Here is a 144,179-nt window from a genome sequence, read left to right on the forward strand (position 1 = left end):
GGGGATTGTGTACAGTGGGAGTGAATGGTAAGTGTTTGGGTCACTGGGGATCGTGTACAGTGAGAGTGAATGGTAAGTGTTTGGGTCATTGGGGATTGTGTACAGTGAGAGTGAATGGGAAGGGTTTGGGTCACTGAGGATTGTGTACAGTGAGAGTGAATGGTAAGTGTTTGGGTCACTGGGGATCGTGTACAGTTGGAGTGAATGGGAAGTGTTTGGGTCAATGGGGATAGTGTACAGTGAGAGTGAATGGGAAGGGTTTGGGTCAATGGGGATTGTGTACACTGAGAGTGAAAGAGAAGGGTTTGGATCTATGGGGATTGTGTACAGTGAGAGTGAATGGGAAGTGTTTGGATCTATGAGGATTGTGAACAGTGAGAGTGAATGGGAAGGGTTTGGGTCACTGGGGATTGTGTACAGTGAGAGTGAATGGGAAGGGTTTGGGTCATTGGCGATTGTGTACAGTGAGAGTGAATGGGAAGGGTTTGGGTCATTGGGGATTGTGTATAGTGGGAGTGAATGGGAAGGGTTTGGGTCATTGGGGATTGTGTACAGTGGGAGTGAATGGGAAGGGTTTGGGTCATTGGGGATTGTGTACAATGAGAGTGAATGGGAAGGGTTTGGGTCACTGGGGATTGTGTACAGTGGGAGTGAATGGGAAGGGTTTGGGTCATTGGGGATTGTGTACAGTGAGAGTGAAAGAGAAGGGTTTGGATCATTGGGGATTGTGTACAGTGGGAGTGAATGGGAAGGATTTGGGTCATTGGGGATTGTGTACAGTGTAAGTGGGTCTCTAGGGATTGCGAAGATTGGGAATGGGGAGGGTTTGTGTGCATTGGGATTGTTTTACAGTTGGAATGGTAAGAGTTTGTGTCTATGGGGATGCTGTACATTGGTAACGGGCACTGTTGGGTCCATGAGGATTGTGTGCAGTGGGAACAGGAAGGGTTTGTGTATGTAGCGATTGTCTACAATCTGAATAGCTTTTGGGGATTGTGTACAGTGGGTTGGGTAGTGTTGCATCTACTGGGATTGTGTTAATTGGGAGTGAATGAGAAGGATTTATGTCTATGGGGAGTGTGTATAGTAGGCGAGAATGGGAAGGGTTTGGTCTTTGGGTATTGTTTACAGTCGGAGTGGAATGGGTTTGGGTCTATTGGGATTGTGGACAATGGGAATGAGAAGGGTTTGGGTCTGTGGGGATTGTGTACATTTGAATGATGGGAAGACACAGATTATATATAAAGCCTGCTTCTGTCAAATGCAGATCTTGACATCTCTGGAGTCAGTCTCCAGGGAGATATCTATAGTTTTCCCTGGTAATTAATGAGTTAAGAACTGCCATGTTGAGCATATTTGTGGTCTTGAGGATCAATCCCCCAATGATGGTCTTGATGTGAATTTGCATAGCTGGGCTGTAATTCAATCCTACGGTAGCACTTTTGACTGAGTGTGGCAAGTGGGTGGGGGTGAAGAGATTGAAGGCAAATGAAAAATCATGTTAGCTGGAAACAACGTCCAGCCCACTGCCCTCGAACACAGGCATGGGATCTTCTGAGGTAATTGGACAAATCCAAACATCCAGTCTCGGCCTGGACACCAGGACTCGTTCGAAACCACAGAACAATCCCCTCAGATTAGTTTAATTTTCTCTTATAAGTATTCTGCATTTATTTTTGTTTTTCCGTCAGTCACCCAGAAAGGGGCTCTCCAACTTGGAAGCAATCACCAGTAGCTAGTTCTTGTCCGAACATGGCCAAGGAAGATCTCCAACACCTTTACTTCGCCAGGATTCTAAATAATATCCCCATTGACCAAGTTTTGTTGGTGCACCATAGATAGCAGCCCATCTGGATGTATCTAGGCCTGTTATGGCAACTGCTCTGCCCATGACTGCAAGCAACTGCAGAGAGTTCTGAGCAAAGCCTAGGAAATCATGGAAACCAGCCTCTCTTCCTTAGACTCTGTCTGTACTTCTGCCCCTTCAGAAAGGGGAGAAGAGAGAAATCCTTCACACAATAGTGCTCTGTGCAACACTTTCTGTCCCTCCCAGGTCAGTGTAAAAGGGAAGTGTCTCTAACCCATGCTGCCTCTGCCCTGGGTGTGTCTGATGGGATAGTATAGAAGTAACTTTACTGTCTCCCATCCCAGACATTCGTTCTTCTCTCCCCCCTTTCATCAGGCAGAAGATACAAAAACCTGAAAGCATATGCCAGCAGACTCAGGTACACCTTCTACCTCACTGTAATAAGACTATTGACTGTAATAAAACACTGTAATAAAAACCCTCACTAATTTTTATAGATGCACCGTAGAAAGCATTCTTCTAGGGTGCATCACAACCTGGTATGGAAGTTGTCCTGTCCACGACCAGAAGAAGCTGCAGAAGATCATGAGCACAGCCCAGTACATCACACAAACCAATCTTCCATCCCTGGACTCACTTTACACCGCACGCTGTTGGAGCAGTGCTGCCAGGATAATCAAGGACACGACCCACCCAGCCAACACACTTTTTGTCCCTCTTCCCTCCGGGAGAAGGTTCAGGAGCTTGAAGACTTGTACAGCCAGATTTGGGAACAGCTTCTTTCCAACTGTGATAAGACTGCTGAACGGATCCTGACCTGGATCTGGGCCGTACCTTCCAAATATCCGGACCTGTCTCTCGGCTTTTTTGCAGTACCTTACTTTCCCTTTTCTATTTTTAATAATGTTTTATAATTTAAATTTTTATTATAGTTACTATCGATTAGTACTCCAGGGAGCGCGAAGTGCAGAATCAAATATCGCTGTGATGATTGTACACTCTAGTATCAAATGTTTGGCAACAATAAAGTAATAATATTGAATGGTCCAGTATACGTTTGATTCTGGTCAATTGGGCCACCGATTAATTAGGGCAGCCACTTATTTAGGACAACTCTTAAAGAACAAAAACTGATCCAGAAAATAACTGGGATCCCCTTTGTTTATTTGGGACACTGTGCCCTTTAATTGGGACGGAAAACTTTCTAAACAGGTTCTCACTAGTGTCAGTTGTCAGTGCTTGTGTGGCCATTAGACACTACACCGTGTTTAGAGCAAATAATTTTTAATGGTGTCAGTTGTGTGCGCTTGTGTTCAAAAAGCAGCGATGTTTGTCACTGATAGTTGGTGGGAAATAAGCAGTAGCATAATTAAAAACTTCAGAATGGTTGTGAATATTGGTAGTTTGGGTTAAGGTGTTTGATGTTGCAGGTGTTTGCGAACACCACAACATAATTCAAAAGTGGTTTGCTCACTGAGGTTTCAAGCATTCAGGTTTGGAGATGCCAGAATCAGTTGGGAGTGAAGAATGGAACGATTTCACTACTTCAACAAGTTAGGGACTACGAAGAATTTGAAGGTATTGACAATCATCTTGAATGTTACAATGAAAATGAAGATTTGGAGGATGAAGGCAGCCCATTATCTGCTCTATGTGTTGGTGCTGAGTTTGTTCCTTGCATACACTGGATGAATTCCTCTGGCGATAACTATTAGGGACTAATACAGTTTTATAGCACCATAGTAACAATGGTAGTGTTCTAATTGTTCTGCATTTCATTTAAGTACATAATTTGTTACTCAGTTTCTTTTTTATATACCTTTTTAGCTATTTACATGAAACTGACTAACTGACTAACTAACTAACTAACTAACTAACTGTTTAAGTTGGCCAAAATGTACTGATCCCAACGTGTCCCTGTTAAGAGGTTTGGCAAGCGAGACCGAAGACACTGATTACGGATAAACACATTAACTATTTATTTACAAACAATAAAACATTTGACCAAACATATAAGCCACAATAAGTTACACAGACTATGGCACTAAACATTCAGTAACACCTCAAAGTCAACAGGTACCTTGTTATGTAAGTCTCCCCAAGTTACACAACTACAAAACTAAACATTCAACAAACCGATACTTACCTGAATGTGCGTGGGACCTCCTGCATCTCCAGCATTTTCCCATTGGTTCTTCAGCTCTGGTCGCAGTCACAGTGTTCAGAGGAGCCCTTGGAGACAAAGGAAAGAGTGTGAGTCTTTCGCAGTGCTGCTCTTAAAGAACTTTGGCACCAGAAAACAGATTCCGGTGCCATGGCACACGCAAGGCAACCAATGGGAAAGAGTTGCTATATCCTTTCAATGAGCCAGTCGATGACCATCACAGTGCCAATTAACCAGAATCCAGTGTATTTGCAAATATGATTAGATGGATCTTGCCACGGCCCTTGCACCTTATAGCATGCTTATGCTGCACTTTCTCTGTAACTGTAACACTTTATTCTGCGCTCTGGTACAGTTTTTCCCTTGTATAACTCGATGTCCTGGGGTGGAGAGGTGATCTGTTTGGATATCATGCAAAGCAAAGCTTTTTCACTGCAGCTTGATGCATGCGACAGTAATTTACCAATTTGCCAAATGAACAAGAATAAGGGTTCTCTAGGTTAGGAATGAATGGGTCAATTTTGGATTCAATCTGTAGGAAGGAGTATGGTCCATGGGGTTTATATAGAGTGGGAATGAAATGGAAGGCGTTTGAAGCACCTGGGATTGCCCCATCAGTGGTAGACATTCTAACTGACTGCATCACTGTCCAGTATGGGGGGGGAGGGTGAATGGGGGAATGTGGCCGATGCACAGGGTAGAAATCAGCTGCAGAAAGTTGTAAACTCAGTCAGCTCCATCATGGGCACTAGCCCCAATATCCAGGACATCTTCAAGGAGCAATGCCTCAGCAAGACGACATCTCTCACCCGGGAGCACCCCATCACTCCTCCCCATCAGGGAGGAGGTACAGGAGCCTGAAGACACACAATCAATGATTCAGGAACTGCTCCTTGCCCTCTGCCATCGGATTTCTGAATTGTCAATGAACACTGTACATTATTCAACATTTTTTTTCTCTTTTGCATGAGTTAATTTAACTTTGCAATTTTTAATTAAATTTACAGTTTCTACTCACTGGAATTCAGAAGACTGAGGGGATCTCATTGAAACCTATTGAATGTTGAAAGGCCTCAATAGAATGGATGTGGAAAGGATGTTTCCTATGGTGGGGGAGTCTGAAACCAGAGGATACAGCCTCAGAATAGAGGAGCATCCATTTAGAATGGAGGTGAGGAGGAGCTTTAGCCAGAGAGTGGTGAATCTGTGGAATTAAAGCAGAGGTTGATAGATTCTTGATTGGTCAGGGCATGAAGGGATACGGGAAGAAGGCAGGAGATTGGGGCTGAGAGGAAAATTGGATCAGACTATAAGATCATAAGATATAGGAGCAGAATTAGGCCATTTGGCCCAACATCAGCTCTGCCAATTCATCATGGCTGATCCAATTTTCCTCTCAGCTCCCAGTCTCCTGCCTTCTCCCCAAATCCCTTCATGCCCTGACTAATCAATAATCTATCAACCTCTGCCTTAAATATGCATAAAGACTTGGCCTCCAGCTGCCTGTGGCAAAGAATTCCACAGATTCACCACCCTCTGGCTAAAGAATTTCCTTTTCGTCTCTTTTCTAAAAGGATGCTCCTTTATTCTGAGGCTGCGTCCGCTGGTCTTAGACTCTCCCACCATGGGAAACATCCTCTCCACATCCACTCTATCAAAGCCTTTCAATAGATTTCAATGAGATCCCCCCCCCTCATTCTTCTGAATTCTAGTGAAAACAGGACCAGGGCCATCAAACACTTCATATGACAAGCCATTCAATCCTGGAATCATTTTTGTGAGCCTACTTTGAATCATCTCCAGATTCAGTACAGCCTTTCTAAGATAAGGGGTCTAAAACTGCTTACAATACTCCAAGTGAGGCCTCACCAGTGCTTTATGGGGTCAGGTCACTCGTCTGAGTGCTACTGGTACCATGTAACCCAGTACTACCCGTTGCATGGTCAGGGGGTCGGCGATTGACCCAGCTCCCCTCCACCAGAGTTGCCTGGCGAGGAGGGTGGCTAGACACCCTGCAGGACGAAAAACAAGACCTGTCAAAGGGCGGATTAACTCTCTTGTAGGGTCAACAGACATCTAGCAAACACGCGCTGTGAAGCACGGAAAGGGCATTCCTCGCATCGAAGCTTGGTCTGGCCGTTCACTACAACAGAACTTTCCCCAGCCGACTTGGACCCCACCATGTCACTGGATCCCAGAGGGGATGTCGAGAGGATGGGTCTGGACTTGTGCAACCCCCTACTCATCTAAAATCCATTCACTCACACGCTGTTCCTTTCTGAGGAGTGGGGTTCCCCACTAGCTGACTGAAAGGAGACATCATCACCCTATGGGATGGATAGCCAGGGAGATGAAGTCTCAACATTCCATCCTTGTTTTTATATTCTAGTCCTCTTGAAATGAATGCTAACACCACATTTGCCTTCCTCACCAAGGTACAACCTGAAAATTAACCTTTCAGGAATTTTGCACAAGGATTCCCAAGTCCCTTTACACCTCAGTCTTTTTGTATTTTCTCTCCATTTAGAAAATAGTCAACCCTTTCATTTATTCTACAAAAGCGCATGACCATATACTTCCTGACACTGTATTCCATCTGCCATTTATTTGCCCATTCTCCTAATCTGTTGAAGTTTTTCTATAGCTTCTCTACTTCCATAAGACTACCTGCCCTCCACCTACCTTCATATTTCTTAAAACTTTGCAACAAAGCCATCAATTCCATCATCCGAATCATTGACATATAATGTAAAAAATTTGGTCCCAACACAGACCCCGTGGAACATCATTAGTCACCGGTAGCCAAGCCCTCTATCCCCGCTCTTTGACTCCTGCCAATCAGTCACTGGTTTTATCCATGCTAGAATCTTTCTTGTAATACCATAGGCTTGTAACTTGTTAAACAGGCTCATGTGTGGCATCTTGTCAAAGGCCTTCTGAAAATCCGTACACAACATCAACCAATTCTCCTTTGTCTATCCTTCTTGTTATTTCTTCAAAGATTCCCAACAGATTTATCAGGCAAGATTTTCCCTTGAGGAAACTATGCTGACCATGGTCTTTTTATCATATACCTCCTAGTACCCTGAGAGCTCATCCTTAATAATCAACTCCAACATCTTCCCAACAATTGAGGTCAGAACAACAGGTCTATAGTTTCCTTTCTTCTGCCTCTCTCCCTTTTTGAGGAGTGGAGTGACATTGGCAATTTTCCATTCTTCCGAAAACATTCCAGAATCTAGTGATTCTTGAAAATTCTCAACAACATCTTCAGCCACCTCGTTCAAAACCCTGGGGTGTACACCATCTGGTCCAGTTGACTTATCTACCTTCAGACCTTCCAGTTTCCTAAGAAACTTCTCTCTAGTTATGGTAACTTCACACACTTCATGACCCCTGACATCTGAACTTCCAGGTTATAGTTACTATTTTATTGATTTGCTGAGTATGCCTGCAGGAAAATGAAATGAATCTCAGGGTTGTACATGGGGACATTTATGTACTTCGATAATAAAATTTACTTGAAAATAGATTGTCAAATCAAGACGCCACCTTATTGTAGAAAATGTCCATTTGACCCTCACAGATGAGTTCATCCAGCTGTTGCTGTCTTTTCACCATGTTTGAAGCCACAGTTTCAGCAAATTGACCCGGCGCCTCATTCCAGCGTCTGTTTGCCCACAAACAAGACCTGTTTGCGCATTTGTTTGTGGTTCAGAAGGTTCTCATGTACCTGTGATACAATTTGTTCAAAATATGTTTATACGGACAACAGAGCAGGCAGAATTATGCCCCCAAAGTCTATGATCCTCCAAAGTCATTTTCCAATATTATCTTTTCCATCAATAACTTAGTCATAGAATTGTAGCAGATTGTAGCAGTCACAGACTCATGCGATTTTGTGTTTTATATTCTGTGCATTTTATTTGTTTTCTTTTATTCCATTCATGCAATTTCCTTTGTTTGTGTGTGGTGCATTAGGGTTTTGACGTTTTTAGAAACATAGGAACATGGAAAACCTACAGCACAATACAGGCCTTTCGGCCCACAAAGCTGTGCCAAACATGTCCTTACCTGAGAAATTATGTAGGGTTACCCATAGCCTTCTATTTTTCTGAGCTCCATGTACCTGTCCAGGAGTCTCTTAAAAGACCCTATCGTATCCACCTCCACCACCATCGCCGGCAGCCCATTCCATCCACTCACCACTCTCTGCGTTAAAAAAATCTTACCCCTGACATCTCCTCTGTATCTACTTCCAAGCACCTTAAAACTGTGACCTCTTGTGTTAGCCATTTCAGCCCTGGGAAAAAGCCTCTGACTATCTGCAGGATCAATGCCTCTCATCATCTTATACACCTCTATCAGGTTACCTCTCATCCTCTGTCACTCCAAGGAAAAGAGGCCGAGTTCACTCAACCAGCCTTTGGGTTCCATGATGTTGCTTTGCTTTGTGTCTATCTGTGAGAAGACGAATCTTTGGGTCGCATGCTGCATGTAGACTTTGATAGTAAATGTACTTTTAATCTTTGGATCTTGTACGGCACTGAACAGATGTTTCAGCCCACTGAGTCAGTCCTGACCATTTAAACCAATCCCTTTCTATTTCTGTACTTATTTATAGATACAGCACAGAACAGGCCTTTCCAGCCCTTTGAACGCGTGGCCAGCAACCCCTGATTTACCCTGAGCCTAATTATGGGACAATTTACATTGATCAATTGACCTACTAACCTTCATTGGACTGTGCGGGGAAACTGGAGCACGATGGAGGAAGCTCGCGCACTTCATGGGGAGGATGTGCAACCTCCTTACAGAGGCGGCTGGAATTGAACTCTGAACTCTGTTGCCCCTAGCTGTAATAGTGTCACATTGACCACTATGCTCCTTCAAGAGGACCACAACTTCATCATGATTTGAAGGCTTGCATGCCTCAATGACCCGGAGAGCGATGTTGGCTGGAGTCAGGGCTTTATGCTTTGGGTCTTGGTAGGGTCACCCATGCCAAACAGGTCAAAGGTTAGAGGCCAGACTTAGAGTAGTCCGCCAGTCTTCCAGGTTCGGGGGTTCAGCTCAGGGCTAACAACCTTGACTGGTAAAACCAAATTGTTATGGAAATGACAATGAAGAATACTTTTACTTCTGAGTGTGATGGTGTTCGTGAGTCTCCAACTTGGACTTGCATGACTGACAGGAAGCTACTGACAGGCAGACGATAGGGTATTGCTGAGTCTCTAGTCAGGTCTTGCATTACTGACAGTAGTGAAGACCGTGATGAAGGAAGTCCTGAACACCTCCAGAGATGGAGAACTGTCAGGGCAGCCCTAAACATCAGCGGCGTAACGGGCAATAAATAAATAAGGAAGGGCTACACCTCTCTTAATCTAACCTGTGCTGTGACCTGACAGGTCAGCATTTCCCATCCTAGACTGCAACTCTGCAGGTCGCCAATGATTTCAAGGCTTCAATAATATTAAAGTAATTTGTGACGCGCACACACAGCGATAGGGATCGGAATCGAACCCGGGTCTCCAGGGGCCTGGCTGTGTCTCGACGGTTCTTCCCAGTTTCTGGTCAAGTGGGGATCAATTCTTATACCTCTTATAATGATCATAATATTGGAGGAGAATCATCTCAGCCTAGGATGTCACCGCTGGGAATTCCAGCATCCTCAGATTCACTGCCTTCACTTGCTCCTTCGGGCTGGTTTGCTCGCAGCCGCTTACACGTGGGAGTGGGGAGCTGTTTGGGGGGGGACTTTGGGGTTCTAACATTTAACTGTCATTCATTCTTTGGGGCACTCCTCTGTTTTAGTGGATGTTTATGAAGAAAAAGCATTTTAGGATGTATATTGTATATATTTCTCTGACATTAAACGTACCTTTGAATCTTTGACACACAGATAGTACTACAGCACAGTATGGGCCCTTTAGCTCAATCTAACTCTTCCCTCCCATATAGCCCTCCATTTTTCTATCATCCATGTGCCTGTTTCTTAAATGCCCCTAATGTATCTGCCTCTACCACCACCCCTGGTAGGGTCTTCCATATACCAGCCTTCTCTGTGAAAATAACTTACCTCTGACATTACTCCCCCCAAGTATACTTTCCCATCGACCTGCACCAGAACCAATGCCCTCCGAACCCCACCCATCCATGTACCTATCCAAACTTAAATGTTGTAATTGAACCCACATCCACCACTTCTGCACACAACTTATTCCACACTTGTGCCACCATCCTGCGAGCGCTGAAGATATCCCTCAGGTTCCTCATAGCCAGAGGGTGGAATTCATTGCCATGGCTGGCTGTGGAGGTGAAGGTTGATAGGTTCTTGATCAGTCAGGGCATCAAAGGTTACGGGGAGAAGGCAGGAGAATGGGGTTGAGAGGGATAATAGGTCAGACATGATGAAATGGTGCAGCAGACTCGATGGGCTGAATGGCCTAATTCAGCTGCAATGTCTTATGGTCTTCACCTTTCATCCTAAACTTATCATGCCCATTTCTAGTCTCACCCAATCTCAGGGGAAAATGCCTGCATGTATACACCCCATAATTTTGTCTAGATCTGTCAAATCTCTCCTCATTCACCTCAGCTCCAGGTAATAACTTTCCAATCTTTCCCCATAACTCGGGTCTGCAAGTCCTGGCAACGCCCCTGTAAACTTCCTCTGCACTCTTTCCAGATTATTGTAGGAGTCCAGCTTTGACCAATAAAACACGGAGACACTTGAACAAACTCTCAGCCCCCAATGACCGGAAAGCATCTGGCCCAGATGAGGTAGCTGACCGAATACTAAAGATCTGTGCTAACAAACTGGCTGGAGCGTTCACTGATAATTTTAACTTCTCCCTTCAGCAGTCAGGCTCCCACTTGCTTCAAGCAGGCCCCCATTATACCGGTGCCCAAGAAAAATGTGGTAACCTGCCTCCATGACTATCGTCCAGCAGCACTTACATCCACTGTGACGAAGAGCTTTGAGAGGTTGGTGATGAAACATATCAACTCCCTCCTGAGTGGCGACTTGGGTCAGCTCCAGTTTGCCTACTGGAGCACCAGCAAATGCCATTTTATTGGCTCTTCACTCAACCCTGGAGTGGAGGGACAGTGAAGATGCAAACATCAGGATGCTTTTTACCAGCTACAGCTCAGCATTCAATACTACCATCCCCTCCAAAGTAATCAATAAGCTTCAAGACCTTGGGCTTGATAACTCCTTGTGCAATTGGATCCTCGATGTCCTCACTTGCTGACCCCAGTCAGTTCAGATTGGCAACAATATCTCCTCCACAATCCCCATCAGCACAGGTGAACCACAAGGCTGTGTGCCTAGCCCCCACCTCTACTCACTTCACACTTATGACTGTGTGGCTAAGCACAGCTCTAATGCCATATTCAAGTTTGTCATGGGCTGAATTAAAGGTGGTGATGAATCAGCATACCGGAGGGAGAGTGAAAATCTGGCTGAGTGGTGCCATAACAAAAATCTCTCACTCAATGTCAGCAAAACTGAAGAGCTGATTAGTCTCTTCCGGAGGAGGAAAGCAGAAGTTGGGTGTTACTCTGCTGAGCATTGTGGGCATGCTACGTTGGTGCTGGAATGTGTGACGACACCCTGCGGGCTGCCCCAGCACATCTGAGGATGGTATTGGCTGTAAAGCACATTTCACTGTTTGTTTGAAAGTACATGAGCAATTTCATTCAGAGTTTGAGGAGAATTGGTTAGTCGCCAAAGCCACTCACAAACTTGTACATGGAGAGCATTCTAACCGGCTGCATCACGGTCTGGTATGGTGGGGGGGGGGGGGGAAGTGTGGGGGCCTACTGCACAGGATCGAAATCAGCTGCAGAGAGTTGTAAGCTCAATCAGCTCCATCATGGGCTCTAGCCTCCCCAGTATCCAGGACATCTTCGAGGAGCGATGCCTCAAAAAGGCGGCACCCATCATTAAGGACCCCATCACTCAGGACGTGCCCTCTTCTCATTGTTACTATAAAGAAGGAGGTACAGGAGCCTGAAGGCACACACTCAATGATTCAGGAACAGCTTCTTCCCCTCTGCCATCTGATTTCTGAATGGACATTCAAACCATGAACACTACCTCACTATTTTTTTCTCTCTTTTAGTGCTACTTATTTAATTTAACTATTTAATATATATATACTTAGTGTAATTCAGATTTTTCTCTATTATTATGTATTACATTGTACTGCTGCTGCAAAGACAACAGATTTCATGACACATGCCGGTGATATTAAACCTGATGCTGAGTCTGATTCAGATTCTGACGTGATAAATACACAGAATCCAAGTCGGAATCTAAAGCAGTGGCTGGGCAATAGATTATGTTGAAGACACAAATGCAAGAAGCAGAACCATTCTACAATCCTTCATGGACCAGCGGCACAAGAGGAAATTTGAGCCAGTCATGGTAAACTCAGGCATTTCAAATAGGATTAGGCCCAAAGAGGAAGCTTCTGTAGTTGCGGGAAAAAAGTAGCAGGTCTGGGAACTGGGAGCGGTTTCAAATTCGGCAAAAGAAAAGGTCAAGAGAGGAAACACAGAACATGGGATTAACCTTCCATAGACTGTGAAATCTCCTGCAAAGTGGAAAAACAGATGGAGACAATGCATGGCTCGAAACAGGGGTAGTTTGAACATCGTGTGGCACAGGAACAGACCCCGCAGCACACAATATATATAGCTAAGGTGCCTAAAACTTTTGCACAGTACTGTACTTTTCAATGTGGAGCGGAGAGTGACTTTGTAAATCTGGGGGAAGCAAAGGATGTTGGGAATGGTGAAGGTAGAGTGTGGGACAGGTGGCAAAGAAGGAGTGCCAGGGGTAAGGGGTGGCATGGGCCCAGACACACCCAGCCCTGAGACACCAGGGAAGGTCATTTGAATCCAAGCAATTGGTTTATGGATCTTTACAGAATGTCTTTCTGGTGTTTCCTGCTTCCTCCCCTATTCCCAACCATGATACACCTCTCCCTGCCCCCTTCCCACTCTCAGTCCACAATAGAGACCCAGATCAGAATCAGGTTTATCATCACTCACATGTCATGAAATTTGTTTTTTCTGTGGCAGCAGTACAGTGCAATACATAAATAAAACACTATAAATTATTCATAAACATGAATAAATAAACAGATAAATAGTGAAAAGTGAGGTACTCTTCATGGGTTCAAAAATTTAATGGCGGAGGGGAAGAAGCTGTTCCTAAATCACTGCGTGTGACTTCAAGCTCCTGGACCTCCTTCCTGATGGTAGCTCTGGATGGTGATGGCCCCTCAGGATGGATTCTGCCTTTTGGAGGCATCATCTTTTGAAGATGTCCTTGATGCTGGGGAGGCTAATGCCCATGATGGAGGTTGCTAAGTTTACAACTCCCTGAGGTTTTTTCGATCCTGAGCAGCGGCCTCTTCCATATCAAATGTGGATGCAGCCATTTAGAATGCTCTCCACCAAACATCTGCAGAAATGCTGAAGGGTCTCGGCCCGAAATCCAACTGTTTATTCATTTCCATAGATGCCGCCTGACCTCCTGAGTTCCTCCAACATTTTGCATGTGTGTTGTCTTGGATTTCCAGCACCTGCAGATTTTCTTGTATCTGTAGATATTTGCCAGAGTCTCTGGTTACATATCAAATCGCTTCAAGCTCAAACTGCACTGTCAGGTCTCCTCTCAAGCTCTGCTGCTTGGGAGAAATTGACAAGGTAAGAGGATGCTGGACCATTCTTATTGACGTGGCATCTGCCCCAACACTCGGACACCGGCTGAGAGGGAAACCTTTTATCCCTTCCTTTCCTCCACCCCTGTCTTACCTACCCTGCATATTGCCTGGACGGTCCCAGCTGACCCTCCCAATCCCACCTGCTAAGGGTCTCCAGTTCAGAGAGAAAACAGGAACAGGTCACACCTCCTCTCCAGTGCCTTCCCACCAGCTAGCTGGGTTTATAATGGATGGCGTGGGGGTTTGCTCATCAGACCTTGGGGTCCATGTCAGGGCTCCTTGGAAGTGACAACACAGGGAGGCAGGGTGGTAAAGAAGGTGTATGGCATGCGTGCCTTTACTGGTCGGGCGGTGAGTGTAAGAATGTGGAAGTCATGTTGCTGTTGTATACAATTTTGATTAGAATATAGAAGATTGAGGGGATATTTGATAGAGGTATGCAAAATTATAAGGGGTATAGATAGGGTGAATGCACGCAGGCTTTTCCCACTGAGGTTGTGTGTGACTACAACTAGAGGTCATCGGTTGAGGGTGAAAGGTGACAAGTTTAAGGGGAAATGGTGGATACGAGCTCTATTTCAATACTTAAGGGAAGTTTGTATAGATACATGGATGGGAGGGGTATGGAGGGCAATGGTCCCAGAGCAGGTTGAGAGTACAGACAGTTTCAATGGTTTTGGCATGGACTAGATGGGCTGAAGGGCCTGTTTCTATGATTCTATCTGGAGTATTGTGTGCAGTTATCATTGCACCGTTACAGGAGGCTTTGGAGTAGGGACAGTCAGAATAAGAGCCAATGTTGTGTTGGTGTACCAAGGAGTAACATCCAATAATGAAATGTAGAAGAGTACAGCACAGTATGGGCCTTTCAACCCTTAATGTTGTGCTCACTCATATAAACCTACTCCATGATCAAACTATTTCCTCCCCCCTACACACCCCATAAGCCTTCATTTTTCTTTCATCCATGTACCTGTCCAAATCTCTTAAATCTTCCAATGTATCTGCTTGGCAGGGTGGAGATATATCTCTGCTTAAGGAGGTGTAAGGCATTCATTCCCTCCGTTAGTCAGCAGGTCACCCTTGGGCAAAGTGTAGAACCTGCTTAGTCCCTTCCCCATCCCCGATCAGGGTTATCTGAAGCCATTGGAGTAGGTGATGGATGGTCGTACTAGGAGCTGGTGCAGATCACAAGTCCTGGTTATGTGACCACTGACACCAGGCAGACAATCTCTGAAGAGTATTGATAATGGCTGGGGTCACCCATCTTGTAAAGACACTGCCCAGAAGAAGACAATGGCAAACCACTTCTGCAGAAAAATTTGCCAAAAGCAATCATGGTCAATAGACCACGATCACCCACGTCATATGACATGGCACGTAATGATGCCGATGATGATGAATGCGATAGCCCCCTACCACCATCTCTGGCAGTGCGCTCCAGGCATTCACCACTCTCTGTGCAAAATAGCTACCTCTGACATCGCCCGTAAACTTTCCCCCTCTCTAAGGATATTCTTTGGTAATAGCCATTGATTCTCCTTCTCCTTGGGCCCTTAGGTCCCAGCGGAGCTTAGGGCATTGATGATCTTCTGTCTCCATCGTCCTCTGAAGCTGATGGTATGGTTGGAATCTGTCAATGCTTCTGCAATCCATTGTACTGGTGATCGGCCTGCACAGCTTCACCAGAGCCCTGCTGGCCGTCCTTACCCGTTTCCACCTCTCATGACCGTGACGTAGGGTTGGGCTTTGAGATCCTACCCTGGGGAGAAAGGTGCCATCTACGCCCCTTCTGTCACGACTAAGCACTTTGCAGCGGCCAATAAATCTGCCTTCTGGATAAGGGAGTAGACCTGTTGTGCACTCTTGCCCAGTCAGAGTTTCACTGAACGCATAGTTCAGGAACGTAGAACTTAGGTAAATCAAGGAATGGCTGGAGGGACAACTGAGATCAGTATCAGTTGAAACAACACGGCAACAGAACAAAAATCTGTGACTACAAGACAGCCATTGTTGCTAACATTAACAATATGTAATTGTGTGTAGCCTCCAAGAGGACCACAACCTTGTCGTAGGGTTTGGAGGCTTGCGTGCCTCAATGACCCGGAGAACTCTGTTGGTTGGAGTCAGGGCTTTATGCTTTAGCTCTTGGTCTGGTCACCCATGTCAAACAGGTCAAAGGGTAGAGATCAGACTAAGAGTGGTCCACCTGTCCTCCAGCTTGGGGGTTCAGCTCAGGGCCAACAACCCTGACTGGTCAAACAAAACTGCTATGAAACAGCAATGAATAATTCTCCTATATCTTTTGTAATGGCATTGACAGACAGAGAAACTTCATTGCTGCTCCAAACTCTAGCGGTGTAATGGGCATGGGCAGTAAAAAAGGAATTGTGTGTGGGTAGGCGCCAGGGACCCAGGTTCAAAGTGTGTGTGTGTGTGTGTGTGTGTGTGTGTGTGTGTGTGTGTGTGTGTGTGTGTGTGTGTGTGTGTGTGTGTGTGTGTGTGTGCGTGTGCGTGTGTGTGCGCGCGCACGCGCGCGCGCACAAGAGAGAAACAGGTCTTTCGGCCCATCTAGTCAATGCTGAACTGTTATTCTGCCTAGCGTCCAGACCATCGCCCTCCATCCACGTGCTTAGCCATATTTCTCTTAAATGTTGAAATCAATCCCGCTTGTGCCACTTCCGCTGGCAGCTCATTCCACACTCACACCACCCTCCGAGTGAAGAAGCTCTCACTGAGGCTCCTGGTGTTTCCTTTAGCAGGGGAGTCTAGGAACAGTACAGCCTCAGAATAGGACGTCCCTTTAGAACGGAGATGAGGAGGAGTTTCTTTAGCCAGAGGCTGGTGAACATTTGCTATATTTAAAGTGGAGGCAGATAGGTTTGTGATTAGTCAGGGCATCAAAGGTTTTTGGGAGAAGGCAAGACCGTGGGGTTGAGAGGGAGAATAAATCAGCCATGATGGAATGGCAGAGCACACTTGATGGGCTGAATGGCCTATTTCTACCATATCTTATGTTCTTATACTCGTTGTAATATCATATAATTCTACCAAATCTTCACCCATTCTCCGACGCTTCAGGGAATAAAGTCCTAACCTATTCACCCCTCCCATATAATTCAGGTCATAGAGTCACAGAAACAGGTCCTTAGGCCCATCTATTCCATGCCGAACCATTTAAGCTACCTATTCCCATTGCCTTGCACCAGGACCACAGCCCTCCATAACCCTATCATCCACGTATCTACCCAAACTTCCCTTAAACATTGAAATCGCACTCACATGCACCACTTGTGCTGGCAGCTCATTCCGCACTCTCACCACCCTCTGAGTGAAGACGTTTCCCCTCATTTTCCCCTTAAACCTTTCACCTTTCACCCTTAACCCATGACCTCTAGTTGCAGTCCCAGCCAGCCTCAGTGGAAAAAAACCTGCTTGCATTTACCCTGTCTATACCCTTATAATTCTATATACCTCTATCAAATCTCCCATAGAACCATAGAACATTACAGCACAGAAACAGGCCTTTTGGCCCTTCTTGGCTGTGCCAAACCATTTTCCTGCCTAGTCCCACTGACCTGCACCTGGACCATATCCCTCCATACACCTCTCATCCATGTACCTGTCCAAGTTTTTCTTAAATGTTAAAAGTGAGCCCGCATTTACCACTTCATCTGGCAGCTCATTCCACACTCCCACCACTCTGTGTGAAGAAGCCCACCCCCCCCCCCCCATATGTTCCTTTTAAACTTTTCCCTGTTCACCCTTAACCCATGTCCTCTGGTTTTTTTCTCCCCTAACCTCAGTAGAAAAAGCCTGCTTGCATTCACTCACTCTATCTATACCCATCAAAATTTTATACACCTCTATCAAATCATCCCTCATTCTCCTACGCTCCAGGGAACAAAGTCCTAACCCATTCAACCTTTCTCTGTAACTCAGTTTCTCAAGTCCCGGCAACATCCTTGTAAACCTTCTCTGCACTCTTTCAACCTTATTAATATCCTTCCTGTAATTAGGTGACCAAAACTGCACACAATACTCCAAATTTGGCCTCACCAATGCCTTACACAACCTCACCATAACATTCCAACTCTTATACTCAATACTTTGATTTATAAAGGCCAATGTACCAAAAGCTCTCTTTACTACCCTATCTACTTGTTACGCCACTTTTAGGGAATTTTGTATCTGTATTCCCAGATTCCTCTGTTCTACTGCACTCCTCAGTGCCCTACCATTTACCTTGTATGTTCTACCTTGGTTTTTCCTTCCAAAGTGCAACACCTCACACTTGTCTGTATTAAACTCCATCTGCCGTTTTTCAGCCCATTTTTCCAGCTGGTTCAAATCCCTCTGCAAGCTTTGAAAACCTTCCTCACTGAATCTTCTATGTTCCAAGGAATGAAGTCCTAACCTTTTCAAATCTTTCCGTGTAGCTCAAGTTGTCAAGAACCTCGCTGATACGTACAGAGGGGTCGAACTCTGAAACAGGTGTAGGAGCGACAGTGTTTCATCATCTTTGGTAAAAGAAGGGGGGGGAAATGCCTTTGCTTCACTTGTTTTTATTGTAATCTGGAGTGTGATGACAGAAACAGCACTGGCGGCAGAACCAGCTCAGTCCGGTGTCCCCATTCCATCCTGTTTCAGACGGTGGTGAGAGTGCTGGCTCTGGCTGTGCCTCAGCAGCTGGAGAGAAGTAGCGAGGCCCAGTTCTGACAGGATACACACAAGGAAAGCCAACAGTAATATCACCCAAGACAGGCATACCGGAGTGAGAGTGCAGAACACATCTCTGCTGGAGAAATTGATTCACTGCTAACTTTGAGGGGAGCGAAAGATTTAGAATCTGTACCCTCACATCTGCGGACATCTAAAACTTTGACAAACTTCTATAGATGTGTGGTGGAGAGTATATTAACTGGCTGCATCACAGGCCTGGTATGGAAACACCAATGCCCTTGAATGGAAAATACAACAAAAAGTAGTGGTTTTGTTCCAGTACATCATGGGTGAAGTCCTTCCGACAACTGAGCACATCTGCATGAAATGCTGTCACAGGAAAGACATCCGTCACCCATCATCAAGGATCCCCACCACCCAGGCCATGCTCTCTTCTCACTGCTGTCATCAGGAAAAAAGTACAAGAGTCTCAGGACTCACACCATCCAGGTCCAAGAACACTTACTGCCCCTCAACTATTGTGAGACTAACTCTGTTAGTCTCGATAGACCATGGATTTGCACCTTGGAAAGTTTCCAGAGCGCAAGCCTGGGCAAGGTTTTTTTTAATGGAAGACCAGCAGTTGCCCAAGCTGCAAGTCTCCCCTCTCCACACCACTGATGTTGTCCAAGGGAAGGGCATTAGGATCCATACAGCTTGGCACTGGTGTCGTCGCAGAGCAATGTGTGGTTAAGTGCCTTGCTCAAGGACACACACGCTGCCTCAGCCAAGGCTCAAACTAGCGACATTCAGATCACTAGATCGAACACCTTAACAACTTGGCCACGCGCCCTCAACTATTATGCTCTTGAACAAAAGCAGATAACTGCACTCATTTACCCATACATTGAGATGCTCCCACAACCAGCGATCTCACTTCAAGTACTCTTTATCTTGTCTTTATTTATTGCTGTTTATTTATATTTGCACTTGCACAGTTTGGTGCTTTCTACACTCTGGTTGATCTGTCACTGATCGCATTAGAGTCGTAGAAGAGTACAGCACAGAAACAGGCACTTTGGTCCACCTGGTCTACCAGGCAGCTGAACCACTTAAGCTGCCTACTCCCATCAACCAGCACCAGGACCATAGCCCTCCATACTCCTACCATCCATGTACCCATTCAAACTTCCCTTAAATGTTGAAATCGAGCTCACATTCACCACGTGCCCTGGCAGCTCGTTCCACACTCTCACCACCCCCTGAGTGAAGAAGTTTCCCCTCCTGTTCCCCTTACACTTTTCACCTTTCACCCTTAACCCATGACCTCTGTTTGTATTCCCACCCAACCTCAGTGGAAAAAGCTGCGTGCATTTACCCTATGTGTACCCTTCAAAATCTCCTCTCAGTCTTCTACGCTAAAGAATACAGTCCTAACTACAGTCCTACAGTTCAAACTGTCCTTATAACTCAGGTCCTCCAGACCTGGCAACATCCTTGTAAACTTTCTCCGCACTTTTTCAACCTTGTTTACATCTTTCCTGTAGGTTACTGACCAAAACTGTACACAGTTTTGAGGCTGATGTGAGAGCATTCTTCAGGAGGGTGAGCCTGCAGAAAGCATCTGACCCGGATGGGGTACCCGGCTGAATACTGAAGCTCTGTGCTCATCAACTGGCTGGATTGTTCACTGAGATCTTTAAATTCTTGCATCGGCAGTATGAGGTACCCACCTGCTTCAAGTAGGCTTCAGTAATAAGAATGTGGAAACCTGCCTCAATGACTATTGTTCAGTAGCACTTACTTTCACAGTGATGAAGTGCTTTGAGAGGTTGATGATGAAACATATCAACTCCTGCCTGAGAAGCGACTTGGATCTACTCCAATTTGCCAACTGGAGCAACAGGTCCACAGCAGATGCCATTTCATTGGCTCTTCACTCAACCCTGGAACATCTAGACAGTGAAGATCTGCATTCAATACTGTTATCCACTCAATACTAATCAATAATCCTGGTGGCCAAACATTTTAATTCCGATCCCCATTCCAACATGTGGGCCCATGGTTTCCTCTTGTGCCAAGCTGAGGCCACCCTCAGGCTGGAAGAACAACACCTTGATATTCCATCTGGGTAGCTTCCAACCTGATGGCATGAATATCGATTTCTCCTTTTGGTAACAAATAATTCCCTCCACCTCCCCTTTTCTTCTATTCCCCACTTGGCCTCTTACCTCTTCTCACCTGCCTATAACCTCCCCTGGGTCCTCACCTCCTTCCCTTTCTCCTATGGTCCATTCTCCTCTCCTATCAGATTCCTTCTTCTCCAACCCATCATCTTTCCCACCTATTACTTTCTACCCATCCTCCTTTATTTCCCTCTGCCTTTTTATTCTGGCATCTCCCTCTTTCCTTCTCAGTCCTGAAGAAGGACCTTGGCCCGAAGCATTGAATGTTTATTCATTTCCATAGATGCTGCCTGACCTGCTGAGTTCCTCCAGCATTTTGTGTCTGTTGCTCTGTAATCAATAATCTTCTCATCTTTGTGCAACCGAATCCTGGATTTCTTCACTTGCAGATCCCAGGTGTCACAGCAACAACCTCTCACTTAATGTCAGCAAGACCAAGGAGTTATTATTGACTACAGGAGGAGGGAACCAGAGATCCGTGAGCCAGTCCTCATCGGGGATCCGAGGAGGAGAGGGTCAGCAACTTTAAATTCCTCGGTCTTTTCATTTCAGAGGACCTGTCCTGGGTCCAGCATGTAAGTGCTATGACAAACAAAGCACAGCAGTGCCTCTACTTTCTTACAAGCTTGCACAGATTCGGCATGATGTCTGGAACTTCGACAAACTCCGTAGCAGAGAATATACTGACTGTATCATGGCTTGCTATGGAAACACCAATGCCATGAATGGAGAATCCTACAAAAAGTAGCGGATACGGCCCAGTCCATCACGGATAACGACCTCCCAACTTTCAGCACATCTGCATAGAGCGCTGTTGTAGGAAAGCAGTATCCATCATCGGGGTGCTCACCATTCAGACCATGCTCTCTTCTCGATGTTGCCATTGGGAGGGAGGTACAGGAGCCGCAGGACTCACACCACCAGGTTCAGGAACAGATGTTCTCCCTCAACCATCAGGCTCATGAACCAGAGGGGATAACTTCACTCAACTTCACTCACTCCATCATACCCCACAAACTATGGATTCACTGTTGAGGACTCTGCAACTCGTGTACTAGATATTTATGCTTATTTATTTATTATTGTATTATTTCTTTCTCTGTTTTTTGTTTTTGCTCAGTTTGTTGCTTTTTACAGATTGGTTGTTTGTCCGTCTTTGTCATCTGCAGTTTTCCATTCCCACCAGGACCGTACCCCGGTGTTACACAGTGACAGACCCGTCCCCACCAGGACCGTACCCCGGTGTTATACAGTGACAGACCCGTCCCCACCAGTACCGTACCCCGGTGTTATACAGTGACAGACCCGTGCCCCAGTGTTATACAGTGACAGACCCGTCCCCACCGGTTCCGTACCCCGGTGTTACACATTGACAGACCCGTCCCCACTGGTACCGTATCCCAGTGTTATACAGTGACAGACCCGTCCCCACCAGGACCGTACCCCGGTGTTACACAGTGACAGACCCGTCCCCACCAGGACCGTACCCCGGTGTTACACAGTGACAGACCCGTCCCCACCGGTACCGTACCCCAGTGTTACACAGTGACAGACCCGTGCCCCAGTGTTATACAGTGACAGACCCGTCCCCACCGGTACCGTACCCCAGTGTTACACAGTGACAGACCCGTCCCCACCAGGACCGTACCCCGGTATTACACAGAGACAGACCCGTCCCCACCGGTACCGTACCCCAGTGTTACACAGTGACAGACCCGTGCCCCAGTGTTATACAGTGACAGACCCGTCCCTACCGGGACCGTACCCCGGTGTTACACAGAGACAGACCCGTCCCCAGCGGGACCGTACCCCGATGCTACACAGAGACAGACCTGTCCCCACCGGTACTGTACCCCGGTGTTATACAGTGACACACCCATCCCCACCGGTACTGTACCCCGGTGTTATACAGAGACAGACCCATCCCCACCGGTACCGTACCCTGGTGTTACACAGTGACAGACCCGTCCGCACCAGGACCATACCCCGGTGTTACACAGTGACAGACCCGTCCCCATCGGTACCGTACCACTGTGTTACACAGTGACAGACCCGTCCCCACCGGTACCGTACCCCGGTGTTATACAGTGACAGACCCGTGCCCCAGTGTTATACAGTGACAGACCCGTCCCCACCGGTACCGTACCCAGGTGTTACACAGTGACAGACCCGTCCCCACCGGTACCGTACCCCAGTGTTATACAGTGACAGACCCGTCCCCACCGGTACCGTACCCCGGTGTTACACAGTGACAGACCCGTCCCCACCGGTACCGTACCCCGGTGTTACACAGTGACAGACCCATCCCCACCGGTACCGTACCACGATGTTACACAGTGACAGACCCGTCCCCACCGGTACCCGTACCACTGTGTTATACAGTGACAGACCCGTCCCCACCGGTACCGTACCCCAGGGTTACACAGTGACAGACCCGTCCCCACCGGTACCGTACCCTGGTGTTACACAGTGACAGACCCGTCTGCACCAGGACCGTACCCCGGTGTTACACAGTGACAGACCCGTCCCCATCGGTACCGTACCACTGTGTTACACAGTGACAGACCCGTCCCCACCGGTACCGTACCCCGGTGTTACACAGTGACAGACCCGTCTCCACCGGTACCGTACCCCGGTGTTATACAGGGTCAGACCCGTCCCCACCGGTACCGTACCCCGGTGTTATACACTGACAGACCCGTCCCCACCAGTACCGTACCCCGGTGTTATACAGTGACAGACCCGTCCCCACCGGTACCGTACCCCGGTGTTATACAGAGTCAGACCCGTCTCCACCGGTACTGTACCCCGGTGTTACACAGTGACAGACCCGTCCCCACCGGTACCGTACCCTGGTGTTATACAGTGACAGACCCGTCCCCACTGGTACCGTATCCCCGTGTTATACAGTGACAGACCCGTCCCCACCGGTACTGTACCCCGGTGTTATACAGTGACAGACCCGTCCCCACCGGTACCGTACCCTGGTGTTATACAGTGACAGACCCGTCCCCACTGGTACCGTATCCCCGTGTTATACAGTGACAGACCCGTCCCCACCGGTACTGTACCCCGGTGTTATACAGTGACAGACCCGTCCCCACCGGTACCGTACCCCGGTGTTATACAGAGTCAGATCCGTCTCCACCGGTACTGTACCCCGGTGTTACACAGTGACAGACCCGTCCCCACCGGTACTGTACCCCTGCGTTATACAGAGTCAGAACCGTCCCCACCGGTACCGTACCCCAGGGTTACACAGTGACAGACCCGTCCCCACCGGTACCGTACCCTGGTGTTACACAGTGACAGACCCGTCTGCACCAGGACCGTACCCCGGTGTTACACAGTGACAGACCCGTCCCCATCGGTACCGTACCACTGTGTTACACAGTGACAGACCCGTCCCCACCGGTACCGTACCCCGGTGTTACACAGTGACAGACCCGTCTCCACCGGTACCGTACCCCGGTGTTATACAGGGTCAGACCCGTCCCCACCGGTACCGTACCCCGGTGTTATACAATGACAGACCCGTCCCCACCAGTACCGTACCCCGGTGTTATACAGTGACAGACCCGTCCCCACCGGTACTGTACCCGCGTTATACAGTGACAGACCCGTCCCCACCGGTACCGTACCCCGGTGTTACACAGTGACAGACCCGTCCCCACCGGTACCGTACCCTGGTGTTACACAGTGACAGACCCGTCCGCACCGGGACCGTACCCCGGTGTTACACAGTGACAGACCCGTCCCCATCGGTACCGTACCACTGTGTTACACAGTGACAGACCCGTCCCCACCGGTACCGTACCCCGGTGTTACACAGTGACAGACCCGTCTCCACTGGTACCATACCCCGGTGTTACACAGTGACAGACCCGTCCCCACCAGTACCGTTCCCCGGTGTTATACAGTGACAGACCCGTCCCCACTGGTACCGTATCCCCGTGTTATACAGTGACAGACCCGTCCCCACCGGTACCGTACCCCGGTGTTATACAGTGACAGACCCGTCCCCACCGGTACCGTACCCTGGTGTTATACAGAGTCAGACCCGTCCCCACCGGTACCGTACCCCGGTGTTACACAGTGACAGACCCCTCCCCACCGGTACCGTACCCCGGTGTTACACAGTGACAGACCCGTCCCCACCGGTACCGTACCCCGGTGTTATACAGTGACAGACCCGTCCCCACTGGTACCGTATCCCCGTGTTATACAGTGACAGACCCGTCCCCACCGGTACCGTACCCAGGTGTTATACAGTGACAGACCCGTCCCCACCGGGACCGTACCCCGGTGTTATACAGTGACACACCCGTCCCCACCGGTACCGTACCCTGGTGTTATACAGAGTCAGACCCGTCCCCACCGGTACCGTACCCCGGTGTTATACAGTGACAGACCCGTCCCCACTGGTACCGTATCCCCGTGTTATACAGTGACAGACCCGTCCCCACCGGTACCGTACCCAGGTGTTATACAGTGACAGACCCGCCCCCACCGATACTGTACCCGTGTTATACAGTGACAGTCCCGTCCCCACTGATACTGTACCCGCGTTATACAGTGACAGACCCGTCCCCACCGGTACCGGACCCCGGTGTTATACAGTGACAGACCCGTCCCCACCGGTACCGTATCCCGGTGTTACCCAGTGACAGCCCTGTCACCACCGGTACCGTACCCCGGTGTTACACAGTGACAGACCCGTCCCCACTGGGACCGTACCCTGGTGTTATACAGTGACAGACCCGTCCCCACCGGTACCGTACCCCGGTGTTACACAGTGACAGACCCGTCCCCACTGGGACCGTACCCTGGTGTTATACAGTGACAGACCCGTCCCCACCGGTACCGTACCCTGGTGTTATACAGTGACAGACCCGTCCCCACCGGTACCGTACCCCGGTGTTACACAGTGACAGACCCGTCCCCACTGGGACCGTACCCTGGTGTTATACAGTGACAGACCCGTCCCCACCGGTACCGTACCACGATGTTACACAGTGACAGATCCGTCCCCACCGGTACTGTACCCCGGTGTTATACAGTGACAGACCCGTCCCCACCGGTACTGTACCCGTGTTATACAGTGACAGTCCCGTCCCCACCGGTACTGTACCCGTGTTATACAGTGACAGACCCGTCCCCACCGGTACTGTACCCCGGTGTTATACAGTGACAGACCCGTCCCCACCGGTACTGTACCCGTTTTATACAGTGACAGACCCGTCCCCACCGATACTGTACCCGTGTTATACAGTGACAGACCTGTCCCCACCGGTACTGTACCCCGGTGTTATACAGTGACAGACCCGTCCCCACCGGTACCGGACCCCGGTGTTATACAGAGAGAGACCCGTCCCCACCGGTACCGTACCCCGGTGTTATACAGAGTCAGACCTGTCCCCACTGTTACCGTACCCCGGTGTTATACAGTGACAGACCCGTCCCCACTGGTACCGTATCCCCGTGTTATACAGTGACAGACCCGTCCCCACCGGTACGTACCCAGGTGTTATACAGTGACAGACCTGTCCCCACCGGTACCGTACCCCCGTGTTATACAGTGACAGTCCTGTCCCCACCGATACTGTACCCGTGTTATACAGTGACAGACCCGTCCCCACCGGTACCGGACCCCGGTGTTATACAGTGACAGACCCGTCCCCACCGGTACCGTACCCCGGTGTTATACAGTGACAGACCCGTCCCCACCGGTACCGGACCCCGGTGTTATACAGTGACAGACCCGTCCCCACCGGTACCGGACCCCGGTGTTATACAGTGACAGACCCGTCCCCACCGGTACCGTATGCCGGTGTTATACAGTGACAGACCCGTCCCCACCGGTACCGTACCCCAATTTTATACAGTGACAGACCTGTCCCCACCTGTACTGTACCCTGGTGTTATACAGTGACAGACCTGTGCCCAGCTACAATCCATGGAGAAGAAGTTTTCGATTTGGGGTCAGTATTTGGAAATAAAAGAAAAGAAAGAAAATTGGGTTTGATTCACCCTTAAAGATTTGAGCTGAGGAAATCTGCCCTTGCACTGAAAGTCAGATGCTACCCCCTACAGGACATGTGCTGCATTACCTGCCAGACAGCGATTTCTCACACATTGGAGGCGCATTGAATTCACAAAACGTGCTTAGGTCCGCAGTGTTTCAATATGCTGGTTTGGTGAGGGCCATGAGTCCTTTTATAATCTTGTATTGTATATTCACAGACTCCATACAGCTGGAAAACAGGCTCTTTAGCCCAGTGAGTCTGTGCTGACCCGTTTTTGTTCCTTATTTCAGCATTCCTACATTCCCATTAACTCCCATCAGATTCTCCTCCTCACCCACAGACTAAGCTTGCAGGAGTTCCAATTCTGGGGTCTCAGACCTTTCTGTTATAGGTGGGGGTTTAGGGGTCCATGGCATCAAAAGATTAGGAACCCCTGGTCTAAACGGGTTAACTTACAGCAGCCGATGAACCCACTGAGCTCAAATGTCGTGTTGTGGGAGGGAACACGAACACTTGGGGGTAATGGACAGGATCACGGGAGAGCAGTGTAAACTTCACACACACATAGAGGCAGGTAGAGAGAGAGAGAGAGAGAGAGAGAGAGATACAGAGAGACAGACATATACTAACAGACACACACAAACACGGCACACATAGAAACACACACACACGAACACACAAACTCACAGACACAAACACACTACCATATGCACAGACACACACGCACAAACGTTCATGGACACCTACCACACACACAGTACCAGAGGTCAGGATCTAACCCAGGTCTCTGGATAGTCAGCTCCATCATGGGCACGAACCTCCCCAGCATCTGGAACATCTTCAAGGAGCGATGCCTCAAAAAGGCAGCATCCATCATTAAGGACCCCATCACCCAGATCATGTCCACTTCTCACTGCTACCATCAGGGAGGAGGTACAGAAGCCTGAGGACACATACTCAATGATTCAGGAACAGCTTCTTCCCCTCTGCCATCTGATTTCTGAATGGACACTGGACCCATGAACACTACCTCACTATTTTTCCCTTTCTTTTCACTCTACTTATTTATTAGATATAAATATATAACCAGTTAATAAACCTGATTTTGTGAGGTGACAGGGGTTTACATGCACAAGAGAGAGTGACACAGGGACACAGTTCTAGACTGAAATGAACTGAGCTCAACCGAGCATTCCTGGACTGTTTCAATGACATGGTTTGATTTTTATATTGTTTTTTTTTGTTCATTTTTTGCCATTTGCATGATTTGTTCTTTTTGTGTGTGTGTTAGGGATTCGATGCTTTTTTTTCTTTGCATGCACTCCACGGTGTTTCTCTGTTTTGTGGCTGTCTGTGGGAAGACAAGTCTCAGGGTTGAGTACTGCATTCTGTACGTACTTCGATGGTAAATGTTCTTTGAGATTCTGCTGCTGCTGGAATTCCAGAGCAACACGCACAAAGCGCTGAAGATCTCAGCCGGTCAGGCAGCATCCGTGGAGGGAAATGGACAGCTGATGCTTCAGGATGAGACCCTCCAGCAGGACTGGAAAGGAAGGGGGCAGAAACCAGGGGAAGAAGGTGGAGGGAGGTGAAGGTGAAGGAATATGAGCTGGCAGGTGAGACCAGGCAAAGAAGGATGAGTGGGGATGGACTAAGAAGTGAGGAGGTGATTGATGGAAAAGGTAAAGGGCTGGAGATGAAGGAATCTGATAGCATGGGAGAATGGATCATGGGAGAAAGGCAAGGAGAAGGGGTGCCAGGGCATGGTGCTAGGCAGATGAGAAAAGGTAAGCTTTTCCTATCTATGTACCTGTCCAACATTGTAATTATACCCACATCTACCACCTTCTCTGGGTTCAGATGCAGGTCAGAGAAACGTTAACAACACAAACAAAATGCTGGAGTTACTCAGCAGGTCAGGCAGCATCTATGGAAATGAATGAACAGTTAACATCTCAGGCCGAGAACCTTCTTCAAGATGGGAAAGGAAGAAGGAAGAAGCCAAAATGAGAAGGTGGGTTTGGAGAAGGAGGATAGCTGGAAGGTGATAGGTGAGACCAGGCAAGTGTAAACAAATGGTATTAAGGAAGAAGCTGGGAAGTGATAGGTGGAAAAGGTAAAGTGCTGAATAAGAAGGAATCTGATAGGAGAGGAGAGGAGGAAGGGGAGGACAAGGGGGAACCAGAGGGAGGAGATGGACAGATGAAGAGGAGAGAAGGGTGACCAGAATGGAGTAGGGAAGAAGAGAGAAGGAAAGAGGATGAAGAATTTACTGGAAGTTGATGTTCATGCCTTCAGACGGAATATGAAGTGTTACTTCCTGTGCTCCAAGCTGAGAGGGGCCTCGTTGTGACAGAAGAGCTGACCATGGACCAATACGTGAGAATGGGAATGGAAGGTTGGATTGGAATGCAAATCCTACTTTTTGCGATGGATGGAGCGAAAGAAGGAGCGGCTCCCCAAACCTGCACTGGGTCTCACTGATGTGGAGGAGCACTGGATACGGTAGATGACCCCATCAGACTTGGGCTTATGCTTTCATTTCCCGGGATGTGGGGTTCTCGGGCAAGAGCAGCATTTATTAACACATCCCTGACTGGAGCGAAAGAAGGAGCGGCTCCCCAAACCTGCACTGGGTCTCACTGATGTGGAGGAGCACTGGATACGGTAGATGACCCCACCAGACTTGGGCTTATGCTTTCATTTCCCGGGATGTGGGGTTCTTGGGCAAGAGCAGCATTTATTAACACATCCCTGACTGCCCCTCGAGGGGGCATGAGTGTAAGTCCTCTCTTGGTGCTGTTAGAGAGGGAGATCTGGGGTTTAGACCCGGTGACAGTGAAGGAATGGGGGTAGCTTTCCAAGTCAGGATGGTGCATGGCTTGGAGGTGATGGTGCTTCCCTGTGCCCCTCTCTGTGTGTAAAGAGCGTGTTCCACTCATCTCCTTTAAACTCTTCCTGTTCTTACTAATCTTAGTGTGGAGACAGGCTCTTCAGCTCATTGAGTCAACTACACCAATCATGGATCAGTCCCACCTCCTCATCTACTCCCTCCCGGATCTACCCTCACCCACACACCAAGAGGGCAATTCACAGCAGCTGATTAACCCACTGATCATGAATGTTGATGGAATGTGGGAGGAAACTGGAGCACCCAGGGGAAACCTACACTGTCACAGGGAGAACAGGCGACCTCCGTACCCACACAAAAAGTGCCAGAGCTCGGTATTGAACCTGGGTCTCTGGGGTTATGAGACAGCGAATTGAGGGCATAGATTAGAGCAAAATATCTTTTGCTGAGGGATTTGCATGGAACTGGACTGTGGAGGAACTCCTTTCACAGTGCACCCCAGCATTTACTCAACTCCCCTTGGGTACCTACCCTTCTTATTCTGCCCTTCGTGCAATGCATGTATGTTTTTCCATGTGATTTTAATGAGCAGTTTCAGATCTGAATCAGCAGGTAGGAAAGGACTTTTGCTGGCAGAAGGCCAGAGGTTTATGTTAGGAGCGAAAGAAGCTTCTACCTAAAGCTATTCTGCTGTTTCCCAGCCAGAAGCATTGTTTCTAAGTTGATGTTATATTATTTAGAAGTTAATCTAAATGTATCAATAGGATTTTGCTGAAATAGAACGTAATTTTTAAGTTTATTAGATGCTAACCTAGATTCTAATGGTTTACACAAATTTACCTGTAGTATTTACTTGTCAGAATCTTAACAAAGTTACTTTTTAAATCTGTGTATATTTATTTATCTGGGTATAGAACAATGGGGTAATTGTACTGTATTTTGTGGTTTTTCAGTTTCACTCCTTATTCACTAAGTCATGCCATTGAGTCTGCAATAAATCCAAGGAACTAGGAGGCTTTACCCTGCCTCTCATGTCATTTTTGAATGGAATTTGGCTCACTTTCTAGATGATAAGGGCAGTACTCTTTTCTTTAACCCCTCCACGGAAACAAGCTAACTCAATCCCCACGTCTACTCTGGCAAGGAATTGGTTAATTGAGCACCTGGGGTTTTGGCCCAAAATGTCAACTGTTTATTCATTTCCATAGATGCTGCCTGACCTGCAGGGTCCTCCAGCATTTTGTGTCTGCTACTCGGGGTTTTCAGCATCTGCAGCATCTCTAGTGCTTTGGATGGCTGTCGTCACATGTCCTCTGTGCCAACAAAGAAAGTGACTACCTCAGTGGGTTTTCTCTTGGATGCTACTCCGGATAATGTCCATAATTCCAAGAGATTCTAGATTGATCCAGTGGTTGTTGGCTCTTCCAAGACTGGAGGACAAACCAACACTTCATTTGGGCAGTGTGATCTAAACCAGTGGTGGGACAGACTTAAAGGGCTGAATGGCCTTATCACTGCCTTCCCTGACCTGAGGCCAAATCTCCTACTGGAGCCTCCACACAGATTTTTATTTGTTTTAACTGAGATACAGTGTGGAACGGGCACCTCCAGACTTCTGAGCTGCACCGCCCAGCAATCCCGATTTAACCCTACCCTAATCACTTAACAATTTGCAGTGACCAATTAATCTAACAACTAGTACGTCTTTGGTCTGTGGGAGGAAACTGGAGCACCTAGAAGGAACCCATATGGTCATGGGGAGAAGGTACAAATTCCCTCAGATCTGTGTCCAGGCAGGAAGGTGTGGGGCCATCAGGAAATCGGTGGGAAGGTGGATAGACATGGAGCTGCACCTGATATATGCTCACTCGCCTTAAGCTCTCACAGGGTGGCCGAGTAAAAGATTTGGCCACAATGCACCAGTCTGCATTGTGGGGATTGCAGTGGAGGGGGTTAGGAGCTTTAACATTTTAGTACGTTAACTTACAGGATGACCTTCCAGGCACATAGATGCCCGTGTCTTTACTTACTTGGAAGGTTAAGGAGGCTGGGCTTGCCACTGAACACTCTAACAAACTTCTACAGACGTGCTGTTGAGAGTATCCTGATTGGTTGCATCATTGTTTGATACAACAGTTCAAATGCACAGAAACATAAGAAGCTACAGAGAGGAGAAGTTAGCCCAAACCAGCACATTGTTGGTATGTAGGAAGAAACCAGAGTACCCAGGGAAATACATGCAGTCACAGGGAGTACTTATGAATTGCACAATCACACACAAATCTGGAGGTTAGGATCGAACTCACGGCAGTGCCTCTGCTGTCTGTTCGTAATGTGGCCCCTAATCTGAATTCATGCACAGCCTCGAAGATATGCCACATAACACGATCAATGGCAGTCTGTAAAGACTCCACATGGATTGGTTAGCAACCCTTGCTGGAGTTCTTTGACCGGCTCGGTTTCCAGGCTGGGCACTCACCCATTTTCCCTTTGGCCGTAGCTGTCAATAGGGGAAGCAGACCGAGGGATTTTAAAACTCCAAATTCATAAAAATACATGAACTAATATCCATAATTGAAGAGAGAAAGTCTCCATCTGATTTATTAGATGGCTTTTTTGTTTTCAACATTATGTTTTATTTACAATGGTCTGTAAGATGTACATTGTTCATTTGCAGACAAGTGGTGGGAGTGTGGGTTCAGTTGGAATTGGTTGATTTGCGAATTCCCCCACTCACATTTCCCATGACAATGCTTGAAACCTGTCACAGCAGAGATGAGACTTCCTGGACTTGTGGTCTGACTGGGGGATGTCCTGAATTTTATCTTTGAAGTTTGAATAATTAGGAAACACAATTCCTCCTCACTTGCCCCACCTGGTTGACATAAGCAAGACCACACAGCCTAGTCAAACCAGGCTACCGAGATACACTCTACACGTGTGTCACAGAAATCTCAGCTTCAGAAATGGGAAAACAGAACAGATCCACTTAATTACAATGAAAAATCCTGGACCTTGCTTCATTTTATGAGAGATAAATTAAAAATAAATAATTGGATAACTGTACATGTTAGCCACATACAATTTTCCTTATTGAAACCACAATCATTAAAACGGTACTCAATAAATCATCTCATTATTGTCAGCTACATAAGATGCTTCTTAGAATACTACTAGATATAGCATGGTGGAATTTTCCTCTTTTAAACTATTCTGATTAAGCTAATTTTAAAAAGGGTTGCGTACCGATTGGGCCAAACCTGTTGGCCAACTCAAGTTTATCTCTGAGAAACAGTGCAAACAAATCGATTGGTTGCTGTGGGTTTGGGGGAGTAACATGCCTGGCACGGTGTCCAGGATGCTGCTGGAGATGAAGGCCATGGTCCCGATCGATTAGAGGCCTTCGAATGCTGATATCCGATGAGTCTCCCGGCTCCGGAAGTTGTCAAAAATTTGGCACATGGAGTTCTGGTTTCTTTTGATTGGCCCTCTCTCTCCTCTGACACCTCCCCTCTCCCCAGCCTTTCAAAGACCTACCGAGGATGGGAACTGGGTGCCTGCACAGAGACAATAGCCTGAGGTGGAGACAAGAGTAGACAGGAACAAGACTTGCACTGATTGAGGGTAGGAGCCCGTGGCAACTCCTGAGGCCACATGTGTTGGTTCTAGACTACCGAGACGAGGGAGGGAAACTCTGCCTCTGACCTGGAAGCTCTTAATGGGCAAGACAGAGGTTCCGTTGCCTTGGATGAGAGAGACCCCTGGTCTCACAAAGTATTCAGAAGTAAATACATTTTTTATATGTACAGGTTTACATATTAAAGACTGAGTATCTTTGGTTGATGTGGGCATGGTAGTGGGCTGCCTGGTGCCCACAGAGCAGAGAGCACTTGGTCTTCGATCTCATTGGTCTATCCCCTTCTTGCCCCTCTGACTTGGCCTACCAGCCTCCCTGGACCTCAAGTCTGATCTCTCCTGAAAACCCCCCTTCCAATTTTGAACGAGAACAATGATGAAGCTGAAAGTTTGAGCTCAATTCCCACCCACGGGCTTGCCCGGGAGACCCAGAGAGGGTATGGAGTTGTATAGGGCCAAAGGTATCCTGTCAGGGGGTTCATTAGAGAAAGGTGGCTCTAGAACATGAGGTGATCAGGAGGAAAGAAAACCCTGGCCACCTTCTTGTGGGGAGGGTCACAGCCCATTCTACTTCCCACCTCCCTGGTTGAATAGCTGATAGACACTCATATGTGAAGTTGTGGTGGCAAATGGGCCTTTTCCAAGGCAAGGTGTGGTTAGGTACCTTTTCCCTTAGCCCCCACTCTGACTAACTCCCTGTTTGGGGGAAATGTCATCTTGTAAAGTGCCAGGTCCAATTCTTACTCTGGATTACAAGATTTGGGGTCCTGTGTGTAAGAAGTAATCACTAGTTCAGTGCAGCGTGCATTGTTTCTGGGATGGAAGGTGAAGAGAGGACCTGACAAGCGAGGAAAAGGGGGAGGAGGTGCCCAAGTTGGTCAGCACAGGGCAGACACTGTTGTTGAATATGGCACAGAGTGCAAGAGCACTTAGTCCTGAAATGGGTGATGCACTGGGGGCACCTCAGGAACACAGCACACTCAGCTAATGGCCATTCCTGGGCTCTGTATCTGTAGGTGTGTCTGTGACGTGGGGTATGAACTGAGCATGTAGGTGTGAGCACATTTGCAAACATGTGACTGCATGAAACGTGTGTTTGTGTCTGTGAGTGGGCACACGTGTGAGCACTTGGTGTGTCTCTGAGTGCGTGTGTTAGAGAGCATATGTGTAAACCTGTGACAATGAGCATGAGTGTTTGCAAATATTTGTGCATGTGTATACATCTTATTTTTATTTTAGACATACAGCATGGCGTAGGCTCTCTGTCCTTCGAGCCGTGCCACCCAGCAGTCCCTCAATTTAACCCTAACCTAATCACGGGACAATTTACAATGACCTAATAACCTGCCCAGTAGGTCTTTGGATGGTGCGAGGAAATCAGAGCACCCAGAGAAAACCCAATCATTCCAACTTGAGGTTGTACAGACTTCTTCCAGAGGACACCAGAAGTTAACTCCTAACTCCAATGCCGTGAGTTGTAATAGCTTTGCCCCGCCGTGGTGCCTGTCCAGTGGTATGTTGGAATATGACTGTACTCTGAGCTGCCTGCAAGTGTGTTTATGAACGAGTTAGGGTGTGTGTACACGCACACGTGCATATACATGTGTGTGATTGTGAATGCCAATGTCTACCTGTGGCAGTGAGCAACCCTGCTTGTCACTGAGGCACAGTGTGATGGGAGGGCTGATTCAGGCCACAAAGTTACTAATTCTTTCTGTCCTGGGACGGTGGAGGGCAGGGTAGCGTGGGGCAGGTGCTGGGGGTGTAGTCAGACACAGAGTGAAACTCTCTCTACACTGTCCCATCACACACTCCCAGGGTCAGACACAGAGTGAAGCTCCCTCTACACTGTCCCATCACACACACCCGGGGTCGGACACAGAGTGAAGCTCCCTCTACACTGTCCCATCACACACTCCCAGGGTCAGGCACAGAGTGAAGCTCCCTCTACACTGTCCCATCACACACTCCCAGGGTCGGATGCGTAGTGAAGGTCCCTCCACACTGTCCCACCCTGTGTGGTCAATGCTGGGTCAGCTGGTCTCTCGGAATGATGACCTGCACCTCACCCCAGGGTGGTGGCTCAGGTATTAGGTCAAGGATCTTCAGTGTTTGTATAGAATTTGTTGAGGATCATGCTTGATCTCAATGTGACCGCAAATCCCTCTGCTCCGTCCTGGCCCTCATCATCCTACCTCTCTTCGGTTTGATGACTTGCCCTTCTCTAACTAAGAGCATCTGTACCTGCCCCATCAAGATCTCAGCTCACCTTCTCCCTGCATGATCCTCATCTCCTCTCTGTACCCTGATGGGTAGTTGAATAAACTCTGCAATGGAACTTACTCAGGGATCTGGAGGTGAGATTTCCCCACCCTGAGTGAAGCTATTTCTCCTTCCCCTCAGTGCTACCCTCTATTGTTAGGTCCTGTTCCAGACCCCCCTCGAGCAGCAGAAACATCCTCACTGTATCCAGCCTGTCAAGCCTGGTTTTGGACGGCCTTCCTCCTATGCTCTCGGAAGTCGAAGCCCCATGTGTACTGGTCTTTCCTCAGTTCAGCCTCCCTCAGTGGGCAGAGGGCTTGGCACAATGAAATAACAGTTGGCACCTGAGTACATTGTAGGATTTCAGCTTGGTTGGCACAAGTTATCCAGACAGTGAGCTGGACTGAAACTGAAATGTTTGTTTCCCTTGGATTTTGTGGATTGGACGGGGGTGGGGGTTCTGTCAGCTGTGTGTTGGGGTTTGAAGGAATGACAGAGGCAACCTAACCCAGGACACTCTTCAAAACACCCCAGGTTTGGCACGCTCTGTCCCGAGAGAGAAGCAATGCATTAATGTCAATAAATACCTCCTAAACCTTCTCCTCCATGAACTCTTGCTTCTAAGGCAACTTATTGTTCTCCATTGATGATTGGATCACTCCGCATCATGTGATGCAGGGTTCATGACCTTGATCTGGAATGCCATAGGCTTTGTTCCATGTCTCGCACACCCACCACACCCCTCTCCCACACACAAACACCTCCCCCCACTTCATCTGATCCTTGTTGCATGGAGGATGAAGGACGGTGAAGGGTTTGGGGGGGGAGTGAGCTTTGGGGGCTGGGGTGCAGTGTCTGCCTGGGTGACTTTGATGTAACTCCAGGCCCGTGGAGTTCAAATGCTGCGGGTTGCCCGGGGAAACCATGGCCTCTCGTGTTCTCCTGGTGACTTGGGGAACTGGGCAACATCAGATGGCTGTATCCCAGAGGACGGTGTGCTGCCGTTGACAGGGTGGTGTCCCGGTTTTCCGTGTATCTGTGCCCTTCTTCCAGCTGGGAAGGATAGGCATACTGTCCTGCTTACAGAGGCTCCGGTCAGGACCCCGACGGGCTTTGATCTCCTTGCAGAGGCAGCGCTTCCGCTCAATAACCTCGAGAAGCTTCCCATCTTTCTCCCTTGGCCCCTGGGGCTGCTGGAAACCCTGTTGAGAGAAAAGGGTGCAATCAATTCATGGTGAAAGAGCCGTTTAGGTACATTGGCCTTCCTCAGTCACTGAGCTCAACAGTTGGAATACTATATACTGCAGTTGTACAAGTCGCATTCAGTTTTGGGTCACCAGATCCAACAAGACCCATTGTTGAGGTGCTGTTTCACACAGCTCCTGTTTCTTCAAATTTCAGATTTCCAGTGGGTTGCAGTTTTAAAAAAAACTGATTAGTGACTGTATATTTGTCTTCAGGCATGACCCAGCTGAAGGAAGGATGCCATTAAGCTGGTAAGGGCACACAGGAGATTTATGAGGATGTTGCTATGGCTCAGGTGACTAGGTGGGACAGGTTGGGACCCTTTCATTGGAACATAGGAGAATGAGGGGTGAAGTAAAGGTTACCATATGAGGAGCTCTGGGCCTGTACTCACTGGAATTCAGAAGAATGAGAGGAGATCTCATTGAAATCTATTCAATATTGAAAGTCCTCAATAGAGTGGATGTGGAGAGGATCATTCCTATGGTGGGGAGTCTAAGACCAGGGGACACAGAGTCAGAATAGAGGCACGTCCATTTAGAATGGAGATGAGGAAGAATTCCTTTCACCAGAGAGTGGTGAATCTGTGGAATTCATTGCCACAGGCAGCCTTGGAGGCAAAGTCATTAGGTATGTTTAAAGGGGAGGTTGATGCATTCTTGATTGGTCAGGGCACAAAGGGATATGGGGAGAAGACAGGAGATTAGAGCTGAGAGAGGAAAATGGATCAGCCATGATGGAATAGTGGAGCAGACTCAATGGGCCAAATGGCCTAATTCTGCTCTTATGTCTCATGGTTATCTTATAAAGGTTTATAGGACCACAAGGCACAGAGATAGGATGAGTGCGCAATCTTTCTCCACAGGTTTGGGGAATCAAGAACTGCGGGGGAGGGGGGCATAGGTTTAACATGAGAGTGGAGAGATTAACCAGAAATCTAAGGGACAACCTCTTCACCTAGAGGGTGGTCAGTATGTGGAAGGAACTGCCAGAGGAAGTGCTTGAGACATTTAAAAGGTATTTGGAAAGGTACATGGGTTGGAAAGGTTTAAGGGCAGGGGTTCCCAATTTTTTTATGCCATGGACCAATACCATTAAGCAAAGGGACCACAGATCACAGGTTGGGAACCCCTTGTTTAGAGGGATACGGGCAGGTGGGACTAGCTTGAACGGGAGTCGTGGTCAGCATGGAAGAGTTGGGCCAAAGGCCTTTTGCCATGCTGTACACTGCAATTAATTCATTGATCTGATATTCATGAGTTGAGTAACTTGAGAAGACACTCCAGCATTTTTACTTTTGTTGAAGTTTGAGGAGATTAAACACGCCATTGAAGATTCCGACAAAACTCTATAGTGGTAAGAACTCTTACTGGGTGCATCACAGCCTGGTACAGAAACTGCACTGCACAAGAAGCCAAGAGACTACAGTGGGTGGTGGATCCAGCTCGTTCCATCCCTTGGTACAGCTCTCCCTCCCACAGGATATCTACAACAGGCAGTATCTCAGGAAGGCAACATGTACCATCAGGGAGCCCACATCTGCGCCGTGCCCTCTTCCAAATGCTGCCATCAGTTACACGAGCCTGAAGACCTACACCTCAAGATTCAACAACAGCTTCTTCCCCATCTCCCCCAGATTTTTGAATCATCCGAGAAAAAAACACCAACATGACCTCAGACTGTGTTTTTTCCTTCTCTCCCTCAGTGGCACAGGAACATGGCCTTCAGCTCACAATGTTCTATCATTACTGCCTCCACCATTATCATTGGCAGTGGTTTCCAGATGCCCATTACTCTTCAAAAAAAAAACTTGCCCTCTCACATCTCCTTTGGGCTTACCTCTCTCACCTCAAATGCATGTCCTCTAGTATTAGCATTAGAATCAGGTTTAATATCATCAGCACATTTGTGAAATTTGTTAACTTTGTGGCAGCAGTACAATGCCATACATGATAATATAGAGAAGAAGTTTACAATAAATATATAACATAGTTAAATAAGTAGTGCAAAAATTTAGTAATAAAAAAGTAGTGAGGTAGTGTTCATGGGTTCAGTGTCCATTCAGAAATTGGATGGCAGAGGGGAAGAAACTGTTCCTGGATTGTTGAGTGTATGTCATCAGGCTTCTGTACCTCCTTGCTGATGGTAACAGTGAGAAGAAGGTATGTCCTGTGTGATGGGGGTCCTTAATGATGGATGCCACCTTTTTGAGGCACCACTCTTTGAAGTTGACCTGGATACAATGGAGGCTAACGCTCTTGATGGAGCTGGCTAATCTTACAACACTCTACAGCTTATTTCGATCCTGTGCAGTAGACCACCCCCCATACAAGACGATGATGCAGCCAGTTAGAATGCTCTCCATGGTACATCTGTAGAAATTTGCAAGAGTCTTTAGTGACATTCCAAATCTTCTCAAACTCCTAATGAAATATAGCCATTGTCGTGCCTTCTTTATAGCTGCATTGTCAAGCTGGAGTTCTTGTTCTTTTTTGAACATGTGCAGCTTCCCCACTTGAAAGGGATCGAATGCACCTACCCGAAGGTTTTAACCGGATTCCACTCAATAACCAAACAACTTATCCTTTTTTTCCCCCTTTTATTTTCCGCAAGTGCAGCAGTTTGATAGTTCCATTAGTTATTAGTCAATAGTCATAAGTTATAAATATCAGTCATAAGGTTAAGTTGTCATTAGGCATAAGGTTAAGGTTAAGGTGAAAAGCTGGCAGCCTCTCGGACTTTGTAGACGAATTCGAACCTGCACCTCCGTTTCTCTAATGGACCGTTATGGCCTCCGACCGTTATGGTTTCAAACCGGGCAAACTCTCTCAAAGATTCACTAGCTCTTCCTAAGACTCGCGCCGTTTGCAAGAAGTGCCTGCGTGCGATGATCCCTGTGACGAAGCTAGCACTAACCCAAACGCAGTGACAGCAGTGCTCTTTTCCATGAAACAGTCTCTCAAGTTATTTAAAGTTCGGCATCTTACCGCAGATTCCAATGCTGCTCCCGGAATGCTGCTGTGACGCTGCGCCCGGACAGCCCCAATGTTCCGGGCAGAAGCAGCACTCAGGCAGTAGGTTCCGTCCGGTCTATCTGTGAATTCTTGCTCTTACTTTTAAATTTTATTTTCTTTTGCCTCTAGGTTCCAATACTTTCAGAAACTCAAGTTTGACTTGACACCTTCCACTCGATCTTCCCATGGAAACACTGCGGAGATCGCCAGCTTCAAACTTGGTGTTCTTACGATATATTGTTGACTTTTACTTGCTTTTGCCTTCCTGCAGAGCATGCAGCCATCGACAACCTTTTGGGCAATTTTCCTTCCCCTTATGAGCCATGCCTTTCTTCTCATCTTGAGCAAGGTTCCGGCCACTCCGTCAAGACTCTCATTGTGGGCCTCCCGTGTTAACAGTGTGGACACCCAGGCATCATAGGGCAAGATGGGAACACCAACTTGATCTTCTTTGAAGATTTGCACTCGGCCCTCTGCAAACCAACAGCCCAGTGTCTTGGTCTTTGTAGACTACCAGCCTGTCTGTAGTGGTGCTTGGGAAGGTTGCGCCCTCTTGTGCTGCTAAAAAATGTCTCTTAGAGCATCTTCTCGTTCCCTTACTGAGATGACTCCTGCCAAAGAAACTGCCTCCCACTTTGGATTGTCCACAGCTTGATTTCATCTAATGAACATTTTTGATGCTCTCCAGAACCATGCAACTGTTTTGACTGGTTGAGTTAGAACACTGAAGCGCTTGATGTCTGCAAGACTTCGGATGGCTGACGCTGCAGGCGGTCCCCGTTGTTCTGTTTTGACCTGGTTCTGCTTTTGTGCTGGTTCTTGTTTCTTTGCCTTGGCCATTGTCAAAGCAGCAACAAATGCCTTCTTTTGCAACTTGTTGATGCCTTCCCTGGCAGTGGCTACTAGTTCTTTGGCTGATTTCATCGTCCACTCACTCACTGGCAAACTCAAAAACTTTGGCCCATTTTGCCACTCTGTGTCTTCATCCAGGTCCTGAGGGCTGGCTCCTCTGGTGATTACATCAGCAATATTTTGCGGACCAGGAATCCACCGCCAGTCCTGGATCCCTGTGCTGTGTTGAATCTCTCCAATCCTATTTGCAAAGAACGTTTGATAGCCATAGCTTTCATGCTGTATTACACCAAGGACTGTTTGGCTATCAACGAAGTGGTACCACCTCCCAACTTGGATTCGGCTATGCAGCTCAAAGTACTTTCTCAGGCGTGAGGCAAACACTGCTCCACACATCTCTGCTTTGACAGCATCACCTTTGTGATCCAAGGGAGTTAATTTGGCTTTAGACTTCACTAACCTGACGATTGAGCCCTGGTCTGAGTTCCACCTTAGGTACATCACTGCTCCATCAGCGTGCTCGCTTCCATCAGAGAACGTGATTGCCCAGGGTTCCTCAGTGAAGCTTGGGGGAGTCAGTGCCCTGGTGAACTTTACCTTGCGAAGTTGAACGTACTCCTCAAAGAGCTTAATTGCATCCTCCCTGAGGCCATCTGAGAGTGCTATGTCCCATGTGTCTTTGACTGGACACCTTTCACCCTTTGCCTCTTGGAACGCCCTTCGTACCGGAATAGCTCCCTTCTGCTTAGCAGGAGTTACCAGGCCAACTGGGTCATACAGCCCTGATACTTGGCTGAGCAGTTCTCTTCGTGTCAGGGGGTTTGGTGTCTGGTCTCTGATCTGCTCTTGTAGAAGGTCTTGGCCAAGTCTAATTTTTTTCTTTCTCTTCGAGAAATTGATTGCAATCATGACATGGAGCTTGTCCTCTTCTACTATGTAGCCCAGGCCAAATGCTTTGTTGTCATCATCGCACATTTGGTTTAGCAAAACCATGGTTTCTGCCTTGGATTTTTCCAGCTTGTCAATGCACTCTTTCCTCCCACTTTGCCCAGAAAAAGGCTTGAGCTCGAAACCTCCGGCCTTCAGGATCTGCTCCACATTTGCTGTGATGGATTTCAGCTGGTCAAGGTTGTTGTGGGATGTGAGAATGTCATCAACATAGCTGTTGTGTTGGAGCACCTGCTGCTCCTCTTTGAGGTGGGTGAAAGGAGGGAGGTTAGCAGTTTTGCGCACTGCTAGCTGCGCAATGCACCCTGCTAGTTTATCTCCGATGTTTATCTCCGAATTGCACATTCCCCCAGCTCCTCGTCCTCGGAGTGTCGACAGAGAAATCTATGCAGGCGCACTTCTTGGTCTTCCAACCAAACCGAATTGTACATCTTTTTTATGTCACCCAGAGCAGCATACACTCCACCCCTAAATCCGAGTAGGACAGATCAAATCTGGTTGAGGACATCTGGACCTTTCATTAGCAGGTCGTTCAAGCTCACGCCTCTGAACTTTTGGCTGCTGTTCCACACGAGTCTCACTGGGGTCATGACAGAGTGCGGGTTCGGAGCAATAAGGTGACTCACGTACCAGAATGGCCCGTTCCAGTTGATGACCGTGTCTTTGCCCTTCGGTCGACCATGTCATGCACTTGAGCAGTGTAGGCAGCTTTCCACTCGGGTTCTTTGGCTAGTTGCTTTTCTGTCCTGAGAAATGTAGCCTCGACTGTTCTTTTATTGTTTGGCAACGAAGCTGGATCTTCTAACCAAGGATATCTGGCGTGCCAATGTGGTTCCTTGCAACATAGGTGAGGCCTCATCTTACAACTTCAAGATCCCTCTCTTCAGCAAGAGTCATTCCTTTGCTGCCTGGCTAGCAGTTTCTGCAGCGGCAACCCCCACATTTTGGTTCGCGTGCTGCGCCAATACTATCCCACTTCCACCACTCTAGGAAGTCCTGGTTGGTGGTTGAAGTACCTGACTCCTGGAGCTTGATGCCATCCTGTCTGTTTGGTGGAATTTGCTCTGGGACTCTGCTGGTGAGCTCCTTGTACTTTACAGCAGCCGCTCTCATTGACCTTGCAAAATGTGTCTTGGACACGTGGGCCGACACAGACAGCTCCTCAAAGAGATCAGGATGTACTCCTCCGACCGTCTTCGCCAGTGGTCCGTCCCAAAGCACGAGGTCTCCAACAGCTCGGATTCTCTGAGGCGCTAGCTGACCTTCTCTATGGCTTATGAGTAAATCTATTTCTCTGGGTCTCACAAGTTCATCAAGCGGTATGTCTGGGAAGAATTTCTGCAGTTGCTTCGGTGTCACATATTTGTGGACATTTGCAATGCTATCTAGTCCATAACAAACCAGTTGGTGTGATTTGAGAGTACCCTTGGGAGTGTTTACTCTGATTTTTAGAAGGTACCACTTTGTCTCCACCTGAACCTTCATCCCCCCAACTCCAGGGATGACGAGAGTGATTTCCTCACTTCTGAGGTTCAGTCTGCTTCAGCCTTGTGGGTTATATAATTGGTGTCTGAAGCCAAGTCAATTAACGTCCCAATTTTTTGTCCCGCATTAGCTGTGACCTCGAGAAGCATCATAATCACTGGCAGCTCTTGCAATCCACTTTCCACCAGAAGGCCTGGTTTATCTTTCACAGTGCTGAAGGCTCTGTATGCAGTGTTTGAAAATACATCGCAACATTGTTTGGCCAATTCCGGTGGAAGTTTGCTGAAGAACTCCTCTTGATCCTCTGTATATTTCTTCCTGCCTTTATCTTCCTCTGGACCGAATCTGCTCTTTTTCTGACCTGCGCTGCTGTTCTTTATTTCAGCATTGGGGCACAGATAGTAATGATGCTCAGGAGCATGCTCATCCCTGCAGTCTTGGTTTTTACACAGATAGGCCGGTTTGCAGAATGAACTGTCATCATGAACCTCGAGACACCTCTTGCATGCCCCCAACTTTCTTACTGCAGCCTTTTTCTCTGGTAGCTTTAGCGCTCAAAACTGTTAGTGCTTTCCATTACCACAGACTACACATCCTGCATGGTCATCGCCTGACTTGGTAGACTTGGTTCTGGCATGCTTTGGCTCAGCCCTGGTTTCTCTTCTACTCGGCTCTTCATCCCTCAGTTGCTCGAGCTCATATATGCTCTCTTGTTCTTTGAGGAATTCTAAGAGACTGTCAAACTGATTATCTGGTGCCACAGTATTTCTCCTGTCAGTGACATAGACCAGCCATTCTTTTTTGAGAGTTTCTGGAAGTTTACTTTCAGTTGATCTTGTCACCAGTGGATTTTTGATAGCATCCGTGTTTCCAAGGTCACTCAAGTCTCGAAGTGCCTTCTCCACAGTTTGAATTAATTCCACTATTTTCCGTGGCTGATGATTTCTGACAGCTGGATTTTCTGTAACTCTTCCACTATTTCAATAGCAATGCATGTTCGATTTCCATAGCGGTTTTCTAGAACACGGAAGATGTCATCTGAAGTGTTATAAGTAGTGAGGCGAAGGTCTCTCCTGATTTTGTCATCAAGACTGTCCAGTAGTTGAACCTTTTTCACCTCTCTTGAACCGGTCGGCTCTCCCTGCCTCTGGAGTGCTTTCCAGTCCTTTCTCAACCTGTGAAAATCAAGTTTGCTGCCAGTAAACTTGGGAAGGGCTGTCAGTTTCAATCTGATGGCTAGCATGGGAAAATTGGAGGAAAAGCCCAATGCCATCAGTGTTAGTCTTTCAGCATCCTCCTTTCTCCTTGCCTGTATGAAATGGGCCTTCTTGGAAACCAACTTGGGGATGTGGAGTTCGAGCCCCTTTAGGTGACTCTGAAGGTCTTTCCGATCCCCTGGCAGGATCCATCGTTTCCACCGACCGTGCACCTCCTTCGCTGTCTTTACCAGTTCTTGCAGGTGGTTAAGCATGAAGTCATATGCCTCCTGGTTGCCATTGGGTTGTACAGTAGCGACATTTTTACATTCATCCTCTTCTGCTTGTAGTGCTGTGAACAATTCAACATTTCCAAAGTTGGTCCAAAGAGTCTCCTGGATTAGGCTTCTGACCTCCTTTAGTTTTAACTCACACTCGCTTGCCGTCTTTGCCAGGTCGGCTTTTTGCTGTTCAGTTAACACAGCTACTTTCTCTGTGTTCAGCTCCGCCTCCCGTTCTGCAGTGAGTCTGGCCTCCACATCATCATTGGCTTCCATCACTCTCTCGGCTTCCATTGTGAGTTTATTGAAACTGACTCTGAGCTCCTCTTCAGACATGTCTTTGTAAGTCCTAGTAATACTATTGGCCAGACAAGAAAATAATCTTTTTGCTGTCGTTCACTTTACCTTGAGTTGCTCAACTGATTTCCCAATAGCTTGATCAGCCATGTTTGATTTCCTCTGCAGGCTGTTCACAGGTGAAAGGGTAAGTACAACTTTTTAATGATGCTTTGATGCTGTTTTATCTTAACTTGATTTTCTTCCTTCTTCAGGATTCCAGGTTATTGCTTTTTCTGTTCCAGCTCAAAGCTCCCAGATTTCTGTTTCCTGGTCCTCCAGTTTCCCAGTCAAACAGTTTTTTTCCACTGTCAGCAGTATTTTCACTGTCAACCAATTTTTTTCACTGTCAAGTCGGAGTTCTTGTTCTTCTTTGAACATGTGCAGCTTCCCCACTTGAAAGGGATCGAATGCGCCTACCCGAAGGTTTTAACCGGATTCCACTCAATAACCAAACAACTTATCCTTTTTTTCCCCTTTTATTTTCCGCAAGTGCGGCAGTTTGATAGTTCCATTAGTTATTAGTCAATAGTCATAAGTCATAAATAATCAGTCATAAGGTTAAGTTGTCATTAGGCATAAGGTTAAGGTTAAGGTGAAAAGCTGGCAGCCTCTCGGACTTTGTAGACGAATTCGAACCTGCACTTACGTTTCTCTAATGGACCGTTATGGTCTCCAACCATTATGGTTTCAAACCGGGCAAACTCTCTCAAAGATTCACTAGCTCTTCCTAAGACTCGCGCCGTTTGCAAGAAGTGCCTACGTGCGATGATCCCTGTGACGAAGCTAGCACTAACCCAAATGTAGTGACAGCAGTGCTCTTTTCCATGAAACAGTCTCTCAAGTTATTTAAAGTTCGGCATCTTACCGCAGATTCCAATGCTGCTCCCGGAATGCTGCTGTGACGCTGCGCCCGGACAGCCCCAATGTTCCAGGCAGAAGCAGCACTCAGGCAGTAGGTTCCGTCCGGTCTATCTGTGAATTCTTGCTCTTACTTTTAAATTTTATTATCTTTTGCCTCTAGGTCCCAATACTTTCAGAAACTCAAGTTTGACTTGACATGCATCGATATGTTGGATTCAGGATAGATCCTCAGAGATATTGACACCCAGTAACTTGAACTTGCTCACTCTTTCCACTTTGTCCCTCTAAGAGGACTACGTGGTATTAGACATATTAACCCTGGGAAAAAGATACTGGGTGGTTTATTGATTCCTCCATAACCTTATAAATTAACATCAGGTCTCCTGAGATGCAATGGCTGGGAAAGCGGTTCTGCATAGCTTTGTAGAGAGCAAAGGGCAAGGCACAGAACACATCATGGTCATCCACTGCAACCAGGGAAGACCCCAGTATGTGATGCTTCTTCCTACCACTGGACATGAACTTCTGAGGTCAAGAGAGTGGAACTGCCCCAGTGCAATGGGTTTACCACTTTAAATATTTTCCCGCACAGGTTTCTTGTCATTGTCGGACTCCATGGAAAAAAATCAAATCAGGTCTCCTCTCAGTACCTGATGTTCTAGTCAGTTTGTCCAATCTCTCCTTATAACCACCTCTGTTTTGAATCCAAGTAGCATCCTGGTGAACATCTTCTGCACCCTCTCCAAAGCCTCCACATCCTTCCTGTAATGAGGTGAGCAGAACTGCAAGTGTAGATGAACCAAAATTTTATACAACTGCAACGTGACTTCTGGACACTTCTGTTCTGACCAATGAAGGCAAGCAAGCCATATACCTTCTTAACCACCCCATCCATTTGTGTGACCACTTTTAGAGAACTATGAACCTGGATTTCAAGATCCTTCTGTACCTCAGATGGACTTGGACCTCAAGATACATTCTTGTTGCACCTGTATACTATGCTGCTCTTGCACTCTCAGACTTAGTTTCTCTCTGCCTGTGCCCTGTCTTGCAATCTTTCAGTTCTTCTCTGTCTTTGCCACAATCTCTCTGCTCCCTCCATTACCCTCCCGTCCCCACCACCCGAGCACATACCTGGGTAGGGCTTTCCCGCAGCTGGCTGCACTGTCGCTGGAGTTGAGCCAGAGAGTGTTGCACTCCTGACGTGGAAGCAGAGCGGCCAAGTCGCTGGTTGAGAGCGGAGTCTGGAGGGGAAGAGGGAGGAGAACGGATTACTGGAGATTTCGACACTGAGAACTTTGTAGATTTCTGGGTAACTGAACAACAGTTCTTCCTAGCTTTGGATTGCAGGGAAATGGAATGTGCCATGACAATAGAATCAGGGCCAAGAGTGGACAAGCCGTTCATCTGGTCTGAGGCCATGGCCCTATCACAGACATGAAGCCCTTCAGCCCATCAGATCTCAGCCAACCATTAAGTCAATATTGTTTCCTTGATCATGGCTCATCACAGCAACAATTTGCATTTAGATTAGATTAATTTATTGTGTGTACATTGAAACTTTCAGTGAAATGTGTTGTTTGTGTTACCAATCAACACAACCTAAGAACATGCTGCGGGCAGCCAACAAGTGTCACTGCACACATTCCGGTGCCAACATAACATGCCCACAATACTCAGCAGAACAAACTGCAGCCAACATACAACAAACAAAAATGAAACAAAGCATTGTGTAGATGCCTCAGGTGACGTCAAACCACATGAAATAGGGTGGTTCCATAAGGTTTTTATAGCTAGGGGTGGTAGTGTGGATAAGCTTCCATTACCTACTAAATGCTCCCAATGGTGTGTGTCTCAAATAGCCTCAGACAACCATGTCCAGGTCCTGGCCTTCACGTGTGGTTATGCTACTAAGCCTGGCAGAATCGTTTCCACTGACAGAAGAAGGGGCAAAGGTGGGTTACGTGCCTTAAAACTAGTTTCTTCGGGCAGATGGGACTCGTCAGCTGTGGTTGGCAGCTTATCTAGATAAAGGAAAACTCTGATCTCAAACTCCCACTGCTTTGCAGCTATATCATGGGGAAGGCTTTGGGAGTAAATCTAGAGGAAAAAGTCCTGAACTGGAGTCCCTAAGGCAGTCCTACGTGGATTTCAACACTGACTGGTAACTCCTGCAACCCTGCTGGTGCCAAACTGTATCGATCTCTGCTATTCCTTTGGATTCATCAGCTGTGTGGAGAGGGGGAACTTGTTGCATGGGCAACAGCTTGCTCTCTATATCGTACTGCCTTGACTTGCGTACAACATAGACAGCTAGGACGCCATATTCATGGCTGACCACAACCAGTGGAGGGGCTCTCAATGGCACAGGTGCTGTTTCAAAGCCTCCGAGACTATAGTTCAAATCTGACTTCTGATAATGTATGTATGTAGGTTGCGTATGACCTCACTGGATTAAGATGTCTGGGATCCACAGTGATTTAGCAGCTTGCATGCAAAATTAGCTTTCTCATAGAAGGCAATAGACAATAGGTGCAGAAGTAGACCATTCGGCCCTTCGAGCCTGCACCGCCATTTTGAGATCATGGCTGATCAACTACTATCAATACCCGGTTCCTGCCTTGTCCCCATATCCCTTGATTCCCCTATCCATAAGATACCTATCTAGCTCCTTCTTGAAAGCATCCAGAGAATTGGCCTCCACTACCTTCCAAGGCAGTGCATTCCAGACCCCCACAACTCTCTGGGAGAAAAAGTTTTTCCTTAACCCTGTCCTAAATGACCTACCCTTTATTCTCAAACCATGCCCTCTGGTACTGGACTCTCCCAGCATCTGGAACATATTTCCTGCCTCTATCTTGTCCAATCCCTTAATAATCTTATATGTTGCAATCAGATCCCCTCTCAGTCTCCTTAATTCCAGCGTGTACAAACCCAGTCTCTCTAATCTCTCTGCGTAAGACAGTCCAGACATCCCAGGAATTAACCTCGTGAATCTACGCTGCACTTCCTCTACAGCCAGGATGTCCTTCCTTAACCCTGGAGACCAAAACTGTACACAATACTCCAGGTGTGGTCTCACCAGGGCTCTGTACAAATGCAAGAGGATTTCCTTGCTCTTGTACTCAATTCCCTTTGAAATAAAGGCCAACATTCCATTAGCCTTCTTCACTGCCTGCTGCACTTGCTCATTCACCTTCAGTGACTGATGAACAAGGACTCCTAGATCTTTTTGTATTTCTCCCTTACCCAACTCTACACCGTTCAGATAATAATCTGCCTTCCTGTTCTTACTCTCAAAGTGGATAACCTCACACTTATTCACATTAAACGCCATTTGCCAAGTATCTGCCCACTCACCCAGCCTATCCAAGTCAACCTGAATTCTCCTAACATCCTCATCACATGTCACACTGCCACCCAGCTTAGTATCATCAGCAAATTTGCTGATGTTATTTTCTATGCCTTCATCCAAATCGTTAACGTAAATGGTAAACAGCTGTGGTCCCAATACCGAGCCCTGTGGCACCCCACTAGTTACCACCTGCCATTCCGAGAAACACCCATTCACTGCTACCCTTTGCTTTTATCTGCCAACCAGTTTTCTATCCATGTCAATGCCTTCCCCCCCGATGCCCTGAGCTTTGATTTTACCCACCAATCTTCTATGTGGGACCTTATCAAATGCCTTCTGAAAATCGAGGTACACTACATCCACTGGATCTCCCCCGTCTAACTTCCTGGTTAACTCCTTGAAAAACTCCAACAGATTAGTCAAGCATGATTTACCCTTGGTAAATCCATGCTGGCTCGGCCCAATCCTATCACTGCTATCTAGATATGTCACTATTTCATCCTTAATAATGGACTCTAGCATCTTTCCCACCACCGATGTCAGGCTGACAGGTCGATAGTTCTCTGTTTTCTCCCTCCCCTCCTTTCTTAAAATGTGGGAGGTAACATTAGCCATTCTCCAATCCTCAGGAACTGATCCTGAATCTAAGGAACATTGGAAAATGATTACCAATGCATCCGTAATTTCCAGGGCCACCTCCTTTAGTACCCTAGGGTGCAGACCATTTGGACCTGGGGATTTGTCAGCCTTCAGTCCCATCGTCTTCTCATCACCGTTCCTCCGAATGTCAATCTGTTTCATTTCCTCTGTTACCCTATGTCCTTGGCCCATCCATACATCTGGGAGATTGCTTGTGTCTTCCTTAGTGAAAACAGATCTAAAGTACTCATTAAATTCTTCTGCCATTTCTCTGTTTCCCATAACAATTTCACCCAATTCATTCTTCAAGGGCCCAACATTGTTAACTATCTTCTTTCTCTTCACATACCTAAAAAAGCTTTTGCTATCTTCCTTTATATTCCTGGCTAGCTTGCGTTCGTACCTCATTTTTTCTCCCCGTATTGTCTTTTTAGTTAAGTTCTGTTGTTCCTTAAAACTTCCCAATCATCTGTCCTCCCACTCACCTTAGCTCTGTCATATTTCCTTTTTTTTAATGCTATGCAATCTCTGACTTCCTTTGTCAACCACTGTGGCCCCTTTCCCCCCTTTGAATCCTTCCTTCTCTGGGGGATGAACTGATTTTGCACCTTGTGCATTATTCCAAGAATACCTGCCATTGCTGTTCCACTGTCTTTTCTGCTAGGCTATCCGTCCAGTCAACTTTGGCCAGCTCCTCCCTCATGGCTCATAGTTTCCCCTGTTCTTCTGCAACACTGACACCCCTGATCTGCCCTTATCCTTCTCAAATTGCAGATAAAAGCTTATCATATTGTGATCACTACCTCCTAATGGCTCCTTTACTGCAAGATCGCTTATCAAATCCTGTTCATTACATAACACTAAATCCAGAATAGCCTTGTCCCTGGTCGGCTCTTGTACAAGCTGTTCCAAGAATGCATACCGTAGACACTCTACAAACTCCCTATCCTGTGGTCCAGCACCAACCTGATTCTCCCAGTTCACCTGCATGTTGAAATCCCCCATAACTACTGCGACATTACCCTTGCCACATACCAATGTTAACTCCCTATTCAACTTGCACCCAATATCCATGCCCACTGTTTGGTGGCCTGTAGACAACACCCATTTGGGTCCTTTTGCCCTTACTGTTCCTCAGTTCTATCCACACAGACTCTACTTCTCCTGACCCTATGTCCCCCCTTGCAAAGGACTGAATCTCATTCCTCACCAACAGGGCCACCCCACCCCCTCTGCCCACATTTCTGTCCCTACGATAGCACATATACCCTTGTACATTCATTTCCCAGGTCTGATCTCCCTGCAGCCATGTCTCCGTTATCTCAACAACATCATAGTTATCCATTCGCACCTGGGCTTCAAGCTCATCCACCTTATTTCTGACACTCGTGCATTCAGATATAGAATTTTTAACCCATTTCTCCTCTCTCTGTTTGAATCGCTGCCTATTGTGCTTAACCCACCTCCCGAACTCCCATATGGCTATACGCCCCTAGAATTTTGTTGTCCTTCCCTAAATTTACTTATTCTTTCAACACATTTAACTCCATGTTCCGTCAGACCATCCCTCTGTACATGAGTCCTCCTTATCACTTGTTCCGCCCCACCTTCCTCTACTACACACTTAATATTCCGGAACCGTGTAGTCCCCACCTGTCCTTTATTCTTCCTCTCGCTATCCTCTCTCACATTCTGGATCCCCGCCCCCCTGCAATTTAGTTTAAACCCCCCCAAGAAGCACAAGCAGAGGGCTCTGGTGCAAGGTGTTATTCTGGCTGAGGCTCAGGTCCGGTGGTGCTCTGTGCTGGGACCCCTGTGATACTTGGATGAAAATGTAGTGAGATTGGGGGTGCCACAAAGACTGGGCAGTTGTGGACGGTGTAGGAACATAGCAGAATACAGATGAGTTTCAGACAAGGGTGAAGAAATGACAAACCAAGCAAGTGTGAAGAGTTGTACTGTGGGAGGTCAATTTAAAGGGAGAAATTATGATGTTGAGTCCAGAGGTGAGGGATGGCTTGGGGGTTCAGCTTGCTCACTGCTCTGCGAGGCTTACTCATCTCTGCACTGAGCTGAGGCTGTGACCTGCAACTAATGGGCTCCTGGATCGGCTGCAATGGTGAATGGCTTCAAAACTGTGAACTCATTTTCACAAACTTCAGTTCTGAATGTTACTTGTTTTCTTTTATTGCTTACACAATTTGTTCTTTTCTGCACCAAGTTCCTTGGAGGTCACATTTCACCTGGTCCCTCACTATCAGCTTCCTGAATAAGAAGGCACAACAGTACCTCCACTTCCTAAGGAGATTGAGGCAAGTGATGCTACCCGCCACCTGTCATCTTAACTGAATTTTACAGGAATACCATTGGGATCGTCCTGACATGCTTTATCTCCATGTAGTATGGGAGCAGCAGAGCACCAGGCCCGAAGGCCCCTACAAAGGACTGTGAGAATGGCCGAGAAGATCATAGGACTCTCCCTACCATCCATCAGGGACATCTATCAGGAGCGCTGCATACACAGGGTTCCTTAGTATTATCAAGGATTCCACCCACCCATCTTTGACATTTCACCATCAGGCAGGACACTCTGATGCATAAAAACAAGAGCAGTCAGGGTGAGAAACAGCTTCTTCTCTCAGACATTAGGCTTCTGAACTCCCTGCCTCATCGCACCTGAGTGTCACCAGATAACTTGTACTGTACTCTACATTATTTAATTTAAGCACTTTACTTTATCTACATGTAATTCATCTGTACATTTAATTCTTACTTTCCTACGTTATTATGTGTTATGTATACTACAGTGCTTACTACAGTACTACACCTTGGTCCAGAGAAACATTGCTCGTTTGGTGGTCACACGTATACAGTTAAATGACAGTTGACTTGACATCGGCTGTTTGACGGTCTTTACTTTTTTAAATGGTTCTATTTAGTTTCTTTGTTTTGTGGCTGCTTGTAAGGAGATGAAGCTCAAGGGTGGAAAAAGTACACATACTCTGATGATAAATGAACATTGAACTTTATGGTAGGGTGCTGATGCACAGAGGGATATCAGAATCAAGTCAATAGCGCCCTGACAGAGGTTTATAAAAATATGACAGAAAGAGATAGGGTAGACCCAGGGGGGTCCACGGACTCCTCACTTACTGGTATTAGTCCATGGCATAAAAGTTTGGGAACCCCTGAGGTAGACAGTTCAAATCATTTTCCCTAGGTAGAAATGTCACTAGAGGATGTGCATTTAAGGTGGGGGGGAGGAAGTTCAAGGGAGATGTGTGGGGCAAGTTGTTTTTCTTTTGCACAGAATGGTACGTGCTTGGAAAGTGCTGCTAGTGTTGGTGGTGGAAGCAGATAGGATTGTGGCCCAGGGAATGGAGGGCTACGGATTAGGTACGGGCAGAAGAAATTTAGATTAAATTGGCAGTGTTTGGCATAGGTATTGCGGGCCAAAAGGCCTGATCATTGCCCCCAGGGTCCCCCCAGATGCTCCAGTTCCCTCTGACATCCCAATGATGGGTAAATTGCCCCCTAGTGTGTGGGTGAAGGGTAGAATCTGGGATTGTTTGATGGGAATGTGTTCAGAGTGGAATGGGTTTGGTGTAAATGGATGGATGAAAGGATCTGTATGTGGTTCTAAGAAGCTTGCAGTAATGCCTGGTTGAGAGGTGGTGTCAGAGAGTAGACAAGATGCAGAGTGAACAGGGAAGGGTGAATCAACTGCCCTCATTGTGACAGGAACCTTGAGCCAACTGGGGAATGGCCTCCCCTCCCCTAGGGGTGGACCCTGAGGTATTACCTGCACTCCACTGGCACACCAGTGGGCAGGGTTGGTGTACTCCTGATCTTGAGGGAGCTCTAATGGCTGAGTCCTCCAGTCCCTGAGATTTCACCGGGATGGCCGAGGGCTTCTCTTCCTTGGCCAGGGATTCTTCGGTTCCACTCGACTTCGAGAGCCACCTGTGGGTAAAGCAGGAGGGAATGGAGTTAGACAGGTGTGGTCTTAACACACTAACAATACCAATCACCAATGCCTGGAGTTTTTACTACCACATCAGTAACAATAAAGACGTTGGGGCCGAGCTGGCACTGCTTGCACCAATAACAACAATAATAAGGGCTGGTCTTACACCTCCACCGAGGGCCAATCCTAACTAACAATGTACTGAATTGACTTTATTTCTTACATCCTTCATATACATCAGGAGTAAAAATCTTTACGTTACGTCTCCATCTAAATGTGCAATCATATTTAATTTATAATAAATAGAACAGTCAATGTAATATAGAGTACACTCAGTGTGAGCTCATCAGTCTGATGGCCTGGTGGAAGAAGCTGTCCGGGAGCCTGTTGGTCCTGGCTTTTATGTTGCGGTACTGCTTCCCAGATGGTAGCAGCTGGAATAGATTGTGGTTGGGGTGACTTGGGTCCCCAATGATCCTAGGGCCCTTTTTACACACCTGTCCTTGTAAATGTCCTGAATCATGGGAAGTTCACAACTACAGATGCGCTGGGCTGTCCACACCACTCTCTGCAGAGTCCTGCGATTAAGGGAGGTACAGTTCCCATACCGGGCAGTGATGCAGCCAGTCAGGATGCTCTCAATTGTGCCCCTGTAGAAAGTTAATAGGATTTGGGGGCCCATACCAAACTTCCTCAACCGTCTGAGGTGAAAAAGGCGCTGTTGCGCCTTTTTCACCAGATAGCTGATGGGCACAGTGAGGTCCTTGGTGATGTGAATGACGAGGAACTTGAAGCTGTTCACCCTCTCAACCCTAGATTTGGAGCAAGGAGGCTGCGGGTGTATGGCTAAGGATTTCTGGAGCGAAGGCAGTTTTACTACTTGGGGTAAAAGAGAGGCAAGACTGCGCAGGTGTGTGATGTCAGCCAGTAAAGCGGGAAATATTTAAAAAGAAGACTGCCATATCCAGCGGGCAGTGGAGTGAGAGGTAGCAGAGTGATAGGGCTTTGGCTCAATGGGCCTAGGTGGTAACGAGGTGAGGTAGGTCTACTTGTGTTAATTGTGGAAAGGAAGTAGTATGCGTGTGAGGCTGGTTTTCTGTGCCTGGTGTCAGATGTGGGAAGTCCTGGAGTCTCCCAGCCTCCCATATCTGCACCCGGTGTGTCGAGCTGCAGCTCCTAAGGGACCAAGTTAGGGAACTGGAGATGTAGCTTGATGACCTTCATCTGGTCAGTGACAGCGAAGAGATGACAGAAAGGAGTTATAGGCAGGTGGTCACACCAGGGCCATGGGAGACAGATAAGTGTGAAGAAGTGTGGGGGCAGGTGTAGCACTTCTTCCATTTGCAGGGATGAGTGCTCGGAGGGAGGTTGGTGGGGAGGGATGGGGGGGATGAATGGACAAGGGAGTCACGTAGGGAGAACATGGGATGGTCAAGGGGGGATAAGAAGTGGGGGGGAACATGGGATGGTCAAGGGGGGATAAGAAGTGGGGGGAACATGGGATGGTCAAGGGGGGATAAGAAGTGGGGGGAACATGGGATGGTCAAGGGGGGATAAGAAGTGGGGGGGAAACGGAAAGAAACAGAAGAAGTGCTACACCTGCCCCCACACTTCTTCCCTCACCACCATCCCAGGCCCCCGACAGTCCTTTCAGGTGAGGCACCACTTCACCTGCGAGTCAGCTGGGGTGATATACTGTATTCGGTGCTCCCAATGTGGCCATTTATACATTGGGGAGACCCGTCGCAGACTGGGAGACCGTTTCGCCGAACACCGGCGCTCAGTCCTCCAGCAGTGGCGGGATCTCCCTGTGGCCACACACTTCAATTCCACAGACCACTCCCACTCCGACATGTCTGTCCATGGCCTCCTCTACCGTCAAGATGAGGCCACACGCAGGTCAATGGAGCAATACCTTATCTCCTGCCTGGGTAGCCTCCTACCTGCCGGCATGAACATCCAACTCACAGACCTCTGTTGATACCCCTGTCCCCCCCTTACCCACATCCCTATCTATTATTTCAGTCTGGTTCTCTTTCTCTCTCTTTTTTCCCCCCTCACTATAATCTCCCCCCAGCCCTACCTTTCTTTCTCTTTTATTTCCCATAATTCTCCACCTTCCCCCTAGCCCATTTCCCTCCAATCTATCACTTCCTAGCTCTCTACTTTATTCCTCCCCCCACTTCTTATCCCCCCTTGACCATCCCATGTTACTTCACTCCTGATGAAGGGTTTCGGCCCGAAACGTTGTCACTACCTCCTCCCATAGATGCTGTCTGGCCTGCTGAGTTCTGCCAGCATTTTGTGTTTTTAAGTGTCAAGTGTTTCATTTTGGTAGGCCAAATATGATGGCAGAATATAGTATTAATGGTAAGACTCTTGGCAATGTGGAGGATCAGTGGGATCTTGGGGTCCGAGTCCATAGGACACTCAAAGCAGCTGTGCAGGTTGATGCTGTGGTTAAGAAGGCATACAGTGTATTGGCCTTCATTAATCGTGGAATTGAATTTAGGAGCCGAGAGGTAATGTTGCAGCTATATAGGACCCTGGTCAGACCCCACTTGGAGTACTGTGCTCAGTTCTGGTCGCCTCACTACAGGAGGGATGTGGAAGCCATAGAAAGGGTGCAGAGTAAATTTACAAGGACGTTGCCTGGATTGGGTAGCATGCCTTATGAAAACAGGTTGAGTGAACTTGGCCTTTTCTACTTGGAATGACAGAGGATGAGAGGTGACCTGATAGGGTGTATAAGATGATGAGAGGCATTGATCGTGTGGATAGCCAGAGGCTTTTTCCCAGGGCTGAAATGGCTGCCACAAGAGAATACATGTTTAAGGTGCTGGGGAGTAGGTACATAGGTGATGTCAGGGGTAAGTTTTTTTACTCAGAGAGTGGTGAGTGCATGGAATGGGCTTCCGGCAACAGTGGTGGAGGCGGATACAATAGGGTCTTTTAAAAGACTTTTGGATAGGTACATGGAGCTTAGTAAAATAGAGGGCTATGGGGAAGTCTAGTAATTGCTAAGGTAGGGACCTGCTCGGCACAAATTTGTGGACCGAAGGGCCTGTATTGTGCTGTATTATATTGTATTGGGTTAGTCCTGATGAAGGGTCTCGGCCCGAAACATCGACAGCGCTTCTCCCTATAGATGCTGCCTGGTCTGCTGCGTTCCAGCAGCATTTTGTGTGCGTTGCTTGAATTTCCAGCATCTGCAAATTTCCTCGTGTTTGTCTGCATTGTGCTGTAGGTTTTCTATGTTTCTATTTATTGATGTCTCCATTCCTCCTGTAATCCACAACCAGCTCCTTTATTTTCGCGACATTATGGGAGAGGTTGTTTTCTTGACACCACTGTGTTAGAGAGATGACTTCTTCCCTGTTGACGACCTTGTTATTGTTTTATGTTGTGTTGTTGGCAAATTTTATTAGCAGATTGGAGCTGTGGGTGGTGATACAGTCATGGGTATACGGGGTGTAAAGGAAGGGACTCAGTACACAGCTCTGAGGGGCTCCTGTATTGAGAGTCAGAGGGTTGAAGGTGAGGAAGCCCACTCTTGTTGGTGATCTGACAGGAACAACATTTATATATCACACCTGTGATGCAGTAAAGAGAAAATGATGGGTGGGGTGAGTGTGACTTGTTAGAAAGCTCTTCCAAGGGGACCGGTGGGCTCCTTGTGTACTGCAACACTTTGTAGTAGTTAGGTGGAGGGGGACAGAGAATAAAAATCAATACAGAATGCAGTGTTGGTACATGAAGGCAGCACGCAGTGTAACCATGGGTGATTGTCCTGGATATTTCTCTTGAACAGTAATAATGTAAGATGCCGCAGGCCTGTTTCCCTTGTTTGGTGGGGCGACAGGAGGTTGCTGCAGTCCAGGTGAGATGCTGGAGGCTGTTTAAGTGGCATCCATGCTTAGTTGGGGGTGGCCTCACCAGTTGGCGCTGCCCTCCAATGTTCGATCAGTGGAATGACGGGCTGGAATGCTGGGAACTGTACCATCAATTTGCGGGACATGTTGCCTAGAGTCTTGGACTATACATGTGGTTTTTTTTTGCGTGATTATATGTTATTATTTGCTCGCTATTTTGAATGTGCTATGTTTAGCATCTTGGCCCCTGAGGAACGTTGTTTCGTTCAGCTATATCCATATATGGTTGAATGATAATTAATCTTGATTTGATTTGAAGTTAGGCAGAGAGAAACATTCAATGTGTCAACGCAGGGGCTCATGGTCAAAACTGGTACAGGGAAAACCCAGGTTGGTTTGGGTAGCATAGAGGATGGGGGAGAGACCAGATAATGAGGGGAATATTGGTGGTAGGGTGAGACCAGATGACCCAATGGGTGCAGTCGAAGCATTGTCAAGGGTGCATTAAACTGTGCAATGTGCTGCTAACGGGAAATAGCAAGATAATCCCAAAAGGAAAGATGATACTAAAGGCAAATAGATGATGGGAATAAATAACTGGTTCTGAAACAAAGAGGAAGAAAGTTAGAGATTTCAGTATTGAGTATGGAAGACCCCGATGGAAAAGGTGCCATTCCTCAAGCTTGCTTTGGACATTGTTGTATTAATGCAAGATACCACAGTTAGAGAGGTCAGGGTGGGACTGGGATTGGGAATTCAAGTGGCAGAAAACAAAAATCTCAGTGTCAATTCTGTGGACTTAACCCTGGTGTTTTGCCAAGTAACTGAGGGAGAAAGAGACTGGGGTTTTGTCTGAAAGAGTGGTTGAGGTCATTTGTATACCCACATACATCCTACTGCAATGAGGTGTCTGGGAGAAGACTGGCTGCTTCCCCACCACCAGTTTTGACGTCGCTTACAACTGAATTTCTGGATGAAACCTTGATGAAGCCTGGTAATCTCCAGGAGACCAACATGCAGGAAGCAGCAGCTTTTTCAGGAAATGGAAGCTTTGTGAGTTGTTAACCAGTTTGGCAGGCCAATTAATGGCCTGGAAGGGAAAGGTCATTGAAGGGTTAAAGTGAAACACCCCCTGTATTTTAGTGGTGCTAAGGTGATGATGGTTGAGAACTTCAAGTTCTCAGGTGTAAACATCACCCACAACTTTCCCTGGTCCAGCCAAGAACACACACAGTGTCTCTACTTCCTAGAGTTTAAGGAAGTGAGTGTTCCCAGTCACTCTCAGTTTTTAAAGATGCACCATTGAAAGCATTGTATCCGAATGTAACACGGCTTGGCTTGCCAACTGCTCTGCCAACACCACAAGAAACTGCAGAGTTGTGGGTTCATCACGCAAACCAGCCTCTCTTCCGAGGACTCCATCTACACTTCTCGCCGCCTCAGGAAAGCAAGCAATATAATCAGGACTCTCTTCCCCAACTCCCAGATATGCTCTCTTCTTCTCCTCATCTCCCATTAGGCAGAAGATATAAAAGTTTGAAAGCATAAGTGCCAAAGTCAAGGACATCTTCTATCCCACTGTTAGACTTTTGATGGATCTCACATAGTCTAAAAGGTTAACTCTTTCTCCCAATCGATCTCATCATGACCATTGCACTCTCCTTGAGACTGTAACACTATTCTGCATTCTGTTTTTCTATATACCACTTCGTGTTTAGAATGATCTTTCTGGAAGGCAAACAAACAAAAGTCTTTCATCTTCAGTACTGTGCAAAAATTCGAGGCACATGCAAAAAAAATTCTGTTAAGTGTAGATGCTTTCAAAATGAAATAAAAAGTTTCTAAATTTCAAAATATTTTACCACAAATAGCAAAAGTGGGAAAAAAGCTAAATCAAAATCAATATTTAGTGTGATCCTTTGCCTTTAAAGCTGCATCAATTCTCTAAGGTACAGATGCAATTTTATGAGAGAGGGGGAGAGAGGGGGGGGAGAGGGGGGGGAGAGGGGGGGGAGAGGGGGGAGAGGGGGGAGAGGGGGGAGAGGGGGGAGAGGGGGGAGAGGGAGAGGGAGAGGGAGAGGGAGAGGGAGAGGGAGAGGGAGAGGGAGAGGGAGAGGGAGAGGGAGAGGGAGAGGGAGAGGGAGAGGGAGAGGGAGAGGGAGAGGGAGAGGGAGAGGGAGAGGGAGAGGGAGAGGGAGAGGGAGAGGGAGAGGGAGAGGGAGAGGGAGAGGGAGAGGGAGAGGGAGAGGGAGAGGGAGAGGGAGAGGGAGAGGGAGAGGGAGAGAGAGAGAGAGAGAGAGAGAGAGAGAAATCAGCTGGTAGATTCTTCCAAACATCTTGGAGAACCTGCCACACGTCCTCCTCATGTTCCCCTTAAACAGTTTACCTTTCCCCCTTAACATATGATCTCAATGGAAAAAGACTCCTTGTGGTTACCCTACCTATAACCCTCATAATTTTGTATACCTCTGTCAAATCTCCTCTCAACCTTCTACATTCCAAGGAATAAAGTCCTAACCTATTCAACCTTTCCCTACAACTCAGCTCCTCAAGACCCGGCAACATCCTTGCAAATTTTCTCTGCACAGTTCAAAATCTTATTTACATCTTTCCTGTAGGTGACAAAAACTGGACACAATACTCCAAATTAGGCCTCACCAATGTCTTATACAATTTCAACATAGCATCCTTTATGTTTTCAACTTACTGAAAAGGTGAATTATCTTAATAGAGAGAGGGTCTGCTGATAGGTGAAGTTCAGAGCAACCATGCTGTTCTGGTGCATGAATTCACAAGCTATCAGGAATATCTAACAAGCAGTTAAGCAAAACCCATGTTGGATTGTACTGCAAAAGAGTAGGGGTTTAAATAGCTTTTTTTAAAAAATTGTATAGGGAGTTGGTGAGGTCACACCTAAAGTACTGTGCATTCTTCTGCTTACCAACCACCACCCCCTCTTTGCAAGCAGGCCAAAGGAGATTCACCAGGCTAATTGCTGAGACCATAGGTTTGTCTTATCAAGGAAGACTAGACAGTTTGTGTCTGTACTCCTTGGTTTAGAAGAAGAAAGGTAATCTTCATGAAGTACACAAGATCCTAGTGGGGACTTGACACCGTTAGTGAGATGTTTCCACCAGCACGAGAATTTTGAACAAGGGGGCATAGCTATACGATAAGGCGGTTGATCATTTAAAGTTAATGAATGTAGACATTTCTTCTCCTGGAAGGTGGTGGAGGTCAGATTAATAGATAGATTTGAAGTGGAGGTATATGAATATTTGAAAGATCAGGTGAATGATGGTCATGAAGAACAGATACTGAAGGGACGTGAGACAGAACAGCCATGATTATATTGAATGGCAGGACAGTTTTGCCACACAGTTACCATGCCAACAAAGGTTGGCATGGCAGCTTAGTAGTGAGCACAATGCTTTACAGCACAGGAGACTACCCGAGTTCATTTCCCACCACTGCCTGCAAGGAGTTTGTATGTTCTCCCCATGACCATTAGTTTGGTTTCCTCTGCATGCTCCGTTTTCCTCACACACTCCAAAGACCTACCAATTGGTAGGTTAATTGGCAATTGTAAAATGATTAGGCTAGACTTAAATTGGGGTGGGGAATTGCTGGAGCAACGCAGCTTGAAGGGCCGGAAGGGCCAATTCTATGCTGTATCTCATTAAATATATAAATCCTGCTATTTTATTGAGTTCCTGTGCATTGAGAGCCATATCACCTGGGCACCGTTTACTCGATACCTCTCCATTTTTGCAACTTGCATTCTAGTTTTCTCAACCTGGCAGCTCATCAACCTGAAGTCTTTACTCTTTTTCCTTCCTTTGCAGACGTCGCTTGACCTGCAGTGCCTTTGTACATACTCTTCTGCTTTAAGAGAAAATCAGCAAATACTGGAAATCCAAGCAACACACAAAATGCTGGAAAAACTCAGCAGGCCAGGCAGCATCTATGGAAAGAGTACAGTTGACATTTTGGGACAAGACCCTTCATCAGGACTGGAGAAAATAAGGTGAGGAGTCCGAGTTAGAAGGTAGGTGGAGTGGAGGAAGAAACACAAGGTGATATGTGAAACTGGGGACGGGAGAAAACGATGGGTGAAGTAAAAAGCTGGGAAGCTGATTGGTGAAAGAGACACAGGGCTGGAGAAGGGGAATCTGATAAGAGAGGACAGAAGGCCATGGATGAAAGAAAGGGGAAGGGGCAGCAGACAGAGGTAAGGAGATAAGGTGAGAGAGGGTAAAGGGAATGGAGAATGATGGACAGTGGGTGGGGGAGGGGGGGGAAGGAGGACAATTACCAGAAGTTCAAGAAATTGATGTTCATGCCATCAGTTGGAGGCTACCCAGACAGAATACATGGTGTTGTGGCCTCATTGTGACAGTAGAGGCCGTGGACTGACATGAGGGAATGGGAATGGAAGTGGAATTAAATGGCAGACCACTGGGAGATCATGCTTTTTCTAGTGGACAGTGCAAAAGCTGCTTTGCCGAGCACTTACGCTCTGTACTTTCCACCACACATCTACAGAAGTTTGCCAAGACTTTTGATGACATGCCGAATCTCCACAGACTTCTGAGGAAGTAGAGGGGCTGTCATGCTTTCTTCACAGTTATATTTATATGGGTCCAGGATAGATCCACTGAGATAGTGACACCCAGGAATTTAAAGTTACTGATCCTCTCCACCTCTGATCCTCCGATGATTACTGGCTCATGGACCCCTGGCTTTCCTCTCCTGAAATCTACTATCAGGTTCTTGATCTTATTGACATTGAGTGAGAGGTAGTTGTTAATACACCACTCAGCCATTTTTCAATCTTCCTCCTGTATGTTGATTCATCACCAGCTTTATCACAGCCCACAACAGTGGTGTCATCAGCAAACTTGTATATGGTTTTGGAGCTGTACTTAGCCACACAGGTATAAAGCGAGTAGAGCAGGGGGCTAAGCACACATCCTTGCGGTTCTCCTGTGCTGATGGAGATTGTGGATGAGCTGGTTTTGCCAATCCGAACTGACTGAGGTCTGCAAGTAAGGAAATCCAGGATCCACTTGCACAAGGGGGTATTGAGGCCCAGGTCTTGGAAATTATTAGTTTAGAGGATGATAGTGTTAAATGCCAAGCTGTCATTGATAAGGAGTGCCCTGATGTATGCATCTTTACTACTCAGATGTTCTGGGATTGTGTGAAGAACCAATATCTACTGTAGACCTGTTGCTTTCATAGGCAAATTGGAGCAGATTCAAGTCGCCATTCAGACAGGAGCTGCCTTTCAAAACACTTCCTCATTGTGGATGTAAGTACCACTGGGCAATAGTCATTTAGACAGATTACCACACTCTTCTTGGGCACCAGTACAATTGAAGCCTGTTTTAAGCAACTGAGTACCACACACTGCCAGAGCAAGAGATTGAAGATATCTGTGAATACACCAGCCAGCTGGTTGGCACAGGTCTTCAGTACTTGGCCAGGTACTCTGTCCGAAATGGATGCTTTCCTTCGATTCACTCTCTTGAAAGCAACCCGCACATCATTTTCAGATACTGAGACCAAAGGATCATCAGGAGACACGAGGGTGCACGATGGTTCCTCCCTGCTCTGATGAACAAAGTGAGCATAGAAGGCATTGAGCTCATCTGGAAGTGAAGCCCTGCTGTCCCCTATGTTGCAAGATTTAGCTTTGTAGGACGTTATGGCATTCAAACCCTGCCACAGTTGTCAAGCATCCCTCGTTGATTCCAATCTAGTCCCGAATCTCCATTTCACCTGAGACATGGCTTTCTGGAGATCATACCTGCACCTCTTGTAGAATTCTTGATCTCCAGGCTTGAATGCTTCTGACCTGGCTTTCAGCAGATTCCAGATTTCATTGTTCATCCAGGGCTTTTGATTAGGAAAAACCCTGAATGATTTTGTGGGGACACACTCATCCACAGCTGTTTTAATATTATCCCTTTCAACCCCATTTCATAGGACAGTATGGCACACTACAGGAGGGAAAAGATTTAGAAGGGAGATGGGGACAGTGACTAAGGTTGGGGTCGTGACAGAAAGTTCTTGCGGAGGAACAGTGACGGGGTGATGAGGGGTGCACCGGTGGGGGCGGAAGGCCTGGGTCAGGGGCAGAGTGATGGGGGCCTTGTTAGGGCTACTCTATCTCCAACCAACCGGTTGCATTCCACCCTGCCCTCCTCCCTCAATTCTCCCCTTACCTTCTGCTTCCTTGACCTTCTTTCCGCCAGACAACCTGCGCTGCCAGCCCCTGCTGGGTCCTCCGGCTGCCTCACCCCCGGAGCCTGCTGCCGGTCGGGACTCGGCGCTGACCAGTGACTTAGAGCAGCAGATGGAGATGGAGGAGGATGGGCGCTCCTGCACTTGCTGGGTCTTCACCGTGGAGTGCGTTGTGATGCTGGCGGTGACACAGGCCTTGGACCTCAGGCTGTCATAGGCGGGAGGGCGCCTGCACGCCCCCGGTAGGTAGGGCCAGAAGACGGCCGCAGGCGCCGGCAGGCCGGTGTGCTCCAGCAGCCCGTGGGCCATGGGCATTCGGCAAAGGCCGGACAGGGGCCGGGAGCCAGTGCTGCCCCTCCCCGCTGGGTGGAAGACGCTGGGCAGCTCCTTGTCAGTGGCCATCTTTGCCTCTCCAGGGACGTGGGCCAATAGTGGGTGGGCCGTCACCCTGACCGAGGAGCAGAGGACACTGAGTGAGGCCATCTTGTCCCTGTCGACCTTGGGTGGGCCGAGGGCTGGTGGCACTTGGGCCAGTGCTTTGGATGGTGTGCAGACCATGGTCTGGGAGTTGGGCAGCTCCTTCTCGGGCCGGTACGGTGCTGATGCTTGCGGCGGCAATGGGGTGGAGTGGCTCCTCGCACGACCTGAGGGAAGCAGCGGACCCGAAGGGGGTCTGTCCTCCTTCTGGGGCCGTGGGGTCCCTGGGCTGGGAGGGGGTTCTCCGTGGGGTGGTGGGGGAGGAGGTGCCTCCGGGTAGACCTTCTGGCCGCCTCCACCTTGGGGGAAGGCGAGGAGGGGAGGACGGTGGAGTAGGAGGTTAGGGAAGGGGGGTGGGATCTCATATGGCGGACCCCGAGAGCCAGGTTGGTGGCTCTTGGACGCCCCGTGGCCGGCATCTCCAGGAAGCCTGGGGGTCGTCTCAGAGTGCTTGCCCCACTTGGCCTCCCGTGGACCTTCCTCAGCCAGTGGGTACTTCATCTCCTCGTAGATGGCCTCGCTGTGCTCAGAGTCCTCGTCAGCAGCGGCTGCCTGCTCCTTGAACACGTCACCCACCATTTCGATGTAGACGGGCTCCTCCTCCTCTTCCTCATCCTCGCCCCGCCTCTCTCCCTCCTCCTCCAAGCCACGCCGGGAATGGCCTCCCCTGGGGCAGACGCTGGCTGGAGGTGCCATCGCCCAACCAGGACATGCCTCGTCGAAGGACACGGAGAGCTGGGCACTGGGGCAGAACTTGGCCTTCAGTGGGAGGAGCCTCTGCCCAACACTGTCGCCTCCCTTGGCACCAGATCTCTGGGGAGCTGGAAGGGAAATTAAAAAAAGGTCTCATTGGTGCCCGAGAGGTTAAAATCTGATCTCTGATGCACGCCAACTAGGAAGGCTGTCTCCTGTTACAGCAGAACACGATGGGCTGAGCGGTCACAGGATGTTAGATGTGATTCACCTCACCTCCATTTCCTTCTCCCCATTGTCACCTCCTGATTCCCACTGTCTGTGGTAAACAGCCTCCCTTTCTTATCCCACTGCGTTAGCATGAAAAATTAGTTTTCCCAATGTAGGAATGACAAACCTCAGCACCAATGGAACATCAGATGTCAATTTGAATTCTTTGTCATGCAAACAAGTACAGTGAGGTACAGGTATAATTAAAAACCTTCCATGTGACAACATCACAAGTCTGTACCTTCAGGCAACATGCAGAACATTAATTATGACACATGGTGAAAAAAATGTTCAAAAGCATGGCCTTATTACAACAACCAAACAGCACAAAGAAAATCACGTCCATAATAATGCAAGAGATTTAAAAGGTGAAATAAGTGATTTCTAATATCAGGAATGCCAGGAGAACATGATATTGAGAATAGGATAGGATATTTCCTGAGCAACACAGATAAAATGCTGGAGGACCTCAGGAAGTCAGGTAGCATCTAAGGAGAGGAATATGATACATGTTCCTAAACCTGGTGGTGTGGGATCTTGGGTTTCTGCATCTCCTTTCTGATGGGAGCGGTGAGAAGAGGGCATGACCTGGATGGTGGGGATCTTTGATGACAGATGCCATCTTCTTGAGGCAATGCCTCCTGTTGATGCTCTCAGTGTGGTGGGGGAGGATGTGCCCGAGGTGGACCTCAATATCCTATTCTTCTGGCATTCCTAATGTAAGGAATCACTTGCACTCCTGGTAAGTCTCCTCTGCACCCTCTCTAAAGCCTCCACATCCTTCCCAAAATGAGGTGACCAGAAATCTCCTAGTTTTAGATTCGCTTGTGTACCTAATAAAGTGGCCACTGAGCATGTTTGTGGTCTTCTGGTGCTGTGTGATCAGATATGCTCTTTTGCACACTGCTGTTGTAATCTGTAGTTATTTGAGTTACTGTTGCTTTCCTGTCAGTTTGAACTAGTCTGGACAGTCTCCTCTGATCTCTCTCATTAACAAGGCATTTCACCCACTGAACTGCTGCTTACTGGATGTTTTTTTTTAAATTTTTTGCACCATTCTAGGTAGATTAGGCAGAGTAATAGTTTGGTATGGATTAGATGGGCCAAAGGGCCTGTTCTGTAGGACAATACAAGTGGGTAAATTATTGGAAGGTATTCTATGGGACTGGATAATTAAGTATTTCAATACACAAGGACTGATTAAGGATAGTCATCATGGCTTTGTGCTTGGTAGGTCATGTCTATCTATCTGGTATTTTGAGGAAGTTACCAGGAAAGTTGCTGAAGGCAAGGCAATGAGTTCTGTCTACACGGACTTTAGCAAGGTCTCTGACAAGGTCCTACATGGGAGGTTGGTCAAGAAAGTTCAGTTGCTCGGCATTTAGGATGAAGTAGTAAATTGGACTAAACATTCACTGTGCAAAGAGTGGTCATAGATGGTTGCCTCTCTGACTGGAAGCCTGTGACTAGTGGTGTGCCACAGGGATAGGTGCTGGGTCCATTGTTGTTTGTAATCTCTATCAATTATCTGGATAATGAATCGGTTAACTGAATCAGCAAATTTGCAGATGACACCAAGATTAGGGGTGTAGTGGACAGTGAGGAAGGCTACCATGGCTTGCAGTGGGATCTGGACCAGCTGGAAAAACGTGCTACAAAGTGGCAGATGGAAGTCAATATAGGCAAATGCAAGATATTGTACTTCAGCAGGACCAACCAGGGTAGGTACTTGGCTGGGAGGGGTATGGAGGTCTATAGTTCAAGTGCCGGTTGATGGGACCAGGCAGAAGAAAAACTTGGCATGGACTAGACTGGTTGAAGGGCCCATTTCTGTACTGTAGTATTCTATGACTCTATTCTCTAAACTCTGGAGACTGTTGTGCGTGAAAATCCCAGGTCAGCCGTCTCGTAAGATACTCAAACCACCCCATCTGACGGCAACAATCATTCCATGGGCAAAGTCACTTAGATCACATTTCTTTCCTCTTCTGATGTTTGGTCTGAACAACTACTGAACCTCTTGACCATATCTGCATGTTTTTATGTACTGAGTTGCTGCCACATGATTGATCAATTAGATATTTGTATTAACGAGCAGCTGAATGTAACAAAGTGGCCACTGTGTGCCTTTCATGTTTCAGATTCCCCTAGGTTAATATTGTCTCACTGTTGACACAATGGATGGTTTGGTTCCTCTACACTCTCCTGTCTGTCTGTCTCTCTCTCTCTCACACACACACGCATGCACGCACGCAGGGACAAGCTGCTCTGAAGTCTTCCTTTGTACTCAGTACTTAATTTCAATCTTGCAACCTCTCCAACATCTGAGAGTTGCTAATTCTCCCACCCCACACACCCATCTCATGATCTCCCTGTTCTGCTGTCCAGCTGCCTAGGCAGAGAATCCTAGAATTCCCTCCCAAAACCTCAGGACATTCCTCCTCCACTTTGGGCGACACGCTGAAATCCACCTCTTCTTGTGCCAAAAATCCAAATATCTGGGTGGGTAGCTCAGCATCAAGATTGCATGTTAAACATTTGGGGTATTTAATGGATGGTGGTGGTGGTGGTGGGGGGGAATTTCCTTATGCAAGTTGCTCTACCAGTCCTGGGAATATAAGGTGGAAGGGGGTCTTTAGTGTACCTCTAACCGTGCTGTCCCTACCGTTGTTCCCCACTTTTCAAAATGAGATTTATTCAGCGATTACAGCATCACATAATGACAATACTTCAATATTCCACCATTCACACAAGTTACGAGTCACATTGAATTACAGCACTACCATCTCCATCCAGTACACACTCAAGCCTCTAGCACCTACTGCTCCAGGAAATCCCCCCATGGATACCCCGTGCTCTTTCTCCATGGACACATAGGCACAGATGTCCATAACCCTGGAAGAGAGGCAGGCAATTGGCTTGGGTAAAAGCCCCACTGCGTCTGGACTCGTGAATGGTCAACTTGGCCGGGCTCCGGAGAAACTGGACAGGCGATCCTTCGAGCAACCTACTCCTTTTGACTCAACGTCAGGAGCACGGGGCTGAAGTGCAGCCTGATCTCGAGCAGCAGCCCCCTTCAGATTCTCAAATAGCGGATGCAATCTCTCAGACTCCATAGATACAAAATACACTAACTTTTCCCAGCTGGAGAAATGGTAGGTGGCTGTAGAGAGTACACACACTGGCTTAGAAATCTATTACACTGTACAGCTCTAGGCAAAACCACCCCACCCCAGGTTACCAGTGTAAATATGGGGGTTGGGGGAGAACAGGGCTGAGGGAGCTTTACTCTGTTGTCCCTAACCTGGGAATGTGTGCTGGGGTAGCACAGAGCAGGCGTTCCCAACATGGGAACCCTTGGTTAATGGTAGAGGTCTATGGCATAAAAAATGTTGGGAAATCTGGTGTAGACAGAGCTTTACTCTCCCCCACGCCAGCCATTCTCTTTTCCTCCTTCTGTCAGACAGAAGATACAAAAGCCTGAAAGCAAGAACCACCAGGCTCAAGGACAGCTTCTACCTTGCTACTATAAAAGGATGAAATGGACTTATTGTACAATAACATTAACTTGTTATCTCACTGTCTCTCTCGGCATGGACTTGAACCTGAATGTCTATCTGTACTGCACTTCCTCTGCAACCAAACACTTCAGTCTGCATTTTGTTACTGTTTAACTTGCACTAGTTCAGTGTACACTTAGAATGAAATAATTCTGTATGGATAGCATGCAAAACAAAGTTTTCAGTGCATCTCGGTACATGTGACAATAACAAACCAATAACAACGGTAAACTACTCTGTGTCTGACCCTGGGAGTGTGTGATGGGACGGTGTGTAGAGGGAACTTCACTCTGTGTCTGACCCTAGGAGTGTGTGATGAGATGGTGTAGAGGGATTTTCACTCTGTGTCTGACCCTGGGAGTGTGTGATGGGACAGTGTAGAGGGAGCTTCACTCTGTGTCTGACCCTGGGAGTGTGTGATGGGACGGTGTAGAGGGAGCTTCACTCTGTGTCTGACCCTGGGAGTATGTGATGGGACAGTGTAGAGGGAGCTTCACTCTGTGTCTGACCCTGGGAGTGTGTGATGGGGCAGTGTAGAGGGAGATTCACTCTGTGTCTGACCCTGGGAGTGTGTGATGGGACAGTGTAGAGGGAGCTTCACTCTGTGTCTGACCCTGGGAGTGTGCGATGGGACGGTGTGGAGGGAGCTTCACTCTGTGTCTGACCCTGGGACTGTGTGATGGGACAGTGTAGAGGGAGTTTCACTCTGTGTCTCACCCTGGGAGTGTGTGATGGGACAGTGTAGAGGGAGCTTCACTCTGTGTCTGACCCTGGGAGTGTGTGATGGGGCGGTGTACAGGGAGCTTCACTCTGTGTTTGACCCTGGGACTGTGTGATGGGACAGTGTAGAGGGAGCTTCACTCTGTGTCTCACCCTGGGAGTGTGTGATGGGACAGTGTAGAGGGAGCTTCACTGTGTCCAACCCTGTCGGCCTTTCTCACCTGTCTCACCATTCGGCCCGTCTCCTTCCCTGCTGGTGCTGTTCCTGCCTTCGCTGCACAGGCTGAGCTTGGTGCTGGGGTGGCGCCGGGGTTTGTCGGACTGTTTGCGGGTGCAGGGGTGCTCGCTGTTGTCCACACTGCCCACCGAGTGAAGGGACAGTGAGCGCGTGGTCATGCCACTGGCACACGGGTGGGGGCCATGCTCCTGGGAGGCAGGCATGGTCATGAAGCCCATGCGGAAGTGCTTGCGGAAGGAGGCCAAGTCCCGGACCCTGGCCAGACCCCCATCCTTGCAGATGCTTCAGTGGGAGGGGAGAGGGTTACAGAGTTGGGGAGGGGAGGAGAAATAGGGGGAGGAGGAAGAGGGGCAGAAGGAACAGACAGAGGGAGAACAGGAAGGACAGCAAGAGTAGAGATGAGGAGGAAGGGGGAGGCAAGGTGGGGAAAAGGGAAGGGGGACGGGGGAAGGGAGAGTGGAAGGGAGATGGGAAGTGGGGTTGGCCAAGGAAGAAGGGAGAGTGGGGGGAGAGACAGGGAGGGGTGGAGGGACGGTGTGTGGTGGGTGGGGAAAGGAACACACAATAAAGGACAGATGGGGGGGGTAAAAGAAGGGTTCAAGACGAGAGAACGGTTAGTTTAGACAGAGGAATGAATATACATTGGGTTTCCTCCTTCTGGAAACAACATTGGTTCAAAATGTCTATTTCTGATACCTGCTCTCAAACTGAGACCTCTCCACCACCACATTTCTTGCTGACAAGAAGCGGCCTAAGAATATATTCCGTCATTTGTTCAGTTGACAGCTGACCTGACAGTGTCCAGCAAGATCGTCATGTCTCAGTTCCCTCTATGCCTGGAAAATTATTGATCTCCGGTTTGAATGACCTCAAGTTTTAATTGACTTGGATTATGAATTGGAATAACAAAAATAGGCAATTAAAAAATGGTGCTTAGTAGGGAAATTTCATGGTGATTTTCATGATCAGCAGCCCAAAATCTGTAAGATACATCTGAAAGCATTCAGGAGGCAAAATCTTTGTTGTCCAGTGATATCAACGAGATGTCCTGGTCTTTGATATTAAACCAAGCACAACGTGGATGGATTTCTGAACAATTGTGGTATGATATCCCCACCCTTGTGCTCAATTCCTCTTGTGACACCATGGAGACACAAGAGGCTGGAATCTTGAGTAACTCGCATGATAGAGGGGCTCAGTTGGTCACCATCTCCTCCATTTGCATACTACCACCCCTCACCCCCCCAGCCCAGATCCACCTGTCACATAGAAAGCATTCCAACTGCTTCCATCATGGCTGGTATGGAAATTCCCAATGCTCAGAAATAGAGGCTGTAGAGAGTGGAGGGACCCAGTAAGTTCTATCCTGGATACAGCTCTCTCCACTATCAAGGGCAACTACAACATGAGATATCTCAGGAAGGTGACATCCACCATCCAGGCTGCACCCTCTCTTCAATGCTGTCATCATGCAGGAGCCTGAAGACCCACACCTCAAGGTTCAACAATAGCTCCTTCCCCACCACCATCAGGTTCCTGAACCAATCTGAAAATCCCTACCCCTACCTCAGACTATTTAATTTTCTTTCACTCTCTCTCTCCCTACTTGTGCAGCTGTAATGGTGGTTTTGTTAGGTATTGAATGTCCACTTCCCTCCAAAGATGTTCCCTTTCCTGCTGAGTTCCTACAGCCTCTTGTGACAAAGTCCACCAGACCTTTTGAATTTCTGTGCCCAATAAATGCAGTCTCCCACAGGAAAGGACTGAGACTCCCATCCTAGTCCATTAGACCATGGGATAAGGAAGCAGGCTGAAGCTGCTGTGTCAATGAAATTAGCTCTGCTTTTCAATCATTGCTGTTTTTTCTGGCTTACAAACACAGTTTCTCACCTTAATCCATTTTCTAGTCAAGAACCTTAAGTATACTCGATTACTTGGTTTCCACAGCCCTCTGACAATAAATTCTAGATTGACTGCCGTCTGGCTGAAGAAATTCCTCATCTCAATTTCAAGATGTCACAGGAACATCCCTTTATTCTGAGGCTGTGCCCTTGGATCCTCTACTCTCCTGCTAATGGCAACACCCTCTCCTCATCCACTCTATTCAGCCTTTTATGTATCCAGTAGCTGAACTCAGGTGAGTACAGGCTCAGAGACATTAGACAGAGGTTCCCAAACTGGGGTCCACAGACCCCTTGCTTAATGGCATTGGTCCACCACATAAAAAAGGTTGGAACCCCTTCACTAGAGCAACACACTGAAATGTTGGAGGAACTCAGCAGGTCAGCAACCTCATATGGAAATAAATAAACAGTTGACATTTTGAGCCAAGACCCTTTGCTGAAGACAACAAATGCTTCTGATACATTAACCCTTTCATCACTGGGATCATTTTTGTGAACCTCCTCCAGAGTAATTATACAAATATCTGTCCTTCACCCTCAGAGAGATCTGTAGACAGTCTGAAGTCTCAAATTCTTGCTTGATTCAAGGTATCGATGCACTCACTGGGATCTCTCAGTTCCTCTCTGCCAGGATGCAATACGTCTCCGTACCTCTCTCTCAGAGAGGCATCTGTCCCCTAAAATCTCTTCAATGTACGGAGTTGGGTGGATAAAGGATGGGTATATTCAGACTTCCTGAATGCATTTCTTAAGTTCATCATCATCGTTATGTGCTGTGTGGTATTGTGAGCAATCATGGTCTTATCCATGACTATGATTGTTCTTGTCAAATTTTTTCTACAAAAGTGGCTTGCCATTACCTTCTTCTGGGCAATGTTTTTACAAGATGGGTGAACCCAGCCATTATCAATGCTCTTCAGAGACTATCCATCTGTCGTCAGTGGTTGCATATATACGCACCAGCTGCTCGTATGACCATCCACCACCTGCTCCCATGGCTTTTTGTGACCCTGATCGGGGGGCTAAGCAGGGTGACCTGCAGGCAAGCACCTTACACCTCCTTTGTTAGAGATCCATCTCCACCCACATTGGGGAGATGATTGATTAATGGAATACAGAGGGTTAGGATCAATCGTGGTGGCACAGTGGGAAATTACACTGCCTCTACACGTCAGAGACCTAGGTTCAATCCTGACCTCTGGGGGGGTCAGTCTGTCCTCTTGAGCTTTCATTTTGGTTTCTTCCCACATGCCAATGATGGGTATCGGTCGGTTATCTGGTTGAAGGGTAGAATCTGGAGAGAACCCAGTATGAGTGCACACATCTCTGGAGGAGAGGGAAAGAGAAACCCTAATCAATGTAACAATCTCTGAGGTAGGGGATAAAGGGAGACCACAGATCTCTAAGGTAGAGGAAGAACCCAGTCAATGAATAGATATTTCCAATGGAGAGGGATTCCCAAGTCTGTACAGATCTCTCTGAGGGACAGGGATACCACAGTCAGTGTACAGGAGGGAACGCGCCGGGGGGGGGGGGGGGGGGGGGAGGGAGAGGGAGAAAAAAAACTGAGCTCTCTAACAAAGAGGAATACACCAGTCAGTGTGCAGATCTCTTGGAGGGTGAAAAAGACCCCAGTCAGTGTATAGATCTCTCCAAGGAAGAGCTCAGATACCATATTTTATTTTATTGATATATGCAGCAGGGAACAGGCCCTTCACACTCAACAAGCCATAAAGTCCAGCAAACTGCCTATTTAACTCTCAGCCTAATCACAAGATAATTTATAATGACCAGCCAACCTTCTCACCTTTGCTGGACTGCAGGAGGAAACTGAAGCACCCAGAGGAAACCTACATGGTCACGGGGAGAACGTACAAACTCTTTACAGGTGACGTCAGACTTGATCTCTGAACTTCAAATCCCTGAGCTTTAGTAACGTCTTGCTAACTACTACCATGGAGCCCCAATATCTCACTGAATAATGAAGTCCTTTGTTTCTTTAGCAACTATCCATCTATTTAACGTCTGAGCATCACAGACTGTGATCACCATCACTAGGGATGAAGTAGCTGGCTTAATGCCTGGTCTCTGGTCATTCTGGTTCACATAAAGCACACAGACTCTTCTAAGGCCCCTCTCTCATGGGAAAACCAAGATGGGCATTGAACAGCACCTGGGAAAGAATGGGATGAAGCAGGAGGCAGAGAGGAGGCTTGAATCTATGGAACAGATGAGGGAAAGGACTGAAGAGGAATGAGCGAGGGATATTACCAGACAAGGAAGAATAGAGTGAGTCATTCCAGTTGGGATTGAAGAGATGCTGCTCATGCTTGGAACATTTCTATCAGCTTAGAGCCCCAATCTAGAGAAAGAATTAAAACTTCATGGAGAGATACATATCATGGAAACAGGTCCTTCAGCCCAAAGGGTCCATGCCAACCCATTTACACTAATCCTGTTTTATCTGCCCTAGCTTCAAATCATTTCCCACAATACCTCCCCAGATTGTAGTTCTCACCCACACACTGCGGAGGTGGGGGGCAATTGAATAGCAGCCTACGTGTTTTTGGGGGTTAGGAGGAAACTGACGCTGCTGGGGAAAACACATGCGAAAATTACAAATAAACGCATAAGCATATTGATAGTGCTAGAGGTCATTTTGAACCAGAGTTTGATTTTTGGCTGACATCTAGGAAGGTTAGGTCTTAGATCTCCTCCAAGAGGACTGCAACCTTGTTGTAGGGTTTGGTGACTTGCGTGCCTCAATGACCCGGGGAGCTATGATGGCTGGAGTCAGGGCCTAGAACTTTACCTCTTGGTAGGGTGACCCATGTCAAACTGGTCAAAGGACAGAGGTCAGACTAAGAGTGGTTCACTGGTCCTCCAGGTTCAGGGGCTCAACTCAGGGCTAACAACCCTGAGTGGTCAAAAAAAAAGTTATGGAAACAGCAATGAAGAATCCTTCTACATCTGTGTGCAGATGGAGTATGGACAGACAGGTGGAAGACCTTCATTGCTGCCCTAAATGCAAGAGGCATAACAGGCAGTAAGTAAGCAAGGTCTCAGATCTGAGGGGCTTATGGACTGGCCCAGAGAGACACTTCCTGACCATTGGGAAGGACAGGCATAGAGTGCAAAAGGGAAGATTAAAGGCTGGAACAGAACATACATGAGTGCATGAAAGAGACTAAGAGTGAGACACACACACACACACACACACACACACACACACACACACACACACACACACGGAGGGTCAGACTGAGGGGGTGATCATTCAACTTCTTAAATCAAAGTATGAGTACAGGACATGGGGCATTATGTTGAAGTTGTATAAGATATTGGTGAGGCCCAATTTGGAGTAATGCATGAAGTTTTGGTCACCTACCTACAGGAATGATGTAAACAAGGTTGAAAGAGTACTGAGAAAATTTACAAGGATGTTGCTGGATCTGGAGGACCTGGGTTACAAGGAAAGATTGAATAGGTTAGGACAGCATTCTTTAGCATGTAGAAGGCTGAGAGGAGATTTGATAGAAGTATACAAAATTATGAGGGGTACAGATAGGGTAAATGCAAGCAGGCTTTTTCCACTGAGGTTGAGTGGGACTACAACCAGAGGTCATGGGTTAAGGGAGAAAGTTGAAAAGCTTAATGGGAACATGAGGCAAAACTACTTTTCTCAGAGGGTGGTGAGAGTGTGGAATGAGCTGCCAGCACAAGAGGAGCATGCAAGCTCAAGTTCAATGTTTAAGAGAAGCTTGGATAGGTACGTGGATGGTAGGGGTATGGAGGGTTATGGTGCCAATGCTGGTGCGACGGGACTAGGCAGTTTAAATGGTTCAGCACAGACTAGAGGGGCCAAAGGGCCTGTTTATTTGCTGTAGTTTTCTTGACTCTATGGATTGAAGAAGCCATAATCAATTTTCCTTCTGTCAGAGGGACAATGCACCAGATGGTTACCTGGTTTGAAAACAGGATTCACAGATAGCAACACAGTGGGTAGAGGTGCTGCCTTCCAACTCCATCAATCTGGGTTCAATGCTGACCTCCAGCACTGTCTGCATGGAGTTTCCACGATCTTCTTTGACTGCCCATGATGCTCTGGTTCCCTCTCATATCCCAATGACGTGTGGGGTCAGTGGGTTAATCATCTGCTGTAAATTTCTCCTCAGAGTGAGGGTTTGGGAGAGAAGGGAGTTGGTGGTAATAAGATAGGATCGGAGTGACTGATAGCTCACACAGACTTGGTGGGCCAAAGAGTCTGCTTCTAATCTGTGTGACTCCCGGTTTAGTGTAGAAGGGCAGTTGATGGTCACCAGAGATCTGATGAACAGAAGGGCCCATTTCTTTGTTGGTTGACTCTGTAACATTGACTGAGGCCTTGGCAACAGACTGAAGATGATATCTCATCAGAATCTTCAAATGTACTCAAGCCCCATTGGAACAGTATCAGACCATTCAGCCCATCCATCTTCTCCACCACTCAATATGGCTGAGCTATTTTTTTCAACATCATTCTCCCAATTTGCTCTGTAAACCTTATCAAGAACCTGGAAACTTCAGTCTTAAATACACCCAATGACATGGCCTCCACAGTTGTCAGTGGCAACGAATTTCACAGATTCAACATCCTCTGGCTGAAGAAATTCCTCCACATCTCAGTTCTAAAGAGACATCCCTCTATTCCAGGGGTCCACAGCCCCCTCCCACCAATTACTGAGAGATTCTTGGACCCCAGGTTGGGAACCGCTACTCTATTCTGAGGTTGTGCCCCCAGATCCTAGACTCTCCTACTAATGGAAAAATGAGATCTCTCCCCAAGTCCATCCTTCTGAGCTCCACCAAACAAAGGCTCAGAGACATCAAACCTTGTAAGCCAAGCCAAGGTTGGGATGTATGCTTCTGAGGATAATGCTCGCAGGGTTGGGGGTTACGACAGATCGGGGGGGGGTGGGGTGAGTGGGAGAGGGCTTTACCTTTTCTTCGGTTCCTCCTCCCTGTGCTTCCAATCCACCTTGGTTTTACGGTACAGCAGGTTCATCTCGTGGCGGAGGGAGCGGCCAGCGCTGTCAGAACTGCAGCTGAGGCTTGTTAGTGAGTTGTAAGCCTTCAGACCCTTCTCCTCGATGAACTGCAGAAAACTGCTGATGGCTGCATCCTGGAGGCCACTGGACATCTTCCAGGGGCCAGGTGGTGGGGGCAAAACTGCGGGCGCCAGCCCCACCTGTTGGCAGAGAACACGTCACACTCAATGTTGGGATTGACACAGTATGAGGCTCTTTCTACCCTGACCCATCACTCCCAAGATCAGTCACAGACAGAAGCTCCCTCTATACTGTCCTAAAGTCAGACACAAAGTGAAGCTCCCTCTTCACTGTCTCAATACACACTCAATGGGTCAGACGCAGAGTGAAGCTCCCTCTACTGTCCCATCACATATTCCTGGGACAAGGGCAGATAAAGTGAAGCTTTTTCACACTGTCCCAGCACACACATTCCCAGGGCAGGGATTGCACAGGTTGGACACAAAGTAAAGATCTCCTCATACTGTCTTGTCAGACACTCCCTAGACAAGTAATGTCAGTTCCTCTTATCCACATAGTTTATGATCCAAGAGGTCATTTGGCCCATTGTGTCTGTTATCAGTCCAAAACATCCATCCAACCTCATCTCAGCACTGAATGAATGCTTTCCAGCACTTTTTTTTTAAATGGGAAAGGTTTCTGTCTCTTTCATCCTCGTGTGCTCCAGAAACCTTCCCTGCAGTGTCTCACAATATTCGAGTCCATATTTCCTCTTAGAGGCGTAAGAGAAGAACCAACCAGCCATCAATCCCAGCCTCACTTATATCCCTGTAACTCAATCTCTCCACATTCACAACTCCCCCCAGATTCTTCTCTTCACTCACAACTGGCGCAAGGGGTCTGATTTATAGCATACAATTAACCCACTGAACCCACACACCATTGGAATGTGGGAGGAAAACTACGCTGCTACAGGGAAAATGTACATGCTACACATGCACAGATACATGAATGCACGCACATGCAGACACAGGCTCAGATACAGACACAGGCAGCGCCAGAGGGAGGGATCGAACACTGTCTCTGGAGCTGTGGGCAAGGGTGTCACACGCTGATCTATCATACTGCTCAATCATAAATCCAGAATGTTTCTCTATCCCCTCTACCCCATTCCAACCTATTACTCTTGCCACGCATTGATTAGAGTTCTCTTGAAAGCAACTTTTGTACTATCTACATTGTCTCCCGGTTATGATTTAGGGAATTCCCTTATATTCTTGACGTTATTCTCACAACCTAGTCACAACTTTCCTCATCCCTCTTCCTATGTTAGTTTGAATATCTGTAGAGCACTCCGCATAATACAACATCCTTTTTTTGGTTCTCCAATTTACCCAGTATAGCCCCATTCAGTAATTTGTTAGGCATTTCCATTAAGTCCATAAAATAAAGATTAGAATTAGGTCATTTGGCCCATTGAGTCTACTCCACTAATCTTTCAGGCCCAATCTCCTGCCTTCTTCCCATATCTCTTCATGCCCTGATTAATCAAGAACCTATCAACCTCTGCCTTAAAATATACCCAATGACAGCCTCCACAGCCGCCTGTCTAAATGAGTTCCACAGATTCACCACTCTCTGGCTAAAGAACTTCCTCCTCGTCACTGATCTAAAGGGACATCCCTCTATTCTCTCTTGTATTTGACATTTCTACCCTGAAGAAAAAAAAAACTGACTGTTTACCCTTTCTGTGGTCTCCATCGATCAGGGTCAACCATAGATATTGTCATAAGACTGCTGGAGCAGAATTAGGCCATTCAGCCCATCAAACTTGTTCCACCATTTCATCATGGCTAATCCATTTTTCCTCTCAGCCCCAATCTCCTGCCTTCTCTCCGTACCCCTTCATGCCCTGACCCACCCACAGCACACCGTTATGGTGAGCGTCTCATCCACACCCAATGGTCCCATCTCTGAGCATCCCAAGCTGGAGGAATGGTCCCTGCACTCCCTGGGGGGAGCCAGGGCCCATCATCGACCAAGGGGTCGATCTCATCCCTACCTCCCAACATTACTAATTCAGAAAATTCAGCCGGAGCCAGGGCCTGAAGTAAAGAGGGACTACTTAAAAGTTCAAAGTACATATATGACACTATATACAACCAGGAGATTCATTTTCATGCAAACATTAGCAGTAAATACAAGCCATAGGCCCACAAGACATAGGAGCAGAATTAGGCCATTTGGCCCACTGAGTCTGCTCCACCATTCCATCATGGCTGATCCAATTTCCTCTCAGACCCAATCTCCTGCCTTCTGCCCGTATCCCTTCATGCCCTGACTAATCAAGAATCTATCAACCTCTGCCTTAAATACACCCTATGACTTGATCTCCACAGCTGCCTGTGGTAACGAATTCCACAGATTCACCACTCTCTGGCTAAGGAAGTTTCTCATCACTGTTCTGAATAGACACCCCTCTATTTTGAGGTTGTGTCCTCTGATCCTAGACTCACCACTATAGGAAACATCCTCTTCACATCCACTTGTCATTCTTCGAAATTCCAGTGATTACAAGTCCAGAGCCTTCAACTGCTGCTTTCATTCCTGGAATTATTCTCGTGAACCTCCTCTGACCCTCTCTCCAATGTCAGAACATCCTTCTTAGATAAGGGATGACAATACTCCCAATGAGGCCTCACCAGTGTGTCATAAAGCCTCAGCATTACATCCTTGCTTTTATATTCCAGTTCTCTCAAAATGAAAGCTGGCATTACATTTGCCTTCCTCAACTTGCAAGTAAATCTTTAGGAAATCCTACACAAGGACTCCCAAGTCCTTTTGCACCTTGGATTTTTGAAACACCATAGAATCAATGAAAAACTGCACATAGGAAGGTGGACAAACAACCAATGTGCAAAAGACAACAAACTGTGCAAATACGTAAAGAAACAAAAAACAAAATATTCATAAATAAGCAATAAATATCAAGAACATGAGATGAAGATCGTTGAAAGTGAGTCCATAGGTTGCGGGGACAGTTCTACGTTGGGGTGAGTGAAGTTATCCACTCTGGTTAAACTCAGTCAGCTCCATCTTGGGCACTGGCCTCCCCAGCATTCAGGACACCTTCAAGAAGCAAAGACTCAAAAAAGTGGCATCCATCATTATCGAACTCCATCACCTAGGACAAGCCCTCTTCTCATTCCTACCACCAGGAAGGAGGTACAGAAGCCTGAAGGATTCACCTTCACCATCAGATTTCTGAATGGACAATGAACCCTTGAACACTGCCTCACTATTGTGTTAATGTTTACACTACTTATTTAATTTATACAGTTGCAAGAAAAAGTTTGTGAATCCTTTGCAATTATCTGGTTTTCTGCATTAATTACTCATAAAATGGGGCCTGATCTTCATCTGTCATAATAATAGATAAACACAATCTGTCTAAACTAATAATACACAAACAATTATACTTCTCCTCGTCAATACTGAATACACCATTTAAACAATCACAGTCTAGGTTCAAAAAAGGATGTAAACCTCTGGGATACAAAAGCTACTGAGTCAGTAGCCAATCAATGAGAGGAGATTGGAGGCATTGGTTGTAGAGGTGCCCTGCCCTAGAGATGCACAAAGCTGGAAAAGGCTACAAAAGCATTTCTAAAGACCTGAGTGTTCATCAGTCCACAGTAAAAAAAAAAATTGTCTGCAAATGGAGGAAATTCAGTACTGTTGCTACTCTCCCTAGGATTGGGTGTCCTGCAAAGATCTCGCCAAGCTCAACACACAATGTTGAAGGAGGTGGAAAGGAACCCAAGTGTAATAGCAAAAGACCTGCAGAACTTCTAGAATTTGCTGAAGTCCTTGTTCATGTGTCCACTATAAGAAAACACTGAACAAGAATGGTGGTCATGGAAGGATTCCATGAAGAAACCACCGCCCTGCAAATAAAAAACATTGCTGCATGTCTCAAGTTTGCAAAAGATCACCTGGATGATCCACTAAGCTTCTTGGACAATGTTTTGTGATGAAACAAAAGTTGAGCTTTTGGCAGCAATGCACACAGCTATGTTTGGTGGAAAAAGGGCACTGCACACCAACACCAAAATCTCATCCCAGCTGAGAAGCATGGTGGAAGGAGCATCACGGTTTGGGGCTGCTTTGCTGCCTCAGGGCCTGAACAGCCTGCAGTTGTTGAGGGAACAATTAATTCAAAATTGTATCAAGACATTTCACAGGAAAATGTCAGGGTAGCAGTCCATCACCTGAAGTTCAAAAGAAGTTGGATGATGCAACAATGCACCAAAACACAAGAGAAAATTAACAACAGAATGGTTTAAAAATAAGAAAATTCATGTTTCGGAATGGCCAAGTCCAAGTCCAGACCTTAACCGAATTGAGATGCTGTGGCATGACCTGAAGAGGGCTGCTCATGCAAGATATCCCAGAAAAAGTGATGAACTGAAAGTTTTGTATGGAGAAATGGGTTAAAATTCCTCCTTGCTGTTGTGCAAATCTGATCAGCAGTTACAAAAAACATTTGGTAGAGGTACTGTTGCTAAATAAGATGTTACAAGTTATTAACATACTTTTTTCAGCCTGTACTGTGAATGATTAAATGTGTTCAATTAAGACATAAGAAGTATAATTGTTTCTGTGTTATTAGTTTAGGCAGATGATGGTTGTTTATTATTATGATTTCAATGAAGATCAGACCACATTTTATGAGTAATTAATGCAGAAAACCAGGTAAGGGTTCGCAAACTTTTTCTTACATATATGAAATGCCCTGGTTAAGATTTATACTGCTTATGCTGTGAGGTATTTTTATTTTTAGCAGTTTCTGCAAAAGCAGTGTGTCCTGTTAGTAATAATATTTTGGCTTCAGCTAAAGATAAGGAGCCATGATGTCCAACTTAGGAAAGTCGTGTCAGCCAACTGTAACTTTCTGCCCAATGGAAGGCTCAGGATAGCTGGGCAGGATCAGATTTCTGAAGGACATTAGTCTGATCTGGGGTCTTTCAGCAGGAGCTGCTCAGCGGGGCACAGGGAAGATGCCACCGAATGCCATTTGAAGAAGAGACCTCGCTGTAAGAAGTGCTTTGTGCAGATAAACGGTTTCAAGGAGGAAGGGCAATACTCCTGAGAGAGCCAGTTCGTTCGAGATGGTTTTTGAGGGAGGTTCCAACTGTGGCTGCTGTCCTTCACGCAGAATGTGGGTTTAGTGCACAAGTAATGTGATATACCCATCTACTCCAGAAATGAGCTCCAACGTTTCTGTGCACATTGGTTTAACTCTAATGGGTCCTTTTACTTTTCTTTCCTTTTATGCCGGTGTATGATCTGTTAATTTCCTGGTAAAAGGTAACTTAGCATGGAGAAGTATTTATACAGCATTCTCTATAATTGATGTCCCTTAATTGGAACATCCCAACTTTCCCGTTTGGTTGAACCCCAAATCAAGCTGACACTTGACGTGTACTGCTTATGAAAGATGGCCTTCTCACCACTGAGTCACATGGCTGTTAGAAGAGTTAACTAATGAGCCAGGTTTATATACGGGCCCAGTGAGAGGGTTACACATATTAAACCCCACTCTGATTCTGGTTCAAGACCCTAATGGTTAAGGGTAATAACGTTCTTGGTGTGGGTCTTCTACTCTCCTGTATACCATCAATGCCCACATTACTTGGGCATCTACATACAAAAAAAAACTTGTGTCACCTGTGGGTTAGGTGGGCAGTTTCTGGGCATTGTTGGTATCAAGAAGGGGGACCCAAAATTCACCAGTCGCACACGTCCTGGATATAAATCTCTCCAATAATTTGTGGTGGTCTAACCTTGGGTATCCTCCAAGAGGACTACAACCTTGTTGTGGTTTGGGGGCTTGTGTGCCTCAATGACCCAGAAAGCTATGTAAGCTGGAGTCAGGGCTTTATGCTTTGGCTCTTGGTAGAAAACAGACAAACATCTATGACAAGCAGGTTAAAGGGCAAAGCCAGGCCAAGTCCACTGATCCTCCAGGTTCGGGGGTTCTGCTCATGGTTAACAACCCTGACTGGTAAAACAAAATTCTACATAAACAGCAATGAAGAATCTTTCTATATCCGAGTGTGATGGTATTCTTGAATCTTCACCCAGGACTTGCAAGACTGACAGTAGTTAAAACTGAGAGAAAGCTACTGACGTGATGAAGAAAGCCCTGAACACCATCAAAGATGAGGACCTTCATTGCTGCCCTAAATAGTAGCAGTGTAACAGGCTGTAAATAAGAACCCATAGTGATGAAATGACCAAGAAAGTACTACAATGACTACTTGCACAGAAAGCTAAGGAAAATTGGCAAGGATCTAATAACCCTCACCATTTTGTTTAACAGATGCGTCATAGACAACATTCTAGCTAGATAAATCATGGATACCATGTAGCGGCTACTCAGCTCATGATTACAGAGGGCAGAGAGTTGGGGAGATAGCCCAATCTATCATGGACACCAGCTCCCCTTCCACTGCCTCCGTCTACACTTCCCTCTGCCACGGGAAAGCAGTTGACATCATCCATCAGAGATCCCCACCACCCAGGCCATGTTCTCTTCTCGCTGCTGCCATCAGGTAGAAGGTACAAGAGCCTTTAGACTCACACCACCAGGTTTAAGAACAGTTATTACCCGTCAACTACACTCACTTGCCCATCCAACGAGATGTTTCTACAACTAATGATATCACTTTTGGGACTTTTTATCTTGTTATCTCATGTTCTAGTTATTTATTTATGTTTGCACTTACAGTTTGTTGTCTTCTGCACTCTTGTTGAGCTTTCACTGATGCTGTTATAATTACTATTCCACAGATTTGCTGAGTATACCCATAGGGAAATGAATCTCAGGATTGTATATGGTGACATATAAATATGGTGACTTTGATAATAAATTTCCTTTGAACTTGACATAATGAAAGACCCCTCCCACACCAATCATGCTCTCTTCATCCTTCTTCCATCAGGCACAAAAGACAGAAGCTTGAGGGCACATAGCACCAGGTACCTATGCCACTGTTATCAGATTCTGGTGAAAAATATGGACTCCCGATCTCCCAACCTAACTCATTGTGGCCGCTGCACTCTATTTGTTTGTCTGCAATGCACACTCTATTCTGCATCCTATTTTCCTTTTTACTATCTCATTGGACTTCTGTATGTAATGAATTGTCTGGATGGCACAGAAACAATGAACAGTCTTTTCCCCATGGTACAGGAATCAAGAACTTGAGGGCACAGATTTAAGTTGAGAGGGGAGAGATTTGAAAGGAACCCGAGGGGCAACTTCTTTACAGAGAGAGTGATCAGAGGACCTGTCCTGAGCCCAGCATTCAAGCACAATTATGAAGAAAGCACGACAGCACCTCTACTTCCTTAGGAGTTTGCGGTGATTTGGCATGGCATCCAAAACTATGACAACCTCCTATAGATGTGCAGCAGAGAGTAGCAGTGAGAAACACCAATGCCTATGAATGGCCAAAAGTAGCAGGTATGACCCAGTCCATCATGAGTAAAGCCCTCCCCACCATTAAGCACATCTACACGAAGCATTGTCACAGGAAAGCAGCATCCATCATCAGGAACTCCCACCACCCAGGACATGCTCTCTTCTTACAGTTGCCATCAGGAAGGTGGTACAGGAGCCTCAGAAGTCACATCGCTGGGTTCAGGAACAGTTATTACTGCATTGCAGTCAGGCTCTTGAACCAGAAGGGACAACTTCACTTGCCCCATTACTGAACTGTTCTCACAACCTATGGACTCACTTTCAAGGACTCCTCATCTCATGTTCTCAATATTTATTGCTTATTTATTTATATTTTTGTTTATTCTATTTTTTTCATTTGCAGTTTGTTGTCGTCTGCACTCTGGTTGAACATCCTAGTTGTGCAGTCTTTCACTGATTCTGTTATAGTTACTATTTCATAGATTTGTTGAGGATGCCCACAAGAAAATGAATCTCAGTTGTATATAGTGACATACATGTACTTTGATAATAAAATTTACTTTGAACTTTTATATACAACGAGCTGCCACAAGATGTACAATAAGAGGAAAGGTTTAGAGCAGGGGTTCCCAAATGCCATGGACTCCTACCATGCGTGGACCTCAGGTTAGGAGCCCCTGCTTTAGAGGGATATGGGTCAAATGTAGGCAAAGGGGACAAAATTAGGTAAAGATCTTGGTTGAGAGATGGGCCAAAGGGCCTACTTCCACAGTGTTAGACTATGATTATGGGCCCTGTAACTCCTCTATGGACAGTCCCAAGCCCGTATGCCAGAGGAGGGTTGGGCACAGGGCGAGCAATGCATCTTGTAAAAACCCAGAGCTATAGAAATGGCAACAGACCTCATCAAGAATATAGAGGAAAGGATACACAAAGAAGATGGGCTCCACCCGAGAAAAATTGAAAGACTACCACAGAATAGAGGACTCTAAGCTGCTGTCAGTGATCTATGTCCCAGGAGGGGTGATGGGCTTAAGAAAATGATTCCTGCAGAAACATGACAAAATGACACAAAAAGGCAGACGGGGTGATGAATTGGGATGAGTAAATGAGAGGAGACCAAGCACAATGGCTCTGCTGTTGCCATTCCCTTGTGGTGGGTCTTTGGTTGGAAAAGGGCTTTCTACCTTCTTCCTAGGCCAGCTGGTGGGGCTTGCCACTGGGTAGAAACTGAACTGGAGTGCCAATGAAGTTTCAGCAGCAGGTTGGAGGAGAGGGATCCTAAAGCAAAAAGCTCAGCCCCCTAACTTGTCAAAGCCTGTCCACCATCTACAAGGCTTGTCAGTAGTGTGATGGCACACTCTCCATTTACCTGGGTGAGTGTAGCTTCAAAAATAACAAATAAACTCGACGGCATCCAGAACACAGCAACCTGGTTTTATTTGTTTAGCGATACAGTGTGGAGTAGGTCTTTCTGTCTCTTCGAGTTACACTGCACCAGCAGCCCCATAACCCCAATTAATTCTAGCCTAATCACTGAACAATTTATAACAACCAATCATCTTACTCGGTTCGTCTTTGGACTGTGGGAGGGAACTGGAGCACCCACAGAAAACTCACACATTCAATGGGGAGGACATACAGAGACTTCTTACAGAATGTCACAGCAGCGGTCGTTCAGGATAGACTGCAGAACTCATCTAGTAAGGCTTTATGGGTGTAACTGAGAAATAAGAAATGTATGACCATGTTAATGGGGCTATATTATAAACTACCCAACACTCCGTGGGATTTAGAGGAACAAATTTGTAGAGAGATCGCAGACCATTGCGAGAAACAGGCAGTTTATAGTAGGTGATTTTAACTTTCCACATATTGACTGAAACCCCCTTACTGTAAAAGGACTTGTTGTGATTGAGTTTGTCAAATGTGTTTAGGAAAGTATCCTTACTCAATACAAAGAAGTCCCAACTTGGAAGTGTGCAATACTACTTGATCTCCTTTTAGGGAAGGTGAAGTGTAGGTGACAGAAGTTTATGTAGGGAAACACTTTACATCTAGTGATCATAATGCCATTAGTTTCAAGGTAATTATGGAAAAAGGGTTGAGATTCTAAATTCGATTTTTGATAGTATCAGAAAGGATCTGGCAAATGTGGATTGGGACAGGCTGTTTTCTGGCAAAGGTGTACTTGGCAAGTGGGAGGCCTTCAAAAATTACATTTTGAGAGTACAGAACTTGTCTGTGCCTATCAGAATAAAAGGTAAAGAATATAGGTGTGGGGAACCTTGGCTTTCAAGAGACATTGAGGCCCTGGTTAAAAAAAATAAAAAGAGGTACACAGCAGGTATAGGCAGGTAGGAACAAATGAGGTACTTGTGGAGTGTAAGAAATACAAGAGGGAACATTTAAGAAAAAAATTCAGGGGAGCTAAATGAAGGCATGATGTTGCCCTAGCAGACAAGGTGAAGGAGAATCTTAAAGGATTCCAAAGATATGTTAACAGCAAAAGGTTTGTAAGGGTCCTCTGGAAGATCAGAATGGTCACCTATGCATGGAGGTAAAAGAGATGGGGAAGACCTTACATGGATTTTTCCCCTCTACATTTACTCAGGAGACAGACACAGAAGTGCGGACAAGTACAGTGAAGTCATGAAACCTAAACAGATTACAGAGGAGATGTTTACTGTCTTGAGGCAAATTAGGAGAGATAAATCCCAAGGGCTTGACAAGGTGTTCCCTCGGTCCCCGCGGAAGGCAAGTGCAAAAATTTCCGGGGCCCTAGCTGAAATATTTAGATCCTTAGTGACAGGTGAGGTACTACAGGATTGGAGGATAGCTAATGTTGTTCCGCTGTTTAAGAAAGGCTCTAAGAATAAACCAGGAAATTATAGGCTGGTGACCTTGACATCAGTGGGAAAGTTACTGGACAGTATTCTAAGGGACTGGATAAATGAGTATTTGAATAAACAGGGATTGTTTAGGGATAGTCAGCATGGCAGCTCATGTCTAACCAATCTTATAGTTTTTTGAGAAAGTTACTAGGAAAGTTGATGAGGCCAAAGCAGTGGATGTTGCTTACATGGACTTTAGCAAGGCATTTGACAAGGTCCTGCATGGGAGGTTGGCCAAGAAGGTTCAGCTACTTGGCATTGAAGATGAGGTAGTAAATTGGATTAGATGTTGGCTTTGTAGGAGACGCCAGAGAGTGGGTAGTAGATAGTTGCCCCTCTGACTGGAGGTTTGTGACTTGTGGAGTGTTGCAGGGATTGCTGCTGGGTCCATTGCTGTTTGTCATCTATAATCAATAAATATAGAGGAGAACGTGGATCAGCAAAGTTGCGGATGACAGCGGACAGTGAGAAAGACTATCAGAGCTTGCAGCAGGATCTGGACCAGCTTGAAAAATGGGCAAAAAAATGGCAGATGGAATTTAATGCAGCCAAGTGCAAGGAATGTAATTCTGTAGATCAAACAGGGTCGGAGAATGGTAGAGCACTGAGAAGTATGGTAGAACAAAAGGAACTGGGAATTCATTGAAAGTGGCAGCACAGGTAGATAGGATTATAAAGTTTTGGGCATGTTGGCCATCACAAATCCAAGTACTGAGTAAGGGTGATGGAATGTTATGTCAAAGTTGTATGAGATGCTGGTGAGGCCTAATTTGGAGTATTGTGTGCAGTTTTGGTCACCAACCTACAGGAGAGATGTAAGTAAGTTTGAAAGAATACAGAGAAAATTTACAGGAAACGTTGCCGGGACTAGAGAATCTGGATTATAAGGAAAGAATGAATCGGTTAGGACTTCATTGCTTGAAGATTGAGGGGAGATTTGATAGAAGCGAATTATAAGGGTAAGTCCAAGCAGGCTTTTTCCACTGACGTTGAGTGGCATTACAGAGGTCATGGGTTAAGGGTAAAAGGTGAAATATTTAAGGGGAAACTTCTCTCAGAGGGTGGTGAGAGTGAGGAATGAGCTGCCAGCGCAAGTGGTGAGCTCGATTTCAATGTTTAAGAAAAGTTTTGGTAGGTACATAGGTATGGAGGGCCATGGTCCCGGTGCAGGTCGATGGCAGTAGGCAGTTGAAATGGTTCGGCTCTGACCAGATGGGCAGAGCAGCCTATTTCTGTGCTGTACTTTTCTATGACTTTATGACTCTATAAACAGTACCATAATTGAACTTTGAGCTCTGGAACACCCTGAGCTGTAATAGTGACACCCTAACTGCTATACTACGTGGATGGATTGATGGACAAACACATCCACGGTTGCTCACTCCATCACCGGCTTCAACAACGCACAAGAAGCTTAAGACCATCTAGGACAGAGCACCTCACTCAACAGGCACCCCATCTACAACCAATCTCTCACTCCACCACTGCACACAGTAGCAGTGGTGTGAAACATCTACAGAATGTACCACAGCAACTCACCAAGACTCCTTAGACAACACTTTCCAAACCCACCTTGACCAGGAGGAACGAGAGGACAGCAAAGGTAATGGCGAACACCAACATCTAGAAGTTGTCCTCCAAGCCACACACCGTCCTGACATCATCCTTCCTTCATCATCGCACGGTCAAAGCCCTGGAACTCCCCCCCACCCCGACAGCACTGTGGGTGTAACCCACACCTCAAGGAGTATAGCAGTTCAAGAAGGCGGCTCAACACCACCTTGTCAAGCTGCAAGCCCATAACCCTCCTATGAATATAAATTACAAACTGGAAAACGCTCAGACCTTGTAAGTGTTCAAGATTTTAGATGACAGGAAATTGGGGTCTGTCACCCAGGGGTTTCTGTAGATTGGGTAGATGGATGGGTAAGTGAGTTAGTGGACTCCTGAGGTAGGAGAAGGGAGGGATGCAGGCCGTGGGGAGAGGGAAGTGTCTGGGCTAATAAAACCTCCTGGCTACGGTCAATGCCAAGTCTAACCCAACCTGCACAAACCCCTCCCCATGCCTGCACAAAGGCTATTCCCTAACTTATATACTTCCTCATGGACTTTGTTCCCAAAATGATCACACCCTACCCACCCCAACTCATAAATTGACAAAGCTATGTCTGGGAGAAAGCACAGGACATGGGTGTAAGATGAGTGGGCAAAGATCTTAAAGTGGACTTGAGGGGGAACTTTTTAAACACAGAAGATGGTGGATCTGTGGAATGAGCTGCTAGAAAAAGTAACGCTATAGAAAAGACTGGGTGGAGGGGTGGAGGTGCAAGGCACTCATTCTGTCTGCTAACTTGCAGGTTACCCTTGGACAAGGTGTAGCACCTGCTTAACTCCCTCCCACCCCAATGAGAGTCACGTGGAGCAGGTGGTGGATGGTCATATGAGCAGCTGATGCATATCACAAGTCCTGGTTCTGCAACCACTGAAGCCTGGCAGGCAATCTCTTGAAGAATATTGACAATGGCTGGGGTCTTGTAGAAACTGCCCAGAAGGCAATGGCAAACCACTTCTGTAGAAAAAGTTGCCAAGAAAATCATGATCATCAAAAGACCATGACTGCCCACATCATACGATACGGTACATAACGAAGGAATAGTAAAGACACGAAGCTGAGTGCAAGAAGACTTGCAAGAATGCCTCCAGTATTCAAGGGCCTGAGTTACAAACAGGTTATGCAGACTAGGATTTTATTCCTTGCAGTTTGGGTGACCTTACAAAGGTGTATAAAATCATGAGGGTCTTGATTTTCCCCAAAAGTCTTTTCCTCAAGGAAGGATTTTAGAGGGCAAAGGCAAGAAGAGGAGGAAAGTTTTAAGAGGGACCTAAGGGGCAACTTCACACAGAGGGTTACCCACAAAATGCTGGAGGAACTCAGCAGGTCAAGCAGCATCTATGGAAAAGAGTAAACAGTAGATATTTTGGGCCAAGACCCTTCTCCAGAACTGAGAAGGAAGGGGGAAGATTCCAGAATAAAGAGGTGAGGGGAAGGAGAAAGAGGCTAGCTGGAAGGTGATAATTGAAGCCATGTGGATAGGAAAGGTAAAGGGATGGAGAAGAATCTGTTAGGAGAGGAGAGTGGACCATAGGAAAAATGGAGGAAGGAGGGGACCCAGGGAGTGTAATATACAGGTGAGAAGTGAAAGATCAGAAAGGGGAATAGAGGAAGGGATGAGAGGAGGGGGAAATTTGTTCACCAGAGGACTAAAGGGTGAATGCAATCTTTTCCCCAAGGAAAGGGACTTTAAAGTAGAGGACAAAAGGTTTAAGTTGAGAAGAGGGGGAAGTTTAAAAAGGAACTGAGGGGTAACTTCACAGAGGGTGGTTGGCATATGAAACAAGGAAGTGGCTGACCAAGATTTGTTATTTATTTAGGTAAGCCCATCCTTGATATTGAATGAATGAAATTGCCCTTTGACTCACGAGAGAGCATAGGCCATCAGCTTTTTGCTGTTGACGTTTCTGTAGCAGGCAATTTCTTCTTTATGATGTTGAGTTGCTAGCTCGGCGCCCAACCCAGCATGGATGGAAAGCATGCACGGAAGCCGGCTGGATTCGAACTCGGGACCTTCCACCCCAAAGTCCAGCGCTGATACCATTACACCACCAGCGGGGCTATCCCTGATTTTAACCTAGCTTAATCATGGGACAATTTACAATGGCTAATTAACAGTCTTTGGACCGTGGGAGGAAACCAGAGCAGCAGGTGGAAACCCACGCAGTCATGGAGAGAACGTACAAACTCCTTACAGGCAGCAGCGGGAATTGAACCCAGGTCACCAGTACTGTGAAGAGTTGCGCTAACGCTATGCTACCATACTGTCCTTAATGTCAGTGATGGATGACCAAATGACACTGACATTTGGCCCACATCCTTCTAAACTTTCAGCAGTCACATACCTGCCCATGTGTTTTAAGGGTTGCCACTGTACTTGCCTCAAACACTTGGGCAGGTTCATGGATAGGAGACACGTGGGCCAAACACACAGGTAAGTGGGATTTGCTCTGCTGGCGTGGGCGAAGGGGCTGTATGAACCCAAAAGGAAAGTAGCCCCCAATTTTGAGCAGCAGACAGACATCACCCACCCCACGTCCCATGACATCCAGACAGGGGATGGAGAGGTGGGGAGGGAAGGGGGCAAAAGCAAGATCCCAACCAGCCAGAGGAATAAGCTGTCACAAATTCTGCAGCAAACGTCTACAAGTGAAAACATGCAAGGCAGCCTCCCTCCTCCACCCCATCCCCTTCCTTTCGAGAAGATAGGAATTCCTTACCTCCCGGACACCCTCCTTTTCAAGCCACACTCGGGGGATCTCACTGACCTTCGGCCATTCATCCACTCCTTATTGTCCAAGATGCAGATCCTTTATCTTCACAGATGAAAGAGGCCTCCTCCACGTCCACCCACCACCTCTGTTCAACAAATTATAATAATAAAATATATAAACAGGTGCCTCTCTGCCCCAAGGTGGGGGGGGGGGGGGGTTCACCTTAAAATGAGGTATGAATCATTCCTGTTATCTCCAGTCGTTTCAATGGCAGAACATTTTGTTTTTTTCGCCATCAGTCTATTCCCCTCCTCCTTTATCTTATTTCTTCGGCAGCGGCTGTTGTTGTCTGTCACTTCTCTCGGCCGCTTTTCCTCCAGAGATGCTCGCTTTTATTTCTTGTCGAAGGAATCCGCAGAGACCGGGGTAAAGGTTCCTCCTCACGGACCGGGTCGAGCCGCTTCGGCCCGTCCGTCCTGGGCCGCCCGCGTCCTGAGGTGAATCGACGCTTTCCTGCCTTCTGTGGTGAGTGTGGAACACAGAGAGCGAGAGATGAGCGGCTGGAAGTGAACACGCTGCCTTTTATCCTTCCATCCTCCTCATTTTTATAACGGGCGGCGGTGATGGGCGAGAGAGAAAGGGGGCGGCGGTCGGGCGAGGGAGGAGGCCGTGCGGCCTGCTCCGGCGGGGAGGGGGGCAGAGGGAGAGGCCGCCGCCGCCCGCCCCCGGCGCGCTGCTTCCCCTGCCCGGCCTCTACACCTGACACTGGGCGCCTGACTTGCGTCTCCCGCCTCTGTTCCCCCTCCTCCTCCTCCTCCTCCCCCTGCTCACGGACGCAATGCGTGAGGATTGACGGAGGGAGACGGGAGAGCTGACGCACGGCAGGCCCACACAGGCCTTTGTTCCCCCTCCCCAGCCGCCTTCTCCCTCATCTTTTACATCCTCCTCCTCCATCATCATCATCGATATATTCACCTTCCGCCTTCCTCATCCGCATCCTCCTCCTTCCTCACCTGAACCATCTTCCCTTCTCCTCCCTCATCTCTAAAAATTCTCCATCATCATCTTCCTCTCCCTTATCTGCCTCACCTGTAACATCTGTTATCCTTATTCCGCATCTCTAACATCCTCCCTCCTTATCTATTTCTATTATCCATAACCCATTTCATCATCCACTTTCCTCAAACTCATCCTTCTCCTCCCTCATCTGTAACATCTTCCCTCCTCCTCCCTCACCTGTAACATCTTCCCTCCTCCTCCCTCACCTGTAACATCTTCCCTCCTCCTCCCTCACCTGTACCATCTTCCCTCCTCACCTCTAACATCCTCGATCATCCACATCATCATCTTCATCCTGCCTCATTGGTATCCCCTCCTCGTTCCATGTCTGTATCATTTCCCTTCTTCCCTGCCCACTCATTCCTCACCTGTATCAATCTTCTTCCCCCCTCGATTATCTGTATGATCTTCCTCCCTCATCTGTAACATCCTTCAACCCCTCCTATTTTTGTTGGTGAGGGGAAGAAGCACTTTATTAATCAATTACCCACCCCACCACCTTCCTGCCCCAGTATTTGGGAAATGGGTTTGCGATTGGGAGGAAGGAGATGAGTGGCAGGGAGGAGTTTTGGAGGTCGAGGCGCCAGTGGCTGAGGATGGAGAGATGTGGTGACAGCAGATGATGGAACAGGTGGACGAGAGGCAGGGCAGAAGTGTGGAATGGTAATGGGGCTGGGTAGGTAAGGTGTGGGGGGGTGTTCTTTGGCGTGACGGAAGGGGAAGGGGAAAGTGGAGGAGGATTGAGAGACAGGGTACAGGGTGAGTGAGGAAGGGATGGATGGGGAAGGGAGGTAGGCAGGGCGGTCCAGAGAGGAATGGACAGGGTAGAGTGGAAATGAGGAGGGAAGGAGGGTAAGAAGAGAGGATGGAGGAACGGGGAAGAGAGAAGGGAATGGAGGGACTGGTGACAGGGATGTGTGGGGGGGAAGGGTCAAAGAAGAGGGGGTAGGGGAGGGTTGAGGGAGAGGGGAAGGGATGAGGTGGAGGGGAGAGGAAGAGGCAAGGAGGAAGGAGTAGAAGAAAGGTCCAGGGGAGGGGAAGAATTGAGGAGGAGGTAGGGGGAGGGTCAAGGGAGAGGGGAAGGGGTGAGGAGGAGGGGAATGGGGAGGGGAAGATTCAAAGAGGAGGGGCTACAGCAAAGTTTGAGGGTAGAGGAAGGGTTGAGGGGGCGAGGGTTGAGGTGGAGGGGAAGAATTGAGGAGCAGAAGAAGGTCTGAGAGGAGGGAAGGGGTTGAGGAGGAGGGAGGGAGGGAGCTAGGGAGAGAGCAGAGCGTCTTCACTCAGTGGTCCCACCCGCAACCGTTCAGCCGGGGGATTGTGGGGGAAAGAGCCACGGGTCTCTGGCTCCCTGCTGTATCCTTAACCTGCTCTGGAGAAAGCAAATCTCCGCTTCTCTACAGCCATCCTCAGGACCCGTGATTCACCACCTCCCTTCCCGCTTCCCACCCTCCCTTGCTGCTTGTATAATCGAATCGACCTGACCTGCCAGGACGACCTCCGCCTTCTCTGAGTACTGTTTAACCCCTTGATGTCTGGAATGTGCAAGCAGTTTTGCACAATGTTGGGACTGTTATAGATAGAGAGAGATTGAAAGGGACTGTTTGTTAATCTGTGGTTCCCTATTTCAACATTAACCACTGCCTCCCGATTAATCCTGAAGCACGACAAAATCTGCATTCATAGTAACGCACACACAATGCTGGAGGAACTCAGCAGGCCAGGCACCGTTCTTATGGAAGAGTAAACAGTTAATGTTTCAGGCAGAGACTCTTCAACAGGACTGGGAAGAAAGATGAGAAGTTAGAGCAAGAAGGTGGGGGGTGGGGAGGAAGAAATATAAGGTTGTAGGTGATAGGTGAAACCGGGTGGGGGGGGGGGGGAGTGAAGTAAACAGCTGGTAAGTTGATCCCAACAGATGCCCCGTCTAGTCTGGGGTCTGCAAGAGTGTGAGAATGTACCATAGAACCATAGAACATTACAGCACAGTACAGGCCCTTCAGCCTTCCATGTTGTGCCGACCCATATAATCCTTAAAAAAGTACTAAGCCCACACTACCCCATAACCCTCCATTTTTCTTTCATCCATGTGCCTGTCCAAGAGGCTCTTAAATACCCCTCATGTTTTAGCCTCCACCACCATCCCTGGCAAGTCATTCCAGGCACTCACAACCCTCTGTGTAAAAAAACTTACCCCTGATGTCTCCCTAAACTTCCCTCCCTTAATTTTGTACATATGCCCTCTGGTGTTTGTTATTGGTGCCCTGGGAAACAGGTACTGACTATCCACCCTATCTATGTCTCTCATAATCTTGTAGACCTCTAGCAAGTTCCCTCTCATCCTTCTACGCTCCAAAGAGAAAAGTCCCAGCTCTGCTAACCTTGCTTCATATGACTTGTTCTCCAAACCAGGCAATATCCTGGTAAATCTCCTCTGCACCCTCTCCATAGCTTCCACATCCTTCCTATAATGAGGTGACCAGAATTGAACAATACTCTAAATGCGGTCTCACCAGAGATTTGTAGTGTTGCAACATGACCTCTCTACTCTTGAACTCAATACCCCTGTTAATGAAGTCTAGCATCACATAGGCCTTCTTAACTACCCTATCAACCTGCGCAGTGACCTTGAGGAATGTATGGATTTGAACCCCAAGCTCCCTTTGTTCAACCACACTCTTAAGTAACTGACCATTAATCCTGTACTCAGTTTTCTGGTTTGTCCTTCCAAAATGCCATAATGTTAAGTCCAGAATTCGATTTGCCATCAGCCAAGATCCGTGGCATTGGATTTGAAATTTCTAAGCGGTTTTTTTTCCCCTCTTCTCACCCTAGCAACTTTCTGGGTGAGAGAGTCTCAGATCATCCACAGCCTTTCTAAAGAAATGCTTTGAAGGCACAAGAGGGACAACTTAGAAATGATATAGAATATAGAAATGATAATAAGGTGGGTGAGTGGTTATACCCCCTTCTCCTTGCTGTGATCGGGCAGGAGGTGCAGAAGCCTGAGGTCCCACACCAGCAGGTTCAGGAACAGCTACTTCCTACCACAGAACCCTAACCCTACCTCAGCAACAGAACACTCCAGGCCACCTCTTGCACAACTACGGATTTGCCCTGTTTTGCTCTTCACAATCTTATATAATTTACACCCAGTGGGTCACTTTATTAGGGTGACAAGGTGGAGATACGTCTCTACCAATGGAGGTGTAAGGTGCTTTGCTAGCCCGCAGGTTGCCCTTGTGCAAGGTGTAGTGCCCCCCCCCCCCCCACCGCCGATCAAGGTCCCATGAAGCCACAGGAGCAGGTGGTGGGCACTCGTATGAGCATCTGGTGCAAGTCACAACAACTGGTTATGTGACCACTGACATCAGGCATACAATCTCTGAAGAGTATTGATAATGGCTGGGGTCACTTGACTTGTAAAGACACTGCCCAGAAGAAGGCAATGTCAAGCCACTTGTGTAGAAAAATTTGCCAAGAACAATCATGGTCATGGAAAGACCCTGATCACCCATGACATACGACATGGCATGCAATGATGATGCTAATGATGATAATGTTCTAATATGGAGACCCAAACTAAGCACAGTGCCCAGGTATGATCCAATCAAGGATCACAATGGCTACCAGAACCTTGGATAGTTTATGTCTGTATTAGTGTCGTAGTCATACAGCACAGAAACAGGCTTTGCGTACCTCCACCTCCATGTTGACTTTGCAGTCTCCACCCTCACTAGTCCCATGTACCTGCTCTATAGCCCAAATTCTGGTGATTTAAGTGCTCATCCAGATTTGCTTTAAATGCTGTCAGAGTTTCTGCCTCCCTTACCCCCACTGTTTCAGATTCCACATATCCCCTGTGAGAATAAAGATCTCTTCCTCAGATCCCGTCTAAACCACTTACTCCCAATCTTAAACCTCTGGCCTCTGGTCTTGGATACCACTGCCACGGAGAAAAGCTCCCGATAATCTACAGCACTTTGCCTCTTCTGATTTTCTACATGTCTATTAGGTCTATCCTCAAACACCTCCACTCCATGGAAAACAGACCTGGCCTTACCCAGTCTCTTCCCAAAAATGATCGGTTAACTATGAAAATGCTGGAAGAACTCAGCGGGTAAGGCAGCATTTGTGGAAGGAAATGGGTTGAGGGGGCAAGATTGTCTTTCTGGTGTCAGAATCAGAAACAACATCAGAATCAGGTTTATTATCACTGGCATTTGTTGTGAGATTTGTTTACTTAGCAGTAGCAGTCCAATGCAGTACATAATATAGAAGAAAAATAATAAAATAATAATAAAAAAGTAAATCAATTACAATATATGTATATTGAATAGATTAAAAATCATGCAAAAAACAGAAATAATATATATTTAAAAAGTGAAGTAGTGTTCAAGACTTCGATGTCCATTTAGGAATTGGATGGCAGAGGGGAAGGAGCTGTTCCTGAATCACTGAGTGTGTGCCTTCAGGCTTCTGTACCTCCTCCCTGATGGTAACAGTGAGAAAAGGGCATGTCCTGGGTGCTGGAAGTCCTTAATAATGGACCTGCCTTTCTGAGACACCGCTCCTCGAAGATGTCCTGGGCACTTTGTAGGCTAGTACCCAAGATGGAGCTGACTAAATTTACAACCCTCTGCAGCTTCTTTTGGTCCTGTGCAGTAGCCCCCCTCCCGCACCAGTCAGTGATGCAGCCTGTCAGAATGCTCTCCACAATAAAAGTTTTTGAATGTACTTGTTGACACACCAAATATCTTCAAACTCCTAATGAAGTATAGTCGCTGTCTTGCCATCTTTATAACTGCATTGATATGTTGGGACCAGGTTAGATCCTCAGAGATCTTGACACCCAGGAACTTGAAACTGCTCACTCTCTCCACTTCTGATCGCTCTACGAGGATTGGTATGTGTTCCTTCATCTTAACCTTCTGGAAGTCTTATTCTTCATTTTACTGATGTTGAATGCCAGGTTGTTGCTGTGACACCACTCCACTACCTACATAGATACATAGAAAACCTACAGCACAATACAGGCCCATCAGCCCACAAAGGTGTGCCGAATGTGTCCTTACCTTAGAACTACCTAGGCTTACCCATAGCCCTCTATTTTTCTAAGCTCTGTGTATCCATCCAGGAGTCCAGCAGCCCATTCTACGCACTCACCGCTCTCTGCGTAAAAAAACTTACCCCTGACATCTCCTCTGTACCTAATTCCAAGCACCTTAAAATGATGCTCTCTCGTGCTAGCCATTTCAGCCCTGGGAAAAAACCTCTGACTATCCACACGATCAATGCCTCTCATCTTATACACCTCTATCAGGTCACCTCTCATCCTCTGTTGCTCCAAGGAGAAAAGGCCAAGTTCACTCAACCTATTCTCATAAGGCATGCTCCCCAATCCAGGCAACATCCTTGTAAATCTCTCCTGCACCCTTTCTATGGCTTCCACATCCTTCCTGTAGTGAGGTGACCAGAATTGAGCACAGTACTCCAAAAGTGGGGTCTGACCAGGGTCCTATATCGCTGCAACATTACTCCTCAACTCCTAAAGTCAATCCCACGATTGATGAAGGCCAATGCATTGTATGTCTTCTTAATTACAGAGTCAACCTGCATAGCAGCTTTGAGTGCCCTATGGACTCAGACCCCAAGATCCCTCTGATCCTTAGTTGGCATATTTCACTCCTGTGTGCCCTCTCATCACAATCTGAGATTCTATTGACATTGGTTGTATCATCAGCAAATTTATAGATGGTATTTGAGCTATGCCTAGTCACTCACTCATGGGTATATAGAGAGTATATAGAAGTGCACCAGTGTTGATTGTCATCGAGGAGATGTTATCACCAATCTGCACTGATTGTGGTCTTAAGGTTAGGAAGGTTGAGGATCCAATTGCAGAGGGAGGTAAGGAAGTCCAGGTTCTGCAACTACTCAATCAGGATTGTGGGAATGATGGTATTAAATGCTGAGCTATAATCAATGAACGGCATCCTGACGTAGGTGTTTGTGTTGTCCAGGTGGTCGAAAGCCATGTGGAGAGCCTTTGCATCCACCATTGACCTACCTCTCAAAGCACTTCATCACTGTAGATGTGAGTGCTACTGGGCGATAGTCATAGTCAGAACTTGGGGCTAAGCAGGTGCTACACCTTGCCCAAGGGTGAGCTGCAGGCTAGCGGAGGGAAGGAGTACCTTGCACCTCCTTTGGTGGAGACACATCTGCACCCTGCCACCCATTGTATTAGAACACAGAACATAAGCTGTACATCACAGGACAGGACCTTTGGACCATGATATTGTGCCAAAATAATTAAACCAAATGACTCCCAATTAAGCATCCCTGTTCCCTGTTCATTGACCATATCCCTCCCTTCTCTGCACAACCACATGCCTAAAATGCTCCTTTACTGTTTGCTTCTACCACCACCCACAACTCTCCATGTAAAAATAAACTTACCCTGTACATTTCTTTTGTACTTTCCCCCTTCACAGCTTAAATACATGCCTCTGCTACTATACATTTCAAATCCAGGGGAAATGATCTTGATGACCATTTGTGCTTGCAAAGTTTTTATATCAAATCTCCCCTTGGCCTATGCCACTCTAGGGAAAACGGTCCCAGCTCGTCCAACCTCTCCTCATAGCACATGTCCCCCAAGCCAAGCAGCAGCATAATAGGGTCAGAGAAAACTTCACAGAAACAGGACCTTCGGCGCATCTAGTCGAACCAAGAGATTCTGCAGATGCTGGAAATCCAGAGTAACACACACAAAATGCTGGAGGAACAGGTCAGGCAGCAAATATGGAAAGTAATAAACAGTTGGCATTTTGGGCCAAGACCCTTCTTCATAGTAAATGGTCTCTGGTGCTCTCTATATCCTTACTGTAATGAAGTGACTAGATTTGAACAAAATACTCTATATGTAGCCTATCTGGATAATTATAAAGCTGGTAGTATAACTTTCTGGCTCTTGAACTCAGTGCCATTATATGTCCTTTTCACTGACCTGTCGTGTGAACCATTGCTTGTGGCTAGTGAGCAAGAGATTTGAAAAGTGAGCAGGGCTGGTCAGGACATTCAGTGGGCTCAAGATCATTGGGCAATTAGGCAATTGTCAAGAGCCAGTAAAAAGAAGTTAGGTTTAAGTGGAGTGGTCATTGTTGGAATGGGACAATGTTGGAGTGGGGAGCTTGAGGCTTCGGCTCAAGAGGCTTCAGTGAGAGGAGGCAGAGGCTAAGGTGAGTTTTTGGAAGTTTCTTTCTTATTGCAGAATTAAAGCAGTGAGAATGACAGTTAATGCTCCTCTTGTAGGGTGTGAGAAGACAGGGAGATCTTCAGTGCCTCATAACTACTCCTGTAGGAAGTGCATCCAGCTGCAGCTTCTTACAGACTTTGATAGGGAGCTGGAGTTGGATCATTGGGAAAGCTGAGGGGTTGATTATCAGGTGATACAGGGAGGTATCTACACCTAAGTTGCAGGACACAGGCAACTGGGTTACCATCAGAAGAGGAAAAGAGGATAAGTGGAGTATCCTTGTGCTATTCCTCATGAACAAGTGTACTGCTTTGGATACTGTTGGGGAACCTATGACCTATCACAGAAGCCTCTTGACCGAAAGCTTTATGCTCCCCAATCTAACCCTGTCACATTCCACCAATGACTGCTCTCACAATGGGCGACTGCTATTTCAGTCAGGTGTCTGGCACTGAGTCTGTCTCTGTAAGTCAGAAGGGAAAGACAGAGGGATGGGGGGAGGGGAGAAGAGGAAAGCTGTAGTGTTCATTGGTTAGGAAAACAGAAAGGAAGTTCTGTGGAAGAGAACAAGATTCCCAGATGGTATGTTGTCTCCCAGGTGCCAGGGTCAGGGACATCTCAGATCGAGTCCATAGCATTTTTAAGGGAGAGGGTGAGCAGCCAGAGATGGTGGGTCATTTTGGTACTAAAGCCATAGGTAAGAAAGGTGACAAGGTCTTGCAAAGTGTGTTCAGGGAGTTGGGTGCTAAGGACCTCCAGAGATCTGATCTTAGGATTGCTACCTGTACCATGTACTATTGAGACCAGACATTGCAAGATCATGCAGTTTAACACGTGACTAAGGAATTGGTATGGGGGTAGGGCGACAGATTTTAGGATCATTGGGCTGTCTTACAAGGAAGGTAGGATCTGTATAAATGATAATCAGGATAGTTTGCACTTGAACTGGAGGGGGACGAACATCCTAGTGGGAAGGTTTGGTAGAGCTGAAGGTAGGGGGATGGGGGGGGGGGGTGGTGTTAAACTAGAGTTTCAGGAGGATGGGAACCAGAATGCCAGGGCAGATAATGGAGTGATTGTGGGGAAAAATGTTAAGCCTACATAACAGACAGGAAGCAAAAGCTTGAGCATAGTGAGAAGAATCTTGAACTGTGGATACTTCAAGGAGTATCGTAGGAAAGGCAGATGAGCTCGGGGCAGTGCTCATACAGGACAGACTGGGGAGTTCTTCTACTGAGGTACTATGAATGGAACTGAGGGATGACCATGTTAATGAGGTTATATTGTGGACCACCCAATAGTCAGTGGGATTTAGAGGAGCAAACTGGTGGAGCAGACAGTTGCAAGAAAAATAAAGTTGTGCTAGGAGGTGATTTTAATTTGCCACATATTGACTGGGATTCCCATACTGTAAAAGGACTGGATGGGATAGAGTTGTCGTGTGTTCAGGGAAGGTTCCTTCATCAATATATGGTTAAAAGGAAGAAGGTACATTGCAGGTATAGGCAGCAAGGAGCTCATGAGGTGCTTGAGGTTTTCAGAGAAGTTTGTATAGTTGCATCAATAGGAGGGTATGGAGGGCTATGGTCTGGGTGTGGGTAAATGGAACCTGGCAGAATAACAGTTTGGCATAGACTAGATGGGCCGAAGACCCTGTTTTTGTGCTGTGGTGCTCTGTCACTGTGTTTTCACCAGTGGCAGATTGTTGAATGAGGTGAACACAGTTACAGGATGAGGGAATGCTCATTCGAGGTACGTAGAAACCTTTCCTCTCAGAGGGTGATAAATCTCTGGAATATTTGAAAGTGAGCAATTGAGGAGGATGGGGAATAACATAGAAGAGGAGTTGAGATCAGCCTAGCTGCTGTGGAATAGTGGGACAGACAATATTCTTGCTACTTTCATGTGTTCTTGTTCAAAGTTCACAGTAAATTTTATTATCAAAGTACATATATGTCACCATATACTACCCTGAGATTCATTTTTGTGGACATACTCAATAAACCCATCACATAATGACCATAACAGAATCACTGAAAGTCTGCCCAACCAGGGTGCTCAACCAGAGGGCAGAGGACACAAACTGTGCAAGTACAAGAAGAAGAAATAATAATAATATTAAATAAATAAGCAATATTATTTAATGCTTATCAAGAACGTTTGGTGAAGAGTCCTTGAACATGAGTCCATTGGTTGTGGGAACATTTCAAAGGTGGAGCCAAGTGAAATTGAGTGAAGTTATCCCATTTTGTTCAAGACCCTGTTTCTGAACCTGGTGGTGTGAGTCCTGTACCTTCTACCTTCAAGGTGTACCTTGCACATCAGAACCTCTCCTTGTTCTGGTCTGTTCTCTCCAGAGCTGAACCCTTGGATAGGTTATGTCTATGTTAAACTGTATTCAGGGCATCTCCAATCCTCTCAACCTCGCTGAGATCTAGTATTTATCCCTCAAACAATTCATGGTGCCCATTCCGCCATCTCATTTGTCCTTTCCTAGATTTCCCAATCCCTCTCTGCATTGACTACACTCCTAAGTCTCAGGATGCATTGCAAAATTCCCAGCCACAGCTCTGATCTCCCTATTCAAATCATTTGCAGGCCTTAACCCACACTTTCCTGCCACTCATCCACCTGTAAATGTGCCAATTCCAGGCTAGGCTTCTTAAATGTAAGCCAATCACAGCCAGAGAGTGAATCCCTTTGCCCAGAGAGTACGGAGAGTGTAGAGCAAGATTCCCACAAGAAACAACCAGATAATCATAAGGAAAAGATGGATAGGGTGGGTGGAAGCATGTAATCCGTCAGAGTCAGAGTGATTGAGACGTAAGGTTACACAGCATGGGAACAGGCTCTTCAACCCAACTCATCTGTGTTGACCAAGATGTCTTCCTGATCTAGTCTCATTTGCAGTTATAGAGTCGTAAGATGTTGGATTCAGACTATAAGACTTTGGAGCAGAATTAGGCCATTTGGTCCATCAAGTCTGCTCCACCATTTCATCATGGCTGATCCATTTCCCACTCAGTCCCGATCTCCTGCCTTCTCCCTGTAACCTAATCAAGAATCTATTAACAGCTTCCTTAAATATACCCAATGACTTGGCCTCCACAGCAACGAATCCTACAGATTCACCTCCCTCTGGCTAAAGAAATTCCTCCTCATCTCTATTCTAAATGGATGTCCCTCTATTCTGAGGCAGTGTTCTCTGGTCTTAGACTCCTCCACTATAGCATACATCCTCTCCATATCCACTGTATCTAGATCTTTCAACATTAATAGGTTTCAGTGAGCTCCCTGCTCATCCTTCTGAATTCCAGTGAGTACAGGCCCAGAGCCTTCAAACACCCTCATGTGACAAGCCTTTCAATCCCGGAATCATTTTTGTGACTTCCTATGAACCCCATCCAATACCAGCACATCCTTTCTTAGGTAAGGGGCCCAAAGACACTCACAATACTTAGCATTAAGATCTAAATTGTGATTTTTCTTGTAGTTTAACTTTCTTTGTGATAGCTCATTTCCGTGTAAAGGAAAACAAAATAATTGTTACTCTGGATCCGACGCAGCACACAAACAAACATAATGTGATAAGGACACGATAATAATAAAAAGACACAATAAATATAAATACATAAGATAGCTCATATGCTGTATATAGATTGATTGTATGTCCATAAAGTGATTTTAGGTACAGGAGTGTCTGTACATAAGGTGACTGACAGGAAATGATAAAGTAGTGGTGGTTAGGGGTGTGGAAGGTGGGTTTGTGAGTGGAGGTGTTGATCAGCCTTACTGCTTGGGGAAGGTAACTGTTTTTGAGTCTGGTAGTTCTGGCATGAATGCTACGTTGCCTCCTCCCTGATGGAAGTGGGACAAACAGTCCATGAGCAGGGTGGGTGGGATCCTTCATGATGTTTATCTGGATCCTTTACTGTATATCCTTGATGGTGGGAAGGCTGGTGCCACTGATGTGTCTGGAAGTTTTGATTACCCTTCCTAGTTTGTACAATCATCTGTTTGTCTGTAAATGTTCAGTGGATCTTTAGTCATTTGTAGTATGGTTGGTTCTGTATTTTTTTGTAATTCCTCTGGAGCCTGTATCATGCCATAAATCGAATTGTTTCATAGGCTGTCCTTATCAAAGGAATTTCCTTATCTGTCTAGTTTTCAGTAAAAACAGGACCACAGCTTCTTTCTTCTTTGTCTTTCCTTGTCTTTTGGCTAAGGTACCTTCTTCGTTATCGTTATTTCTTCATTATGAGCCATAACCACAACCAGAAGAACCGGAAGAAGATGATGCCAGTGAACAACGTGACCATGGACATTCTCCAGATGGTCCATGAAGCTGCCTCTATTGCTTTTTAAACACTTTCTTTTTCTTTTAACTGTGGCTCTGCCACTGTTGGAGCCTGTGATCTACAGTTTGATGGTGTGTTTTCGGGCCGATTGAGCAATTGGGTGCTTTGCTGTCTCTGAGAAGGTTCTGGGTGACGAGCAGCCTCGAGGCGAAGAAGCTTAGAGCCCATGATTGAGTCCATTTCTCACCAATCTCACCGGTTAAGGTGTCGAGGAAGACTGAAAGCATCGAGGTGAGTGTGGAGGGCGAGTGAGTGTTCAGCCTCTTGCTCGTTGCTGCTGGAGGAGCGTGCCTGCGTGTGATAGTCTCTCACTGCTCCTGAGGGCAGGCCCCTGCGTTCGAATGGTCTCTCTCTCTCCTTCGATACTGTGGGAGTATGGTGTCAGAGTTCTGGGTCTGAGGTTTAAGGATCGGGCTGTAGCTCCTTTTTCTGTTGCTAATTTGTTATGTTTGGGTGACTTTGAATCGGTGTGGCCTGCAGATAATGAACACTAAGCTGAATTAAATATGGACCCTTTCGATTTTGTGTTTCATATTGTGTCTTTGCTTGTTCTTTCTTGTTACCGTTTGCGGGATTTGTTTTTTTCTGCGCATGGGGGTGGGGTTTGATGTTTATTCTTTGAACAGGTTCCATGGTTTTTCTTTGTTTCGTGGCTGTCCATGGGGAAGACGAATATCAGAGTTGTGTACTACATGTGCACTTTGATAATAAATGTACTTAGAATCCTTTGAAGATTTACGCCTCATTCTTGACTTCTGAACAACCTTCTTGGCAGTATCATTTCTAGGTCTAACCTACAGCATGGAAACAGATCCTTCTCCCAACTGATCTGTGCTGGATCCATTTGCCCAACTGAGCTTGATCCATTTGTGGTCATAGAGTCGTACAGCACAGTAACAGGCTCTTCGGCCCATTTGATCAATGCCGACAAAGATCTACCATGATCTTATTGAGTGGGGACAAAGGGGATGAATGGTCTCACTCGCTCCTCTCTCTCATAACTCCTATAGATACAGAAGGTGTTTTAGCTACTTGTTGGATCAGGGAGGCAGCATCTGCACAGAGAGAGAGAGAGGGACGGAGACCTTTCATCATCTCAGTCAGCCAAAAACATTAAAAGCTGCTTCCTGACCTGCTGAGTATCTTCTTCACAACTCACTACGTCTTTTTTTCTCTTTTTGCACTACTTATTTAATTTAACTGTTTAAAATATATACAGAACTGTGTAAAAGTCTTGGGCACATTTATATAGCTAGGGTGCCCAAGACTTTTGCACAGTACTATAGTAATTTTATGTATTCCACTGTACTGTGGCCACAAGCAAAAATAAATTTCATGACATATGTGAGTGATGATGAACCTGATTCTGATATGGGTCTCTGTTGTGGACTGAGAACGGGAAGGGGGCAGGGAGAGGGGATCATGGTTGGGAAAAGGGGAAGGAGTAGGAAGCACCAGAGAGATATAAAACATAGAACATAGCATAGTACAGCACAGTACAGGCCCTTCGGCCCAAAATGTTGTGCCGACCCTTAAACCCAGCCTCCCATATATCCCCCCACCTTAAATTCCTCCATATACCTGTCTAGTAGACATTCTGTGATGATCAATGAACCAATTGTTTGGAATCAAATGAACCTGCCTGGTGTTTCAGAGCTGGGTGTGTCCCTGGCACTCCTCTGACACCTGTCCCATACCCCTTCCGTGGCAGTCCACCCTCACCATTCCTAGCAACATTTGCTCCCGGCAGATTTGCAAATTTGTTCTCCACTTCACGCTGACGAATACAGTACTGTGCAGAAGTCTTAGGCACCGCTAGCTATATATATGTGCCTCAGACTTCTGCACAGTGCTGTGTATATATGTACTTTCTACTGTAATTCAGTTTTTATTGTTATGTATTGCAATATATTGCTGCCACATAACAACAAATTTCATGGCATATGCTGGTGAAATTAAACCTGATTCTGATTCATGTTCTTAAGCCCGTCACTGCTACTTGGGCACGGGCTGCCAACAGCAGCTCGCAGAGTCCTCTATCCTGGGCCATCTTTCAAGTTGTTCCCTGGTGTAGCTCATCTTCCTCTCCTAGAGATGAGACCTTTGGAGCTTCTGTTGGTGTTTCTGTAGCTCTGGGTTTTTACGAGATGGAGTTGCTAGCCCCATGCCCAACCCTTCTCCTTTCGCAGCCAGGCTTGGGACCATCCAAGGTGGGGTTGCTGAATATCTAAAGCATTTCTTAATTTTATTTCTGCGTTTTTTCTTTTAGTTTTGGTTCTTATAATTTTAGATTCACATTCACATTTGTTTGTTGTCATATACGTCAGGGTGCAATGAAACTCCTCTCTGGTAGGAAGCTCACAGAGTAACCAGTGCATGTGGTGATAATAAATGCATCAGTAAGTCGATGCTGCGGTGTTTAGCTTGCAGACGTTTCCTCACCGGTCGAGGTGACATCTTCAGTGCGCAGTTGTTGCTGTTTCTCTCTGGGAGTTCTCGCGTTTATATGGTGTCCCACTCCTCCCCAATTCGTTTGCCGCGGTCCTGTTTGGCTACCCTTTTAGGTCAGTGGTCCCCAAAGACCGGGCCGCGGACTGGTACTGGGCGGCAAAGCATGTGCTACCGGGCCACGAGGAAACAATATGATTTGGCGATATGTAACGATATGAGTCAGCTGCACCTTTCCTCATTCCCTGTCACTCCCATTGTTGAACTTGAATGCACACGAGGTCATAAGTCGCCTAAACGCAGTGATACCCTAGTACCAGGTATCACTGGTTGGCCTTGGGTAACCAGCCGCTTCGCGCAGCTGGTGAGAAGTGCCCTTGCTACTGGCCTGGAGCGCGGACAGATGGGCGTCGTCTCTACACCTGTTTAGCACACCGAATGTTCGTGGGGAACCTGGTACTAAAATATTTGCAGACGACCTGATTTGGGCTCAGGGTTTCATAAGTAGCAGAGTAGCTACATCGCCGTGATCTACTGAAAGTCATCCCTCGAACCAAACCTCTGTCGGCCGATAGATCTTACCTACCTACAAGGGGGGCAGGCACGCGCCCTGTCGCACTCTTCGCTCGGTCAGTCGCGCTCTCTGGACTGTGACCACCGCGGCCCCGGCACGGAGACCTCTGGCCCTTACCTTGTCCTCTCACCCCACCCACGACCAGCCGCACCTGGCCAAGGCTATTATATATTCATACGAGGAAAATATGCGCTGTGTGTTTAATATTAAATTCGTTAGATAAACCCTTTTAGAAATGAAATTGAGTGTATTAGCCACTTATAAGTGACTTATAGTTGACTTATCACCTATATTCCGGTCGTGATTAACACCCCCCCCCCCCCCCCCGCTGTCGGCCGGTCTGCAAGAATATTGTCAATATTAAACCGGTCCGCAGTGCAAAAAAGGTTGGTGACCCCTGTTTTAGGTAACGTGGGTCTGTACAAATGCAAGCACTCCCAGAGAGAAACACCAACAACCGGGCACAGAGGATGTTACCTTGATTAGTGATGAAACACCTGCAAGCTAGTTGCCAAGCTCGGTAAATACCATAACATTAAATGCCTCAATCCGAGCTATGAATATTCACCACCATCCTAAACAACAATAAATACAGCAGCCAGTGCAAAGCAGCAGAACGTTGTAGAGACTGTAGTGTTATGTGGAGGCAGATGATTTGAGGATCCAATGAGTGAAACAGATTGCAAATGAGCATGTTAGCTATTTATTTACGAATTTACAGTGAAATACTAAACCGGGTGTCTAGCTAAACAAGTGCTCATCTAAACTACTGTTATGTTGAAAGTGTGTAAGACATTGGTGAGGCCTAATTTGGGTAACTGCGTGCAAATTACCTACCTACAGGAAATATGCAACATTATTTTGAAAGAGTACAGAGAAAATTTACAAGGATGTTGCCGGGTCTGGAGGATTAAAGTTATAAGAAAAGATTGAATAGGTTAGAACTTCATTCTTTGGAACGTAGAAGATTGAGAGATTTCATAGAGGTATACAAAATTATAAGGGTTACAGATAGGGTAAATGCAAGCAGGCTTTTTCCACTGAGGTTGGGTTAAGGGTAAGAAGTAAAATGTTTAAGGGGAACATGAGGGGAAATTTCTTTACTCAGGGGGTCGTGAGAGTGTGGAAGGAACTGCCGGTGCATGCGAGCTCAATTTCAAGGTTTAAGAGAAGTTAAGTACAGTCGGCCCTCCTTATCCGCAGATCGAGAAAACCCGGAAGTTCCCTCTCCGGCACTCGTTGTTCGAGCATGTACAGACTATTACAGTATAACAACTATTTACATAGCATTTACATTGTATTAGGTATTATAAGTAATCTAGAAATGACTTAAAAGTACAGGCAGTCCCGGGTTATGAATGAGTTCCATTCCTGAGTCCGTCTTTAAGATGGATTTGAAGTTGGAACAGGTACATCTGGTACTATTTAGCATGTTAGTCAAACGTTTTTCTTAGTATATAGTACATATTTTAGCATTCTATGCATATAAATCACTTAAGAAACATATGTATTTCAATAATTAAACCACTGCATTGCTAAGTAATAATTGTAGCTTTCATCGGGGCAGGGCCTTTCACATGCTCCATTAAAATTGTTCCGATCGTTGACCGACTGTAGCCTAACGCTTTTCCAATGACCGATGGCGTTTCACCTCTTTCCGATCGCTTTATTACTTCCATCTTATTTACAATCGTGATCGTGATTATTTTTGTGAACAGAAACACTGCGGTTTCAGAGCTGCACCGGGTCCTAATGTCCACCACACTGAGACATGTTAAATAAAGTCTGGGGTTCCGCTGGGTCCTAAAGACCACTGCACTGAAACAGGTTAAATAAGGGATTTGAGCATCCGCATTTTTTGGTATCTGTGGGGGGTCTTGGAACCAATCCCCCACGGATAAGGAGGGCCAACTGTACATGGATAATTAGGGATATGGAGGGCTATGGTCCCAGTACTGGTCGTTGGGAATTGTCAGTTTAAATGGTTCAGTAAAAATTAGATGGACCAAAGGGCTTCTTTCTGTGCTGTACTTTTGTATGACTCTGACTCTAAAACCACAATACTGAACTGTCATTCACTCATTAACTTAACAAATACTCTATTAAATCTCCTGAAGTTATAAGACTGACAAGCTTAGCATGCTACAAATGAATACTTAACTAAAGAAAGAGGGGTCCCCTCTATGTCTGCTATGCTCTATCTCAATGCTCCTTCAGCGCTGCTTGCGAGTTCAGCTTGAGTCGGCCCCTGGAGACAAAGGAAAGCGTACGAGTCTCTCGCACGTGCTATTCTTACACCCCGAGACACCCAGAACCAGAAACCGTTGCCGTGGTGTGCAAGCCTTCCAATGGGAAAGAGCGGCCACATCCTTTGAATGGCCAATCAACGACTGATGCAACAGAGGCGGCTTTCAACTGGCAAATAAGCCAACCCCCACATGACATGTAGTGCAGTCTGAGGTGATGCAAAAACTGACTATAATAGAGAAAGGTGAAGTTAAGAGTCTGAGAACATGGCAGCCCCACAAGGAAGGGGATGTGAGAGAGGTGACTGGTTCAGGAGTCTGACAGCTGTGGGGAAGAAACCATTATTGAGTCTGGTCATCCAAGCTTTCAAGTTTCTGTATCTCCTTCCAGATGATTCATTTGTTTGTTTGTTATCTGCTGTGTCAGTGTGACATGGGCGATCACGGTCTTGACCATGATTGTTTTTGGCAAATTTTTTCACAGAAGTGGTTTGTCCATTGTCTTCTTCTGGGCTGTGTCTTTACAGAATGGGTGATCCCAGCCATTATCAATACACTTCAGAGATTGTCTGCCTGGTGTCGGCGGTATCATAACCAGGACTTGTGATCTGCACCAGCTGCTCCCATGGCTTCACGTGACCCTGATTGTGGGGCTAAGCGGGTGCTACACCTTGCCCAAAGGTGACTTGCAGGCTAGCAGAGGGAAGAAGCGCCTTGCACTTCATTTGGTAGAGACGTATCTCCACCCAGCCACCTATCCGGGATGATAGAAGGGAGAAAAGGGAATGGGCAAGGTGGTGGTGGAGGAGCAGGCATCCCCAATGATACTGTTAGATCTTCCTGGAGCAAAGCAAGGTGAAGCTGGACTGTATGGAAGGGAGTGAGGAGCCTGTGACAGACAGGGCAGTGAATTCACTCTCTACGAATCCTGACAGTACAGAGCAGAGCAGCTGACATCCCAGGCTGAGATAAGACGCCTCAGGATACTTTCTGTAACACACCTGCAGATGTTTGAGAGAATCCTCATGGAAAAAAAACAAATCTTCACAGATGCTTAAGGAAGAATATGTAAATTCCATGAGAGGGACAGAGAATCATAGAGAAGTACAGCACAGAAACAGGCCATTTGGTCTGTCTAGTCCATGCCAAAGCCATTTAAACTGCCTACTCCCATCGACCTGCACAGGGGCCATAGCCCTCCATATGCTTACCATCCATGTACCTACCCACCCAAACTTCTCCAAAACATTGAAATTGAGCTCTCATTCACCACTTGTGCTGGCAGTTCATTCCACCTTCTCACAACCTTCTGAGTGAAGAAGTTTCCCCTCATGTTCTCTTTAAACTTCTCACCTGTCACCCTAACCCTTGACCTCTGGTTGTAGTCCCACCCAACTATGGTGGAAAAAGCCTGATTGCATTTACCCTATCTATACCCCTCATAATTTTGTACACCTCAATCTTCTACATTCCAAGGAATTAAGTCCTAACCTATTCAACCTTTCCTTATAACTTGGGTCCTCCAGATTGGTAACATCCTTGTAAATTTTCTCTGTACTTTTTCAACATTTTATTTACATTTTTCGTGTAGGTCGGTGACCAAAACTGCACACAAAACTCCAAATTAGGCTTCACCAATGTCTTATACAACTTCAACATAACATCCAGTCTCCTGTTCTCAATACATTGATTTATGAAGGCCTATGTGCCAAAAATTTTCTTTATGACTCTATCTGTGACGCCACTTTCAATGAATTATGGACCCGTGTTCCCAGATCCCTCTGTTCTACCTCACTCCTCAGTGCCCTACTGCTCACTGTGTAAGACCTACCCTGGCTGCAAAATCTCACACTTGTATGCATTAAATTCCATCTGCCATTTTTCAGCCCATTTTTCCAGCTGATGTAGATCCCCGTGCAACTATGATCGCCTTCTTCACTGTCCACTACAGCCTCAATCTTGGTGTCATCTGCAAATTTGCTGATCCAGTTGAGCACGTTATCTTGCAAATCGTTGATATGGATGACAAACAACAAAGGATCCAGCTCCAATCCCTGCGGCATACCACTAGTCACAGGCCTCCAGTCAGAGAGGCAACCCTCTACTACCACTCTTTGGATTCCCCCACAAAGCCAATGTCTAATCCAATTTACTATCTCATCCTGAATGCTGAGTGACTAAACTTCTTGACAAGCCTTCCATGTGGGACCTTGTCAAGTGCCTTACTAACACCCATGTAGACAATATCCACTGCCTTGTCTTCATCTACTTTCCTAGTAACTTCCTTGAAAATCTCCATAAGATTGGTTAGACATGACCTACAATGCACAAAGCCATGTTGACTATCCTTAATCAGTCTCTGTCTATCCAAATACTTATATACCTGGTCCCTTAGAATACCTTCCAATAACTTCCCCACAACTTATTTCAGACTCACTGGCCTATTCTTTCCCGGTTTCTGTTTAAAGCCTTTTTTAAACAGTGGAACAACATTGGCTATCCTCCAATCCTCTGGTAGCTGTGCTGTCACCAAGGACATCTTAAATACCTCCTCTAGGGCCACGGCAATTTCTGGACTTGCTTCCCGTCGAATCCAAGACAACACTTTGGCAGGCCCTGGGGAGTTGTCCACCCTGATTTGCCTCAGGGTAGCAAACACCTCTTCCTCTGTAATTTGTACAGGGTCCTTGAAATTGATGTCACTTTGCCTCACTTCTATAGACTCTGTGTCTGTCTCCTGAGCAAATACAGATGCAAAAAATCCAGTTAAAATCTCCCCCATCTCCTTTGGCTTCACATATATATCATCATTCTGGTCTTTCAGAGGACCAATATTATCCCTTGTAATTCTTTTGCTCTTAACATATCTGTAGAATCCCTTAGGATTCTCCTTCACCCTGTCTGCTAGAGCAACTTCATGCCTCCTTTTAACCCTCCTGATTTCTTTCTTAAATGTTCGCTTGCATTTCTTATACTCCATAAGCACCCCGTTTGTTCTTAACTCCCTATACCTGCTATGCACCTCCTTTTCTCTCTTAAACAAGGCCTCAATATCTCTTGAGGCCCTGCACCTGTTATCTTTACATATAAGCTTTGTATTCTCAAAATTTCATTTTTGAAGGCCTCCCACTTTCTAAGTATACCTTTGCCAGACAACAGCCTCTCCCAATCCATACTTGCTAGATAATTTCTGATACCATCAAAATTGGCCTTTTTCCAATTTAGAATCTCAGCCTGCGGGCCGGACCTATCTTTTTGCAAATTTACTTTGAAACTAATGGCTTTGTGGTCACTGGATACAAAGTGTTCCCCTACACAAACTTCTGTCACTTTCCCTGTCCTATTCCCTAACAGCAGATCCAGTAAGATATTGACTGCTGAAAGTAATATTAAAAAAATCTTGTCTGTGTCTGGGGCAGGGATTTGATCAGTTGACAATAGACAATAGACAATAGGTGCAGAAGTAGACCATTCGGCCCTTCGAGCCTGCACCACTATTCTGAGATCATGGCTGATCATCTACTATCAATAGCCGGTTCCTGCCTTGTCCCCAAATCCCTTGATTCCCCTATCCATAAGATACCTATCTAGCTCCTTCTTGAAAGCATCCAGAGAATTGGCCTTCACTGCCTTCCGAGGCAGTGCATTCCAGACCCCCACAACTCTCTGGGAGAAGAAGTTTTTCCTTAACTCTGACCTAAATGACCTACCCCTTATTCTCAAACTATGCCGTCTGGTACTGGACTCTCCCAGCATCTGGAACATATTTCCTGCCTCTATCTTGTCCAATCCCTTAATAATCTTATATGTTGCAATCAGATCCCCTTTCAATCTCCTTAATTCCAGCATGTACAAGCCCAGTCTCTCTAACCTCTCTGCGTAAGACAGTCCGGACATCCCAGGAATTAACCTCATGAATCTACGCTGCACTTCCTCTACAGCCAGGATGTCCTTCCTTAACCCTGGAGACCAAAACTGTACACAATACTCCAGGTGTGGTCTCACCAGGGCCCTGTACAAATGCAAAAGGATTTCCTTGCTCTTGTACTCAATTCCCTTTGTAATAAAGGCCGACATTCCATTAGCCTTCTTCACTGCCTGCTGCACTTGCTCATTCACCTTCAGTGACTGATGAACAAGGACTCCTAGATCTCTTTGTATTTCTCCCTTACCTAACTCTACAAACTCTACAAGTTGACAAGGGTTGGACAGGATGACATGGTAAAATAGCGGATTTGCGTCACGCTTTTCAGCTCCAGTGATCAGGTTTCAGTTCCCGCTGCTGTAAGGAATTTGTACGTTCTCCCTGTGACCGCGTGTGTTTCGGGTTTCCTCCCACAGTCTAAAGAAGTACCAATTAGTAAATTATAGGCATGCTTTATTGCTACCGGAAGCATGGCGACACTTTGCGGGCTGCTTCCAACACATCCTCGGACTGTGTTGGTCATTGACGAGAACGACGCACTTCATTGTATGTTTCAAAGTTCAAAGTAAGTTATATTGTCGAAGTACATATACAGTATGTCACTATATACAAACCTGAGATTCAGTTTCTGGTGGACATCCTCAACAAATTTAAGGAATAATAACTATAACAGAATCAATGAAAGACTGCCCAACTGGGATGTTCAACTAGAGTGCAGAAGACAACAAACTGTGCAAATGTAAAAAGAAGAAATAATAATAATAAATTAATAAGTAATAAATATTGAGAACATGTCCTGCTGCACCTGATGACCCTGTGATCTCTGTCTCTTGTTAGGCTGGCTTTAAAGAGAATGAACCCTCGCAAGGCGGAAGGTCCCGATGGAGTGTCTGGTAAGGCTCTGAAAACCTGTGCCAACCAACTAGCGGGAGTATTCAAGAACATTTTCAACTTCTCACTGCTACAGGCAGAAGTTCCCACTTGCTTCAAAAAGGCAACAATTATACCAGTGCCAAAGAAGAATAATGTGAGCTGCCTTAATGACTATCACCCGGTAGCACTCAAATCGACAGTGGTGAAATGCTTTGAGAGGTTGGTTATGACTAGACTGAACTCCTGCCTCGGCAAGGACCTGGACCCATTGCAAATTGCCTATCATCACAACAGGTCAATGGCAGACGCCATCTCCATGGCTTTTCACACGGCTTTAGACCACCTAGACAACACAAACACCTATGTCAGGATGCTGTTCATTGACTATAGCTCAGCATTTAATACCATAATTACCACAATCCTGATTGAGAAGTTGCAGAACCTGGGCCTCTGTACCTCCCTCAGTAATTGGATCCGCGACTTCTTAACCGGAAGACCATAATCTGTGCCGATTGGTGATAACATATACTCTTCGCTGACGATCAACATTGGTGCACCTCGGGGGTCTTCTGTAATGCCATAGGATTCTATCTTGTTAAGCAACCTCATGTGTGGCACCTTATCAAATGTAGATGTGCTCAATGGTGGGGGGGGGGGGGGGTGTGGTCTTTAACGTGATGGACTGGGCTGTCTCCACCACCTTCTGTAGGATTTTCTGTTCCAGGGTATTGGTATTTCTATACGAGGCTGTGATGCAGCCAGTCAATATACTCTGCACTACACATCTATAGAAATTCGTCAAAGTTTTAGATGCCATGCCAAATCTCCGCAAACCCCTGAGGAAGTAGAGGTATTGCCATGCTTTCTTCGTAATCGTACTTAGGTGCTGGGCCACTGAAATAGAAACAGCCATGAATTTGAAGTTCCTGACCCTCTCCATCTCTGATTCTCTGATGAGGACTGGCTTATGAACCTCCTGTTTTCTCCTCCTGTGGTCGATAATCAGCTCCTTTTTCTTGCTGACATTGAGTGAGAGGTTGTTTGCTATGAAAGCACTCAGTCAGATTTTCATTCTCCCTCCTTTCTGCTGATTCAGCTCCACCTTTGCTTCAGCCCACAACAATGGAGACATCAGCAAACTTGTTTATGGCATTGGAGCTGTGCTTAGCCACACAGTCAAAGGTGTAAAGCATGTAGAGCAAGGGGACTAAGCACACAACCTGGTGGTGCATTTCTGCTGACAGAGATTGTAGAGAAAATGTTGTTGCTAATCTGAACTGACGGTTTCAATGTACATGCGACAAATAAAGCAGATCTTTAATCTTTATCTTTTTTCAATGCTTGGCTAAGGGTGGGGCACCCAGGTTTTTGTGTTAAATAGGTCTTGCGGAAAGTGTTCTTTTATGATCCACTCAACTTTCACAAATGTGGGCTTTAGCACATCTGGGAGATTGGAATTTAGGTTCAATTTGTTCAAGTCCATAGTGTTGTCCTACTTCCTCCACGCAAAGTAGGGCAAGAGGAATGATTGGGTTTTGGGCACTTGGCTTGGGTAGGATTTTCAGTCTTGATCAATCATGACCACCCTCCTCACTGACACCACGCTGCCACTTCCCTTTGCTCTGAAGTTGCTGTATGTTAGGATTTAGTTTTCAACTTCATTCTTCCACTTTCTCCCCATAGCTGTAGATAGGTCCCAACAAAATCATTTAGAGGCTCTGGATGAACCATGAGATCCACAGTCTCTTGAGGGCCAGGTCAGTGGCATTCAGGTCTGGCGACCAAGTTAAATACAAGGGGTCCATGTACCATCCCTGGATAGCCATCTCAATTCCAGACCAAATTTGAATTACTGAAGAGTGCTCAACAACTGTGGCAGGGCTTGAATGCTGTCACCTGCTACAAAGTGAAACCAAGTGGCATTTAGAACCATAGAACATTACAGCACAGAAACAGGCCTTTTGGCCCTTCTTGGCTGTACCGAACCATTTTTCTGCCTAGTCCCACTGACCTGCACCTGGACCATATCCCTCCATACCCCTCTCATCCACGTACCTGTCCAAGTTTTTCATAAATGTCATAAGTGAGCCTGCATTCACCACTTCAACTGGCAGCTCATTCCACACTCCCACCACTCTCTGTGTGAAGAAGCTCCACCCCCCCATGTTCCCTTTAAACTTTTCCCCCTTCACCCTTAACCCATGTCCTCTGTTTTTCTTCTCCCCTAGCCTCAGTGGAAAAAGCCTGCTTGCATTCACTTTATCTATACCCATCATAATTTTGTACACCTCTATCAAAGTCTCCCCTCATTCTCCTACGCTCCAGGGAATAAAGTCCTAACCTATCCAACCTTTCTCTGTAACTCAGTTTCTCAAGTCCCGGAAACATCCTTGTAAACCTTCTCTGCACTCTTTCAACCTTATTAATATCCTTCCTGTAATTCGGTGACCAAAAACTGCACACAATACTCCAAATTTGGCCTCACCAATGTCTTATACAACCTCATCACACCATTCCAACTCTTATACTCAGTAATTTGATTTATAAAGGCCAATGTGCCAAAAGCTCTCTTTACGACCCTATCTACCTGTGATGCCACTTTTAGAGAATTATGTATCTGTATTTCCAGATCCCTCTGCACTCCTCAGTGCCCTACCATTTACCTTGTATGTTCTACCTTGGTTTGTCCTTCCGAAGTGCAATACCTCACACTTGCCTGCATTAAACTCCATCTGCCATTTGTCAGCCCATTTTTCCAGCTGGTCCAAATCCCTCTGCAAGCTTTGAAAACCTTCCTCACTGTCCACTACACCTCCAATCTTTGTATCATTAACAAACTTGCAGATCCAATTTACCACATTATCATCCAGATCATTGATATAGATGACAAATAACAATGGACCCAGCACTGATCCCTGTGGCACACTACTAGTCACAGGCCTCCACTCAGAGTAGCAATCCTCCACTACCACTCTCTGGCTTCTCCCATTGAGCCAATGTCTAATCCAGTTTACTACCTCACCATGTATACCTGGCGACTGAAATTTCCTAACTAACCTCCCATGTGGGATCTTGTCAAAGGCCTTACTGAAGTCCATGTAGACAACATCCACTGCCTTCCCTTCATCCACTTTCCTGTTAACCTCCTTGAAAAACTTTAATAGATTGGTTAAACATGACTTACCACGCACAAAGCCATGTTGACTCTCCCTAATAAGTCCCTGTCTATCCAAATACTTGTAGATCCTATCTCTTAGTACTCCTTCCAATAATTTACCTACTACTGACGTCAGACTTACCGGCCTATAATTTCCCGGATTACTTTTAGTGCCTTTTTTAAACAATGGAACAACATGAGTTATCCTCCAATCCTCTGGCACCTCACCCGTAGATACCGACATTTTAAATATATCTGCCAGGGCCCCTGCAGTTTCAACACTAGTCTCCTTCAAGGTCCAAGGGAATACTCTGTCAGGTGGGGGGGTTTATCTACTCTGATTTGCCTCAGGACAGCAAGCACCTCCTCCTTTTCAAAATGTATAGGTTCCATGACCTCACTACTTGTTTGCCTTATTTCCATTGACTCCATGCCAGTTTCCTTAGTAAATACAGATGCAAAAAACCCATTTAAGATCTCCCCCATTTCTTTTGGTTCCATACATAGCCAACCACTCTGATTTTCAAGAGGACCAATTTTATCCCTTACTATCCTTTTGCTCTTAATATACCTGTAGAAGCTCTTTGGATTATCCTTCACCCTGACTGCCAAAGCAACCTCATGTCTTCATTTAGCCCTCCTGATTTCTTTCTTGAGTATTTTCTTGCACTTTTTATACTCCTCAAGTACCTTATTTGCTCCGTTTCCTATACATGTCATACATCTCTCTCTTCTTCTTTATCAGAGTTCCAATATCCCTTGAAAACCAAGGTTTCTTATTCTTATTCACTTTGCCTTTAATTCTGACAGGAACATACAAACTCTGCACTCTCAAAATTTCTCCTTGGAAGGCCTCCCACTTACCATTCACATCCTTGCCAGAGAACAACCTGTCCCAATCCTCGCTTTTTAGTCTTCAAATTTGGCCTTTTTCCAGTTTAGTACATCAACCCAAGGACCAGATCTATCTTTATCCATTATGATCACTAGACCCAAAGTGTTCTCCTACGCTCACCCTTCCGTCCTGTCCTAACTTGTTTCCTAATAGGAGATCTAATATTGCACCTCTCTAGTTGGTACCTCTATATATCGATTTAGAAAACTTTCCTGAACACATTTTACAAACTCTGACCCGTCTAGACCTTTAACAGTATGGGAGTCCCAATCAATATGTGGAAAATTAAAATCCCCTACTACCACAACTTTATGTTCCCTACAGTTGTCTGCTATCTCTCTGCAGATTTGCTCCTCCAATTCTCACTGACTATTGATTGGGTGGTCTATAGTATAACCCCATTAATGTGGTCATACCTTTCCAGTTTCTCAGCTCCACCCATATGGCCTCGGTAGACAAGCCCTCTAATCTGTCCTGCCTGCGCACTGCTGTAACATTTTCCCTGACTAGCAATGCCACCCCTCACCCTTCATCACTCTGCCTCTAACACGTCTGAAACAATGGAACCCGGGAACATTAAGCTGCCAGTCCTGCCCCTCCTGTAGCCAAGTTCACTAATGGTTATAATGTCATAATTCCACGTGTCAATCCATGCCCTCAGCTTGTCAGCCTTCCCCACAATACTCCTTGCATTGAAATAGACACACCTCAGAAGATTATTACCACCACACACAACCCTTCTATTTGTGACTTTGCATGAACTTTAACATCATTTATTTTCACCCCGCTCCACTATCTGCTGTGGCACTCTGATTCCCATCCCCATGCAAATCTAATTTAAACCCTCCCCAACAGCACTAGTAAATCTTCCTGCAAGGATATTGATCCCCCTGTAGTTCAGGTGTAACCCGTCTCTCTTGTACAGGTCCCACCTGCCCCAGAAGAGGTCCCAATGATCCAAAAATCTGAAACCCTGCCCCCTACACCAGTTCCTCAGCCACATGTTCACCCTCCAGAGCATCCTACACTTACCCTCACTGACACGTGACACAGGTAGCAATCCTGAGATTACTACTCTCGAGGTCCTGCTTTTTAACTTCCCAGCAAGCTCTGTACACTCATTCTTCAGGACCTCCTCACTCTTTCTTCCTCCGTCATTGGTATCGATGTGTACCACGACATCTGGCTGCTCACCCTCCCATTTCAGAATGCTGTGCACGTGATCAGAGACATCCCTGAGCCTAGCACCCGGGAGGCAACAAACCATCCGGGAGTCTCTGTCACGACCACAGAACCTCGCGTCTGTACTTCTAACTATCGAGTCCCCTATCACTACCGCTCTCCTCTTCTTCCTCTCTCCCTTCTGCACTGCAGAACCAGACTCAGTGCCAGAGATCCGGCTACCGCAGCTTGTCCCAGGTAAGTCATCCTCCCCCAACAGTATCCAAATCGGTACACTTGTTGTTGAGGGGAATGGCCACAGGGGAACCCTGCTCTGTCTGTCCTTTCCCCTTCCCTCGCCTGACGGTAACCCAATTACCTCTGCCCTGCTCCTTTGGCGTAGCTACCTCCCTGAAACTAATATCTATTCTCCCGAAAGATCCGGAAGTCATCCAGCTCCTGCTCCAGTTCCCTAATGCGGTTTGTTAGGAGCTGCAACTGGATGCACTTCTTGCAGGTGTCATTGTCAGGGACACCAGAGGTCTACCTGACTTCCCACATCCTGCCTGGAATTCTCTCTAAACGTACTAGTTAAAAACGAAATCGAATAAGAGAAAAAAAACAACAACTTACCGGAACCTACCCTCGCCTCTGCCTGTTCACGCTGAAGCCTGTTGAGCCTAAGCTGTCCCACTCTGATTCAGTCCACCTGACGATGGCCACTGGCTGTCTTCAGCTCCTCTGCTCCCAATTGGTTGGCCATTTAAAAAACTGAAAAAGCCCACAAATCCTCTCCTTCTCAAGCTCTGACAATGGCCGCTTCGCTAGACTAACTTCTTTTATAGTGCGCTAGCTGACCGGCTGTCTTCAGCTCCTCTGCTCCCAATTGGTTAGCCGTTTAAAAAACTGAAAATAGCCGGTGAATCCTCTCCTTCTCAAGCTCTGTGACACAAGGCTTCACTCTCAGATGAGCGCAACGCCTTTTATGCTCACTTTGACTATCAGAACATGGAGGCACTTTCGCAAACTCCAATGACCCTGTGATTTTGGTCCCTGAGGCCAAAGAGATAGAATCCTTCAGGGGGGTAACCTAATAGAAAGCAGAGAGTTGGGATACATGGGTGTTACTCTGGTTGGCAATCAGTGGTGAACTGTGTGCCACAGGGGTTGGTGCTGGGCCTGCAACTGTTCACGATATACATTAACGATCTGGAAGAGGGGTCCGAGTGTAGGGTATCTAAGTTTGCTGATGATACTAAATTGAGTGGAAAAGCAAATTGTGCAGAAGATGCGGACAGTCTGCAGAAAGTTATAGATAGGTTAAGTGAGTGGGCAAAGGTGTGGCAGATGGAATATAATGCGAGGTCATACACTTTGGAAGAAAAAAATGAAAGAGCAGATTATTATTTAAATGGTAAAAAATCGCAGCATGCTGCTATGCAGAGGGACTTGGGAGTGCTTGTGTATGAATCACGAAGGGTTGGTTTGCAGGTGCAGTGGGCTATCAAGAAGACGCATGGAATGTTGGCCTACATTGCAAGAGGGATTGAATTTAAGACCAGGGAGTTTATGCTGTAACTGTACAGGGTACTGGTGAGGCCACAACTGGAGTACTGCATACAGTTCTGGTCTCCTTACTTGAGAAAGGATATACTGGCTTTGGAGGCAGTGCAGAGGAGGTTCACCAAGTTGATCCGGAGATGAGGGGGTTAGACTATGAGGAGAGATTGAGTCGCCTGGGACTGTACTCACTGGAATTCAGATGAGAGAAAATCTTATAGAAACATATAAAATTGTGAAAGGGATAGATAAGATAGAGGCAGGAAAGTTGTTTCCACTGGTAGGTGAGACTAGAACTAGGGGACATAGCCTCAAGATTCAGGGGAGTAGATTTAGGACAGAGGTGAGGAGGAACTGCTTTTCCCAGAGAGTGGTGAATCTGTGGAATTCTCTGCCCAATGAAGCAGAGGAGGCTATCTCAGTAAAGATATTTAAGACAGGGTTGGATAGATTTTTGCATAGAAGGGGAATTAAGAGTTATGGAGAAAAGGTAGGTAGATGGAGATGAGTCCATGGTTAGATCAGCCATGATCTTCTTTAATGGTGGAGCAGGCTCGATGGGCCAGATGGCCTACTCCTGCTCCTATTTCTTATGTGAACCCACAGTGAATCCCAGACAGGGTAACTAGTCAAGTACTAATGACCTGTGCTGATCAACTGGCTGGAGTATTCTCTGATACATTTAACCTCTCATTTCAGCAGTCTGAGGTAACCACTTACATCAAGCAGGATTCAATTATATCATTGCCTAAGAATAAAGTGGTAACCTGCCTCAATGACTATCATCCAGCAGCACTTAAATCAACTGTGATGCAGTAATTTCAGAGGTTGGTGATGAAACATATCAACTCCTGCCTGAGAAGTGACTTAGATCTGCTCAAATTTGCCTACAAGAGAAACAGGTCCACAGCAAATGCCATTTCATTGGCTCTTCTGTCAACCCTGGAACATCTGAACAGCAAAGATGCAAACATCAGGATGCTCTCCGTTGACTAGAGCTCGGCATTCAATATTATCATTCCCTCAAAGCTAATCAATAAGCTTCAGGACCATGGCCTCAAGACCTCCTTGTGCAACTGAATCCTCGATTTCCTCACTTACGGAGCCGAGTCTGTTTGGATTCGGAACAACATCTCCTCCACAATCCTCATTAGCACAGCTGCACCACAAGGCTGTGTGCTTAGACCCCTGCTCTGCTCACTTTACACTCATGATTGTGTGGCTAAGCACAGCTCTGATGACATAGTTAAGCTTGCCGATGACTCTGCTGTCGTAGTCTGAATCTAAGGTGGTGGCGAATCAGCATATAGGAGTGAGATTGATAATCTGGCTGAGTGGTGCCAGAACAACAACCTCTCACTCAATGTCAGCAAGACCAAGCAGATGATTATTGACTTCAGGAGGAGGAAACTGGAAGGCCATAAGCGAGTCCTCATCAGGGGATCAGAGGTGGAGAGGGTCAGCAACTTTAAATTCCTTAGCGTTATCATTTTAGACGATCTGTCCTTGGTCCAGCATATAAGTTCCATTGTGAAGAAAGCACAGCAGCACCTCTACTTCCTTAGAAGTTTGTCAAGTTTCAACACGTAATCTAAAACTTTGACAAACTTTTATAGAGTATATTGACTGGTTGCATCACAACCTGCTATGGAAACACCAATGCCCACCAACAGAAGAGCTTACAAAAAGTGATGGATATGACCCAGTTTATCACGGGTAAAGCCCACCCCACCATTAAGCACATCTACATGGAGTGCTGTTGTAGGAAAGCAGCATCCATCATCAAATACTCCCTGCCACCCAGGACATGCTCTCCTCTCGCTGCTGCCATCAGGAAGTAGGTTTATGGAATCCACACCACCAGGGTCAGAGTAAGTTGTTACCCCTCAACCATCAGGTTCTTGGACCAAAGGGGATAAGTTCACTCAACTACACTCACCCCATTATCGTCCACAGCATATGACTAATTCTCAAGGACTCTTCATCTCATGGTCTCAATATTTATTTCTTATTAATTATTATTATTTTTATTCTTTTTTTTGTATTTACACACTTACTTTTATGTCACATTGGTGTTTGTCCATCCTGATGGTTGAAGCTTTTCATCGATTCTATTGTGTTTCTTGTATTTGCTGTGATTGCTTGTGAGAAAATGAATCTCAGGGTTGTATATGGTGATATATATGTATTTTTTAAAAATATGTTATAATTTTTACTTTACTGATCGAGAATCTATCAGTCTCTACCTTAAAAACATCCAATGGCTTGTTCTCCACCTGTGTCAGTGAATTCCACAGATTCACTATCTTCTGGCTGAGGAAATTCCTCCTGATCTCCATTCTAAATGGACGTTACTCAATTCTGAGGCTGTGCCCTCAGATGCTAGATTCTCCCACTGATGGAGACATCCTCTTCACGTCCCTCTCCTTGGGCCTTTCAGTATCCAGTAGTTTTCGGTAATGTCTCCAGAAGGTGGCATCCCTCACCATCTGCGACAGGTCTCTTCTCGTTATCACCATTGGGGAAAAGGCACAGGGCCCTGAACACCCAGAGTCAACAATTCAGGGACAGCTTCTTCCTCTCTGTCATCAGATTTCTTAACAGTACATGAATACAACTAAATTATAGATAGATAGATTTAAAAGGTTTAGATAGATAAAAGGTTTAAAAAGAAGAGGAAGTTTTCAATGGTTATTTAAGTTGCAGCGAGACGGAGAGGGAAGTGGTAAAAGAAGCTCGGAGAGAAGCTGTTTTTTTAAAAACTGATCGGGGCAAAGAGGCTAGACTGCGCAGGCGCGTGACGTAGCATGCCAAAGGTTTAAAAAGAAAGACCGCCATATACAGCGGCCATTGTTGGAGTGGACTGAGGCAGAGTGAGTTGGCTTTGGCAAGAACAGGCAGAGGCGAGGTTGAACGGGGCACAACTGCGCAAGCGCGTGGAAGTCGGCCTCTGAGATCAGCGGGGGAATTTAAAAAGCGAGCAGAGGCTGAGTACGAGCTTCACTCCAGGTGAGGTAAGGCCGGGTAAGCTCCTTTAATTGATCTAATTACCTTAGGAGTAGGTAATGGAGGTAGCAGTTAGGGCAGTTGACTGCTCCGTTTGCAGTATGTGGCAAGTTAGGGCGAGCACAATTGTCCCTGACAACTACACCTGCAAAAGGTGCATCCAGCTGCAGCTCCTGACAAACCGTGTTAGGGAACTGGAGCTGGGGCTGGATGAACTTCAGATCATTCTGGAGGCAGAGGCAGAAATAGACAGGAGTTTCAGGGATATAATCACCCCTAGGATTCAGGAGACAGGTAGCTGGGTGACTGTCAGGAGAGGGAAGGGGAATAGACAGGAAGAGCAGAGCACCCCTGTGGCCGTTCCCACCAACAATAAGTATACCGTTTTGAATACTGTTGGTGGGGACGACCTACCAGGGACAAGTTGCAGTGGTTGTGTCTCTGGCACCGAGACTGGACCCTCAGCTCAGAAGGGAAAGAGGGAAAAGAGGAGAGCAGTAGTGATATGGGATTCGATAGTTAGGGGGACAGATAGGAGGTTCTGTGGAAGAGATCGAGAATCCCGGATGGTCTGTTGCCTCCCTGGTGCCAGGGTCCATGATATCTCAGATCGAGTTCTCAGTATTCTCAAGAGGCAGGGTGAGCAGCCAGATGTCGTGGTCCATGTAGGGACCAATGACGTGGGTAGGAAGAGTGAGGAGGTCCTGAAAGGTGAGTTTAGGGAGCTAGGTGCCAAGTTAGACTCAGGACACAATCTCAGGATTGCTACCAGTGCCACATGCAGGTGGGTTTAGAAATAGTAAGATAGTGCAGATCAACATGTGGCTGAAGACATGGTGCAGGAGGGAGGGCTTCAGATTAATAGATAATTGGGCAGTTTTCCAGGGAAGGTGGGACGGTTTACATCTGAACTGGAGGGGGACAAATATTCTTGCAGGTAGGTTTGCTAGAGAGGCTCCCGTGGATTTAAACTAGAATCAAGGGGGGAGGGGAACCAGTGTGTAGGAACAGATGTATGGGAGAAGGAAGAAAAAGAAGACAGTAAAGTTCTTTGTACTGTTAGGGATAAACAGAGAGGAAGAGGTGGAGAATTTCTTAAATACATTTATTTTAATGCTGGGAGCATTGTAAGAAAGGTGGATGAGCTTAGAGCATGGATTGATACCTGGAAATATGATGTTGTAGCTATTAGTGAAACATGGTTGCAGGAGGGGTGTGATTGGCAACTAAATATTCCTGGATTTCATTGCTTCAGGTGTGATAGAATCAGCAGGACAAGAGGGGGAGGTGTTGTGTTGCTTGTCAGAGAAAATATTACAGCAGTGCTCTGGCAGGATAGATTAGAGGGCTCATCTAGGGAGGCTATTTGTGTGGAATTGAGGAATGGGAAAGGTGTAGTAACACTTATAGGGGTGTATAATAGACCACCTAATGGGGAGCGAGAATTGGAGGAACAAATTTGCAAGGAGATAGCAGATATTTGTAGTAAGCACAAGGTTGTGATTGTGGGAGATTTTAATTTTTCACACATAGACTGGAAGCCCATACTGTAAAAGGGATGGATGGTTTGGAGTTTGTAAAATGTGTGCAGGATAGTTTTTTGCAGCAATACATAGAGGTACTGACTAGAGAAGGGGCAGTGTTGGATCTTCTGTTAGGGAATGAAATAGGTCAGGTGACGGAGGTATGTGTTGGGGAGCACTTCAGGTCCAGTGATCATAATGCCATTAGTTTCAATATAATTATGGAGAAGGATAGGACTGGACTCAGGGTTGACATCTTTGATTGGAGAAAGGCTAACTTTGAGGAGATGCGAAAGGATTTAGAAGGAGTGGATTGAGACAATTTCTTTTATGGGAAGGATGTAATAAAGAAATAGAGGTCATTTAAAGGTGAAATTTTGAGGGTACAGAATTTTTATGTTCCTGTTAAGTTGAAAGGAAAGGTTAAAAGTTTGAGAGAGCCATGGTTTTCAAGGGATATTGGAAACTTGGTTAGGAAAAAGAGAAATATCTACAATAAATATAGGCAGCATGGAGTAAATGAGGTGCTCGAGGAATATAAAGTATGTAAGAAGAATCTTAAGAAAGAAATTAGAAAAGCTAAAAGAAGATACAAGGTTGCTTTGGCAAGTAAGGTGAAAATAAATCCGAAGGGTTTCTACTGTTATATTAATAGCAAAAGGACAGTGAGAGATAAAATTGGTCCCTTAGAGAATCAGAGTGGACAGCTATGTGTGGAGCCAAAAGAGAAGGGAGAGATTTTGAACAATTTCTTTTCTTCGGTATTCACTAAGGAGAAGGATATTGAATTGTGTAAGGTAAGGGAAACAAGTAGGGAAGTTATGGAAATTATGACAATTAAAGAGGAGGAAGTACTGGCACTTTTAAGGAATATAAAAGTGGATAAATCTCCAGGTACTGACAGGATATACCCTAGGACCTTGAGGGAAGTTAGTGTGGAAATGGCAGGGGCTCTGAAATATTTCAAATGTCATTAGAAACGGGGATGGTGCCAGAGGATTAGCGTATTGCTCATGTGGTTCCATTGTTTAAAAAGGGTTCTAAGAGTAAACCTAGCAATTATAGGCCTGTCAGTTTGACGTCAGTGGTGGGTAAATTAATGGAAAGTATTCTTAGAGATAGTATATATAATTATCTGGATAGATAGGGTCTGATTAGGAACAGTCAACATGGATTTGTGCATGGAAGGTCATGTTTGACAAATCTTATTTAATTTTTTGAAGAGGTTACTAGGAAAGTTGACGAGGGTAAAGCAGTGGATGTTGTCTATATGGACCTCAGTAAGGCCTTTGACAAGGTTCCACACGGAAGGTTAATTAGGAAGGTTCAATCTTTAGGTATTAATATTGAAGTAGTAAAATGGATTCAACTGTGGCCGGATGGGAGATGCCAGAGAGTAGTGGTGGATAACTGTTTGTCGGGTTGGAGGCCAGTGACTAGTGGTGTGCCTCAGGGTTCTGTACTGGGTCCAATGTTGTTTGTCATATACATTAATGATCTGGATGATGGGGTGGTAAATTGGATTAGTAAGTACAGTATGCAGATGATACTAAGGTAGGTGGCATTGTGGATAATGAAGTAGGTTTTCAAAGTTTGCAGAGAGATTTAGGCCAGTTAGAAGAGTGGCCTGAATGGTGGCAGATGGTGTTTAATGCTGATAAGTGTGAGGTGCTACATTTTGGTAGGAATAATCCAAGTAGGACATACATGGTAAATGGTAGGGCATTGAAGAATGCAGTAGAACAGAGTGATCTAGGAATAATGGTGCATAGTTCCTTGAAGGTGGAATCTCATGTGGATAGGGTGGTGAAGAAAGCTTTTGGTATGTTGGCCTTTATAAATCAGAGCATTGAGTATCGGAGTTGGGATGTAATGTTAAAATTGTACAAGGCATTGGTAAGGCTGAATTTGGAGTATTGTGTACAGTTCTGGTCACCGAATTATAGGAAAGATGTCAACAAAATAGAGAGAGTACAGAGAAGATTTACTAGAATGTTACCTGGGTTTCAGCACCTAAGTTACAGGGAAAGGTTGAACAAGTTAGGTCTTTATTCTTTAGAGCATAGAAGGTTGAGGGGGGACTTGATAGAGGTATTTAAAATTATGAGGGGGATAGATAGAATTGACGTGGATAGGCTATTTCCATTGAGAGTAGGGGAGATTCAAACAAGAGGACATGAGTTGAGAGTTAGGGGGCAAAAGTTTAAGGGTAACATGAGGGGGAACTTCTTTACTCAGAGAGTGGTAGCTATGTGGAACGAACTTCCAGTAGAAGTGGTAGAGGCAGGTTCGGTATTGTCACTCAAAGTAAAATTGGATAGGTATATGGACAGAAAAAGAGGGTTATGGGCTGAGTGTGGGCCAGTGAGACTAGGTGAGAGTAAGCATTCAGCACGGATTAGAAGGGCCAAGATGGCCTGTTTCCATGCTGTAATTGTTATATGGTTATATAGATAGATAGAAAGACAGATAGACAGACAGATAGATAGATAGACAGATAGACAGTTAGATAGATAGATAGATAGAGAGACAGATAAATAGGTAGTCATATAGATAAAAAGACAGATAGGTAGATAGACACAAAGAGATTGATAGATCAAGAGGTAGATAGATAGATAGACATAGAGATAGATAACCAGGTAGCTAGATAGAAAGACAGACAGATAGATAGATAGGGAGATATTTGGATGGATGGATAGAGAGATACACATGTAGATGGATAGAGGCAGATAGAGCGATAGATAGATTGGCAGATAGACAGATGGATAGTCAGATCAACAGATAGATAAATAGGTAGACAGACATTTAGGTAAAAAGATAGATAGACAGATAGACACAAACAAAAAGACAGATAGTTCAAGAGGTAGATAGATAGTTAGATAAGTAGCTAGCTAGATAGATAGATAGATAGATAGAAACAGATAGAGAGACAGCCAGATAGCTAGATAGGTAGAAAGGGAGATACATAGACAGATAGATGGATGGATAGAGAGAGATAGACATATAGATGGATAGAGGCAGATAGATTGATTGACAGATAGACAAATGTATAGACATATTGGCAGGTAGAGAGATATTGGCAGGTGGCTAGATATTAGATAAACAGACAGACAGAGAGATAGATGGATAGAGAGAGAGACAGATGGAGCAATAGATAGGCAGATGGAGATGTAGATGGACAGATAGATAGATAGACAGAGATAGATAGATGACAGACAGGTAGACAGATAGATAGGGAGACATATGGACAGATAGATAGACAGATAGATTGATTGATAGATTTCATAGATAGCTAAACAGGTAGAGAGATAGATGGATGGATGGATAGAGAGAGAGGGGCATATAGATAGATAGAGGCAGATAGAGAGATGGACATTTAAACAGACAGATGAATAAACAGATAGATAGATATAGACAGTTAGATATGTAGTAGATAGAAAGACAGATAGAGAGACAAACAGATAGCTAGATAAATAGAGGGATAGATAGACAGACAGATGGATTGACAGAGAGATAGATAGCTCAATAGATTGATAGATGGATAGATAGATAAATAGACCAATTGATAGCCGAATAGATAGATAAACAGAAAGACAGATAAACAGAGAGATGAACAGATAGATGGATAGACAGATAGAGAAATAGATAGACAGGTGGGTAGACAGATGTACAGAGCTGTAGATAGGTAGGCTTACAGGTAGACAGGTAGAGAGATAGAGAGATGGATAGATACATCCACAAAGAGATAGATAAAGATATAGATTGACAGACAGTCAGAGAAATAGATACATAGACAGATACATAGAAACACAGCCAAATAGATAGATAGATAGACAGGTGTCTACATATATAGGAAGATAGATAAATTGACAGATACATAGATAGATGGACAGATAGCTAGACAGATAGATACATAGATAGATAGTTAGACAGACAGGTAAATAGAAAGATAGATAGAGAAAGAAACAGAGAGACAGGAAGATAGATAGGTAGACAGATAGATAGGCAGGTAGATAATCAATAGATAGATTGATTAATAGTTGGATAATTGGTTAAAAATATAAACTGATAGATATACATAAAGAGATAGATAGACTAATTGACAGACAGTTAGATGGATAGATAGAAAGAAAGAAAGATGAACAGATAGATAAATGTATAGATTGATTGATAGATTTTATAGGTAGATAGATTGGTAGACAGATAGGTAAATAGAGATACAGATAGATAGACAGGTAGATAGGTAGATAGATAGAGAGATGGACGCGTGGATAGAGAGACAGATAGATAGAACAATGTATGTTCAGATGGATTGATAGACAGAGAGATCGATAGATAGAGAGAGACAGGTAGGCAGGTGACAGATAGATGAATGGTTAGATAGACAGATGGACTGAGAGACAATTAGATAGGTAGACAGATATACAGATCAATACCTAGATACAAAGACAGATACTCAGATAGATAGCATGATAGACAGAGAGGTGAACAGACAGACAGATAGAGAGATAGAAAAAGAAACAGCTAGACAGATGAATAGGCAGGTAGGTAGATAGATGAGTAGACCGACAGATAGATTGATAGATGGTTAGATATATAGGCAGATAGACAGATACCCAGATAGATAGACAGGTAATGTGATAGATGGATAGACAAATAGAGGGATAGATAGAGGGATGGGTAAAAAGATAGACAGGTAGACAAATGGCCAGATAGACAGTTGGGCAGATAGCTTCAGAGACAGATGGACAGAGAGATAGATAGACTGAGAGACATGTACATAGATACCTAGATACATAGACAGGTAGGCAGATGGGTAGATAGTTAGATGGATACAGACAGATGGATTGATAGATAGATAGATAGACAGATAGATGGAGAGAAGAACAAATGGATACACAGATAGACTGATAGATTTTATAGATAGATAGATGGATGGTAGACAGATAGATACCTAGATAGATAGACAGAAAGGTAAATAGTTAGAGAAACAGATAGATAGATAGATAGATAAACAGATTGAGAGATAGATAGATAGTCAGGTAGATAGAAACACAGAAAACATAGAAAACCTACAGCACAATACAGGCCCTTCCGCCCTCAAAGTGTGCCGAACATGTCCCTACCTTAGAAATTACTAGGCTTACTCATAGCCCTCTATTTTTCTAAGCTCCATGTACCTATCCAAAAGACTCTTAAAAGACCCTATCGTATCCGCCTCCACCACCGTTGCCAGCAGCCCATTCCACGCACTCACCACGCTCTGTAAAAAAAACTTACCCCAAACATCTCCTCTGTACCTACTCCCCAGCACCTTAAACCTGTGTCCTCTTGTGGCAACCATTTCAGCCCTGGGAAAAAGCCTCTGACTATCCACACAATCAATGCCTCCCATCATCTTATACACCTCTATCAGGTCACCTCTCATCCTCCATCGCTCAAATGAGAAAAGGCCAAGTTCACTCAACCTATTCTCATAAGGCATGCTCCCCAATCCAGGCAACATCCTTGTAAATCTCTTCTGCACTCTTTCTGTAGTTTCCACATCCTTCCTGTAGTGAGGCGACCAGAACTGAGCACAGTACTTCAAGTGGGGTCTGACCAGGGTCCTATATAGCTGCAACGTTACTTCTCGGCTCCTAAATTCAAGTCCACGATTAATGAAGGCCAATACACCATATGCCTTCTTAACCATAGAGTCAACCTGTGCAGCTGCTTTGAGCGTCCTATGGACTTGGACCCCAAGATCCCTCTGATCCTCCATACTGCCAAGAATCTTACCATTAATACTATATTCTGTCATCATATTTGACCTACCAAAATGAACCACTTCACACTTATCTGGGTTGAACTCCATCTGCCAGTTCTCAGCCCAGTTTTGCATTCTATTAATGTCCTGCTGTAACTTCTGACAGCCCTCCACACTATCCACAACAGCTCCACCCTTTGTGTCACCAGCAAACTTACTAACCCATCCCTCCACTTCCTCATCCAGGTCATTATAAAAATCATGAAGAGTAAGGGTCCCAGAACAGATCCCTGAGTTACACTACAGGTCACCGACCTCCATGCAGAATATGACCTGTCTACAACCACTCTTTGCCTTCTGTGGGCAAGCCAGTTCTGGATCCGCAAAGCAATGTCCCCTTTGATCCCATGCCTCCTTACTTACTCAATAAGCCTTGCATGGGACACCTTATCAAATGCCTTGCTGAAATCCATACGTGGTGGCATCCGTCGGTCTCGAGAGACCATGGATCTGCGCCTGGAGTTTCCAGGGCGCAGGCCTGGGCAGGGTTGTATGGGAGACCGGCAGTTGCCCAAGCTGCAGGCCTTCCCCTCTCCACGCCACCGATGTTGTCCAAGGGAAGGGCACTAGGACCCAAGCAGCTTGGCACCGGTGACGTCGCAGAGCAATGTGTTTTAAGTGCCTTGCTCAAAGACACAACACACTGCCTCAGCTGAGGCTCGAACCAGTGACCTTCAGGTTACTAGTCTGATGCCTTGCCCACTAGGCCATGCGCCAACACTGAAATCCATATATACTATATCTATCGCTCTTCCTTCATCAATGTGTTTATTCACATCCTCAAAAAATTCAATCAGGCTCATAAGGCACGACCACAAAGCCATGCTGACTATTCCTAATCATATTATACCTCTCCAAATGTTGATAAATCCTACCTCTCAGGACCTTCTCCATCAACTCACCAACCACTGAAGTAAGACTCACTGGTCTATAATTTCCTGGGCTATCTCTATTCCCTTTCTTGAATAAAGAAACAACATCTGCAAAGCTCCAATCCTCCAGAACCTCTCCTGTCCTCATTGATGATTCAAGGATCATCACGAGAGGCTCAGCAATCCCCTCCCTCGCCTCCCACAGTAGCCTAGGGTACATCGCATCCGGTCCCGGCGACTTATCCAACTTGATGCTTTCCAAAAGTTCCAGCACATCCTCTGTCTTAATATCTGCATGCTCAAGCTTTTCAGTCTGCACAACAATCACTTTCCATCCTTTTCCATAGTGAATACTGAAGTAAAGTATTCATTAAGTACCTCTGCTATTTCCTCTGGTTCCATACACACTTTTCCACTGTCACACTTGATAGGTCCTATTCTTTCACGTCTTATCCTCTTGCTCGTAACATACTTGTAGAATGCCTTGGGGTTTTCTTTAATCCTGCCCACCAAGGCCTTCTCACGGCCCCTTCTGGCTCTCCTAATTTCCTTTTTAAGTTCCTTCCTGTTAGCCTTATAATCTTCTAGATCTCTAACGTTACCTAGCTCTCTGAACCTTTTGTAAGTTTTTCTTTTCTTCTTGACTAGATTTATTACAGCCTTTGTACACCACAGTTCCTGTACCCTACCATAACTTCTCTGTCTCATTGGTACGTACCTATGCAGAACTCCACACAAATATCCCCTGAACATTTGTCACATTTCTTCTGTACTTTTCCCTGAGAACATCTGTTCTCAATTTAAGCTTCCAATTACTTGCCTGAAAGCCTCATATTCCCCTTACTTCAATTAAATGCTTTTCTAACTTGTCTTTCCTATCTCTCTCCAATGCTATTGTAAAGGAGATAGAATTATGATCACTATCTCCAAAATGCTCTCCCACTGAGAGATCTGATACTTGACCAGGTTCATTTCCCAATACCAAATCAAGTACAGTCTCTCCTCTTGTAGGCTTATCTACATATTGTGTCAAGAAACCTCCCTGAACACACCTAACAAACTCCACCCCATCTTAAACCTCCTGCTCTAGGGAGATGCCAATCGATATTTGGGAAATTAAAATCTCCCATCACGACAACTTTGTTATTATTACACCTTTCCAGGATCTGTTTCCCTATCTGCTCCTCGATATCCCTGTTACTATTGGGCAGCCTATAAAAAACACCCAGTAAATTTATTGACCCCTTCCTGTTCCTAACCTCCACTCACAGAGACTCCTTGACGTGCACCTTTTCTGCAGCCGTTACTCTATCTCTGATCAACAGTGCCATGCCCCCACCCCTTTTGCTTCCTCCCTGTCCTTTCTGAAACATCTAAAACCCAGCACTTGAAGTAACCATTCCTGTTCCTGAGCCATCCAAGTCTCTGTAATGGCCACCACATCATAGCTCCAAGTACTGATCCATGCTCTAAGCTCATCTTGTTCACAATACTCCTTGCATTAAAATAGACACGTTTCAAACTGTCGGTCTGAGCATGTCCCTTCTCTATCACCTGCCTATCCTCCTTCAAACACTGTCTCCAGGCTTTCTCTATTTGTGAGCCAACCGCTTCTTCCCCAGTCTCTTCAGTTCGGTTCCCACCCACCAAGAATTCTAGTTTAAACTCTCCCCAGTATCCTTAGCAAACCTCCCCGCCAGGATATTGATCCCCCTGGGATTCAAGTGCAACCCGTCCTTTCTGTATAGATCATACCTGCCCCAAAAGAGGTCCCAATGATCCAGAAATCTGAATCCCTGCCCCCTGTTCCAATCCCTCAGCCACACATTTATCCTCCACCTCATTCTATTCCTATACTCACTGTCGCGTGGCACAGGTAGTAATCCTGAGATTACTACCTTTGTGGTCCTGCTTCTCAACTTCCCTTTTAACTCCCTATAGTCTGCTTTCAGGACCTTCTCCCTTTTCTCACCTATGTTCTTGGTACCAATCTGTACCACAAGCTCTGGCACTTCTTTGCACTTCAGGATATCATGCGGTCCTGCTTCTCAACTTCCTTCCTAACTCCCTGTAGTCTTTTTTCAGGACCTCTTCCCTTTTCCTACCTATGTCATGGGTTCCAATATGTACCACGACCTCTGGCTGTTCTGCCTCCCACTGAAAGATATCTTGGACGCAATCTGAAATATCCCAGACCCTGGCACCTGGGAGGCAAACTACCATCTGACTTTCTTTCCTGAGTTCACAGAATCGCCTGTCTGACCCCCTAACTATAGAGTCCCTATCACTACTGCCTTCATCTTCCTTTCCCCACCCTTCCGAGTCACGGCCACTGTTGCTCCCCAGGTACTGTCCCCCCCCCAACAGTACTCAAACAGGAGTACTTAATTGTGAAGGGGGAACAGCCACAGGGGTACTCACTAGTACCTGACTCCTCCCCTTCCCTCTCCTAACTGCTACCCACTTGTCTGTCTCCCGTGACCGCGGTGTGACCACCTGCCTGTAACTCCTGTCTATCACCTCCTCGCTCTCCCTGACCAGACGAAGGTCATCGAGCTGCAGCTCCAGTTCCCTAACACAGTCCCTCAGGAGCTGCAGCTCAACACACCGGGTGCAGATGTGGCCGTCCGGGAGGCTGGCAGACTCCAGGACTTCCCACATCTGACACCGAGCACAGAAAACTGGCCTCAGACACATACTACTCCCTTTCTGCAATTAACACAGGTAGCCCTACCTGGACTCGTTACCGCCTAAGCCCGTTGAGCCAAAGCCCTATCACTCTGCTACCTGCTCTGAACACTTCCCGCTGGGTATGGCAGTCTTTTTAGACTTTTCCTGCTGTACTGGTTGACGTCACATGCCTGTGCAGTCTTGCCTCTCTTTTATCCCCGAGTAGTAAAATGCCTTCACTCCGGAAATCCTTAGCTATTCACTCGCAGCCTTCTTACTCCGAGTCAAAAAAGATAGATGGATAGGTAGATGAGTAGATAGATATATACGTAGATAGATTGATAGATAGAGACAGATAGAGAGATGGACAGATAGATTGATAGATAGATGAATAGATGGATGGACAGAAAGAGACAGATATATAAATAGAGACAGATAGGCGGTAGATAGATTGATAAATGGATAGAAAGGTAGATTAGATAGATAAAAGGATAGAGATATAAATAAGTAATAAGGAAGCAAGTAAATATTAAATAAAATAGGTAGATAGATAGATAAATTGTGCAAAAGAAGAATAGTGAGGTAGTTTTCAGGAGTTCATGAATCTTTCAGAAATGTGATGCCAGAGGGAAAGACGCTGTTCCTGAAAAGTTGTGTTGGTCTTCAAGCTCCTGTTCCTCCTGCCCTTTGGTGGGAATGAAAAGAGGGCACCATCCGGATGCCCCGTTTCTTAATGACGCACTGCCTTTGGAAGATGTGGGGAGTGTTGTGCCAGTGCATCTGCTCACCATTTCATCCACTGACCCCTCGATGAGGATTCGTGTTCTCTAGACTTCTCCTTCCGTCCACCATCAATTCCTTGGTCTTGCTGACATTAAGAATGAGATTGTTGCTGCAACCCCACTTGACCAATGATCTAATTTGCTTCTGTACGTTTCCTGGTCCCTGCTGGAGATTCTGCCAACAATATATGTGTCATCAGCAAATATATAATGTTGTCTGAGCTGTTCCTTGCCACGCAGACATTATTTATTTATCGACACATCGCGGAGTGGGCCATTCCGGCCCTTGGAGCGACACCATCCCAGCAATCCCACAACTCTGATTAACCCCAACGTATACACGGGACGATTTACAAAGACCAGTTAACCTACCCGGTACGCCTTTGGACTGTGGGAGGGAACCAGAGTACTTGGGAAAACCTCATGCATCCCGTGGGGGGAGGTATACAGCGACTCCTTATAGAAGAGTTCTGGAATTGATCTCTGATCCCTCTAATGGCCTAAGGTGTAATAGCGTCCGTAGCACCCATGGGTGTGGAGAGAGTAGAGCAGTGGGCCAAGCCGGCATTGTTGAGGTGTGCCAGTGTTGATTGTCAGCGAAGAGGAGATGTTATCACTGATCCTCACTGACTGAGGATCTGGTTGCAGAGGGAGGCTTTGATTTGAAACTTGTTAGTTAGTACTGGGGGGATGACGGTGCCGAGTGCCGAGCTGTAATCAATAAACCGCAGCCTGACATGGGTATTGCTTTCTGCTACACCAGTGACAAGGAAACAATTCTGACGATCTGTCCTCTCTTAATTCCTGAGGTGAGAGGGCGTACAATCACACGGCTAAAGATATTAGTTCTATCTTCATTGGAGTTTAGAAGAATGAAGGGCAGTCTTTCTGAAACATCTCAGATCTTGAGGGGAAGTGACAGTACAACGCTGTACTCAGTACCCTAATGTACAGTAGGTATTGTCTAAGATTCCTTAAGGTTGTCATAGCCTTGGGGAAGTGGTGGGGATAAGCTCCCACTGCCTATTGAATGCACCCAATGGTTGTGTGTCTCAAATAGCCTCTGACAACCAAGTCCAGCTCCTAGCCTTCACGTGTGGCTTAGCTAGTAAGCCTGGTGGAACCATTTCTACCGACAGGAGAAGGGGCAGATGGGTCTTGGCGGGTGTAGTTGGCAGCTCATCTAGAAGAAGAAAAACTCTGCTCTCAAACCTCTACTGCCCTGCTGATATACCCACTCATGGGGAAGGCTCCAGGAGAAACCCTGAGGTAGAAGTCTGGAGTGGGGTCCCTAATGCATTTCTTCGTTGAGTTCAATACTGACTGGCAACCCCTGTTGGGCAACAGCGTGCTCTCCATATTGTACAGCCCTGGCTTCCTAGACAGCTTGTTGACCATGTCCAGCAGAAGGCCTGACAGTAGGTAATGCTGTTGTACAAGTGGTCCAAAGCCCAATGGAGAGCCAGTGAGATTGCGTCCATTGGCAGAAGATCCAGCACACTGACGTAGCACGTTTTGTAACACTGATTGTGCTGTGTCTGGCAGCGAATGCTTGCGCTGTTGGCTGAAGCTGCTGACCCTAGTGCACAGTGCGAGGAGCTGAAACCAGAGCTGTATGTTTCACGAGTGGGCCTGTGAGGAGGATCTCACAGGCACAGTGGTAAAAATAGCAGAGTGTGTGTGTGGGAGCTGTGATTGCACCTCACTGACCTGCCTGTTCAGATCTGCGTATATGTGTGGGTGCATGTGTGCATCTACATAAGTGTATGTTCTGCAGACATGTACGTCAAAGTCAAATTGGAGTTTATTGTCATCTGCAAAAGTCCACGTGCACGCAGGTGCAATGAAAAGCTTACTTTCTGGAGCATCAGATAAGCAGCGTACAGTAGAAAAACAAAAGACATTAAATTTTTACAAGAAGCACAATTAGGACAAAAATATAAAAAGCCCATTGTAGTGCAGACTGGTCATCTGCAATATCCCCTCTAAGGCTTGCATGTGTGTGCATACGCACACATCTCTTGCTACTAGCGCACAAAGGGATTTAAACTGCGCACAAAAGGTTGTCACCCTCTACCTCATTAGCATGTTAAGTATATTTCACGATCTTACACAATCACATTTCCTTTTCCAGTTTCTGACGTGGATGGTGTTGACAACGTGAAGTTTGCGATGATCAGTCTGCAGATTTTAGAAATGGCTTACTAATACTGTTTTTATTGAAGAGATTATTCAGTGTGCACATGTTATCAATGGGCAAAAAATTGCACACCTCAAGATTTTTGTGCACACTGGTCATTACAAATTAGAGGGACCATTGGTCATAGTGTCGTTATACTAATGGTGTGATTAGGGTTATGCAGGTTGGTTCAAGAACCAAATGGCTGATGGGAAGTTTCTGTTCCTGATCCTTTTCCAGTTTCTCGGGAAGTAAAGATGCTGGCACAATTTACAGCTCATAGAGCCATAGGGAACAACAGCACAGGAACAGGCCATTTGGTCCATCTAGTCCATGCTGAACTGTTATTCTGCCCAGTCCCATTGACCCAAACCTGGATGATAGCCCTCCATACCCCTCCCAATCATGTATCGATCTAAACAGAGCTTATACAAATCTATTCAGGAAAGAACGCTGTGTGAACAAAAAGGAACGTACACTGTAGTGCAGAGAGGCCATAGTGTTGCTAAACTGAAGTGGTGAACAGGGTTTGCCAGCTGGTTCTGGAACTGAAGGTTGAAGGAAAGTGGCTGTTCTTGAACCTGGTGGTGAGGGAATTCAGGCTTCTGGGCTGTTGGGAGCTGTGAGAAGATGGCGTGGCCCAGATGGTGGGGGTCTTTGATAGTGAGATATTGCCATCTTGAGATGATGTCTCCTGTAGAGATTATACGTGTGTGTGTGTGTATGTCTGTCTGTCTGTCTATGTGAATTTGTAATGCATATGTGCATGCGTATGTGACAGTGCACGCACGTTTGTGAGTGTGCATCTGCATGGACACCATCACACACTCCCAGGGTCAGACACAGAGTGAAGCTTTCTCCACACTGTCCCATCTCACACTCCCAGGGTCAGACACAGAGTGAAGCTTTCTCCACACTGTCCCATCTCACACTCCCAGGGTCAGACACAGAGTGAAGCTTTCTCCACACTGTCCCATCTCACACTCCCAGGGTCAGACACAGAGTGAAGCTCCCTCCACACTGTCCCATCACACACTCCCAGGGTCAGACACAGAGTGAAGCTCCCTCTACACCGTCCCATCACACACTCCCAGGGTCAGACACAGAGTGAAACTCCCTCTACACCATCCCATCACACACTCCCAGGGTCAGACACAGAGTGAAGCTCCCTCTACACTGTCCCATCACACACTCCCAGGGTCAGACGCAGAGTGAAGCTCCCTCTACACCGTTCTATCACACACTCCCAGGGTCAGACACAGAGTGAAGCTCCCTCCACACTGTCCCATCACACACTCCCAGGGTCAGGCGCAGAGTGAAGCTCCCTCTACACCGTTCTATCACACACTCCCAGGGTCAGGTGCAGAGCGAAGCTCCCTCTACACCGTTCTATCACACACTCCCAGGGTCAGGCGCAGAGTGAAGCTCCCTCCACACCGTCCCATCACACACTCCCAGGGTCAGGTACAGAGTGAAGCTCCCTCTACACTGTCCCATCACACACTCCCAGGGTCAGACACAGAGTGAAGCTCCCTCTACACCGTCCCATCACACACTCCCAGGGTCAGACACAGAGTGAAGCTCCCTCTACACTGTCCCATCACACACTCTCAGGGTCAGACACAGAGTGAAGCTCCCTCTACACTGTCCCATCACACACTCCCAGGGTCAGGCGCAGAGTGAAGCTCCCTCTATACCGTTCTATCACACACTCCCAGGGTCAGGCGCAGAGTGAAGCTCCCTCTACACCGTTCTATCACACACTCCCAGGGTCAGGCGCAGAGTGAAGCTCCCTCTACACTGTCCCATCACACACTCCCAGGGTCAGACACAGAGTGAAGCTCCCTCTACACCGTCCCATCACACACTCCCAGGGTCAGACACAGAGTGAAGCTCCCTCTACACTGTCCCATCACACACTCTCAGGGTCAGACACAGAGTGAAGATCCCTCTACACTGTCCCATCACACACTCCCAGGGTCAGGCGCAGAGTGAAGCTCCCTCTATACCGTTCTATCACACACTCCCAGGGTCAGGCGCAGAGTGAAGCTCCCTCTACACCGTTCTATCACACACTCCCAGGGTCAGGCGCAGAGTGAAGCTCCCTCTACACTGTCCCATCACACACTCCCAGGGTCAGACACAGAGTGAAGCTCCCTCTACACTGTCCCATCACACACTCCCAGGGTCAGACACAGAGTGAAGCTCCCTCTACACCGTCCCATCACACACTCCCAGGGTCAGACACAGAGTGAAGCTCCCTCTACACTGTCCCATCACACACTCCCAGGGTCAGACACAGAGTGAAGCTCCCTCCACACTGTCCCATCACACACTCCCAGGGTCAGGCGCAGAGTGAAGCTCCCTCCACACTGTCCGATTACACACTCCCAGGGTCAGACACAGAGTGGAGCTGTTCTGATTGCGCTGGGAGAAATCGAGGAAAAGCTGCTGTATGAAGGTCGTGAGTTACTTGGAGTTGGTTTGAAACGTCTCTTGAACATCTAAGTGAGCGGCTGGTTTAGTGTGGAAGCTTCGTTTGGAGTTTTTCTGCCAGTTTGGACGGGGTTCGTTGACGGCTGCGAACTGCGTAGCACCCTGCTGTGGCCGCTGGCAACTCGCCAGGAAGCCGGGTCGCTCCAAAAACCGGAGACAAACGCCGTTGTTCCCCCACTGACATCGGGAGAACCTCCTTCCATCTTTATCGTCGTGACTCACATTCGGTGTAGGAGCTGAAACATCGTTTGAGATGTCTCGACCTCTCACGGTCTGGAAGTTCTGCAGGACTAACAGAGCCTTTCCTGGCATTGGAATTTCTGGCACTGAGCCAGCAAGGTACTGTCGAGTACAAACTTTTCCGGCCAGTTACTCAACTTGCTCCAGGACTTTATAAGCAGCACCACCACTGTATCATTCTCGATTCGATCATTGAAGCAACATGCCGGACCAGTCTACATGGAGTCGCAGGCCTTCGGGGAGTTATGCAAAGGCGACTGCCTCTCCAGCCTCGGACAATGCCCTGTTTCGGTCGGTGAAAGTTGAACGCAGGGTGCAATGTATTTTGCGAACTGGAACTACCCTGGAAAAGTGCGTGGAGGCTATGGAGGACTTGTTGGGGAGAGATGGTGTTTTGGCCACTGAGAAAGAGTTCGGGAAGGCAGTGAGGAATCTGAGGAATGATGAGTTGGTGCATCGGGCCCTCAGTAGGGAGATCACGGTGGAAAACATCTTTTTACAGATGGAGCTGGTGACAGCTCCCACACAATGCATCGTCCTTGGTCACGTAAAGCCTTTCATCCCCAACGAGGACCTGCTTCCCGCACTAGCACGCTTGGGGCAAGTACGGTCAGAAATAACTGCCATCAGGCACAAATTCAGGAGACGCACCCTCCGTACCGTAATCTCTTTCCGGCGACAGGTATTCATGAAGCTGGAAAGGGAGGACGAAGTTGAGGGCCGGTTTACTGTCTGGCACGAGGGGGTAGATTATCAGGTGTATTGGAGCTCTGAGCGCCCACGGTGCCATGTGTGCGGGGAGATGGGGCACTTTCGGAGGGACTGTCCTAGCACCCGAAAACCCAGGGAGTCCACTTCGGGAACTAGTGCCCCAGCTACCTCTGCCCCTGATCCCATTTCTGCTCCTACACCTGTGCCGGCCCCTGCTCCTGCCCCGACCCTGTCTCTACCCCTGTCCCTATTCCTACGTCTGTTCCAGTCACTGCTCCTACCCCTGTGGTTCAGGTGAGTGATCCTGAGGCTACTTGCAGGGAGGTTCAGGCGAGGGACGGGGTGGAGCCTGTGCGGTGAAGGAAAGCGAGGAAGAAATCCAAACACATGAAGAAGTCGGCCCCCGAGACCGCAGAGCTCACGCCCATTTGCTCTGAAGTGGAATGGGAGGCTCGGGGAAGTGCACAGTCAGACGGGGTGTTGGAAGCGGAGAGTAACGCTCCATCGGAGAATCCCGCACCTGTGTGCCCCTCTGGCTTGAAGCGGAGAAGGGAATGTTCCCCCAAGAGGGCAGAGAATGTAGATGCGGGAGAGTCCCAGGAAGAGGTGGGAATCCGGGTGGAAGGTGTGTCTAACCCTGAATCCCCAGATGTAGCCACCAGTCCTGTGGTGGGTGGTGTGGTTGTGCAGGAAGCTAGTGCTGGGCCTGTTTGCACAACTAAAACAGACCTGGAGCCCTCCACCCAGGACTTAGCAGTAAGCGCCTCCCTGGAGGCAAATGTATTAAATAGGACAAGCGGAGAGGAGACCAGGCTCTCTCACAGTCAGCATCAGGCTGCCGGTGAATCCATTGGACCAGAGCTGCTGGGGTCCCCTTCATGCCTGTCTCCTGGGGAGGGTGATATACCCTGCATGCCGACCCCAACAACTAATGGCCTGCAGAGAGTCCCTGGGGATTTTCCCTCCATCGTCGTAACTGTGGATAAGACTAATGCGATGGTGGAGCGGGAAGGTATGAGGGAGGTACCCGCTGTGCGGTGTGGGTTGCAAGTGCAGCCACCTTATACACCACATGAGGAGGAAGATGGGGGATCTGTCTGCAGTGAGGGGTTGGAGGGAGATTCTATTGATAGCGAGACAATGGACATCCTCACCCCTCCTGAGAAATCTCCATTGATACCTGTGGAGGAGATCAGAGAGTTTATTCATTCCTCTGTGGGTGCAAAGCATCGGCCTAAACTAGCCTCGCTTCACTGGCCTAGCATGCCCAGGCTGGTGAAGTCCCTGCGAGTCATCCTCGGACGGAAGGAGAAGAGGAATGCTGTGTCAGGGAATGACAGACGGCAGCTGAAATCCTTTCTGGATGACCTGGTGAGGGACATCAGGGTGGAAAGCAGCCTCGCTCCTTCGGGAGATGGTGGGTCACAGGGTAGTGATGGTAGCAGTCGGGCCCGGAAAGCAAAGAATATTCTTGGTTTTCTTCGGGATAGTGCGGCTGAGGGCGCCACCGCTCTCAGTGGGAAGGGGACTGGTGCTGAGGCCTAGTGTGCTCCCGACATGAAACTTACCATAGCTAGTCTAAATGTAAACAGTAGCAGGGGCTCTCTCCGCAGATATAACAAACTCTCAGTCCTCAGGTATGGGAGATACGCGGTGAGTTTCCTGCAGGAAACCCGTACCACCCCGGGGGATGAGTCTGCTTGGCTCCTGGAGTGGCAGGGCGGGGTCTACATGAGTCACCTTAGCTCCAACTCTAGCAGGGTGGCGATCCTGTTGGCCCCAACCTTTCGGCCAGAAATCGCAGGAGTCCAAGATGTTGTGCCCGGCCGTCTGCTCCACCCGGCTATGCGCCTGGATGGAGTACCGCTGCATTTTATCAACGTGTATGCTTCGAGGCGCGGGGTGATGCAGACGCGCCTATTCTGTCAGCTGTCCACCTTGCTGAGTTCCATCGATCCTGGGGACTGCGTCATCCTCGGGGGAGATTTCAACTGTACCCTCGAGGTGGAGGACCGCTCGGGCCTCCAACACGACCCAGCATCGGCGAAAAAGTTAAAGGAGCTAGTCGGCTCCTTTGACTTGGTGGACAGCTGGCGGAATCTTCACCCCGACTCTAACGCCTTCTCCAGAAGATCTAGAGAGGGGGGTTCCCGGATAGACCGCCTGTATATCTCTCGGGCTTATGTCTCCCACGTGTCGGCGTCCTCCATGCGGCCGGTGTCGTGCTCGGATCATCACCTTGTGTGGATGGAATTTACTCCTCTGCACCCTCGGGTGGGATCCGGGTATTGGCACTTTAACAACCGGCTGCTGGAGGACAACCAATTCTGGGATTCTTTCCGAGCGTTCTGGGCCACCTGGAGAGAGAGACGGAGAGAGTTCTGCTCCCTACGGCTGTGGTGGGATGTGGGCAAAGCCCACATCCGGTTTTTATGTTGGGAGTACATTAGGGGGTCGACAAAGAGGCGGGGCTCTGAGATTGAGCGGCTTGAGAGAGCGTTGCTTGACCTAGAGTCCCGTCTTGGTCCGACCGGTGGAGACCAACAGCTGTGGCAGGAATACCAGGAGAAGAAGGACGCATTAAGGAATCTGCAGCTTCAGCAGTCCCGAGGTGCATATGTGAAGTCGCGGATCCAAATGCTGCAAGATTTGGACAGCGGCTCACCCTTCTTCTACTCGTTGGAGAAGTGGCGGGGAGTTCAAAAGCAGCTGGTGGAGCTACTGACTGCTGATGGCTCCTCCATCACGGACCCTGACGAAATTATCAAAGAAGTCCACACTTTCTATCGGTCCTTATTCTCACCAGATCCGTCAAATGCGGGGGCGTGCAGTGAGGTCTGGGAAGATTTGCCAAAGGTCAGCCCAGAAGACGCAGCGCGTCTGGACGCTCCCCTAACTCGGGAGGAGTTGTCTACTGCCCTTCGGCAACTCCGGAGGGGTAAGTCCCCTGGCTTAGATGGTCTGACTGTGGCGTTTAATCAGGCTTTTTGGGATGTCCTGGGGAATGATTACAGCCTTGTTCTAGGGGAGAGCCTAGCCACCGGGGAAATGCCCCTCTCATGGCGGAGAGCTGTTGTGGTCCTACTGCCCAAGAAGGGAGACCTTCGCCTGCTAAAGAACTGGCGCCCGGTCTCCCTCTTGT

General features: G+C 46.6%; 1 protein-coding gene and 1 long non-coding RNA gene across 4 annotated transcripts; one reads left to right on the forward strand and one right to left on the reverse strand.

The window, feature by feature from the left end:
* Positions 1 to 32,005: 32,005 nt before the first annotated feature.
* LOC140729224 (neuronal tyrosine-phosphorylated phosphoinositide-3-kinase adapter 1-like) lies at positions 32,006 to 91,525 on the reverse strand. Of its 3 annotated transcripts, XM_073048745.1 has the most exons (7): positions 91,242 to 91,525; positions 76,479 to 76,726; positions 69,579 to 69,877; positions 63,589 to 64,935; positions 53,352 to 53,483; positions 46,690 to 46,799; positions 32,006 to 36,536 (listed from the first exon to the last, which is right to left on the reverse strand). In XM_073048745.1, exons 2-7 carry the CDS (start codon positions 76,676 to 76,678, stop codon positions 36,303 to 36,305), a joined length of 2,322 nt encoding a protein of 773 aa, XP_072904846.1. In that variant the 5' UTR covers positions 76,679 to 76,726; positions 91,242 to 91,525; the 3' UTR covers positions 32,006 to 36,302. The 3 variants fall into 3 exon arrangements, 1 of the variants encoding a protein (XP_072904846.1); XR_012099291.1 differs by lacking the exon at positions 32,006 to 36,536 and having other exon boundaries at positions 46,691 to 46,799; positions 53,352 to 53,512; positions 63,619 to 64,935; positions 91,290 to 91,525; XR_012099290.1 differs by lacking the exon at positions 32,006 to 36,536 and having other exon boundaries at positions 46,691 to 46,799; positions 53,352 to 53,512; positions 63,619 to 64,935.
* A 104-nt stretch (positions 91,526 to 91,629) lies between these two features.
* LOC140729225 (uncharacterized) lies at positions 91,630 to 115,303 on the forward strand. Its single transcript, XR_012099292.1, has 2 exons — positions 91,630 to 91,760; positions 113,941 to 115,303. It is a non-coding gene; the product is annotated as an uncharacterized lncRNA (long non-coding RNA).
* The last annotated feature ends 28,876 nt before the right edge of the window (positions 115,304 to 144,179 follow it).

Source organism: Hemitrygon akajei, chromosome 6, assembly GCF_048418815.1.
Source record: "Hemitrygon akajei chromosome 6, sHemAka1.3, whole genome shotgun sequence".
NCBI classification, from domain to species: Eukaryota; Metazoa; Chordata; class Chondrichthyes; order Myliobatiformes; family Dasyatidae; genus Hemitrygon; species Hemitrygon akajei.

Excerpts from the sequence above, each read along its gene's own strand:
- LOC140729224 (XM_073048745.1), bottom strand. The coding sequence starts at position 76,678 with ATGTCCAGTGGCCTCCAGGATGCAGCCATCAGCAGTTTTCTGCAGTTC. Across the intron at positions 53,484-63,588 it reads AATTGAGGGAGGAGGGCAGG|AATCCCTGGCCAAGGAAGAG; the intron begins GTGGAATGCAAC and ends GTGGAACCGAAG. Across the intron at positions 36,537-46,689 it reads TGCGGGAAAGCCCTACCCAG|GGTTTCCAGCAGCCCCAGGG; the intron begins GTATGTGCTCGG and ends TTCTCTCAACAG.